The sequence below is a fragment of the Pristiophorus japonicus genome, chromosome 16 (assembly GCF_044704955.1).
Source record: "Pristiophorus japonicus isolate sPriJap1 chromosome 16, sPriJap1.hap1, whole genome shotgun sequence".
Taxonomy (NCBI): domain Eukaryota; kingdom Metazoa; phylum Chordata; class Chondrichthyes; family Pristiophoridae; genus Pristiophorus; species Pristiophorus japonicus.
Window position 1 is genome coordinate 15,795,095 of NC_091992.1, and position 144,179 is coordinate 15,939,273.

Sequence of the window (144,179 nt, forward strand, 5' to 3'; positions counted from 1 at the left end):
TAAGTGAGCCTCCCTCCAAATAAATGAGTCCTAATAACACTGCCCTAATCATATAAACCACAATAATCCATGTAATAAGAGAATGTTAACAATGAGCTTGAGTCAGCATTAGCTTGGGGTTTGAAATTCATAAAATTATAGGGGGAGAAATTCACTATCGCCCTGCTTGGGGTGCTAACTTTTCAAAGCTAACAATTTCAAACTTTAAAAAAAATTGGCGTTTGCACTCCAAGAAGGAAGTGGGGCGCTAAATCAAGCGCTAAATCAAACTCTCCACTTCCTTCTCTGAGCACAATGGTCAGCAGGCGGGGCGGTGAGTTCTGAAGTGCTGCGCACTGATTCGTGCAGCACTGCCGTGCTGAAAGACTCCTTCCCTCCCTTAAAGGGACAGGCCATCGCTGCAGGTTCTGCAAAATAAAAACAACTTACCTGGACCACCACGGAAGCCGTGATCCCACACAATCAGCAGAGTGTCGGGCTGATCGATTGCAGGCGGGAACCCGCGAAAAAAGCTGCAAGAAAAAAAGGTACATTTTTTTTTTACTGACCTCCGCCACCTCGCCTTTAATCATTGCCCCCGGTAGCGGCCAGCCGCCCGATCCGCGCCTCCTGCAGCTGTCGGTGTTTTCGCCCGACGCCGCCGCGGGGGGGGGGGGGGCGGAAGGTAATTTCGGGTCCGGGGCGCTAACGGGGCGATGCACATAGCGATGACATCACGCTTTCTGGGCGCAGGAGATCGGGACGCAACGCCGTAGCGCCGCCGCTAAACTCCCGTCCAATATGGCAGGAGTCGCTGTCATCACTGCGCCCGGTCGCAAGGCTATTTGCTCCGCATTAGCGCCCCCCCCCCGGGGGCACTAACGGGAGGTGCAAAGGCATCCAATTTCGCCCCCGTAGAATCTTACAGCATGGAAGGAAGCCATTCGGTCCATCACGCCTGTGTCGGCTCTTCGAAAGAGCTGTCCAATTTAGTCCCACACCCCAACTTTTTCCCCCTTAGCCCTGCAAATGAGTCCCCTTCAAGTACATGTCCAATTGACTTTTAAAAGTGCTGAAGGAATCTGATCCCACCACCCTTTCAGGTCGTGTGTTCCAGATCTTAACAACCCTCTGTGTGAAGAAATTTCTCCGTCATTCCCCTTCTTCTGCTTTGGCCAATTATTTTAAATCTGTGACCTCTGGTTAACTTTGTAATAAAAATAGGAAATGCTCGACGTGCACAGCAGGCCAATCATCCCCTGGAAGAGAGGTGACCCTGGAGAAGGAGCATGCGCTGTCTGCCGGTACACTTGAGGCTTTCCACATCCGGTGGGCACCGCAGGGATTGGAGGGCATGTTGGGCACGGGTGGCAGCATTATTATTTTCATTTAATAAGCTCCCTTTGCTTTTTATAATTTCAAAGAGGGGCACTTTTGTTCCATTTTTTGGTTTGATGATACTGAGGTGTCTCCGAATGGGTTTCAATGAAGACACATCTGAAAGAGAAAAAGTCAGCCTTTCATCAGAAGGGAACACTATATCTCTGCTTTAAAACCAATCAAATTCACCGGCAGGCTCCACTGTATCTCCCTGTGCAGGGGTTCCCTGCAGCTCTTGTACATTTGATGAATTATTTGGCTTTTATGGAATGTTACTTCCGGCTGCAGGAGAAACACCATTTTGAGCTTCTTCTTCAAAGTGCTTGGGGCTGTTTTCTTCAGTTACTTTTATTCTCCAATTTGTTTTCTCCTACTTTCCCAAACCCGCGACCTCTCCCACCCAGAAGGGAAAGGGCAGCAGGCGCATGGGAACACCATCACCTGCAAGTTCCCCTCCAAGTCACACACCACCCTGACTTGGAAATACATCAGCCATTCTTTCATCGTCGCTGGGTCAAAATCTTGGAGCTCCCTCCCTAACAGCACTGTGGGAGTACCTTCACCACACGGACTGCAGCGGTATAAGAAGGCAACTCACCACCACCTTCTCGAGGGTCATTAGGGATGGGCAATAAATGCCAGCCTTGCCAACGACGCCCACATCCCAGGAACGAATAAAAACAAAACGAATGGAAGCTCTTGCTCCCACCAGCTCAGATTTCATGCCTGCATCTGGAGCTGAAAATTTGATTGATGTTTGGATACTGCAAACGGTTGGTTATTGTGGTGTTCAGTTCAATACTCCTGCCGCTGCTTGTTTGACACACAAAGAACAAGAGGGGAGGGGGGGAAATGTCAAGCGTGTTGGTATGAGGATGCTTAATCGCATCAGATCCGGTCCAAAGGGGGATTTTTGATCCAAGTTTAATATCTTTCTGGCTCAACGCCACCTCAACAATCCTATGTTCAGCTTTGAGAAGTAACAGAAGTTTGACATAGAGCCAAAATAGGTTCCATGTCGCCAGTTTGTCCATCCAATTACTTGCAGTGTTAACAATATATAATAATGATGATGAAGCTGGTGAGCTATTTTTCATTTTGTCAAAATGAAGGTCGATTTAAAAAGGCAGCCTGCCTCAGTCTGTGATTGCAGCTCCAAGGCCAACAACCTGCTGTTTACAGGTATAATATGCGTCCCGATTGTGTTCTCCCTGATTAGTCAAATATTGGTTATCACTTGATAAACACACAGTAGTTACTCCATCGTGTATCAAAGCCAACATGTCAAAACTGAGATGGCACCTTTGAAATTACTCCAGCGTGTACATTCCTATGCTCCATAGTGATCGCAACACTGTAGAATCATAAACATTTACAGCACAGAAGGAGGCCATTTCAGCCCATCGCGTCTGCGCCGGCCGACAAAGAGCTATCCAGCCTAATTCCACTTTCCAGCTCTTGGTCCATAGCCCTGTAGGTTACAGCACTTTAAGTGCACATCCAGGTACTTTTTAAATGTGGTGAGGGTTTCTGCCTCTACCACCCTTTCAGGCAGTGAGTTCCAGGCCCCACCACCCTCTGGGTGTAGTACTCCTGTGAAACGCCTTGGAACGTTTCACTGTATAACCCACAGTAAGACCCATTTGGGGTTTAGTTGACGATTATAAACCCAAACAGCTTTGCTGATGAAGTTATGATGTGAACTCAAACCCTTTGAATAGTTTAGCGCCTTGTAATCGTTCTCAAATATTCATTGTTCTATTTATAATTTTAAAACATGGTGAATTAATTTCAAGTAGAGTATCACTCGTCCTACTGCAGTAAATCTTCCATTTAAAATGTGGACAGCAGCTTACAGTGGAATGATTACTTTGGCATTACCTATACTTTCAGCATATCTATCACAGACTCACTTTTTCCACAGTTAATTAATCACAGCGCTAATGTTTTACTAAACAATAGCTAAAATGCCAATGAAGCCAACTATTAAGCGGCAGACAGGACAAATATGAACCAAGCTGCAACTTTGTAGAACTTTTTTTTAATGCTCAGCCCCCTGCACTATAAAAAACATGTGAATCAGGGCTTATTGCTGCCACCACACGCAGATTCCTTTACTCACATCAATGGGCAGCTGTAGCAACATCCCGTATCAGTGGGGTATTCATTGGGAGCAGCTATAAAGGAAGGAAACGTGAAGCCTAAAGAATGAGCCATTGTCTGTGTGGATGAATCTAAGCAGCAAGGAACCAACTTTTGTGGTATTGGCAGAATAGCATTGGTAGTCTCGTATTGGTAGTATAGCATTGGTGGTATAGCATTGGTCATCATCATACCAGTCCCTCAGAATCGAGGAAGACTTGCTTCCACTCCTGGAGTTCTTTGGTGGCTGAACAGTCCAATATGAGAGCCACAGTCTCTGTCACAGGTGGGACAGATAGTCGTTGAGGGAAGGGGTGGGTGGGACTGGTTTGCCGCATGCTCTTTCTGCTGCCTGCGCTTGATTTCTGCATGCTCTCGGCGTTGAGTCTCGAGGTGCTCAGCGCCCTCCCAGATGTACTTCCTCCACTTAGGGCGGTCTTTGGCCAGGGACTCCCAGGTGTCAGTGGGGATGTCGCACTTTATCAGGGAGGCTTTGAGGGTGTCCTTGTAACGCTTCCGCTGCCCACCTTTGGCTCATTTGCCGTGAAGGAGCTTCGAGTAGAGCACTTGCATTGGGAGTCTCGTGTCTGGCATGCGAACTATGTGGCCTGCCCAGCCGAGCTGATCGAGTGTGGTCAGTGCTTCAATGCTGGGGATGTTAGCCCGGACAAGGATGCTGATGTTGATGCATCTGTCCTCCCAGGGGATTCCTGAGGAAAAGAGTGGTTGAAGACCAGGCCCTCAAAACTGCCACCAAGCTCATGGTCTACAGGGCTGTAGTAATACCCGCCCTCCTGTATGGCTCAGAGACATGGACCATGTACAGTAGACACCTCAAGTCACTGGAAAAATATCACCAACAGCATTGGTAGAATAGCATTGGTCGAATAGCATTGGTAGTATAACATCGGTAGAATAGCATTGGTAGAATAGCATTGGTAATATAACATCGGTAGAATAGCATTGGTAGAATAGCATTGGTAGAATAGCATTGGTCGAATAGCATTGGTAGTATAACATCGGTAGAATAGCATTGGTAGAATAGCATTGGTAGTATAGCATTGGTAGTATAACATCGGTAGAATAGCATTGGTAGAATAGCATTGGTAGTATAGCATTGGTAGAATAGCATTGGTAGAATAGCATTGGTAGTATAGCATTGGTAGAATAGCATTGGTAGTATAACATCGGTAGAATAGCATTAGTAGTATAGCATTGGTAGAATAGCATTGGTAGTATAGCATTGGTAGAATAGCATTGGTAGTATAACATCGGTAGAATAGCGTTGGTAGAATAGCATTGGTAGTATAGCATTGGTAGAATAGCATTGGTAGTATAACATCGGTAGAATAGCATTGGTAGAATAGCATGGGCAATCTAGCATGGGTAATATAGCATTGGTAGATTAGCATTGGTAATCTAGCATTGGTAGAATAGCATTGGTAGAATAGCATTGGTAGAATAGCATGGGTAATATAGCATTGGTAGAATAGCATGGGTAATATAGCATTGATAGAATAGCATTGGTAGAATAGCATTGGTAGTATAACATTGGTAGAATAGCATTGGTAGAATAGCATTGGTAGTATAACATTGGTAGAATAGCATTGGTAGTATAACATTGGTAGAATAGCATTGGTAGAATAGCATTGGTAGTATAACATTGGTAGAATAGCATTGGTAGAATAGCATTGGTAGAATAGCATGGTCTATGCTGCTTCTGACTCAGCAAAGGTGTGTCCACTGAAATGACCTGAGGCACCCTCTTTGATTTCCACAGTATTTCCTGTTGTTGTGATGATCATTCAACCATGAATTTCTATGCCACTCAGTCTCTTCCAAGCTCCAAGGGATAATGGAGCCGGTATCTCACAGTCAACCACCTTCAACTGCATCCCAACATATTTATGTTTTCTTTTCCTAAAAGCTAGGAGCAGCAAGTAATGACTAAGAGACGCAGCCGGTTTCAACAACAACAACAATATAGCGCCTTTAACGTAGTAAAACGTCCCGAGGTGCTTCACAGGAGTATTATAAGACAAAATATTTGACACCGAGCCACATAAGGAGAAATTAGGGAAGGTGACCAAAAGCTTGGTCAAAGAGATAGGTTTTAAGGAGCAACTTAAGGGAGGCAAGAGAGATAGAGACACTGAGCAGTTTATAGAGAAAATTCCAGAGCTTAGAGACCAGGCAACAGAAGGCACAGCCACCAGGGGTTGAGCAATTATAATCAGAGATGCTCAAGAGGCAGAATTAGAGGAGTGCAGATATCTTGGGGGGTTGTGGGGCTGAAGGAGATTACAGAGATAGTGAGGGGCGAGGCCATGGAGGGATTTGAAAACAGGACGAAAATTTTGAAATCAAGGCATTGCTTAACCGGGAGTCAATGTAGGTCAGTGAGCACAGGGTGATGGGTGAGCGGGACTTGGTGCGAGTTAGGACACGCGCAGCCGAGTTTTGGATCACCCCTAGTTTACACAGGGTGGAATGTGGGAGGCCAGCCAAAAGTGCATTGGAATAGTCAAGTCTAGAGGTAACAAAGGCATAGATGAAGGTTTCAGCAGCGGATGAACTGAGGCAAGGGCAGAGACGGGCGATGTTATGAAGGTGGAAATAGGTGGTCTTAGTTATGCTGCGGATATGTGGTCGAAAGCTAATTTCAGTGTCAAATATAATACCAAGGTTGCAAGCAATCTGGTTCAGCTTCAGACAGAAGTTGGCAAGAGGGATGGAGTCAGTGTCTAGGAAATGGAGTTTGTGGCGGGCACTGAAAACAATGGCTTCGGTCTTGAACAAGTACTTTGGTTCGGTATTCACGAAGGAGGACACGAACAACCTTCCGGTTATAAAAGGGGTCGGGGGGTCTAGTAAGGAGGAGGAACTGAGGGACATCCTTATTAGCCGGGAAATTGTGTTGGGGAAATTGATGGGATTGAAGGCCGATAAATCCCCAGGGCCTGATGGACTGCATCCCAGAGTACTTAAGGAGGTGGCCTTGGAAATAGTGGATGCGTTGACAGTCATTTTCCAACATTCCATTGACTCTGGATCAGTTCCTATGGAGTGGAGGGTAGCCAATGTAACCCCACTTTTTAAAAAAGGAGGGAGAGAGAAAACAGGGAATTATAGACCGGTCAGCCTGACATCGGTAGTGGGTAAAATGATGGAATCAATTATTAAGGATGTCATAGCAGTGCATTTGGAAAGAGGTGACATGATAGGTCCAAGTCAGCATGGATTTGTGAAAGGGAAATCATGCTTGACAAATCTTCTGGAATTTTTTGAGGATGTTTCCAGTAGAGTGGATAAGGGAGAACCAGTTGATGTGGTATATTTGGACTTTCAGAAGGCGTTCGACAAGGTCCCACACAAGAGATTAATGTGCAAAGTTAGAGCACATGGGATTGGGGGTAGTGTACTGACATGGATTGAGAACTGGTTGTCAGACAGGAAGCAAAGAGTAGGAGTAAATGGGTACTTTTCAGAATGGCAGGCAGTGACTAGTGGGGTACCGCAAGGTTCTGTGCTGGGGCCCCAGCTGTTTACACTGTACATTAATGATTTAGATGAGGGGATTAAATGTAGTATCTCCAAATTTGCGGATGACACTAAGTTGGGTGGCAGTGTGAGCTGCGAGGAGGATGCTGTGAGGCTGCAGAGCGACTTGGATAGGTTAGGTGAGTGGGCAAATGCATGGCAGATGAAGTATAATGTGGATAAATGTGAGGTTATCCACTTTGGTGGTAAAAACAGAGAGACAGACTATTATCTGAATGGTGACAGATTAGGAAAAGGGGAGGTGCAAAGAGACCTGGGTGTCATGGTACATCAGTCATTGAAGGTTGGCATGCAGGTGCAGCAGGCGGTTAAGAAAGCAAATGGCATGTTGGCCTTCATAGCAAGGGGATTTGAGTACAGGGGCAGGGAGGTGTTGCTACAGTTGTACAGGGCATTGGTGAGGCCACACCTGGAGTATTGTGTACAGTTTTGGTCTCCTAACCTGAGGAAGGACATTCTTGCTATTGAGGGAGTGCAGCGAAGGTTCACCAGACTGATTCCCGGGATGGCGGGACTGACCTATCAAGAAAGACTGGATCAACTGGGCTTGTATTCACTGGAGTTCAGAAGAATGAGAGGGGACCTCATAGAAACATATAAAATTCTGACGGGGTTAGACAGGTTAGATGCAGGAAGAATGTTCCCAATGTTGGGGAAGTCCAGAACCAGGGGTCACAGTCTAAGGATAAGGGGTAAGCCATTTAGGACCGAGATGCGGAGGAACTTCTTCACCCAGAGAGTGGTGAACCTGTGGAATTCTCTACCACAGAAAGTTGTTGAGGCCAATTCACTAAATATATTCAAAAAGGAGTTAGATGAGGTCCTTACTGCTAGGGGGATCAAGGGGTATGGCGAGAAAGCAGGAATGGGGTACTGAAGTTGAATGTTCAGCCATGAACTCATTGAATGGCGGTGCAGGCTAGAAGGGCCGAATGGCCTACTCCTGCACCTATTTTCTATGTTTCTATGTTTCTATGTTTCCCAATATTTAATTGGAGAAAATTTCTGCTCATCCAGAAGATGGGCACGGATTTGGGAGGCAACAACACGTTCCAGGACTTTGGAGAGGAAAGGAAGGTTGGAGATGGGGCGGTAGTTTTCAAGGGTGGACAAGGGTTTTTTTGAGGAGAGAGGTGATGATGGCAGATTTGAGCGAGAGGAGGACATTACCTGAGGAGAGAGAACCATCAGCTAACATGGGAGCCAGAAAAGGAAGTTGGGTGGTCAGCAGTTTGGTGGGAATAGGGTCAAGGGAGCAGGAAGTGGGTCTCATGGACAAGATGAGCGTGGAGAGATCATGATGGGAGATCGGAGAGAAACTGGAGAAAGATGTGAGGGCAGGGCTAGGGCAGGGGGGATCCTTACAGGAAGTTTGGGCCCGGTGGACATGGGGAAAGGTAGGGTTTCCCTGGTTTCTAAGGGTTCTTAGTGTTACTCATGGCACCATCACCTGCAAGTTCCCCTCCAAGTCACACACCATCCTGACTTGGAAATATATCAGCCGTTCCTTCATAGTCGCTGGGTCAAAATCCTGGAACTCCCTCCCTAACAGCACTGTGGGAGTTCCTTCACCAGACGGACTGCAGCGATTCAAGAAGGCGGCTCACCACCGCCTTCTCGAGGGCAATTAGGGATGGGTAATAAATACCGGCCTTGCCAGCGACGTCCACATCCCAGGAGAGAATAAATAAAACACATGGGGATCTTCACCTATCCCAATGCCTCCATGAGTAGGAAAGAGTTATTTTCATTGAATTTGCAGATACTTTGTAAAATGAGCGACGTCAGAACTTGATCATGTGCTCACTCTTCAGGATCCACGTATGTCTTATTCAGTCCATTTCAATCTGCTTTACACAGAATGTTTCAGGGAGATGGTAGGATACATGGATGGCCTCTGGAGATGGCACTGGGTCATGTATGATGGCTCCTTTATACAATCCGCAATCTCCAGCAGAAACAGTGAGGGTCACTAAGCCACACACTCACCGATTGAAAGAATATTTGGAATAAGAATGTTATATATGTGGACTTGTATTTACTCTATACAGCCACCAGAGGGCTCATCCCCTGGAGTCCCAAGGGATCTCATAATCCCTTGGGAGCACAAGTATTTAAGGAGGCTTCACAGGTTGGAGAGGCATTCTGGAGATCTGCAATAAAAGACTAAGGTCGCACTTTACTTTGAGCTCCCAGTGTTCAGTCGGACTCTTTCTCCATACTCAACAAAGAACATACATAAGAACATAAGAAATAGGAACAGAAACAGGCCATCTGACCCCTCGAGCCTGCTCCGCCATTCAATAAGATCATGGCTGATCTGATCTTGGCATCAACTCCACTTCCTTGCCCGCTCCCCATAACTCTTGATTCCCTTATCACTCAAAAATCTATCTATCTCCACCTTAAATATATTCAATCACCCAGCCTCCACAGCTCTTTGGTGTAGAGAATTCCAAAGATTCACGACCATCTGAGAGAAGAAATACTTCCTCATTTCCGTTTTAAATGGGCAATCCCTTATTCTGCGACTATGCCCCTGAGTTCTAGATTCCCCCACGAGAGGAATGGCCAAACTATGTGTCCATTGCTGGACCAACTGCGAGGTGCAATATGTCTCAATGATGGAGGGTTGGTTCAGTGGTGAGATTGTCTTCCTGCTTTGTAACACTTGGCTGTTGTTTAGCACAGTTCTAATGGTAGTCTTAACATGTGGAAACTTACAATGTGAAGGGCCTGGTGTCTGGCTAGTAGGCATGTTTAAAGAACTTACAGAAATTATGTTTCCATTGGGTGATTTAACTTGTGTCATCAGCAAATTAACTTGTAAAAAAAGTGGAAACTGATATTTTAATACTGTAATTGATAGTAACTACGTGTCAAAATACCTCTAACAGCAGCAGACAGCATGATTCTGCTACAGTTTACTGATTTATGTAATAATTTAAGTAACAGCCTGAAATAGAAGGTACTTCATTATAAATCAATGAATTTCAGATGAGACGTTAAACCGAGGCCCCTTCTGCTCTCTCAAGTGGTTGTAAAAGATCCCATGGCACTATTTCATAGAAGAGCAGGGGAGTTATCCCCAGTGTCCTGGCTAATATTTATCCCTCAATCAACATGACAAAAACAGATTATCTGCTCATTATCACATTGCTGTTTGTGGGAGCTTGCTTGTGTGCAAATTGGCTGCTGCGTTTCCTACATTACAACAGTGACTACACTCCAAAAGTACTTCATTGGCTCTAAAGTGTTTTGAGATGTCTGATGGTTGTGAAAGGCACGATATAAATGCAAGTTTATATGGAGATAAGAAATACACAAAAGTGATTACAGGGTAGTGATTCCAAGAACGGGTGGTACAGTTGGATAACACTATTTATTTTTTTGTCTTGGGATCTAAGTTGAATCCAATCCAAACTCATTGCATGAGAGTCTCCTGGAGTGAGAACTCCAGCACTTTGTGTGGTATCATCATCATCATCATGGGCAGTCCCTTGAATCGAGGATGACTTGCTTCCATGTCAAAAAGTTCACAGGTGTTTCAATGAAGGACCTAAAATTCCAGGTCCTGAACTAAATCTTGAAGGGTGGAAGATGCCTGTGCGTGGATGTGTGGTAGCTATTGCACACCAGCCACCACACGGGCTTGACAGAGCTAGGTCTTGGTCCAGCGGCAAGGTGTACCTGGTATATAGCAAACTGTAGAACAGAGCAATCGCCATTAGAGGGCAGCCCTGAGCAGAGCTGCAGCATCCACCAACCAGCAAGAAAATTCATATTGTTCACGGAAACCATAGATGTCTATTCTATTTTGATAAATGTTGGTGTTGTAGCTTAATAATCATTTAAGCCTCGCAAAATTGATATTTTAGGGCAATAACGCTTTCGTCAGGATTGAACTTTTATCCACAATTGTCAGTAGAAATACCTTTTTTTTTACATATTAAAGTAACCTGCACAGTTTCCTCTTGGAGGTAGTCATCTAGAAACTGTTAGTGACTTGTGGAGGGGTTGATGGTTATGACACTGTTGCTAAAGAGAGAAGAGTGGTAGAAGTGCACTTACCTGGTCAAATGTTGAAGTTGTACACTTTAAAACATTCTTATGCAAAAATGTATAAAATATGTAATTTCCACTAGTCTTTCTAAGCTTTTCTTTTTTTCTTCTAATTTAAAGTTGGGGCTAATGTAAAATCAGCACAGGAATGAGAGGAAACCGAGTTTCAGAAGATCCCTCTTACAGCATTAGTGATTCATAATTAAAAAGCATTATAAAGTAATTTTTAAAAGGTGTATATTAAACCAAAAAACAAATTTTTGTATACTTTTTCAAGATAAATATCTTTCATATGCAAAGTAGCTTTCACAATTAATAGAATGAATATATATTGGTAAATATTAAATACTTTGAAACTTTTTGGAAATAATTTAGAGTTCTTAAATATTAAGGGTATTGAAGTATAGAATTCAATAATGTGTTAAAACCCACAGCAATAGTATGAACTCAGTCCATCAACCACTAAAACTATGTTCCATGCCTTTGCCACCTTCAGAAGTGGTCATTGCAATGCTCTCCTAGCTGGCCTCCCATCTTGCACCCTCTATAAATCCCAGCTCATCCAAAATTCTGCTGCCTGTATCCTATCTCACACCAAAATCCTCTCACCCCTCACTCCTGTCCTCACCTATATTGTCTTCTGGTCCCCCAGCATTTCAAATTTAAAATCCCTTCATTCCTCACCCCTCTAGCTCGGTCAGCTCCTCCAGCCCCAGAGCCACCCCGATATTCTCTGTTCCTCTGACTGGCTCCCATCCTATCTATGCCCCACCATTGGTGCCCGTGCCTTCAGCCACCTAGGTCTCACTCTCAGCAATTCCCTCCCTAAACCACTCTGCCAAGCCACCTTCCTCTCCTCCTGTAAGACCTTTCTTAAAAGCCACCTCTCTGACCAAGCTTTTAGCCGCCCCTCTTAATCCACTTTGACCCAGCGTATGTCTCTATGAAGCACCTTGGGACATTTTCTACATTAAAAATACTACGCAAATACAAGTTGTTGTTGTTGAATGATACTGATGCTTCCTGATGATCCCAAATTAATGGATATGGAAAATCATAAGGAAGAAAATCAAGGGATTATACAGTGTAGTGGATTGGGCAGATAGCTGGCAGTTACTGTTCAATGCAGAGAAATGTAAAGTAGTACATTTTGGAAAAAATGAAACATATAAATGGTAATACTCTTTTCAGAGGAACAGAATAATGTAGGGGAGAAGATCTTTAAAGGTACAGCTGGAACCAGACATTCAAAGCATTGAATATAAAAGTGGACAACTGATGCTGGATTTATACAGCAACAACTTGTATTTATAAAGCGCTTCCAAAGCGCTTCACAGGAGTATTACGAGATAAAAATTTGACACCGAGCCGCATAAGTAGAAATTAGCGCAGGTGGTCAAAGAGGTAGCTTTTCAGGAGTGTCTTAAAGGAGGAAAGAGAGGCGGAGAGGTTTAGGCAGGGAGTTCTCGAGCTTAGGGCCGAGGCAGGTGAAGGCACGGCCACCAATGGTTGAGCGATTATAATCAGTGGTGCTCAAGAGGGCAGAATTAGAGAAGGGCAGACATCTTGGGAGATTGTGGGGCTGGAGGAGAATACAGAGATAGGGAAGGATTTGATAATAAGGATGAGAATTTTGAAATCGAGGCGTTGCTTAACCGGAAGCCAATGTAGGTTAGCGAGCACAGGGGTGATGGGTGAACGGGACTTGGTGCGAGTTAGGACACGGGCAGCTGAGTTTTGGATCACCTCTAGTCTATGGAGGCAAGAATGTGGGAGGTCAGCCAGGAGTGTGTTGGAATAGTCAAGTCTAGAAGTAACAAAGGCATGGATGAGGCCTTCTGCAGTGGATGAGCTAAGGCAAGGGTGTAGATGGACGATGTTACGGAGGTGGAAATAGGCGGTCTTAGTTATGCTGCGGATATGTGGTCGAAAGCTCACTTCAGGGTCAATTATGACACCAAGTTTGCGAACAGTCTGGTTCAGCCTCAGTCAGAAGTTGTGTGAGTGACTAGGAAACGGAGTTTGTGGCGGGGACCGAAAACAATGACTTTGGTCTTCCCAATATTCAATTGGAGAAAATTGTTGCTCATCCAGAACTGGTTGTCGGACAAGCAGTCTGACAATTTAGAGAGCATGGAGGGGTCGAGAGAACTGGTAGTGAGGTAGAGCTGGGTGTCATCAGCGTACATGTGGAAACAGACGCTATGTTTTTGGATGCTGTCGCCAAGGGGCAACATGTAGATGAGAAATAGGAGGGGGTCAAGAATAGATCCTTGGGGGACACCAGAGGTAACGATGTAGGGATGGGAAGATAATCCGATGCAGGTGATTCTCTGGCTATGATTAGATGGATAAGAATGGAACCAGGCGAGTGCAGTCCCACCCAGTGGGACGACAGTAGAGAGGCGTTGGAGAAGGATAGAGTGGTCAACGGTGCCAAAGGCAGCAGATAAGTCAAGACATTGGTTCGGCTAATGGAATATTCCTTGCGGCTCTACATACCTCATTATAGGAAGGTGATCAGAGCCATGGAAAGTGTACATTAAAGGGTTACTAGAATGATACCAGAAGCAAGAGGTTCTTGTTGTGAAGAAAGGGTCAAAAGATCAGGGCTTTTTTTTCCAGGAACGGAGAAGGTTAAGGGGGATCCAACAGAGGCTTCTCAAAATTATCAACATTTTTGAAAGGATAAAAAGTCAAAGATTGTTTCCACTGGCCACTTTGGACCGACACCGAAGCTCTTCAGTGATCTCCCCTCAGCCTCGATGACCAATGGCGAAATGCTTGGAAGAACTGCGACATGCGGAATGGATTCCTTATAGAGGACCCCACAATACAACCTGAAGGATCAAACCTTCCTCGCAAACAGTGGACAACCATCAACCACCTCAGAACCGGTCACGGTCGATGCTGCCACCTTCTCCATAGGTGGAAGATTAAAGCAGCCCCATCATGCGCCTGTGCAGCTCCTAATCAGACCCTGAAGCACATCATTGAGCCCTCAGAGGAAATTCACAGGCCTGGCGTAAGATATCCACGCTGTTACACCGGAAGCTTTGGCCTGGAAATCCAACTTAGATATTGACCTTTGATTTGCTTTGCTGCTACCATACGAAAGAAGAAGACGACTAGCTGGTGAATCACTAACAAGTGAGCACAGACTGGCTTAGCACTTGAAGAATGCATGAGGAAGTATTAAAAACATTTTTTTCACACAGAGAATAATTAGAATATGGAATGCGATATCCTAAACATCTATTGAGGCAGAGAGTACAGTATCGCTTAAAAAGGAATTGAGTAAATATTTAAAAAGACTACAAAAGGATACCAGGACTGGGATGGGAAATGGGATTGCAGTAGACAGCTTCAGTTGAAAATCTAGCAGGTAGATGGGCCAAATAGACTCCTTCTGTGCTGTAATATCTGTGATTCTATACTAGTTAACTATTTAGTAGGAAGGACAGAAAATGATTAAGAAGGCTAACAATTCTTGTACTGTAGTTTATTTGCTTAATGTTATTGTAAATATGATTCTTTGTGGTGTTTAAAAATCCTTTGAACACTCTTAAATACAATTTGACATTGCACTGGCATTGTACTCTACAGTGTGAAATTCAAGTGCCGATGTATGTATATCTGTACCTAAATACTAATTTGAATAGACAAATTTCCTTTTTCATATTTTGAATGTACAAATATATCTTGAGAGTGAATCATAGAATCTTACAGTACAGAAGGAGGCCATTCAGTCCATCATGCCTGTGCCGGCTCTTTGAAAGATCTATCCAATTAGTCCCACTCCCCTGCCCTTTCCCCAAAGTCCTGCAAATCTTTCCATTTCGAGTATTTATCCAATTTCGATTTGAAAGTTACCACCCTGTCTGCTTCCACCACCCTTTCAGGTAGTGCATTCCAGATCGTAACAACTCACTGTGCAAAATATGTTTTCCACATGTTACCTCTGGTTCTATTGCCAATTACGTTAAATCTGAAGATAGGCAACCAAAAGAAATAAAAATTCTCGAACATTCCTCCAATGCACAAATTTTAATACAGAAAAACAACACTTCTATTATCTAGAATCAAATTTTGGCTGACACTGTGTGACAAATGATGTTGGAATGTATCTATTTTCAAAGCCAATGTTGTGTAGTATTTAAAAGAAGCTTGATTTAGTAAAAGTTGTAGTATTTTTCCAATAGTACAATCAAATCCCATGTGATTCTTATAATAGAACACCTTAGAATTCATATTAGATTAGTGTATCTATTTGTTTTAAGTGATTGTTTTATCTATATAATATCATTACTACTTTGATAATTGGATATTGTGATGTGGGAAAGAGAAATTGTAGGTTTTTATATTGAGATAATAGCCTTACTTATCTGTATTTATCTTGTGATTACACCAGCATTAAACAACGTTATGTACTGGAACCCCGGACTCTGTATATCAAAGGATGCATATCACCCATAACTCTCAGCAGTTCCTCAGCTCCAACTAGCCCCAAAAAAAGAGCAGCTTGAGTTGTTATGATTACAGTATATGTTTAGCCAACTTAATGAAACTAAACAACTGCAATTCACCCACTTCAAACGATTGCACATACTTCAAAGGGCATATAGTTTGCAGTAGCTTCATTTACAATCTACTGAACACTTGTCCAATGTGAAGTACTGTTTTATTAATATAAATGTTATTAACGCTTTGCTAAACTAGCTGTGACATTCAAAATACAAGGGCCTCCATAATTTGGCTTAATCGTTTTACATTTCACCTCAGGCTGTAACTTTCTCAAATAACTGTAATGTAATCAATGGGAGGGGTCAAAACATACATTTAGGATGTGCCTTTCAAACGATGTCACTGTTTGTGGTGGGACCCCCAAACCCTGAATACTAATGTGTTAAGATTCCTCTTCAGAAAGGCGTTTCTTAATTACAATTAAAAAAAGATGGCGAAATGTGCAGTAAGCCAGTCTAACCAGTCCTGAAAGTAAATGCTGTTTACATAAATATTTTCTTTATTCAACTTAATGATTTTAGTATTTATTTGTTTTTTAAAATTCGTCACATATTTCCATTTGTGACCCTGTTTATAAAAACTAAGAGTGCAATACCATGAAACCTTATTGCATAAAATGCACAAATATTGTCAATGATGTTCTAGTTTGTGGTGGGCGCCCCGGACTATGAATAGAGTATTGATACTCCCAAATCCTTCCATCTTTAACGGTTACAGTGGCTCGACAGACAAACAATCCATGAAATCTTGGTTTAATTAAAAAAAAAGATATGTATAGCTGACTTGTGAAACGGGTTGAAAGGAAATGCGCTTGTTGCTGAGAGTGTGTGAATGCAGCTATGCTGGGTCCAGGGTCCCTTGTCCCTCTGGATCTCCCGGCCGAGCGCGGGATTCTACCCATGATGCTGCGCGGTCGGCGGTTCTCGGCTCCGTTCGGCGGCGCTCGGCTCCGTTCGGTTCCATTCGGCGGCGCTCGGGGTGGGGGGGATGGCGGCGGACAGGGGACGACGATGAGGAGGAGGAAGTGCCGGTTTGACAGCTCCCTCTTCTCTTGCACAATGAATGAAGCCAGTTCCCAGCCGCCGGCCATGCACTGAACACGAGCGGTGGCACGGTTCCCGCACTAATCCCCAACATGTCATTTTTCAGACGAAAAGGTAAGGAGGAGGAGGAAGAGGAGGGGGAGAGCGGGTTTCCATGACAGGGAGGCGGCAGGAGCAGGCCCTGGTGCTGGGGGTAGGCCTCCCACAGCCGGCTGCTGCCTTATAGGCAACACCCCTCCCACACCGCTCCTGCCTGACCCGCGTGTTTGTGTGTGCTGAACAACCTTTACCAACATGTTATTTTCCACACTGATTTCCTGTTTATTTCTTATTGATGTGCTGTGCATTTCGAGTGTTACACCCCCCTCCTGAAAATGTCCCTCCCTGCCCCAATTTTAAATGCAACGAATTGAACCGTTTATGCAGAGGAATTCAAATTTTAACCTGAGAGTTTAGAGAGGGGTACAGTTTTTAAAATAAACTTCAGGGTCTCTGCTGTCCCTGGTGTGTGCTTTGAAAAGAGGCTGTACTGTTGTGCAATTCAGGCGGCTGGCTGTATTTAGTTGGAGCCTGTAGTCACAACTACACAATGTTGTTATCGACTGTGTCACCTTGGCGTTGTGTAAAGAGGAGGGGGGAATACAGCATATGGGGAGCTGACTGATAACCATAGCCGTTTCAAACTCTGCAAGCCAACTTTAATATTGCGTTGTACAGATATTACATTTTAGCATGGGTTGCTGTTTCTGCAATTTACCCACCTCACTTGTGCAGGAAATACATGAGAAGTATAATTTGTGGCTTTTTTTGCTTTGAATTATTACAGTAAATGACCAGTTGTGATGTAGAAATGTATGTGCTGCTATTAGATCCCAGTTGGTGTATTTGTTAGCTCTTGGTCAGGCTGCTTGATGGCACATGTCAAACTAACTTGTATAACCCATGCATTACTCAACCTTAAACAAACCTTTATTATAATTATAATCCATCTGTTCCTGGAAAACCAGTAAATGCTAAAACAATATATCATGGGTAGTCACTTAGTACGACCATAGATGCCACAAGACTCCTACATTACAACAGTGACTGCACTTCAAAAATTACTTCATTGACTGTAAAGTGCTTTGGGACGTTCGGTGGTCGTGTAAGGTGCTGCATAAATGAAAGTCTTTCTTTCATGAGTACAATTCTGTCTTCTGCCAGTTCCTGCAGTTGTCTGTCAGATACCACTCTTCCATTCAGGTCAGTTTGCATACATGATTGTCTGCACTTTAGAATTAATTAATTTTATGTGAGGCACTTTGGACTATTTGTGAGATGTGATAAATGCGATGTCACATCATTATCATGTTTGTGTTCCTACCTATAGGGTCAGCCTTTGCTCAGTGGCAGCACTCTCACCTTTGTGTCAGAAGGTCATAGTTCAAGCCCACTCCAGAGACTTGAACACACAATCTAGGCTAACAATTCATTGCAATACTGAGCGAGTTCTGCACTGTCAGAGGTGCCGTCATTTGGATGAGACATTTAACCGAGGTCCTGCCTTCCCCCTCAGGCGGATGTGAAAGATCCTGTGCACTACTCGAAGAAGAGCAGAGGATTTGTTCCAGTGTTCTGGACAACATTTATTGCTCGGCCAACATTTATTGCTCAACCAACACCATTTAAAAACATATTATCTGATTTCTGTTATGGGATGTTGCTTTGCACAAGTAGGCTACCAATTTCCCTACATTACAACAGTGACTACACCAGAAGTACTTCATCCAGAGAACATGCAATTGATCTAAGTTCCTTGTTCGCAACCTTGGTGTTGTATTTAACCTTGAGATGAGTTTCCGAACACACATCCCATCACCACCAAGATTGCCTATTTCCACCTCCGTAGCATCGCCCATCTCTGCCCTGCCGCAGCTCATCTCCTGAAATGCTCTTCCACGCCTTTGTTGCCTCCAGACTTGACATTTCCAATGCTCTCCTGCCCGGCCTCCTATCTTCCACCTTCCATAAACTTGAGCTCATCCAAAACTCTACTGTCATATCCTAGTCCCGTTCACCCATCGCCCCTGTGCTCACTGACCTACGTTGGCTCCTGGTCCGGCAACGCCTTGATTTCGAAAATCTCATCTTTGTTTTCGAATCCCTCCATGGCCTCGCCCCTCCCTATCTCTGTAATCTCCTCCAGCCCCACAACCCCCCCTGAGATCCTCGGCCTCTTGCGCATCCCCGGTTTTAATTGCTCCACCGTTGGTGGCCATGTCTTCAGCTCCCTAAGCTCTGGAACTCCCTCTCTAAACTTCTCCGCCTCTCTATCTCCTCCTTTAAGACGCTCCATAAAACCTACTACTTTAGCCAAGCTGTTAGTTATCTGTTCTAATATTCCCTTATGTGGCTCGGTGTCAAATACTGTTTGGTAATGCGCCTTGAGATGTTTTATTACGTTAAAGGCTCTATATGAATGCAAGTAACTGCAGTTGTTTGCCATCTAAGCCTTCCACAAGGTCTTTTCCACACTGAGACCTATACCATCATCTTCCAAGGATACATATGTGCTGCCCATTGCAATCTTCTTGATGTAATATGCACACCTTGGATCGAAGATTTACAAAAAGAATAGGTACTGTGTTTTAATGCGCAAAATGCATTTCTTGTATTTAAATGCATGTAGAGACCCGATGACAATATTCCCTGGAAAACGTGTTGCTTTTAGCAAATCCAGTACCCCCAAAACTTTGCTCTTTAGCTGCAATATATTCAGTATATATGCAAATTTGAATAATTACGGTCTGTTTCAGCATGCAATGGTGGCAGCCTGAAGTAGTTTGGGAACCGGTTTGGTGCTTGGAGGTGACAGGGTAGCTTCACAGTAAAGTCAACATTGCCAACGCATGTAAAAATAGCAAAGTACCACCGGTGGCTCTGCAGCAATTGCACCTCCTGTCAGCTGAACACTGAGGGGTGTTGACATCTGTTGCTTACTCATCCACCCTCGCAGCTGAAAATGTATTTTCGCATTTTTCCAGAAAATTGCTGGATTATGTTAATTTCTTGTGTAGTGTTGACTGCACTATATGGTGGGTACTTTTTGAGGGGAGTGGGTGGTCGAGAGCAAACAGTAATTTAGTGAACACTTGTATAGGCTGGTCAGCAAATAGGCGTTTACCTAACCTAGAAGCACAATTTATTTTGAATTATTTTTGTGACTAAATATTATTTCTTGTGACTAAGAGTGTGGAAAATCATAAGAGTCAGTGACTGTTTTTGTTAGTTCCTGGGATGTGGCCGTCGCTGGCAAGACCAACATTTATTGCCCTTCACCAATTGCCCACGAGGAGGTGGTGGCGAGCCCCGTTCTTGAACTGTTGCAGTCCGTGTGGTGAAGGTACTCCCACAGTGCTGTCAGAGAAGGAATTTCAGGATTTTGACCCAGCGACGATGAAAGAACGGCGATATATTTCCAAGTCAGGATGGTGTGTAACTTAGAGGGGAACTTGCAGGTGATGGTGTTCCCATGCGCCGTTTACTTTTGTCCTTCTGGGCAGTAGAGGTCGTGGGTTTGGGAGGTGCTGCTGAAGAAGCCTTGGTGAATTGCTGCAGTGCATCTTGTAGATGATGCACACTGCAGCCACGATGCGCGGTGGTGGAGGGAGTAAATGTTTAAGGTGATGGATAGGGTGATAATCAAGCAGGCTGCTTTGGCCTGGATGGTATCGAGTTTCTTGAGTGTTGTTGGAGCTGTACTCTTCCAGGCAAGTAGAGAGTATTCCATCACACTCCTGACTTGTGCCTTGTAGATGGTGGAAAGGCTTTGGGGAGTCAGGAGGTGAGACACTCGCCGCAGAATACCCAGCCTCTGACCTGCTCTAGTTGCCACAGTATTTATGTGGCTGGTCCAGTTAAGTTTCTGGTCAGTGGTGACCCCCAGGATGTTGATGGTGGGGGATGCAGTGATGGTAATGCTGTTGAATATCAAGGGGAGGTGGTTAGACTCGCGCTTGTTGGAGATGGTCATTGCCTGGCACTTACGTGGCACAAATGTTACTTGCCACTTATCAGCCCAAGCCTGAATGTCATCCAGGTCTTGCTGCATGCAGACATTGCTTCATTATCTGCTATATGACTGCTTTATATTTGATCTTTTGATTTTTATATCTATCTCTTTTGCTTTGTACAGTCATACCTTTGTCATTTAATCTCACCTGCCTTCCACCTTGTCACAGGCCTTCCCTTTTGTTCTTTCCTCCTCTCCCTGCTTTCCCTGCCCCTGTAATTGCTTCAAACCTGTTATATCTCTAACTTTTTCCAGTTCTGATGAAAGGTCATCGATTTGAAACCTTAACTCTCTTTCTCTCTCTCTCCACAGATGCTGCTGAGTATTTCCAGCATTTTCTGTTTCTATTTCATATTTCCAGCATCTGCAGTATTTTGCTTTACTACATTTTTACGTATGTGTATATGTTGTATTTTTACTAGTTGCCTACTGTAATTGACATCGAAGGAAAGGCGTGTCAAATTATTTAAGGTAGATCAATGTAAACTAAATAATAGAGGTCTTAAAAATTATGAAAGGTTTTGATAGTGTATACAGAGAGAATGTGGGGAAGAGCAAAGCTAGAGGCCGTCAATATAAAAGATAGTCACCAAAAAAACCAATACGGAATTCAGAAGAAAATTCTTTAGAGAGCGGTGAGAATGTGGAACTCGCTACCACAGGGAGTGGTTGAAGCAAATACTATAGATGCATTTAAGCGGAGGCTAGACAAGCATATGAGGGAGTAGGGAATTGAGGTTGTTGCTGATAGATTTAGGTGAGGAACGTCTGGAGGAGGCTCGAACAGAGCATAAATGCCGGCATGGACTGGTTGGGCCGAATGGCCTGTTTCTGTGCCGTATATTCTATGTAATCCTCTGTAAGCAGTCTTCAATATGGACGCATAAAGCAATTAAATAGGAATAAAAGAGATAAATGGTGCAAGGATTGCAGAAAATAGAGTGGGAGAACTCTGGGAGGAACATCGGAATTACTGAAACAGGTTAAAAGAGGTGAGAACTGAAGATGTTGAGGCTAAAATGCCCTTCCAGTATCACTACAGTAAAGGAGTAATGAGCAAGTTAGAATTGTCAAGTAAAATTGGTGAGACTGCAGATATAATAGTTAAAATATTCAGTCAATACTTTCTAGAAGTACTTGACCTAGCAGGATAACATTAACATTAATATTTGTAGTACTGTATACCCAATATCCTAGAACCTTTTGAGGTCTTTGTGAAAGGAGCACTTGAGGGACTCAACTAACACCTCTCAAACCCACGACCTCCACCACCGAGAAAGACAATGGCAGCAGGCGCATGGGAACACCATCACCTGCAAGTTCCCCTCCAAGTTACACACCATCCTGACTTGGAAATATATCACTGTTCCTTCATCGTCGCTGGTCAAAAACCTGGAATTCCTTCCCGAACATCACTTTGGGAGTACCTTCACCACACGGACTGCAGCGGTTCAAGGCGGCGGCTCACCACCACCTTCTCAAGGACAATTAGGGCTGGGCAATAAATGCTGGCTTTTCCAGTGACGCCCACATCCCATGAACGAATTAAAAAAAAAAACAACAAATCCCTTGGGCCATTTGTTGAGTCTTGCTATTGGCATGAAGGAATGTTTGGGCTCATGAGGTTATGTCTCTGTTTACAAAGATGACCAATCCAACCAAGACCACTACAGGCTAAATAGCACGTAACAGTAGCTAATCTAAGAAGTAGGCTGGAGCAGTTGATGGCTTTCTGTGATTAATAACTTTCCATAGCATCGATCCCAACTCTCTGTTTGTTTTTTATTGCACTGATTCCCCATAGTTCCCCTATCCATATAAAACTCAAACAGTATTGTTACCATCATCTTTTTAAAAACCTGAGTCATATTACTTTGAACTCTGTACTTGTCCAATAATCTTCCCCTCCCCTCCCCATGGGTCCAGTTATCGCACTGCTGTTGTGGCTGGGTCATTGAATATATTTAAGTTGGAGATAGACAGATTTTTGAAGGGTTACGGGGTGCGGGCAGGCAAGTGGTGTTGAGGCCAAGATCAGATCAGCCATGATCTTATTGAATGGCGGAGCAGGCTCATGGGGCCAAGTGGCCTATTCCTGCTCCTATTTCTTATGTTCTGCTGGATCTGAATGACTATACTTGGTCTTGACTTCCTGTGTGCAGTGCCATTGGAGATTGACAAATATAAAACCTTCCAGGAACCACACTTGAAAGTGTGTTTGATTCTGTTTGGCAGTGCATAAATACACAAATTGGAAAGGAAAGTAAGATGATCAATCCCACTTGTAAAGGGGATGATCTGGAGAAGCTCAAGCTGTACAGTCGAGAGAGAATGAAATTAAGGGAGGACTTCATTCAGGTATTTAAAATATTAAATAGCACAGAAAATGTGAATCCAGAAACTTGCTTCAAACTAATCCAGCAAAGCAGAACCAAAGCATGTAAATTTAAACCAAATATTAAGAATGTTTTTGCTTAAAGTGTGATAAATGGTTACCGTAGTCTTATTGGATGCTCAAACAATGAGAGGGATGAGCTTCAGTGGCAGAATGGTCTTTTTGTGTCCTTGACTTTGCCTATGATCTTTTGAAATCGGTACATTGACGTGTCAGCAGAAAATTTAAGCTCCTGATGCATGGTGGTGAAACGCTCAAAGCTTCACAAATATGGTACACAATGACCTTGAAGCTGCGTCTGCCACCATAAGTACTGTGATTGGTGGATAACCCGAGCAGAAAAGCACAATTTTCACAAAATAGATGGGATTGTGCATATATTAAATGATGGAGGATCTTGGCGGGGTTAACGTTGTTATTTTCTCATTTGTAAATTTTCCCCTCGCGGTATATTTCAGTGGTATGTGAACTACGCGCCCTCGAGTTGCCGCCACTGTCGCTGTTGATCTTGCCAACATCCCCACCATCGAAGCACTGACCACACTCGACCAGCTCCGTTGGGCAGACCACATCGTCTGCATGCCCGACACGAGACTCCCAAAGCAAGCGCTCTATTCTGAACTCCTACACGGCAAGCGAGCCCCAGGTGGGCAGAGGAAATGTTTCAAGGACACCCTCAAAGCCGCCTTGATAAAGTGCTACATCGCCACCTGGGAATCCCTGGCCAAAGACCACCCGAAATGGATGAAGAGCATCCGGGAGGGCGCTGAGCACCTAGAGTCTCGTCGTTGAGAGCATGCAGAAACCAAGCGCAGACAGCGGAAGGAGCGTACGACAAACCAGTCCCGCCCACCCTTTCCTTCAACGACTGTCTGTCCCACCTGTGACAGACTGTAATTCCCGTATTGGACTGTACAGCCACCTAAGAACTCACTTTTAGTGGAAGCAAGTCTTCCTTGATTTTGAGGGACTGCCTATGATGATATTGGTCTTGCTGCGGAGATAAGTGCGAAAATGCCTTGTGATGGCTTGCAGTTGTTTCTATGCTCTCCCTTTCGTCTCTTTAGCTTCATGCTTTGGGGACGAAGCAGTTGGTCTCTGGTTCATACCTCTAAGCTGAGATTGCGAATTTGCTTTGTGGGCACTCGTGGGCATAAAGCTGTAGCCTAGCGTTGTGTCACAATACATTCCATTTGATGTATCATGACACTATGTGGGGATTAAGATGTTTGTATGGAAAATGTGATTGACCTGGTTAGGGTTCTGCTGCTTTGAGATAAAAGTTTTTTTTTAGGGTGATGGGTGGTGAGGAGCTGAACACATACCTGCTGAGATTGCTGTAAACTAATAGGCCAAAAAAAAACAAATCTGCCATAATAAATTTATTATTTTTTTTTAAAAAACAGCAAACTTTGTTTCTAAAGTTCCATGGCCTCATAACTTGCAGGTTCTTGAATGCCATCACACAGCTATTTCTGAATATTTTTACATCTGCCATAATTGCAAAATAATGGCAATCAGTTGGGAGGGAGTCTATTTTGTGCTACAACCTGCTGCTAATGGTTCACTTTTAAGCCCATCTTCAGTAGAAATCCAGAATTTCCCCTTCCCTCATTTTACTTCCCCTTCAGAGCATGTGACTCTCTTAAATAATTCCAGAGTTTGTCTCCACCAGCTTACCTATAAGACTATTCCAGGTATTCTCACTCTTTGGGAAGAATGTTCCCGATGTTGGGGAAGTCCAGAACCAGGAGACACAGTCTTGGGATAAGGGGTAGGCCATTTAGGACTGAGATGAGGAGAAACTTCTTCACTCAGAGTTGTTAACCTGTGGAATTCCCTACTGCAGAGAGTTGTTGATGCCAGTTCATTGGATATATTCAAGAGGGCATTAGATATGGTCTTTACAGCTAAAGGGATCAAGGGGTATGGAGAGAAAGCAGGAAAAGGGTACTGAGATGAATGATCAGCCATGATCTTATTGAATGGTGGTGCAGGCTCAAAGGGGCGAATGGCCTACTCCTGCACCTATTTTCTATGTTTATGAAGAATTGCTTCCTGACAGAATCCTGATCTCTCATAAGAACATAAGAAATAGGAACAGGAGTAGGCCATATGGCCCCTCGAGCCTGCTCCGCCATTCAATAAGATCATGGCTGACTTGATCATGGACTCAGCTCCACTTCCCCGCCCGCTCCCTATAACCCCTTATCCCCTTACCGTTTAAGAAACTGTGTATTTCTGTCTTTAAATTTATTCAATGTTCCTGCTTCCACAGCTGAGTCAGCAAATTCTACAGATTAACAACCCTCTGAGAGAAGAAATTTCTTATCTGTTTTAAATGGGCAGCCCCTTATTCTAAGATCATGCCCTCTACTTCTAGTCTCCCCCATCAGTGGAAACATCCTCTCTGCATCCACCTTGTCAAGCCTCCTCATAATCTTATACTTTTCGATAAGATTGCCTCTCATTCTTCTGAACTTCAATGAATAGAGGCCCAACCTACTCAACCTTTCCTCCATAAGTCAACCCCCTCATCCCCGGAATCAAACTAGTGAACCTTCTCTGAACTTCCTCCAAAAACAAGTATATCCTTTCGTAAATATGGAAACCAAAACTGCATGCAGTATTCCAGGTGTGGCCTCACCAAAACCTTGTATGGCTGTATCCTTGCTTTTATACTCCATTCCCTTTGCAATAAAGGCCAAGATACCATTGGCCTTCCTGATCACTTGCTGTACATGCATACTATCCTTTTGTGTTTAATGCACAAGTACCCCCAGGTCCCGCTGTACTGCGGCACTTTGCAATCTTTCTCCATTTAAATAATAACTTGCTCTTTGATTGTTTTCTGCCAAAGTGCATGACCTCACATTTTCTGACATTATACTCCATCTGCCAAATTTTTTCCCACTCACTTAGCCTGTCTATGTCCTTTTGCAGATTTTGTGTGTCCTTCTCACACATTGCTTTTCCTCCCATCTTTGTATCGTCAGCAAACTTGGCTACGTTACACTCAGTCCCTTCTTCCAAGAAGTTACTATAGATTGTAAATAATTGGGGTCCCAGCACTGATCCCTGCGGCATCCCAGTTACTGGTTGCCAACCAGAGAATTAATCATTTATCCCGACTCTCTGTTCTCTGTTCGTTAGCCAATCCTCTATCCATACTAATATATTACCCTGAACCCCATGAACTTTTATGTGGCACCTTGTCAAATGCCTTCTGGAAGTCCAAATACACCACATCCTCTTTATCCACCCTGTTCGTTACATCCTCAAAGAACTCCAGCAAATTTGTCAAACATGACTTCCCCTTCATAAATCCACGCTGACTCTGCCTAACCGAATTTTACTTTTCCAAATGTCCTACTACTGCTTCTTTAATAATGGACTCCAACATTTTCCGAACCACAGATGTTAGGCTAACTGGTCTATCGTTTCCTGCTTTTTGTCTGGCTCCTTACCAGTTTTGTTTTAACCTACGTCCCCTTGTCCTGTTGTCATTGTTTAATTATTGTAACAGTGCTCACAATTAACTTTTCTATTACAATTAGTATCTTGTACTTTAATAAGATTGCCTTTCATTTGCCCCATTTTAATGCCAAAGAGTCTGGGCCCTGGACTTATTCTTGTGCTGAACTGTTTGATAAGTCGAGGCTCATCAGTGTAGCTGATGCCATGCCTGTGAATCTCATGAAAGGAGCCATGTTGCTGTATAGAATCCTAGAAATTTACAGCACGGAAGGCGGCTATTTTTGCCATTGTGACCGAGCCGGCCAACAAAGAGCTATCCAGCCTAATCCCACTTTCCAGCTCTTTGTCTGTAGCCTTGTAGATTACGGCACTTCAAGTGCATATCCAGGTACTTTTTAAATGTGGTGAGGGTTTCTGTCTCTGTCACCCTTTCAGTCAGTGAGTTCCAGACCCCCACCACCCTCTGGGTGAAAAAATGTCCCCTCAAATCCCCTCTAAACCTCCTACCAATTACTTCAAATCTATGCCCCCTGGTTATTGACCTCTCTGCTAAGGGAAATAGGTCCTTCCTATCTACTCTATCTAGGCCCCTCATAATTTTATACACTTCAATAAGGTATAGTTCTCAGTGACCCTCTACCTTTCATGGTAAACCTAGGTTGAGTTTTGCAGCAGTTGAGATGCTTCCTTCTCACATTTGCAGCTGTATCTTCAAGTTCCAGGTTACAGTAACACTGGAATCAGGCAGACGTATATCCATAGGTTTTGCCAGTATCCCGTCAAGTCTTGCTGCTGCAGAGTATTATTCTCGTAAAGCAGTAGAACCTGATGCACCCCATTTTGTACCTTACTTGACATGCTCTCTGATGGCTAAGCAAGAAGGAATCTTAATGGCACAAATTGTTGAGTCTGTTACACAAGGATGCTTGAGGGAATGTAAACAATGTGGGTAGGGATAAAAGTAAGGAAAATGGAGAACCCGAGATGTTTAAAACTGGATAATGCTCACAGGAGCTTTTTCTGGTATTCAATCAAAACGAGCATACGAAAATGACAGATCGGGAAAGACCAGCTGGTAATCCAAGCCTGCCCCACACTCACGATGCCTGCAGCATTGTGACTAGATGTTTCCTATCTCCCGCCCCCTCTGCCAAAGCCATGTAATCTCCTGGGAGAGGCAAGAAACGAGAAAAAACTCCTCCGACCCCCTCGGGCAATCAAAGTCAGTCAAGGAAATCCAGCAATGAATAAAAGAATAAAGAAAGAAAGACTTGCATTTATATAGCGCCTTTCACGACCATCGGACGTCTCAAAGCACTTTACAGCCAATGACATACTTTTGGCGTGTAGTCACTGAATAGGTCCAAAGCACATATAAATTGAATGGTATGAAGGGAGGGGTGCATAGGATACAGCCTGCTAGGAGGCAGTTGCATTTTTGGCTTGAATTTAAACCAGAAGTAATTGTTGCCATCAAAATAGGGACAGGGACGTCAAAAACAAAGATGCATCTTGAAGCCAAGGACAATCAGAGGCTAGTTCATGCTAACATACAGACAATGACGGAAAGGTAAAAACCCTCTGGTCCATCGAGCATGTTCCTCAAACAGGCCTCTCTGGGAGGATACGACAGAGAGAGTTGCCTCTTAAAGAACTCCAGGAATACTTATGCCCAGACATTATTAGAGATTGGACTGATGGGAACTGAAACTGGGAAGTAAATGATGCTGAAGTCAATGAATCCATTTGCAAGATCTGATGGAAAAGCTACTAAGCAGACTAATTTAAATTCTCACGGAGACAACTTGGGAAAGGTAGTTCGAGGATAAAAGGGGGAAAACTGTTGTATTGAGAGGCGGATTGGTGGGTAAGAAACCAGAGACAAATAAGGTACTAGGACAAGCTCAGTAACATAAGCAATTGGAGAAGAAAGCAAAAGAGGTGATTTGAGTTGGGAAAAGAAAGGAACACATAAATAAGATAAAACTGACTTTTTATATTAAATACAAATACTTCCTTGATATATTTGCACCAGAATAATTTTTTATTTCTTGTTCATTGTCTCCATTTCCCCCCCCCCATACCATATATGGCATTATTCTTTCATATGGGGTATCGTTATGTACACCATTTAAAAAAAAATGAATGGGTGAATTTTTTGCCCTCTTCAAGATGTTCCTGTGGGAGAATGGAATGATCACTCCCAGGTGAGCTTTGGCATGGGTTAGATGCAGAATTAAGCTTCTTGTAGACCTCCTCCCCCCCCCACCACCCGCCCCCCCCCCCCAACCACAGAGCACCCCAAGCAGAATTGTGGCTGTCCAAATTTTTATGGTGCAAAATTTCCTTACAAACCAAATGCATTCAAGTTTATTATGGTGTCTTTTTTTTGATTGTATTCAGTCATGGCAGGTTTTAAAAGAAAACAATATTTGTATATAAAAGGCTGCGGCAAGCCATTGTTGAATCAACACATTGGTTTGTGCTATGGTGTTTACAAGAAAATACAAGTCCTGCTAGTGAGCATCTTGGAGTTATCCCTTCATGGCCAGTTTGGTAAAGCATGATTTTGATGTGTTTGAGTTGGTTTGTTTACAACAAAGTGTAAGTGCACGTGTCCATTTGTAAATTGCATCCAATTGTGAAAGATTGTAAGATTGACATTGATAATCTGCATAGGTTGAAAACTACTGTGTGATGTGACTGTTACAAAACAATTGTTACAGGAAATGTTGTTCAAAAGGAAGCGAGACTGATCGGAAGTCGAAAGCAAATTTGGCAGTGAAAAGTGCCATTGAGTTAGTCGTGGGTCTTGGTATATTGTACCATGGGCATTAAGGATTTGGTTTGCTTCTGATTTTCTCGCCTGGTTAGTTTGCAGTTTGAGCATGACCATCTTGGTTGAGACATCAAGGAGAGGTGAGGTAATTTCACTGAGGAGATGCAGTCTTAATATAGCACAGAGTTGAGGTTTGAGGCCACTGGATTAGTCATTGTGCAATAAACCACATTAAAAAACGGAAGCATAAAAAGGCAACAATAATGAACTTTCTTTTCAAATATATGGTTTGCGTATGTACATCTTCCGAGACTATCCTGTGGCTGTTGTAAATTGCCTGAGGATATACTGTGCTGCTGCTTAGCAGGCCTTGCAAAGTTCCTTGATAAATTCCCCAAATATATTTGGTTTTAGTCGTGGCACAGTGGGAAGCGCACTCGCCTCTGAGCACAAAAATAAATCTTGGCTGACTCTCCAGTACGATACTGAGGGAGCACTGCATGGTTGGAAGTGCTGTCTTTCTCATCAGACATTAAACCGAGGCCCCGTCTGCCCCCTCGTAAAAGATCCCATGGCACTATTTCGAAGAAGAGCAGGCGAGTTATCCCCGGGGTCCTGGCCAATATCTAGCCCTCATTCAGCATCACAAAAACCAGATTATCTCTCTGGTCATTATCACATTGCTGTTTGTGGGAGCTTGCTGTGCTCAAGTTCGCTGCCGCGTTTCCCACATTCCATAGTGACTACACTTCAAAAATACTTCATTGACTGTAAAGCGCTTTGAGACGTCCGATGGTCGTGAAAGGTGCTATATAAATGCAAGTCTTTTTTAGAGTCGTTACATTGTAGCTTGTACAGTACATTCGAAGATCTTAAGTTAAGTAAAGCCATTTAAAAGTAAAATCTGGGTACATATCAAATTGCGATGCTTGCCCTCCAGTGGGGAGCTAACATTTAACTTTGGTTTTCGTCCATCAAATGGACATAATGTGAAATGAACCCCCTCCAGATATGGACTTCCAGTTAAAAGAGCTACTGCCAGTTGCTTGATGATGTTGTCTGACTGCTATGCCTGGCACCACAATTTCACTGCCAGAAGGAAGAGAAAATAGTTGTAACCTTTGTTTTGTTCTTCCTCAAGTGAAATGCAACATCATTTAAAGGTGCTTTGATGACTGAAGTATTTTGTCTGGTTTGTAGCACGAAGAGTGACCGTAATGGCACTCGATTACTTGATACCAATGTGTTGCTAATTGTGAAACTTGGTAAAATCATTTGGGGGAAAAAAGGGGGAAAAAAAATCAAAGTTCATGTTGCAACATTTATGAGCATCTGCTGTGGAAGATTTCTTGCAGAGGCCAGCAGTTTATGGAACGCATTCTTTCTTTCTTGTTCCAGGAACACTGCTAACCAGAACCTGACCAGGTGGTGACATTGTCCCTTTTATTGAAAAATAAGTGATTTTTCTTTTAGGGGTGGATTTATCTGCCCAGTGTGATGAGGGATGTTATTGCTGTGGAATGGGCATGTTTCCTGCTGAACAAATGTCCAGGTGCTTTCAACTCTCTGGAGTGCCATTGACAGCAGATACATGGTCTCTGCCACTGACAGCACCCACTAATGATCTGACCACCACTGATCCAATGGTATCGCAACCCAAGTGTTTGTTGGTCCGGTAATCTTCCATTGGATTGATTGCGTTTAATCAGCCAGAAAAGGGAGGTCCTCAGGCGATTATGTGCATCTGCTTGATTGTGTCAGACCTTTTGGCATTCATGCCGTTGACTCGGAAGGAACCAGCGGAACCCATTTCTTTAGGTAGGTCATAGAATCATAGAATGGTTACAGCACGGAAGAAGGCTATCTGGCCCATCGAGCCCATGCCAGCTCTCTGCAAGAGCACCTCAGCGCGTCCCACTCTCTTTACCCTCTCCCCGTAGCCCCGCAAAGTTTTTTCTTTTTGGTACTTATCCAACTCTCTTTTGAAAGCAGTGATTGAGTCTGCCTCCACCACCCTTTTAGGCTGTGCATTCCAGATCCTAAACACTCGCTGTGTTTTAAAAAAAAAAGTTTTATCTTATGTCGCCTTTGGTTCTTTTGCCAATCACTTTAAATCTGTGTCCTCTGGTTCTTGACCCTTCTGCCAATGGGAACAGTTTCTCTCTATCTACACTGTCCAGACTCCTCATGATTCTGAACAATTTTATTAAATCTCCTCTCAAACCTTCTCTGCTCTTGGAGAACAACCCCAGTTTCTCCAGTTTATCCATGTAATTGAAGTCCCTCATCCCTGGAAACATTCTCGTAAATATTTTCTGCACCCTCTCCAAAGGTCTTCACATCCTTCCTAAAAGTGTGGTACCCAGAATTGGACACAGTACTCCAGTTGAAGCCGAACCAGTGTTTTATACAGGTTCATCATAATTTCCACGCTTTTGTACTCTATACCTCTATTCATGCCCAATATCCCGTAAGCTTTTTTAACTGTTTTCTCAACCTGCCCTGCCACCTTCAATGATTTGTGCACATATACCCAGTTCATGCACCTCCTTTAGGATTGTACCCTTTAGTTTATATTTCCCCCCCCTCATGCTTAATCACATTCCACCAGCCTGTCTGTGTCCTCTTTAATCACTATCCTCCTCACTGTTCACTATACTTCCAAGTTTTTTTTCATCTACAAATTTTGAAATTGTGCCCTGTACATCCACATGCAAGTCATTAATATATATCAAGCAAAGCAGTGGTCCTAGAACTGACTCCTGGGGAACATCATTGTGTACCTTCCTCCCGTCCGAAAAACAACCGTTCACCACTACTCTGTTTCCTGTCATTTAGCCAATTTCATATCCAGACTGCCACTGTCCCTTTTATTCCATGGGCTTCAACTGCAATGAATGTAATGACTCAAAAGACTTGTTACTGTAAACTGCCTCAAGTGTAAACCTCGTCCAACTTTATTCGCGTCCAAAGTAACCCGCGTGACCTGGTACCCGCACTTCTATACCAGTGACCGCGCACGCGCGCATACAGTTCGATGACCTCTGACAGTGGTGCCCCCTGGTGTCTGGTGACCCCAAGCATGAATACATAACATCAACTTTGCTGGCAAGCCTATTATGTGGCACTTTGGTGAACGGCTTTTGGAAATCCATATACACCATGTCAACCGCATTGCTCTCATCGACCCTCTCTTACCTCATCAAAAACCTCGATCAAGTTGGTTAAATATGATTTGCCTTTAACAAATCTGTACTGGCTTTCCTTAATTAATACACACATGTCCAAGTGACCTGTTATTTATCCCTCATCATCATTATAGGCGGTCCCTTGAAACGAGGATGACTTGCTTCCACACCAAAAAAAAGGATGAGTTCACAGGTGCTTTGAAAGAAGAACCCGAACTACATCCTCAAGGGTGGAAGATGCCTTTGCGTGGATTTTTTTTAATGTGTGGTGGCCGTTGCACACCAGCCACCACACGGGCTTGACAGAGCTAGGTCTTGGTCCAGTGGCAAGGCTTACCCAAGATAACTGGAGACCTGCTCTGCTGCTCGGGCCTAGTCTGCTCACATATCGCAGTGTGCTGGCCCGTGCTGCCCCTGGGCCCCTGGCCTTGAACTCACACCTCCCCTGGGCCCTGATCACATCCCTCCACAATCTCTCTCAGCTCCTTCGCCTGACCTCGCCGCTCCTGCTGTATCTGCCCACGCTCCAATCACCGACCTGGACCTTGCTGACGTCACTCTTCGCTGCTGTTGCCCTCCTGCATCAGCTCGCGCTGCTCCCTGCCTCCACATTGCTCTTGGGCCACTGCACCTCTGCTCCTTTTATGGCCCCGACCTGCTGCTGATGGTCTCTCGAAGGTTGGGGCCTCCACGCTGCCTCAATCAACATAACAAAAACAGATTATCTGGTCATTATCGCATTGCTGTTTGTGGGAGCTTTCTGTGTGCAAATTGGCTGCTGTGTTTCCCACATTACAACAGTGACTACACTCCAAAAGTACTTAATTGGCTGTAAAGCACTTTGAGACGTCCGGTGGTCGTGAAAGACGCTATATAAATGCAAGTCTTTTAATATTTCTGGCCCCTAGTTTTCAGGGAAACAAGTCGAAGCTACTTCTCTACATCTACTGTGTCAAATCTTTTCATAATCTTAAAGGCCTCTATCTTTTGAAGGTGCCTTGAGTTTCTGTGCTAGAAGTGCTGGGTCTTTTCTTAGGCAGTCTCCTGGAGCGCTGGGTAAGGGAGAGCTGTGTTTTATGCCCCGATGATTGAAAACTATCTTTTGGTTCTTTGCTTTCCATTATTCCTGTGGTAATACCGTGCTCTGACTGTGGACGATGAGTGGTGAGCAATGTTCCCGTTTAAGCTGCACGGCCCCGCAGTGCTCTGGAGGTCCCATCCAGGTCGCATACCGGCTTTTATACGAGAAAAATTGTGCATGCGGCAATATTTAAATTGGCGCGCAGCCAGTTCAAGGGAACATTAGTGGCGAGCTTAAGCAGGAGGTCCATGGGCCCTGGAGCTACAAGTTATTAGACCAGAAAATAAGTTCCCGAATGTCATTCTGGGAAGTTGTATGTTCTTTTGAAATAGTTTTTGTTTCATTGAAACAGAAGGGATGGTAAGGTATAACAAATTTTGCACCCTATCTCTAAAATTATGACCATTTTTGTGTTGGTTTGAAAGCATGGGTACAAGTTGCACTGTATTGACATTTTGTACAATCTTCTAAAAGTCTGAATCTGCCTCGTCTGAGACTGGTCTGACCACTCATGGGTTATGCTCTGAAGGATTACCTGTCAGATTGTATTTCCTGGTTTTGACATTTACCACAGGGTGTAACATATCATTACAGATATATGGTTATAAGTGTTGCAGATGTAGAGGTGTGTAATTACCTACAGTGCTAAGTAGGATAATTGTGTATGCAGAATATGACAATTATGTAAAAACAAGTGATAGATTTTTTTTACAATGCATTGGTTTCCTTCCCCTTCTCCACCTGGCAGAGCTTGAACTTGAGTATGGAACTAGGCGCAGAATCAGCAGTTTACAAAGGGTGCTGATGCTCAGTTTGAAACAAAAGTTGCATTAGTCTGGCGAAATGGAAACTAAAACTACCTTTATACATGCTTGATTTAGAAAAAAAAATTATAATTCTGCAGGGCAGTTCAGAGCACGCTATTCGCAGTTCTTTGATTGCATCCAGTAGTACTTACACTGTCACTGCTCCAACCCTCCCATTGCTGGTCCTGATCTGGGAGACCAATGTTCATGTAGAGTCATGCTGTTGACTCTTTCATTTCATCATTAAAAGTCAACCATGTGCCCCCTTGTTAAAAAGGTACAACCAATAAAACCTGTAAATTAACCAAAATTCAAATGAACCGTAACAAGTCAAACCAATATCTTGTTTCCGGGGGTGATGACGCACTCCAGTCCCTCCAATGCCCACCTCTCGTGGAAGGCTGCTAGCGTACCGGTGGGCACCGCGTGCTCCATCTCCAAGGATACCGGGCACGAACATAGCCGCGCAAGAAAGGTAGGCAGTCGGGCCGAACGACCCCCTCGACCACAGAGTCATGCTGTTGAGGCAGTTTATGAGCTTTTGTAACTGGGGTGGAAAATGGATTAGGTTATGGTCATTAAGCCAATTTACATGTGCAAAGTTTATGCATAAAATTCCTGATTTCTGCTTCCAACTGCGCATGTACAGTAGCTAGAAGCTGCTGTCCGATTTACACTTTAATAACGGTGGGCGCTGATAGCCTCACTGTTACTTTTACTGCACAAGGCCAATGAGACATTTCTACATGGCAGGCAGGAAGCGCATAAGAAGAATCACACCCAGCGATCATCTTCAACTCTTTGCCTCTGCACCATGCTATTTTCTTGTTTAAAATTTGCAAACATCTGTTGTGTAGCCTGGCTCTTTTTAAATACTATAATTTTATACTCAAATGTACATATGCTGACTGGTTTGATGAATTAAGTAAGGAGTGCAAATTTATTGTCCGTTGTATGTAGGACAAGGGATGATGAATTACAGATGTGCAAGGCAGTTCTGATAAAACGCTGACGCTTGATTTTTGGTTTTAAAGAACATTAGTAGAACTGTGATCATCCCATTATGGTAATTTGTTGTAATTTATAGTACATATTTCTTTTAACACTTGTTTTAGTGTTAGGCCCGAGCTTGGTGTGTGCTGGACTGTAAGTGAAATAATAACACACAATAAATAGGACAGATGGCATCAAGTGACCAATATTCAGAGTTTATTTATTTAACTGCCCATCAGGTAGTTTACTAGGACACAAGAGAGTGGCTGCTGCTATCATCTAAATCAGAGATTCAAATGACATCCCAAGTAGCAAAGAAAGAAAGACTTGGATTTATGTAGTGCTTTCATGACCACCGGACGTCTCGAAGTGTTTTACAGCCAATGAAGTACTTTTGGAGTGTAGTCACTTGTTGTAATGTGGGAAACACGGCACCCAATTTGCGCACAGCAAGCTCCCACATACAGCGCTGTGATGATGACCAGATAATCTGTTTTTTGTTATGTTGATTGAGGGATAAATATTGGCCAGGACACCAGGGATAACTCTCCTGCTGTTGGAAATAGTGCCATGGGATCTTTTGCGTCCACTTGTGAGAGCAGACAGGACCCCTGTTTAACGTCTCATCCAAAAGACGAGAGGTCAAATACAGCTGTCTTGCGAATATGATTTGAACCCTAGGGTTAAGATTGCAACTTTTTGTTTAAACGACAACCTGTTTCCCCTCCTGACCCCTCAATTTTCTGTCCTCTGTTTTTCCTTGCCTCCATTCTGTGCCAGGCATCTGCTGTATCTGGGAGGGCAAGGAGCTTTTTGCCAGGCCACTACCAATGCTGTTTTCTTGCTGGCTACGAGGAGGGACACTTTAAAAATATTTTTCCATCTCCTCCTCCCCACCCCTCAGTCTCCTGCAATTTCAGGATTTCATCTTCCCAAAAGCGCAAAGCAGCACGGCTGAGATCAGAAATTTGGCGCAGTGCATTCCTCCACTCTGGTGTTGCCCGATTAGATCACAATCACTCAATTCCATCTGTTAAGTGCAGTGCGCTTTCCATTATAATGTATTGAGAATGGATATCAGTACTCAGCAATGGACCACTTGGCCACTTTTCTTTCTATGTAATGCTTTAAAGCTATCAAGTTTGATCTCATTATTGTTCCTGTAACTTTATTTTTCTCCTGTATTACCTTTTCCCTTGAAATCTTGCTCTGCTGTTCACCATTCGCAGCTTGGAGGATGTAACTTTATGCTCAGCAATGACATTCTCTTAAATGCACAGACTCAAAACAAAAATGATTTGATACATATAAAGATGTCAGGAATATGCTGCGTGCAAGTCTTGTGGTGGATGTTCTTGGCCATTCTCCTTTCGTGTAGGCAACATCTATCTGCACCATTAACCAGGTTCAGTCACTTTAGCAAATTTGAGTAAACGTTCTCCATTTGTGCCTCGGAAAAATGTCAAATGTGAAAATTATTAATCTTTTTCCATACAGTGCATTAAAACAACAGTTAGCATTCTGCCCAGTGTAAATAACCCAATATTAGATTTGGGACCTCAAATTTCAGATTTATTCCCTCGCTGGGATAGTAGATTATTGTAAGATCTTTCCCTGAATCATAGAATGGTTACATCACGGAAGAAGGCCATTCAGCCCGCCGAGCTCGTGCCGGCTCTCTGCAAGAGCACCTCAGCTAGTCCCACTCCCCCGCCCTTTCCCCATAGCCCTGCAATTTTTTTCTTTCAGGTACTTATCCAACACCCTTTTGAAAGCCGTGATTGAATCCACCATCCTTTCAGGCTGTGCATTCCAGATCCTAAACACTCGCTATCTATTAAAATTAAAAAAAAAACGTTATTCTTGTGTCGCCTTTGGTTCTTTAGCCAATCACCTTAAATCTATGTCCTCTGGTTCTCGACCTTTTTGCCAATCCCTGTTCTGCTAAATATACACGTACCTGAAAATACATAGTTAAATCCCCAGATTGTTCATTGGAAGTGTATCGAGTAGTGCACACCAGCACCAAGTCGTTGAGGCCAGTTCGTTAAATATATTCAAAAGGGAGTTAGATGTGGCCCTTATTGCTAAAGGGATCAAGGGGTATGGAAAGAAAGCAGGAATGGGGTACTAAAATTGCATGATCAGCGATGATCATATTGAATGGTGGTGCAGGCTTGAAGGGCCAAATGGCCTACTCCTGCACCTATTTTCTATGTTTCTAAGGCAAACTTTATGATAACTACAGACGCACTAAACCTCCTGGCTGGGGCATTCCATTAATGAATATATTTATGTTTGCTACAGGTAAAGCCAAAGGAGAAAGAGAGAAACTCACAGAGGCACAAACCAATAAAGGTAAGTTGAAAAAGAAAAGATTAAATCCAAGGTGTGGGTGTGGGCGGGGCGGGTTGTGCATCTGTGCTCGTTAAAAGTTGCTTGTGTTTCATTGTTTGCCCATGATTATAGCATTACAACAGTGACTACACTCCAAAAGGTACTTCATTGGCTGTAAAACACTGAGACGTCCCGTGGGCGTGAAAGGTGCTATATAAATGCAAGTCTTTCTATCTTTCAGACATTTAGAATGGGGTTGCTATGTCAGGTGGTTTTAATGTTCAGTAATGCTGGGATTAGTTGTCCATTGGTTTCTTGAATCATTCTATTCCAACATGTGACTACTCGCTTTAGCAAATACCGCACGCACAGCTCGATGGTGTTGAAATAATAACTTTTCCTGTCTCATTTGGAATTTGATCAGCATTATCATGATCAAGAATAAAGAGGTGTGGTCCCCTAATTTTAAGCAAACTGTTTGAAATGTTCATTCAATGTTCATACCTCTTCTGCTACTTGTAAAAGCAAACACTGGGGACATTAGGCAAGAGTCATGTAGCTGAAATATCATGTTGTAGCGACTGATCTTGTCATTGCATTTGGGAAGTTGGAGGCTAGGCAGTGGAGTTGTTTAACTTGGCCATTACTTTTAAGACCATCACGTGTACTCCATGTGCAGGACTAATATAAATAGGCACACCCTGATGTCAGTCGGAGTCTTAATTATTGTTACTGCTGGAAGTTAAAATTCTTCAGCTGTAATTTATTTTATGAATTATTTCAGGTGCAAATGTCATGGAGTTTTTTGGGGGTCAACTGGGGAGCTAATTGCTCCCAGGGACATCCAGGGTTCAATTAGATGGCCTATTGATACAGGAGAAGCCTGTATGGAGATTAGAAATATTGACTTAAAAAAAAATCCTTTCTAAAGGGCCTAATTTCCCCCCATTATCTGTGCCATTTTTTTGGCGTGCACTGCTTTTTTTAGTGTAAATTTAAAATATTCAAGTTTCCCCAAAGTTTCTGCACCAACTTAACTCAGTTACGATTTTTTTAGGTTAGGATTTTTTTTGCGTCATAACCTGATGTCTGCGCCAGTTTTTCACATTTAAGCAAGTTCGGCCAATTTACATTTTTTCTTGCATGGCATATGTGACTGCTCCCAAAAAAAACCTTCTGGGCACTTAAGAAAAACCAGCACACAAAGTGCAACGCCACCACAGAATGTCTCCTTAGCGGGCTCGAGGGTCGGAGCGTCGGCTGGCAGAATCGCTCCCTCGCCCGGACACCGGCTCAGGGCTCAGCTTCAAAAGAAGCCCAGGGTTGGGGGGGCCGCGGTGGAAGCCGAACTGAAGGGATGAGAACCCTTACACTGTACAGCAGCTTCAAAAGAAGCCTGGGACCGGGGTGAGGGGGTGAGGGGGGGGGGGGGGGGGGAACGCCGAGCCCCTGTGTCCGGGTGAGGGAGCGATTCTGCCGGCTGACCCGAGAGCCCGGTGAGGAGACGTTTGGTTGGTGGTGGGGTGGTAGTTTGAAAAAAAATCTAAAATTAAAGAATTGCATTAGACTTCGTTGCCCCAAATGTCCTCATTGAATGCTTGGCTTCCTGTTCGAAGAAGCCTATTGCGCATGCACAGACCAGGGTGTTGTCCATACTAGGGCGTTGTCCTTTGGGAGCGACAGAGAGGGAAGGAGCTTTAACATCTTGTCCTACTGTTTTGAGCTTCTTGCAAAGCTACAATTTAATCATGGGGGCAATATTGACACTGCCATACCTTGTGCAAGCCTTCTGCATGATGGTGCTGCGGAAGAGACGATTGATTCGATGTCATCGCATAAGGAACCTCGGAGCACTTAGGATAATGGGCAGGAGGCCTTGCCCACATCGGGCATATCGAGACAGGCGTTCATACCCGCACTTGAATGATGCAGATTGTGTGAGAAGGCTGCGTTTCTGCAAATAAGTTGTAACCGAGATCTGAGAGTTAGTAAAAGCAGATCTGCAACCTAGAAGTGTCAGGAGGACTACTTTGTCAGTTGAAGTGAAGGTTATAGCTGCGCTTTCATTTTATGCATCTGGATAATTCCAGGCCACAACTGGGGATGTGCGCGCCATTTCTCAACATGCAACACATATTCGGCAGGTGATATGCTGCACTATATTCCCAGAGGAATGACTACATAGAGTTCCCCATGACTGCCCAGGCAATGCGTGACAGGGCTGTGGGTTTCTCCAGGATTGCTGGCTTCCCAAAGGTACAGGACTGCATTGATTGTACCCACATCGCTTTGTAAAGCACCTTTTTGGAGGATTCCGAGATGTATAGCAACAGAAAAGGCATCCGCTCCGTGAATGCGCAGCTCTTGTGTGACGACATGCATCGCATCATGTCAGTTGATGCAAGATACCCTAGGAGCACCTATGATGCGTTCATCCTACGTGAGAGCGCTTTATCTGCTATTTCAGCAGCAGCCAAAAGGGCAGAGCTTGCTGCTGGGAGACAAAGGGTATGGTATGGCCTCGCCACTTGGCTCATGACATCCCTACGCGTAACCCGGACGGAAGCTGACCGTGAGTACAACATGTCACACATTGCGACATGCAGCATAATAGAGAGACCCATTGGCATCTTGAAACAGTGTTTCTGATACCTGGGCCATTCCGGAGTCTACTTGCAATATTCTCCGGAGATTGTCGGTCAGTTCACTGTTGTGTGCTCCATAACTTAGCCATCATGAGGCACACCTGAGGTGAGAGTAGCTGATGAGGAGGAAGATGTAGATGAGGAGGAGGACAAGGAAGCCATGCAACTACCTGAACCCGGAGCATGACGGCTGAGCAGGGCAGGCCGTTGTGCCCCTTTAACGATTGCTCGAGCCTTGTGCCAGCAGCTCATCCGTGAACGCTTTGCTGTCTGAAGGCTCAGTGGGGTCTGGGATTGTTTCCTTCTTGCAGCAGCTAACTCTGACATACACTGTCAAGGCACATGAAGGAGGGAATCAACTACCTGCAACATTCCCTCGCTCGTGCCCAGACAGTGTTCCCATTTCTTGAGAGTGTGTTTACTTCTTCCGACAGTCCCGATACCTCATCACCCACCCCAATGATGGTGTTCAGGAGTGATCAAGTAAGGTCAATGCTCTTTGCACTCATTGCCATCATCTGAACCACATCTGTTAGATCCTGCACCTCAGCTTTCCTTCCCCTCCTCATCCTGGGTGTGGCTCGCTGCATCCCACTGGGACCCGCAGCCTCGGACGGTGGGGCCCTGGGAGTGCCTCGCTGCACTCCACTGGAATCCCCAGTCTCGGACTGTGAGAAACCATGGAATGTCCCAACATTCGTACCACTCAGGAAAGGGCCTGGCACCTCAATGGGTGGCACCTGCACCACCTCCAGAGTGAGTACAACAGTGTGGGGGGCTTCATCCATCACCTCCCTTGCCCCTCCCCCTCACCCCCATGCTCTTGGTCTGGAAGATGGGATTGGAAGATGTTCTCCTCTTCAGGCTCACCCGTGTCTGAATCATCTTCTGCATCGGCTTCAGCCTCGTCAGGGTTGGCCTTAATTTCTGCAAAATATAACAGAACAGACAAATAGTTAGCAGCAGAGGAGGGGGCAGGGTGGCTTGAGTAGGTACACACAGCGCAGGCAGCAGGCTCATTTGAAGGACCACAATGAATGATAGCACATTGCATCAACCGAAGCATAGCTGATGGCGACATCCACATTAACCCAAAGCATGGCTAGCCCGCGCAGTACTTAACATTTAGCAAAGTCAAACTCTGGAATTTGCAGGACTTACCCTCTCCCTCGAATGTGGGCCCAGCTTGTGCAGTGGCGGTTGCTTTCTCCAGGCAGGACCCATCAAAGTAGCGACCCTGTCTTCCAAATGTGTCAGTGGGTGCAGATTTGCCAGGCCTCCCCTTGTTCGAGTTCTTTCCCTTTTGTTGTGTGCCACCTTCCTCTGCAAAAATGAAAATCTAACTTTTTAGAGAGGATGGTCACATTTACAATTGCAATTCCAGTGAATAAATGAAAATATTATTTACACTAACTACTTGACCACTTCTTTTTGTACTGACCTCCAGACCTCAGGGTGGTCACCATTGCACAGTCATCTTCTGCAAGTTGGTTCCAGTGTTTCTTCTTTTCTTTTGGTGAAACTTTTATGTGACCTCTGCTGGTGTCCAGCTCGTGCCATCTGGCCTCAATTACAGTAACCAGTGCCTCCACTTCATCTTGTGGGAAATTCTTGGTCCTTGACCTGCATTGCATATTGTATTGCAGCTCCGATTTTACTGAGAATTAACGTTCTTGCACACAACTGACTCTTTAAAAATGGACGCATGCAGACCGGAAGGTGTACTGGACATGCGCGCCATAGCAGCCACGTAAAAAAAAGTTGTTTTTTTTCCCCACGCATGTGCAGAAGTGGGGGTGGGGAAGTATCGTTTTTTTCAGCGCAGGCATTAGGCTCCACCCCCCCACCCCCCCCCCCCCCCCCCCCGAAGTTAAAGGACAGACTGCTCGGCGCCAATTTCAAAAATTAGAACGGGGAAACTTGCAAGTTTTTTTTTGGAGCTGCCGGGGCCAAAAAAACAGGCATAACTCTTGCAATACGCCAAAAAACGACATTGGGGAAAATTGAGCCCAATGTGTGATATAGAATTTTTTCCCTCCTGTTTCTTGAGGTGTTTGTGCCTGTGACTTTTTCTTGTAGAGTCTTGTCGTCTTTTTTGTGCTGACTGTGCAACAGTGTTTGCATCAGTGAGCACTGTAACTTGATGGTGAGAGGGAAGTGAAAGAGAAAGAGGATCTGTAACTCAACATGGAGAATAATTTATTTAGCATTATTCAGCGGCATTGAAGAAACTATAACAGCATTTTATATTACATAATATACGAAATAAGAGCAGGAGAAGGCCATATGGCCCATCGAGCCTGCTCCGCCATTCAATAAGATCATGGCTGAACTTCTACATCGACTCCACTTTTCTGCCATATCCATGTATGCCTTGATTCCCTTCGTGCCCAAAAATCTATCGATCTTTGTCTTGAATATACTCATTGACTGAACATTCACCCCCCCTCCGGTAGAGGATTCCAAAGATTCACAACCCTTTTGAGTGAAGAAATTTCTGCTCATCTCAGTCCTAAATGGCCAACCCCTTCTCCTGAGACTATGACCTCGTGTTCTAGACATGCCAGCCATGGGGAAATAGCCTCTCAGCATCTATCCTGTCAAGCCCTGTAAGCATTGTATACATTTCAGCGAGATGGTTTCTCATTCTCCTGAACTCGAGAATACAGGCCCATACTGCGCAACTTCTCCTCCCTAGGACAGCCCTCTCGTCACAGGAATCAATCAGTGAACATTTGTTGTACCCAGTCGAAGGCAAGTATATCCTTTCTTGGGTACTCCAGGTGTGGTCTCACCAAAGCCCGAAACAATTGCAGCAAGACTTCCTTACTCTTTTTATACTCCAACCCCCTTGCAATAAAGGCTAACCTACCATATGCCTTCCTAATTGCTTGCTGTACCTGCATGTTAAATTTTTTGTGATTCGTGTACAAGGACCCCCAAATTCCTTATGTATACCAACATTTACTCGTGTCTCGCCTTTTTAAAAAATATTCTGCTTTTCCATTGTTCCTGCCAAAGTGGATAATTTCACACTTCCCCACGTATTTCAGTAGCTGTTCTAACATAGAGAGAGCGAGACATCTGAGTGCATTTTATAGGGTGGTGAATATCGAGTGGACAAGCAGGAGGCCGAAAGGGTATGGAGGGAAAAAAGCAAAAGCACTATCAAAACGGAGGATCTTTAGGAGGTTTTTGAAGGCTAGGGCAGTGTGGCTAAAGGAGCAGATGCCAATGAAGGAGGCGGGAATGGGAAGTGGGCGAGTTTTGGAGGAGTCGATAGTGCGACCAGGGATATGTAGTTGAAGGTCGCCAAGGTAAGGAGGGCAAAGCAAAAGAGGAATTTGAAGATGAGGATGAAGATCTTTGATTCTCTGAATATGATGCAGTGAAGCTCAATGTAATGTACAGATTGTGCTAGAAATATCCAGTAGAAAATGATTGTGTGTTGGAGCAGTAAGTGGCTGAAAATCTAGGCCAGTGTTACATTGTCGTTTGTATTAAATTCTTTAAAAGCAAAAAATGTTTTTATTACAAATACAAGTATTCATGATTTGAAGTACCTCAGTCTTGGGAATTCATGAATGTAAATAGTCAACAAATACTTGATTTTTATTCTACAATAATTTAGATTTCTGTTATGACACACTGTCAGCTAAGAAGCGTTTAGCTTTTTGTCAGGGAAAGCTGAGCCAGGAGCCTGGGAATAGGCCATTCAACCCCTCGAGCCTGTTCCGTTCTAATAATGATCCAGGAATTCCTGATAGCTCTCCGGATTGCCCAACCACGACCTCCCTGCAATAAAATCGAACCCTTTGGACGAAATTTCAGTCGACTCCAAAGAGAAACAGATCCTCTTCTGTCGTTGTGGAGTTGATGAGAGGGCGGGGAGGGAAGAAGAGACGAGACATTCAGCTATAACCTTGGCACCTCGAAAAAATGTTAATTGAAAATCATTTTGGGTTGTAAGGTTTTTAATTTTTACTGACTGTTTTTCTGTCTTTTTACTTATTTTCAATTGACAGCGTGTTGAAAAAGGATCAACTAATTTACTGCATGTACTTCCTGAAGGACTTTGTAAAACGTAATTGGCTTGGGTGTTTGCTCTCTGATAATATTTGAATTGTAATTTAGGATCGTTGAACTGAGACTAGCTGGAATGTTTGAGGTCAAGCCAATAACAAAACAAAAAAAGACTTGCATTTACATGACACACTAGCATGTTCCTCAAACATCTGAGCTTCACACATTCAGTATTTTCAGTGCACTGTTATTATGTTCACAAAAGTACAAGACAAGTGCATTTCCAACAACAGCATTTTTGCTAAACGGCAACTTACCAAAGGCCACATGCGATCTATAGGGTTTTAAAACTTGGTGTCACCCAGTGACTATTTCCTGATGTGCTTTGTCTTCTCCCCATTTTTCAGTTTTTCGCAAACACACACCCACCTCTCCCACCATTCTTTGAATCTGCACCTGTCAAAGTCCTGAATGTTGTCTTCTATTTGACTCTAGTTTGTTCATCCTCCTTGAGCTTACAGCTGCTTTGGATGCCATTGATCATTGTATCCTCCTCTAACATTTCTCAGTGGTTCACCTTTTTCTCCTGGTTCCGATCATACCAGTCCCAAAGACAAAACACATCCATACATCCTCAGACTGTGCAGTCACTGCTAATGTTCCTCAGGGCTTCATCCTTAGTCCTCTCCTCCCCTCCTTCACTATGTATCTCCTCATTGACATTATCTAGAATCATGGGATCAGGTTCAATATTTATGCTCGGTTTTATCTTTCCAGTTCTTTTGATTCTAAGGCAGTTGTTCACCACTCCAGCTATCCGTTCGACATTGTCGAAATTTCCTCCAGCTTAATACAAGTATTGGAAAAGCTGGAATCATTCTTTTTGGTTCCTGTAAACTTCTAAACATCTCCGTTCCTCACTGCATCAGCCTTCCCACTTGCCATCTCGGATTCCTTTCGGTGGTACAGCGCCTCTGCGTGCTATTTAATATTGGGCCGAGTTTGTTTCTCTGCATATGTTCCTGTCACCAAACTCCCGCCATTTATCTTTGTAACATTGCCTGTCTTGGTCGCTACCTCTCCTGCAGGGACTCGAATTCTGGACTTTTTTACTTCAAGGCTTTATTTTTGAAAAGCTGCCCTTGCTGGTCCCACCACATTCATCCTTCATAAGTTGCATCTCACCTGGAATGACATTGCTTACCCGCTGAGTCCCTGCACTTCCATTACACTGCTCCAGGCCAGGTTCCATCGGCTCTCTGCGGCCCTATGAATCAATTTCCACATCCTTATCCTTCAAATGCCTCCGTGGTCTTGCCTTTTTCCAATTTCAGTGACCTGCTTCAGCTTTATGTCTCTGGAAGCAAATCTGCATTTACATTCACACGTTTCAGTCATAGCATTGAGAATAATGCTTAAAAAGCTTTAATTAAATATAGCCTGTAATCCACAGCTAAAGATGTTGTGTTTGCAGTGGAATGTGCCAGTGTTTGCTTGTATTCTCATGGTGTTCGGTTGTTTACTTTTTAATGATTTCCTCAACCAACTCCTATTAACATTTTTGTAGGGAGTTTTTGTTATTTAAAGCAAGACTTGCATTTATATAGCGCCTTTCACGACCACCGGTCATCCCAAAGTGCTTTACAGTCAATGAAGTACTTTTGGAGTGTAGTCACTGTTGAAACGTGGGAAACGTGGCAGCCAATTTGTGCACGGCAAGCTCCCACAAACAGTAATGTGATAATGACCAGATAATCTGTTTTTTTTTGTTGTGTTGATTGAGGGATAAATATTGGCCAAGGCACCGGGGATAACTCCCTGCTCTTCTTTGAAACAGTGCCACGGGATCTTTTACGTCCACTTGAGAGAGCAGATGGGGCCTCGGTTTAACGTCTCATCTGAAAGATGGCAGCTCCGACCATGCAGTGCTCCCTCAATTTTATTTTTGTGTTCAAGTCCCTGGAGTGGGACTTGAACCCACAACCTTCTAACTCCGAGGCAGCTGTGCTATCCATTGAACCACAGCTGAGATTTAGTCATTTTATTTTTGATATTCAGGCATATGTTTAATATATGTAATACTTAGCGCACACATTTAAAAGTATTATCTAAAAACCTTGGCAATATTACCTGTGACTTTTCCTTGAAATGGAATAATTATATACCTTCAGCACAGTGATTCTAGTGTTTGGCAAATCATTCGGTGTTGTTAATGCCTTCAAAGCTTTCAATACAGTTTGACCAAAGTGAATGGAACGGGGATAGTGAGGCTGTTGCTGTTTGGAGCATTGTGCTCGGCTCCACATTTGATTTGACAATTTTTTTCTTTGATGGTGGTATTAATGACTCACTCCTTTGAGAGCAAAGATTATATCTTAATATCAAAATATTTTTTTACAGTGACTTGAAAATAGATTGGGAACATTTTTCTCACTTTAGGGAGCTTAAAATAGAATTCCAAACTCACAATTAGATTCTCAAGTGTTGTTAGCTTCCAGATGAGCTGCTTGATTAACTGTTCTCGCCCTACAGTTGCATAACTGCGGATCATTGAGTAGCATTATTCATGCAGTGTTGTCAACCAGATTTTCAGTTGAGCAGCGAAGAGGAGTGTCATTTTTATGCAGTTCTACTGAAGCCATTTCCTTCCATTATGATAAAGTATTGATGGACTTGTGAGACTATCAGACTTGTCTACTTGAACTGGAAACGTCACCTGACTTATACATAATAAGTAAATGTTTTGTCCGCCAGAACTTGGGTTGTGCCTGGCGAAAGTATTTACAGATGCATAGCACGAGGGTGAAGTGCTAGTGATGACTGTTCTATCACTGGTGGTGATAATGAACAATTGGAGGTGATAAACTAAGGTTGGTGAAAGTAAGATCTTGCATTTCTATAGCAACTGTCATGTTATCAGGACATCCCCAAGCACTTCACAGTTAATAAAAGGTCATCGACCTGAAACGTTAACTGTTTCTCTCTCCACAGATGCTGCCTGACCTGAGTATTTCCATCATTTTCTGTTTTTACTTCAGATTTCCAGCATCCGCAGTACTTTGATTTTGTCACAGCTAATACATTGCTTTTGAAGCGCAGTCACTGTGACTCTCCGCAGATGCTGCCTGACCTGAGTATTTCCATCATTTTCTGTTTTTAGGCAAATGTGGCAGACAATTTGCACATAGCAAAGTCCCATAAACAGCAAATGAGATAACTGACTAGTTACATTGTTCTGCTGGTATTGGTTGCCGGATAAATGTTGGCCGGAACAGTGGGGGAACTCATTTGCTCTTAAAGTAGTGCCGGGGAATGTAGTGCAAGGCTTCAATTTCACAGCTTATCTGCAATACATCACCTCTGACAATGGAGGACTCCCGCTGAAATGTCAGAACATAAGAACATGGAACAGAAGTAGGCCATCTAGCCCCTCGAGCCTGCTCCGCCATTCAACAAGATCATGGCTGATCTGGCCGTGGACTCGGCTCCACTTACCCGCCCGCTCCCCGATGTCAGCCTAGATTGTATGCTGCAGTCTTGGAGTGGGACTTTAACTCTCAACCTTCTGACCCAGGCAAAAAGCATATCTCAAATGAAAGCATATTGGCTTCAATGTGATTTCCCCTTGCTTCTACACGTCCAACAATTCTACAATAGTGTGTTGCTTGCAAATGTGATTCATTGCTGTAACATATGCAAAGGCAACAGCCAATTTGCATACAGCATGGTCCCACAAACTGCAATGAGATGAATAACTGGATCGTGTTGGTTGAGGGATAAATGGTGGCTGGACAGCAGAAGAGCTCCCTGGGATCTTGTATCTCTGCTTCAAGTGGACGTCTCATTTCAAAGACGGCACCATTGATATTGCAGCACTCCTCCAGTACTAAACTGAAGTGTCAGCCTAGATTGTGTGTGGGATTGAAACCCTCAACCCTCTGACTCTGAAGTGAAAATGCTACCACTGAGCCAAGGCTGACGCCATGAAGTAGAAATGATAGCAACTGTAAATAACTGGAAGATAAGGAATTTTAGATACGTTTATTAATTTAAATAACAAAAAAAATTACTGTAAGAAAATCCCCTATTAAAAGCATTTAAAAACAATCTGTTGAATAAATTCCAAATTCTGGTTTCTAAATAATCTGTATAGGGTGGTTTGCACAAGATGTACTGATGGGAACTTTTTAAGTGTTGCTTCACAATGACCTGAGTTGAAGTATAGCAGGTGAAGCTGAAATGGTGAGACAACCTTCTGGAATTGGCTCCAGCCTCTTGCTTTTAAGTATGCTTCAGGTGACTTAATGCCTCAGTAATATAGCACCATTTGTATTGATGTGAAAGTGAAACTGCTTCATAATATAAATTGCTTGCAAATTATGAAGAAGACGACAGGCGGGCCATTAACAAAACTATATTTAGTTAGTGAGGACTTCAACACATACTCTATGTTGCTAAAGTTTTACAATTAAACATCAAAGAAAGGAGTTCTCAATATTCCTCAAGTATTTTAAATGCTGAAAATATGTATTAATGGCTTATTTTGTCTGAAGCCAAAATTATTTCCCCAAAAATGTTGATTCCTGTTCCTTTTATGTGTCAGCCTTGGGTCAGTGATAGTACTCTTGGTCAGAAGGTCATGGGTTCAAGTCCCACTCCAGAGACTTGAGCACAGAATCTCGGCTGACACTCCACTGCAGTGCTGAGGGAGCGCCGCACTGTCAGAGGTGCTGTCCTTCGGATGAGATGTTAAACCGAGGCCCCCGTCTGTCCTCTTAGATGGACGTAAAAGATCCCACCATATAGACCAAGAGCTGGAAAGTGGGATTAAGCTGGATAGCTTTTGGTCAGCTGGCGTGGACAGGATGGGCCGAAATGGCCTCCTTCCATACTGTAAATTTCTAAGGAGAGCATGGGAGTTCTCCCTGTGTCCTGGTTAACCGTTGTCCCTCAACCAATACCTGGACCAGATTATTTGGCCATTTACTTAATGGTTGTTTGTGGGCCCTTGCTGTGTGCGAATTTACAATTGCGTTTCCCAATTTACAACCGTGACTACATTTCAAAAGTATTTCATTGGCTGTAAAGAGCTTTAGGACGTCCTAATGTCGTGAAAGGCGCTATATCGTTCTTTTTACTGATTTTAAGAGAGGATTTAGTTTGATCCATTGTTCAATGCAATGGTGATGTTTGACAATGAAATTGGAACACCATGAAAATAAATAGCTTTAGATTGAATTGTGAAAACTTTCCAAATGGATTTAAACCTCAGGTGTTGATGGAGTTAGTTATGTTGCTAAGTAATATAGTTTCAAGGCAAATAATAGTGATTCAGTGCATTTGAAAAAGCATAAATGATGTAACGCTGTCAGTTTTGAAATGCCTACCCATTTAGAATATCACATCTTGCTGTTGTGTGACCTTTAGCATATGCAAATTATGGCATTATTGCATCTTGATGCCGCATCTGTCCTGATAACTGAAGTGAATTGCACAATGAGATGTGATTATGATTATAATCTTTTTATTGAGTAGAAAATTATGTCCTTTGTCCAAGTTGGTGAAATGATGCTTCTTTTCCGAAATGCCTAATGAATCCGTGTTGGAGTGTTCCAACCTGTAAGTTTCATCAGCTCCCATTGTCTTACATGGAAAATCACAGTTGGATTTCTACATGTAGATAAAGCCATTCAGCAAGAAATGATGCTGGACCCATTCACCCCCACCACCATGACTGCTGCACGGTAGATTTATAACCCGCCAACTGCAGTTAGATGCTGTCAACATTTCCTGTTGCCAGTTGCTGGCATTAACTGTCGGTGCTGTGAACATGATGAAACATCACCTGCTCATTTTAATTAAACAATTACACTACCTGTTTAAACAGCAGGCATTTCTCAGAATCAGTACTTTTCCAAATGTTCTGAATGAGACTGGAATTAAACGTTCTACCCGGGACATTGGCTGAATCTGATGGGAGCAAAATGCTTTGATAAACTGTGTAAATTGATCCTGTTTTGTCAGTATTTGGAAAGATTGTTTCTACTTGTTGGTATGGAACATTTTTTGAATATATCACTAAGAATCAGCAGCCACGAGCTCTAAGAAACTGTTTATTCAGAGCAGAAGCAGTGTCCTTCGTATAGGCATTTACTTTCCTAGCTAAGAAATGAATCTATTTGTCTGTTTCTATTCTTTTCCTCGCACATGCTTTTTCTTTTTCTTAAGTTTGCACTGCTCCCTCTCTTGGGCAGACCCTCGGAGTCGAGGATGACTTGCTTCCACACTAAAAATTAGTTCTCAGGTGACTGAGTCCGATGCGGGACTGACAGTCTCTGTCACAGGTGGGGCAAACGGTGGTTGAAGGGATGGGTGGGTGGGCTGTCTGGATTGTCATGCGTTCCTTCTGTTTGCGCTTGGCCTCTGCTTGCTCCCAGTGAAGAGACTCGAGGTGCTCGACGCCTTCCCGGATACTTCTCCTCCACTTTGAGCGGTCTTGGACCAGGGATTCCCAGGTGTCGGTGGAGATGTTGCACTTTTTCAAGGAAGTATTGAGGATGTCCTTGAAGCATTTCCTCTGCCCACTTGAGGCTCGCTTGCAGTGTCACAGCTCCGAGTAGAGCATTTGTTTTGGGAGTTTCTTATCGGGCATGCAGATGATGTGGCCTGTCCATTGGAGCTGATCAAGCGTGGTCAATGCTTCGATATTGGCCTAAATGAGAACACTGACGTTGATGCGACTATCCTGCCAATGGATTTGCAGGATCTTGCAGAGGCAGCGTTGGTGGTACTTCTCCAGTGCTTTGAGGTGCCTGCTGTACATAGTCCATGTTTCTGAAGCATATAGGAGGGCGGGTATCACTACTGCTCTGTAGCTTGGTGCCAGGTTTGAGGTCCTGGTCTTCAAACACACTTTTCCTCAGGCGACCGAAGGCTGCACTGGCACACTGCAGGTGGTGTTGGACTTAAGTCATCGCCGTCTGCCCTTGTTGACAATAGGCTCCCGCGGTATGGAAAATGGTCTACGTTGTCCAAGGCCTCGTTGTGGATTTTGATAATCGGGGGGCAGTAGTGTGCATCGGGGGCAGGTTGGTAGAGAACATTTGTCTCATGCAAGGCCCATGCTCTCGTACGCTTCGGTGGTGTTGACAATGGTTTGGAGTTCGGCCTCAGAGTGTGCGCAGACTCGAGCATCGTCTGCGTACTGTAGCTCGATGAGAGGATGGGACGACCTTGGATCTGGACTGGAGGCGATGGAGGTTGAATAGTTTCCCGTTTGTTCTATAGATTAACTCCACTTCAGCGGGGGGCTTACTGAGGGTGAGATGGAGCATTGCAGCAAGGAAGAGCGAGAAGAGTGTTGGTGCGATGACACAACCTTGCTTGATCCCAGTTCGTACGTGAATTGGGTCTGTGGTGGATCCGTTGGTCAGGATCATGGCTTGTGGAGCAGGCAGAGGATGGTGACAAACTTTTGAGGGCAGCCGAATTTGGGGAGGATGCTCCACAATCCCTCACGGTTGACTGTGTCGAAGGCCTTTGTGAGGCCAAAGAAGGCCATGTACAGAAGTTGGTGGTGTTCCCTCCATTTCTCTTGAATTTGACGTGTGGTGGATATCATGTCCATTGCGCCCCTTAGTGGGCGGAATCCGCATTGCGACTCTGGGAGGAGCTCTTCAGCCACAGGGAGAAGGTGACTGAGGAGGATTCTTGCGATGACTTTCTCTGTGGCAGACAGCAGGTAAACTCCTCTGTAATTACCGCAATCGGACTTGGCCTCTTTATTGAAGATGGTCACGATTACGGTGTCAGTGAGATCCCCTGGCATGCTCTCCTCCTCCCAAATAAGAGAAATGAGTTCATGTATTCACGCCAATAGTGCATCTCCGCAATGTTTGTGCTTCGGCGGGGATTCCATCTGCTCCTGAGGCCTTGTTCTTCAGTTGTCGGATGGCCTTTTCAACCTCATGTCGGGCTGGGGTTATGCTGAGATGGTGGCAGATAGCATGCTGTGGGATGGAGTTGAGGACACTCGGGTCAAAGACAGAGTCTTGGTTAAGGAGATCTTCGAAGTGTTTCTTCCAGCGGGCACTGACTGCGCCTCTGTCCTTGATGAGTACCTCTCCGTTCTTGGCCCGCCGTGGGGTAGGGCCTTGGGTGCTTGGGCCGTAGGTGGTCTTGTCTGCGCTAAAGAATCCACGCAAGTCGTGGCTGTCGGCTAGTTACTGGATCCCCTGCACCCATCATCTGTTTTTTCGGTTGCGAGTTTTTTGTTGGACCTTGGCTTTCAGATGTCTGTAGAGTTGCTTTCTTGCTCTCGGGTTGTATTGCTGTTTCCAGTTCAAGAATGCCTTGCGCTTGTGGCTTATTAGCTCCTGGATCTCCTGGTCGTTCTCGTCAAGCCAGTCTTCACAGGTGCTAATTATGGAGGCCTTGAGGGCAGACCAAGCGCTGTGGGCACTCTGAGTCTCTGGATCTCTGGGAGGAGTCCGGTTGGCAGTGAGACGCTGGCTGAATAGGGCAGTTTGCAGTGCACCAGGTTCCCAACACAATTTTGCAGGTTGTCACGGAATCAGCTGAATGAAGGTGAAGTGCTTCCTTGCAGATAAGAGGAGAGAATTGAGGCGAGGGATTAAAAAAAATCTGCCTGTATCATTCAACACTTTCTAGCCCGGTTCAAGGCAGCATTGATGGTGGCCTGTGAACAAATCATTTGCTCACCCGTCCCTTCCCACCACCAAACAAAGAAAACTTGTAATGGCTTTCACAGTGTAGACTAAAATATCAGGTGTGGTTGTTTGAATTTATATGCTCAGTGATGAGAGAATGCACCCAGAGTCAGCATCAGTACAATTCCAAGTCTGGTTTGGCATGCAGAAATTTCTCAGCCCAGTTATTTGCGTGCTCGTGCATCAGTGTGGCAATTCCATTTTGAACACTAGTCTCTGATGGAGGCTCCCAATTTCGACCATGTTTTTTGTGCTGTCGCCCACAGCCACTACAGCTGCGTTAAAGCACCCAAAATTCACAGAACCCTTCTAATCAGCGGACAAAGAGTGGATTTTATCGCTTTAGTCGAGTGGTTTGGGAACAGAGGAGGCTGAGGGGAGATTTAATTGAGATGTATAAAATTATGAGGGGCCTTGATAGAGTGGAGGGAAGGAATATTTCTCTCAGCAGAGGGATCAATAATCCGAGGGCATAGATTTAAAGTAGTTGATAGAAGGATTAGAGGGGAGATGAAGAAACAGTTCTTCACCCAGAGGGTTTGTGGGGGTCTGGAACTCACTGCCTGGAAGGATGGTAGAGACAGAAACCCTCATCACATTTTAAAAAGTACTTGGATGTGCACTTAAAGAGCCATGACCCACAGGGCTACGGACCAAGTGCTGGAAGGTGGGATTAGACTGGGTAGCTCTCTTTCGACTGGCACGGACACGATGAGCCAAATGGCGGCCTCCTCTGTCGTAATTTGTCTCTTGTTCTATGTTTTCACTCTAGGTCCCACAACAACACCCTGCATTTATATAGTGCCTTTAACGTAGTAAAAGGTCCCAAGGCGCTTCACAAGAGCGATTTATCAAACAAAATTTGACGCAGCCACATAGTGATATTGGGACAGAGTTGGTCAAAGAGGTAGGTTTTAAGAAGTATCTTACAGGAGGAGAGAGGCGAAGGGGTTTAAGGAGGAAATTCCACAGTGGAATGAAGAAAATCGGGGATGTGCTAAAGACCAGAATTGGAAGAGCGCAAAGATCTCTGAGGGTTTCAGGGTTGGGGGAGCTTACAGGAATAGGGAGCGGCGAGGCCATAGAGGGGTTTGAAACACAAGCAAAAGAACCTATTGAGCTGGAAATTCCCCAACCTTGCGCCCGTTTTTTCTGCGATATTTGGAGAAAAACGGCGCACCGGGAAATTCGGTGAAGTCTTCCACCGCCGTTTAAGTACCGCTGGGGAGCGGACCACTGGCGTGCAAGATTTGAAATAACACTTTCACCAGAAATTTGTCTCACAGCACACCCCTAGATCGGATGAAAAAAACGCCCGGGAAAAATCTGCGTTGCAATCCTTGGAACAGCGGTGTAGGTATGAAGACCTGCAAAAAAGGTAAGTTAACGTTGTTAGTTTTTAATTATTTTGCAGCGATTCTATAGTTGTGTCTTATGAATATTTTGTGATTTTTAAAACATTTGTCATTTTTTGCATTTTTTTTTGTGTCCCTCCCCCCCCCCCACACACCCCCCTTTTCTGGGCCTAACTCGCAGCGGTATCGGCCTCGGAGAAAAGTTGCAGAAAATTCACGGTTTGCGCCACGAATCCTCGTGCAATGGCGATTTTTACCGCGAGGCACATTTTTCCCCGAATGTTGGGCATCGTAGTGGTAGCGGAGTCATGGCGGTATTTCTGGTGGAAAAATACCGCTGTGACCAAAACTGGAATTTCTAGTCCATTGTGTCCAAACTATAGGCTGCCACCCCCAAGTCCTGGCAACTCATATGAAGCCAGGGCATCTCTCTCTCACTGATTAATTGTATTTATTAATGATTGACTTAAGCGCCTTGGGATGTTTCACTGTTTAAGTTACTATATAAATGCACGCTGTTGTTTTTGGTTGTATTTATTACTATTGCATTTGTCCATTTTTAAATTTCGTGGGCTTGAAGGTTTTAAAAGGGCTGCTGCCTCATTGGTGGATGAATCCTAAATCAGAAGACCAAGAACTTCAGCTGTTGAGGCCCCACATTCCTTCTCTAAATCCCTTTGACTCTCCATCTCCCCCTCTCTCCTTCAAGACCCTCCTTAAAACCCATCTATTTTACCAAGATTTTGCTTCTTCTCCCTAATATCTCCTCCTTCCCTCGGCTTCAATATTTATTTTCTTATGCCTCTGAGAAGAGCGTTGAGATACTATTCTACACTAAAGAAACCATATAAATCGGACACTAATAAAAATGACAGTGCAGGGTTTAAAAAATGGAAATTGGGAAGCCGGGGCTGGAAGGGGAAAGCACCAAGGATCTCATGCAGGCTCGGTTAATGTCAGCTGTGCTGTTGAAAATGTAAAATTTTTAAATCAATAGAACTTCATTGAGAACTGCTGCCAATATTAACATTTTGATTGAATTTGGGATATAAGGAAGTTTTTGTAGATGGAGCATGTTCTGTGATTTCAATGTTCTAATCATCAAGCACACTGAAATCTTTACTTCTGTACTCTATTCCTAACGTGTCTGTGCTTTCATTTGATATAATTATGTTTTACCAAATATCGATATAACTTGGATATTTATCATTAAATTTTTATTTAACTTTGAATACACCTCGATCGATTTAAATTGTTCAAGTATCAATATCTGCTTCAGATAAGACAACCTATTTAATTATTTAATTAACATAAATTCTATTTAACAATACAAGTTGTTAAATGGTATATATTCCCTTTTTTACATTTATTTTCTGTTGCAGGAGTTATAACAGTAATTACTAACATTGCAAAAACGAAGGCATTGTTCACCGGAACACTCTGATAACATTAAAAAAAACATAAAGCACTTGTTCTACTGAATGACGCAGTTCTTGCCATTTAACAAGGCTTCACACATGCACCAGTACATTGGCAATGAGTGGCTCCTGTATACTAATGATGAAGACTGAACTGTATTGTATGACTATGAGTGCTCCCAACTTCTAGGAGCTTTTATTGGTAAAGTTATTCTCCTGTGGTCCCAAATGACGTTTAGTTCATAACAATTTGTTTTTCGCTCCCTTATAATTCCCGTGCTACTTTTAATGATGGCTAGCTCCATTTGTAGTTTAGTCGTAGGATTATTGTTGAGGCCGACACCATTGAGGATTCATTGTGCACACTGGTGTAATGTTTTCAGTGATGTAATAGTGAAAGGTAAATCGGTTATTTAAGTTTTATGATTCGGTGTTGATAAGCATAAAGTAGGTTGTAATGGAGGATAGTGGTGTTAATTGGAAGATAAGGCTGTAAGTTCATTTTTCCTTCCTTGTTGGACTAAAATGCATATGAATTAAATTATGATAGTTGGGCATCTGCAGAGCACAATGCTCCCCATAAGTTTCTACATTTTAAAATGAATAAAGCACTTTCAGGATAGCTAAGTATTAATAAACATATGCGTTCACTTTGGCTCTTTCCCCACTGAGCTGCCAATGCCATCTAATGGATAGAACACTAAGTTTAGGTGTCCCTCATATATAAAGAATATTTATGTGACTATACAATCAAATTAGAACAGATGTAATTGGGCAACAAAAAGGATTATTTAAATTAATTGATATGAAATAAACGGTCACGTAATGAGACACTAACCCTGTTGTGGGTTTTTAAGATTCTGTCAGTGTGTCCAGCCGCAGTCATCCTCTTTTGGTATTTTGCTCAGTTTTTTCCCACTGGAAATACGATGTGCATTTAATCTTTTTACATTAATTTGTGTTAGCGAAAGCCTTGTGCTGGGAGACTTGGTTCTATCAGGAACTGGGGCGAGTCTGTCCAAGTTCACTCCATTTAGTATCCTTGATAGGATCTCCGAAAAGGATCTTCATCCTCCCTCTCTGCTCAACTGTTTTCAAATGTATAAAAATTTCCAAGATCTGGAATTCAAAACCATGGAAACAAGACAAGAAGGTCCTGGTGGTAATGTTCTGTCTGCCCATCACTAGTCATCTTTGAAAAGGATCGCAAAGTACTTTTACCAATAATTAATTGCAATTATCATTCAGGTTCGGCTTTCGCACAGTAATTGACTCTCTTTTATTCTCTGAATGCTTTTTCTCTTTCTGCAGTCCCAGCCCACACTCCTGTTGTGACCCCATCACCAAGCAGGAACCATGCACTTCTGGAAGCTGCCGGACCAAGCAATGTGGCAATCAATGCCATCTCTGCCAACATGGACTCCTTTGCACGGGGCAGAACAGCAGTTCTCAAGCAACAGCCGATTCTTATGGAAGCTGCTCATTTTGGAGACTTGGGTAAAGTTATATTTGTTGATTTGAACCCATGATATGCAGTAAAATAATAATCAACCATAGACAGCCTCAGGCGAGTCTAGAGAGTCAACATGAGACTTTTTGAAGTTATGGTGCTATTCTTATACTATAGGGAGTTATAATTGTTAAAGCTGCAATAAATTATTGCCCAGCATTGTAAAAGTTTTAAAACATTCAATAAAATAATTTAGCAATTGGGCATATATAGTAGAAATGTTAGGAAGACCCTCTCCAGATGCTATGGAGTTTAATTTTAAATTGATCCAGGTTTGATTTTTATATTTGCTAAACCAAACATGCTGAGATCAGGATTAAATATTGAAGGGATTGTGTAGAACTATTGAAAGTGCCATCAGCCTTTGGAAACATTTAGAACCCTTTTTTGAAGTAGCTGTTAATGTCTTTTTTGTATTCATAGATCTGCTGCATCTGTTTTGAGTGGTTGCGCCACTAACTATTCCATTATAACTTTAGTGAGCAAGATTACAAATTGCCACCTTGACTTTATCAATGTAAAGTCACTGGTGTGCAGTCATCCTCCAGCCTTATAGAATTTCTATCAGATCAACATTGAGAAGATATCTATTGTAAGCCTTCACTCATTAATGTTCATATCCAGTTTGGTATGTTACAGCATAAATCTATACAGTTAAACCGCCCATGAAAAACTCTTATTATCACAAACCTGTTGGAACGGCTTTTTTCCCTTGTGATGGGCTTCAAAACTTGAAGTAAATCATCCTCAACACTTCTGAGTATGCAGTGAGTAATGACTGGATCAAATTTGCACTGCTGCCGTCTGTTATGTGCAATGAAATATATTTGGCGACAGTGCCTTCAGCTGCCTGGGCCTTAAGCTCTGGAATTCCCTCCCTAAACCTCTGTGCCTCTCTTGCTCTCTCTCCTCCTTTCAGGCGCTCTTTAAAAGCTACCTCTTTGACCAAGCTTTTGGTCACTTGTCCTAATATCTCTATGTGCCATGGGGTCAAATTTTGTTTGATAACGCTCCTGTGAAGCGCCTTGGGACGTTTTACTGTGTTTAAAAAGGTTACATAAATGCAAATTGTTATTGACATACATTTAAGTAACAATAATTTTTTTGGATGGGGGAGTACAAATGAATCCAAGATTAAGATGAACTACACAGAGCAGCAAGAAGATCCCTGGGGCTATAATAGCTTTCCAGTGTACACACACCAATGCCATTTTCCCTCAACATTAAAGGAGTATTCCAGGTTTAGGTTCTGTAATGGAGTTGTCCTTGTTAGCAGCAGTTTTCATGAATTGGTAACTTCCAGATCAGAGTTGTTTTGTTGCTTCAGTCTAGCTTATATAAAGACCAGTGGTCGCCATAAAGTTCTTTTTTAAGCGGACGTTGAAAGCAGCATTACATTTACATATTCGGCACCAGGTTGGAATTGGGCAGTTATTTTGGATGCTGTGTATCTTAGTGTGAAGAACTTGTCTCAACATACATAACATAAGAATTAGGAGCAGGAGTAAGCCATTCACCCCCTCGAGCCTGCTCTGCCATTCAGTAAGATCATGGCTGATCTACCTCAACTCCACTTTCCTGCACTATCCCCATATCCCTTGATTCCCTAAATATTCAAAAATCTATCGATCTCTGTCTTGAATATCCTCAACAACTGAGAATTCAAAAGATTCACCACCCTCTGAGTGAAGGAATTTCTCCTTATCTCAGTCTTAAATGGCTAACCCCTTATTCTGAGACTGTGACCCCTGGTTCTAGACTCTCCAACCAGGGGAAATACCTTCCCTGCATCTACCCTGTCAAGCCCTGTAAGAATTGTGTATGTTTCAATGAGATTCTCTCTCATTCTTCTAAACTCTAGAGAATATAGGCCAAACAAGAAGTGTGTTTTGATAGGCAACATTTGGTAGGTTGGTGTATTGGAGTCTAGGAATTCAACTTGACATTGTAAATGATGGCTGTGGCCATTTGGGGTTTGGCCACTGTGCTTCAAAGGACCAGATGACTGAGAGTTTGAGCGCTGGTTGAGTGAAGAGGTGGGGAGCAGGAACATTTTCAGATTTGTGGGTGGGTGACTGAGGGAACAATAGGAGGGTGTGAGAATTGAGGATGAGATGGGAGAACGTGGAACACAGTGATGAAGAATCTGGGGCCGTGGTCCGAATTCGTTTGGGTGGTTTGTGGTCCGTGTCCAAATTGCATAACCAATCAAAATCTTTGTTATTTTTTTAAATATAACTCTGTCTCTGCACCTGTTTCTAATTTAGTGTTGTCGGCATATTTTACAGCATTATGTTTTGGTTTCAACATCCAGGCAATTTTAATATAGACTAGAAACAACAGGGGTCCAAGGATTGTCTCCCCCCCCCCCGCCCCATAAAAGGAGAGCTACACATGGAGGTAGAGAGTATGGCTGAAGTACTAAATGAGTACTTTGCATCTGCCTTCACCAAAGAAGAAATTGCCATAGACCTAGTAAAGAAGGAGGTAAAGGAGAAAATGGATGGGATAAGAATTGATAAAGGTACTAGAAAGATTGGTTGTATTTAAAGACGACATAAGAAAAAACTTTTACACAGCGAGTGGTTAGGTTCTACAATGCACTGTCTGAAGGGGTGGTGGAGGCAGACTTGATTACTGCTTTCAAAAGAGAGTTGGATAAGTACCTGAAGGAGAGAAATTTGCAGGGCTACAGGGAAAGGGCGGGGAGTGGGACTAGCTGAAGCGCTCTTGCAGAGAGCCGGCACGGGCTCAACGGGCCGAATGGCGGCCTCCTGTGCTGTAACCATTCTATAATTCTATGATCTGTCTTAGACAACATGAGTACTTTCATTCATAGGAACAGGAGTAGGCCATTCAGGCCCCTTTTCTTTTTTTATTAAGCTTGCTTCACATCAAATACTATGCTTTACCTGGGAAAAGTAGAGTGTGAGGGTCAGAGCTAAAATAAGTTGAGCATCTCGTTGGTTTTCCTTTGCCACAGCCAAATTTATTTCATGCTGAGAAATTACTGAGTTGAGACAATTGTGGTTCCTGAAATACTTCAGCTTTCAAACATGAGAAGACACTCTCATATAACTTCTGGTAGCAGGTCATTTGAAGATCATGAAAGTTGTTAGGGCCAAAATGAGGCAAACGGGGAATTGAACTGCTTCTTAAAAAAAATTATCTGAATTTTTAATTTCATATGCAAGTCAATTCTAAAGTTATTCAACGATCTTATACTTTGCAGTTGTAATAGTTTCCAGGTACTTTGGTTTTCATGTGCGCTACTGAAAATTCAACAGTGAATGTAGTTTAAGCATCATGCAGGCAAGTGAGAAATATTAATTCTGGATGAAGTGGCGTTGAGAAATTGAGATCTATGGCTCTAAATACAGACGCATAATGTGCTGTAGCAGACTTTTTGAGGAAATCCAGGTGACAAGCAATGTATTGAATTGCAAGGCATCACTACACAACAGAACAGAAGGAGCCACAGCCAGTAGATGGTTCTTGTGTCATATCTAAGGATGGCTTATGTCTTTTTCTCTGTAGTTATGCCACAACAGCAGGGGAAGTCATGTTCAGAATCTGAACAAAATGAATACAAAGCAACAAATGATATTAAGAAGCTGGTTATAAATAGAATTCATAATGTGGATTTCTTAATGGACTAGATTGCTATTTAGAATAAGTCTCTAGGAGGCATAATATCAAATATTCTCATGGCTACCTTCTAGAAATAGTATTTAATATGTACTAGATTATACAGCATGGGAACCAAGGAACTGATTGCAGGAGGGACATGCTGAATAATGTATATTCTAATGTTAAATTGATATCCCAGAGCTTTTTGTTCTTGCTGCCCTTGAGAATTCAAGAGCAATTTTGGACTTTGTTGTATATATCTGATTTCTTCAGAAGATGAAACAGTTTGGTGAAAATTCATGGCATTTCAACTTATGCATATTTATTTGGATGGAGTTTCACGAATGGCCAAATACCTTTGTCTCATTTCATATCTTTACACATTTGTATCCCACATTATATATAATTTTCTATGCTCAAATGCCTTAGCAGTGTAACAGTACATCTAGAGTTAACTTGCAGCATTTTCCCCCCATGTGTGCTGCATTCTCTGAATTTCTAAAATACACGCTTCATACTTCATTGCAACCAGCTGTTTGTATAACTGCTGTATGTGTACCTTTTACAACAGGAGGTGCCTGTCGACAGCTGTCTGCAGTGAAGTATGCAGTGAGTTCCCGAGGAGGTCAGACATTGAAGAATTACTGATGAAAGTTGCTGTCTGGACCTACAATTTAAAAAAAATAACATCATGGGCTATAGATGAATTCACCACATTTGGTGCATTGGAAAATGTGTCTCCTCCATTTTGACAGCTCTCCCAAGGGCTTGGCTGAGTTTGGTATCCTACCATTCCATGCACGACAACTATCAGTGCATGATACAGCAGCACAAAGTGCCAACTGGCCGTCCTGCAAGTGCTGCATTTAAAAAAAAAAATAAAATAAAATAAAAGGCTTTACTTCAAAAAATATAATTGGTTTATTCCACTCTGGATGGTAGTAGCTTTTCTGTACCATATCCAACAATAATTGATTGGAACCATTTCACAGTTATGCAAGTGTTATTGTTTCAACAAATATGAAACAATCTTGACTATTAATAGAAATAGAATCCAGAATATGTGTTGCAACAGATGTTTTTTCCTTCTGCAGCGTGCTCTGGTTTGACACACAATCTTGTGGTGCAAATATACTTTTTTGCTGACTAAAAAGAGTTCATCCTATTTTTCATGTGTTTTTAAATAGGTCATTCTTGCCTGAATTACAAAGCTGAAGAGACGAACTCCAGGCTCTCAAAGACTCTCGAACAAGTCTTGCAGGACAACACTGCCCTCCCGTATATCATCCAGTTCATGGAGATGCAAGGAGTTGGACATTTAGTTAAATTCTGGTTGGAAGCAGAAAGTTTCCGCTCCACAAGCTGGTCTCGCATCAGGGCCCACAGCCTGAACACAGTCAAACATAGCTCTTTAGCAGAACCTGCCTCCCCTGCAAACAGACATTGTGATGTTGACGTGCCGCTATCGCTTGGCTCCAGTACGTCTCCTGAGCTGGAGGCAAAGGGCAGTCGGGTTTGTAGTGGTGGAAAACTTAGTGTTGCAGACCCCAAAGGCCTGGACTGTGTAGGTAGAACTAAAACTTCTCCGAACCACTCATTAAACCAGAGTGGCAGTGATCTCAATCCATTGCATGTTGGGACATCAAGAACGGTAACCATTCTGACAGAGGCTGCAAGTCAAGAATCTTTCAAACCTGCATCCAAAGGACATCCACACCCAACAAGGCTGAAAGGCCTGTCAGGCAAACTGATGAAAAGTAAGTGTGCTTCTATCATTTCCCGTCAAAGATAATTACTTGATCCCATTTTCTCTTCTGTGATATGTTCATTTGTGATGCTCAAATTCACTTTGTTGCTGGCATGGAGAGGCTCTGTAAATCATTAATACAAAAGCAAAATACTGCGGATGCTAGAATCTGAAATAAAAACAGAAAATGCTGGAAATCTCAGCGGGTCAGGCGGCATCTGTGGAGAGAGAAGGGTGGAAGGGTCATAAGAACATAACAAGAAATAGGAGCAGGAGTAGGCCATACGGCCCCTCGAACCTGCTCCGCCATTTAATAAGATCATGGACTCGGCTCCACTTCCCTGCCCGCTCCCCATAACCCTTTATTCCCTTATCACTCAAAAATCTGTCTATCTCCGCCTTAAATATATTCAATGACCCAGCCTCCACAGCTCTCTGAAGCTGAGAATTTCATAGATTTGTAACTCTGAGAAGAAATTCCTCCTCATCTCAGATTTAAATGGGCGGCCCCTTATTCTGAGAATATGCCCCCTTGTTTTAGTTTGCCCTATCAGTGGAAATATCCTCTCTGCATCCACCTTGTTGAGTCCCCTCATTATCTTATATGTTTCGATAAGATCACCTCTCATTCTTCTGAACTCCAATGAGTATAGGCTCAACCTATAAGTCGACCCCCTCATCTCTGGAACCAACCTAGTGAACCTTCTCTGAACAGCCTCCAATGCAAGTATATCATTCCTTAAATATGGAGACCAAAACTGTACGCAGTACTCCAGATGTGGCCTCACCAATTCAGGTCATTGTCCCGAAACGTTAACTCTGCTTCTCTCCTCACAGATACCGCCTGACCCGCTGAGATTTCCAGCATTTTCATTTTTATATCTGTAAATCATTGTTAGCTAGTTATAATTAACTAGGATGGACAAAGTGATTACATTTCAAAATAAAATGCACTCCCCCAATGGCTTCGTGAGTTCAATTTTAAAGTGCCATTCAGACCTCCTGATAATTTTCACTGGTATACAGTTCATCACGTTGTTTACAATTTCTTCCTTTGTAAAGTAAAATGCATATTTTGAAATTATATTTTGCAATCACTTTGTAGCAGAGTAAGCTACAATTCTATCTTAACTTTGAATGAAGGGCTCTTGAAATGAGCTCCAGTTTGAGGCTCCTAAGATTTAATCTTCTGGAGAACTCTGCTGCAAGTAGGAAATGGTGAATGTATGTTTGTAACAATCTGTATGTAATGACTTGGTTCAGTTCAAACTATCCAGATTACTTTACAAAGAAATGAAGTATTATTCTGGTATAACGCTGTATAAACATCTTGGTAACATTGACGACTGAGTCAGACTCAAAAGGTGGGCTTGCAGTCTTGACACCAGGATTTGCGCACATAATCTGATTCTGGAGTGCAGTACTGGGCGAGTGATGCACTGTCGGTGGTACAGTCCTTTGGATGAGACATTAAACCAGTACCTGTTCAAATGGATGCTAAAGATTCAATGAGACTATTTAAAGAGCAGGAAGTTCTCTTGGGTATCCTGGCCAACATTTCTCACTCAATCAAGACCATCAAAAGAGCTAGGAGATCTTGCGATGATTTATCATCGTTTCTTCCTCAACCAGCAACAAAGAAAACTGATTCACTGTTAATTTATTTTATTGCTGTTTGTAGGAAGTTGCTGGCACGAATCGCTGATACATTTGTCTTTTTTTATAAGTCCTGCAGTTTGGAAGTAATTCATTTAGTGAAGTGGTTTGAGACAATTCAGCAATATTATGTCGTAGTCATCATCATCATCGAACTACAGAACACGGACGAGGCTTGCGTCTGCGTACATACAGAAGCTGAACTCCAAGCCATCATCACCGAGGGGTACGAAAGCGTGGGCCTTACACTAAACATATGTAAGACAAAGGTCCTCCACCAACCTGACCCTGCCACACAGCACTGCCCCCCCCCCCCCCCCCCCCTCCCCCGGTCATCAAAATCCATGGTGTGGCCTTGGACAAAGTGGACCATTTTCCATACTTTGGGAGCCTATTATCACCAAGAGCAGACATCGATGACAAGGTCCAGCATAGCCTTCAGTCGCCTGAGGAAGAGAGTGTTTGAAGACCAGGACCTCAAATTTGGCACCAAGCTTATGTTCTACAGGGCAGTAGTGATACCCGCCGTCTTATATGGCTCAGAGACGTGGACCCTATACAGTAGACACCTCAAAGCGCTGGAGAAGTACCACCAGCGCTACCTCCGCAAGATCCTGCAAATCCACTGGGAGGACAGACACACAAACATCGGTTTTCTCGCTCAGGCCAATATACCCAGTGTCGAAGCACTGACCACACTGGACCAGTTCCGTTGGGCGGGTCACATCGTCCACATGCCCGACACACGACTCCCAAAGCAAGCGCTCTATTCTGAACTCCTACACGGCAAGCGAGCCCCAGGTGGGCAGAGGAAATGTTTCAAGGATACCCTCAAAGACTCCTTGATAAAGTGCAACATCCCCACCTAAGTGGAGGAAGAGCATCCGGGAGGGTGCTGAGCACCTTGAGTCTCGTTGCCGAGAGCATGCAGAAACCAAGTGCAGACAGCGGAAGGAGCTTGCGGCAAACCAGACTCCCCACCCACCCTTTCCTTCAACGACTGTCTGTCCGTCCCACCTGTGACCGAGACTGTAATTCCTGTGTTGGACTGTACAGCCACCTGAGAACTCAGAGTGGAAGCAAGTCTTCCTCGATTTTGAGAGACTTCCTATGATGATGATGATGATGATTCTGGTGCTCTTAGAAATACAAATATTTTGTCAATGTTGTGTTTTTTGTTCAGTTTACTTTATTTGCTGGTGCGCTAATTGTACAGTGCTGACCCCCCCCCCCCCCCAAAAAAAAAACACTGGCCCCCAAATCAAGAGCTTCTGTTAAAAATGACGATTAAATATCAGGTAGCAAAGTTTCAGTGAGAAACCTATGTAAATTATGTCGTCTATCTTCAATCGTGACATAACAATTGTACTCAAAATTTCAAAATATTGAATGAATACAGTACAATTTTCAGACAAAGTAAATCCCCAAATTGAGCAGGTACTTGAACTCTGACACACAGGCAAAATACTGTGGATGCTGGAAATCTGAAATAAAAACGGAAAATGCTGGAAATACGCAGCAGGTCAGGCAGCATCTGTGGAGAGCGAAACAGAGTTAAAAGTTTCAGGTCGATGACCTTTCATCAGAGCTGGAAATCTGACTGCAGACAAGTTTTGCACTTTAATTCAGTGGTTGGATTTCTGAATCTACAATGATCATAAATAGGAGCAGGAGTAGGCCATATGGCCCCTCGAGCCTGCTCTGCCATTTAATAAGATCATGGCTGATCTGATCATGGACTCAGCTCCACATCCCTGCCCCCACCCCATAACCCTTTATTCCCTTATCGCTCAAAAATCTGTGTCTCTCCGCCTTAAATATATTCAATAACCCAGCCTCCACAGTTCTGAGGCAGAGAATTCCATAGATTTACAACCCTCAGAGAAGAAATTCCTCCTCATCTCAGTTTTAAATGGGCGGCCCCTTATTCTGAGACTCTGCCCTGTTTTAGTTTCCCCTATCAGTGGAAATATCCTCTCTGCATCCATCTTGTTGAGCCCCCTCATTATCTTATGTTTTGATAAGATCACCTCTCATTCTTCTGAACTCCAATGAGTATAGGCTCAACCTATTTTCATAAGTCAACTCCCTCATCTCCGGAATCAACCTAGTGAACCTTCTCTGAACAGCCTCCAATGCAAGTATATCCTTCCTTAAATAAGGAGACTAAAACTGTATGCAGTACTCCAGGTGTGCCCTCACCAATACCCTGTACAGTTGTAGCAGGACTTCTCTGCTTTTATACTCTCTCCCTTTTGCAATAAAGGTCAACATTCCATTTGCCTTCCTGATTACTTGCTGTACCTGCATACTAACTTTTTGTGTTTCATGCACAAGGACTTACAGGTCCCTCTGTACTGTAGCACTTTGCAATTTTTCTCCATTTAAATTATAATTTGCTTTTTTATTTTTTCTGCCAAAGTGGTTAACCTCATTTTCCCATCTGCCAAATTTTTGCCCACTCACTTAGCCTGTCTGTATCGCTTTGCAGATTTTTTTGTATCCTCCTCACAATTTGCTTTCCCACCCATCTTTGTATCATCAGCAAACTTGGCTACATTACACTCTGTCCCTTCATCCAAGTCATTAATATAGATTGTAAATAGTTGAGGCCCCAGCACCGATCCTTGCGGCACCCCACTAGTTATTGTTTGCCAACCGGAAAATGACCCGTTTATCCTCTATCCATGCTAATATATGACCCTGAACCCCGTGAACTTTTATCTTGTGCAGTAACCTTTTATGTGGCACTTTATCGAATGCCTTCTGAAAATGCAAATACACCACATCCACTGGTCCTCCCTGATCCATCCTGCTCGTTACATCCTCAAAGAACTCCAGCAAATTTGTCAAACATGATTTCCCTTTCATAAAACTATGCTGACTCTGCTTGATTGAATTATGCTTTTCCAAATGTCCCGCTACTGCTGCCTTAATAATGAACACCAGCATTTTCCCAATGACAGATGTTAGGCTAACTGGTCTATAGTTGTCTGCCCCCTTTTTTAAATAGGGGTGTTACATTTGTGGTTTTCCAATCCACTGGGACCGCCCCAGAATCCAAGGAATTTTGGTAGATTATAACCAACGCATCTACTATCTCTGCAGCCACTTTTTTTTAAGACCCGAGGATGTAAGCCCTCAGGTCCACGGGACTTGTCCACCTTTAGTCCCATTATTTTACCGAGTACTACTTCATTAGTGATGGTAATTGTATTAAGTTCCTCCCTCCCTATAGCCCCTTGATTATCCACTATTGGGATGTTTTTAATGTCTTCTACCGTGAAGACCGATACAAAATATTTGTTCAACGTCTCTGCCATTTATCTTTTCTCCATTATTAATTCCCCAGTCTCATCCTCTAGGGGACCAACATTTACTTTAGCCACTCTTTTCCTTGTTATGTATCTGTAGAAACTCTTACTATCTGTTTTTATATTTCGTGCAAGTTTACTTTCATAATCTCTCTTTCCTCTCTTTTTTTTTTTGTCGTTCTTTGCTGGCTTTTAAAAGTTTCCCAGTCCTCTGGCCTCCCACTAGTCTTGGCCACATTGTATGCCTTTGTTTTCAATTTGATACCATCCCTTACTTCCTTTGTTAGCCACAGATGCTTATCTCTTTTAATCTTTCCTTCTCATTGGAATATATTTTTGTTGCGAGTTATGAAATATCTCCTTAAATGTCTGCCACTGCTCATCAACTGTTCTATACTTTAACCTATTTTCCCAGTCCACTTTAGCCAACTCTGCCCGCATACCTTTGTAGTCTCCTTTATTTACGCTTAGGACATTGGTTTGAGAACCAACTTTCTCACCTTCGAACTGAATTTGAAATTCAACCATGTTATGGTCACTCATTCCTAGAGGATCCTTTACTCGGAGATCATTTATTAATCCTGTCTCATTTCACAGTACCAGATCTAACATAGCCTGCTCCCTGGTTGGTTCCGCAATGTACTGTTCAAGGAAACTATCCTGGATACACTCTTATGAACTCTTTCTCAAGGCTACCCTGGCCAACTTGCTTTGTCCAATCAATATGAAGGTTAGAATCGCCCATGTTTATTGCCGTTCCTTTTTTACAAACCTCCATTATTTCTTCATTTATACTTCGTCCAACAGTGTAGTTAGTGTTAGGGGGCCTATAGACTATGCCCACCAGTGACTATTTCCCCTTATTATTCCTTATCTCCAAAACTGATTCAACATCTTGATCTTCTCAGCCAATATCGTTTCTCACTAATGCACTGATCCCATCCTTTATTATCAGCGCTACCCCACCTCCTTTTCCTTTCTCTCTGTCCTTCCGAATTGTCAAATACTGAATATTTAGTTTCCAATCCTGGTCACCTTGTAAGGGCTATCAAATCATACCCATTTGTATCTATTTGTGCTGTCCACTCATCTATTTTGTTACGAATACTATGTGCATTCAGATAAAGAGCTTTTAAATTTGTTTTTGTACCATTTTTTTCCTGCTTTGACCCCACTTTCTGATTCACCTTTTATGTTTATACATTCTGTCCCTTCTTGGCACGCTCTGGTTTTCATTTCCCCCAGTGCTACCCAGCTCTACTGCCTTCTCCTTAGTCTTTGACTTAAAATTTTCACTCACCTGAATCCTCCACCCCCCCCCCCCCCCCGCCACTAATTAGTTTAAAGCCCTCTCGACAGCCCTAGTTATTTGATTCGCCAGGACTCTAGTTCCATCACGGTCTAAGTGGAGCCCATCCCAACAGAACAGCTCCCTCTTTCCCCAGTACTGGTGCCAGTGTCCCACGAACCAGAACCTATTGCTCCACACCAGTCTTTGAGCCACGTGTTTAACCCTCTGATCTTATTTACCCTATGCAAATTTGCTCGTGGCTCAGGTAGTCATCGAGATTATTACCTTTGGGGTTCTGCTTTTTAATTTGGCCCCGAGCTGCTCACACTCCCTCAGCAGAACCTCTTTTTGTTTGTCCTATCAATGTCATTGGTACCCATGTGGACCACGACAACTGGATCTTCCCCCTCCCATTCCAAGTTCCTCTCCAACCCTGAGGAGATGTCCTTAACCCTGGCACCGTCAGGCAACACAGCCTTCGGGACTCACGCTCTCGGCTGCAGCCAACCTTATCTATCCCCCTAATGATACTGTCCCCTACCACTACAACCTTTCTTTTTACTCCCCCCACTTGAATGGTCCCCTGTACCACGGTTCTGTTTGCTCATCCCCTCTGCAGTCCCTGTTTTCGTCCACACAGGGAGTAAGAAGAGCCTCGAACCTGTTGGACAAGAGCAAGGGCCGAGGCTCCTCCATCACTCCATCCTGAATCCCTATACCTTCCTCACTCGTAGTCACGCCCTCCTGTCCCTGACCACGGACCAAATTTGAATGAATTAATCTAATTCGTGTGACTAGCTCCTGAATCACGGCATCCTCCTCCCTGATGTGCCGTAGTGTCTGCAGCTCGGATTCCAGCTTATCAACGCAGAGCCTAAGTTCCTCGAGCTGCAGACACTTGTACAGATGTGGCCACCGTGGACCTCAATGGCGTCCACCAGCTTCCACATGGTGCCGCAGTGACACATTGTCTGCCCTGCTATCTCTAATGTATTTAATTAATTAGATTTAGTTTTTAGTTATTAATCCCAGCCCCTAATTTAAAGCAAGAAAAGAGAGAGAAAAAGTCACCAACCAATCACTTCCCTGCCTTCCGTGACATTGAATGTCGTCTCCCTGTTCGCCTTTGTCACCCTCTCTTACCCGCTCGTGCTGCTCCCTGTGGTGGCTGACTGCTGTTCCTTTTATCTCCGCTGCTCCTCAGGTGTTCCCTCCTAGGTCGGGGGGGGGGGGGGGGGAGGGTCGGCGCTGAATGATTCCACTGTCATCACTTGAAAGATAATGCAGGAGGCTTGATAAAGGTTCAACAAAAACAGCATTAGTGATAAATCCACAGAGCAGAATTTGACAAGTTTGGAAGTATATATTCAGTATTTTAATCCTTTTCAGCATCTGTTTAATAAAAGGGCCATTATTCTTCCAAATGTTACATTTTGGGGAATTAAAAAAAAAACTTTAATCCTTTATAAATGGTGCAAGCTCCTGGTTCAGATTTGTCTAACTTGTGATCACAGTAATTTTACGTCATTTTAAATGAAGCCAAACTCATTGAGATTTATTTTTTCACCGAGAGCAATGAAAGGCTTCGATTGTTGTTGTTGTTTCAAATTTCAGGATTCTCCATCGCAGTGCTAATTCTTAAACTCATGCAAATTGTGGGATTGTTCAAACACTACACACCCTCTCCTCTTCCTCCCTTTCTATCTCTTTTCCCCTACCCCCGCCTCCCAAACAAATACCACAAATAATAAAGATACCACGTGTTTATATGCAATGTAGATTTTATTTTATCTGAGAAAGACTTGCTTGAGGAAATGTTCCAATGTTGGCTTGCATTCTCCACAGTTTATAAAGGACAGTACTTGTCAGACTTATTTTAATATTCTTCAAAAACTAAATAGGAGCAGTAAAGGATGCTTGCATTTCCTCTGCAGATTCTGATACCTATTACCCTTAACTAGTCAGAGACGGATTTGGAGGGAGGAGGAAATGCTTAATGCACTGAAATTTAAAGCATATTAAGTTATTACCTACCCCGTGGTATAAGGTATCTTGTGCGTGATCGCTTGCAAACCTCTAATCTCTCCCATAACTAAGCTCCCAATCCCCAATTCATAAAAAACCAAAGCAAAGGTCTGACGAAGGGTCATTGACCTGAAACGTTAACTCTATCTTTCTCTCCACAGATGCTGCCTGACCTGCTGAGTATTTCCAGCATTTTCTGTTTTTATCCCCAATTCATACAAATGGATAGCATTCCCTTCATCCCCATTGTAGTGGGAACTTGCGGGTTAACCGGAGGACCCAAGGAAAGATCATTTTTGTCATCCTGACTGAATCTCGGAACTTTTGTTTTAACATGCATTGTGCCATGTTTAATGTAAAGTATAATTCTTATAATTGTACAACAGATGGACAGCCAAGTCCAAATAATCTAAACACACTTTGAGAATCAAGACAAAAAATGTTTTCTTAACCAAAGAGTCCACACCCGCAGCAATAAACCTCGTCGATGGATTTTACACAAATTACTTTAAAATAATTTGGTCTGGCAGAGAGTGAGCTGGTTCATTTTGGCAGATACTGCTGAAAGTTTGGCAGTAACTCCTCTTGCGTCTGGTGTGGTAAGTTGTTTCTGCTGCGATTGCACAGTACTGCTAATGAGGCGATTTCACTTCACAAGAGACGCATAACGCATGGTGCACACATCTGACCCACCACGCAAAATTAATTTTCTGTAGTGTGGCAATTTTGAAACTTGCTGATCAATAGGTTTTCCTTTGTCCATGTTCTTCAATTTATAATAAAATTTCCATCACCATAATTAACTGGCTTGTGTAAAAGTATCTTGTAATGCATTTGTTATTGCACTCAAGGGTTTTACTTTGAACAGTTAAATTCATGATTGTTTTTCCCTCTGCAGGTATAGAACGTGATGCAGTTAATATATTTACTAAATACATTTCACCAGATGCTTCCAGACCAATTCCAATTATAGAAGCAATGAGAAATGACATAGTAGGTAAGTAACAGACTGAATTGCTCTCTAGAATGGGAGGATGGGTGGGACTCGCTGACCTTGGGCATTTGATCTATTTTTCAAGTTCAGCAAATAATGTGATGAAAACGAGATTTCTTTTTTTCTCCTTCCATTCGCTTTCCTGCTGTTGCCGTTCTTCTTCCGAACAGCACTCACGGCAGTTGCTGAGCTGTTGTTCCAGGTGCATTGATAGCCTTTCCAGTACCTTGCCATTGTGGCCATGCCTCGTATGAACATGGGGTAATGAATGTTGGGCACATCAACCCTGGAGGCCTTCACCGATAAGGTGGATCCCTATCCACATGTACTTATGGAGATATGCTAGATAGAAATAGCTCATTAGACAGGTGCGACTGAACCCTGCTGAGGTGTCGTTTGGGTGACAGTCTCTCTTTAAATGGGAAGTACGGTCTAATTGCCCTATAATCTTCAATCTAAGGAAGCAGGACTTGCATTGGAGGCAGTTCAGAGAAGGTTAACTAGATTGATTCCTGAGATGAAAGGGATGTCTTATGAGGAAAGGTTGAGCAGATTGGGCCTATACTCATTGGAGTTTAGAAGAATGAGAGGTGATCTTATTGAAACGTATAAGATTCTGAGGGGCTTGTCTGGGTAGATGCTGAGAGGATGTTTCCCCTCGTGGGGGAATCTTGAACTAGGAGGCATAGATTCAGAATAAGGGGTCGCCCATTTAAGACGGAGATGAGGAGGAGTTTCTTCTCGAAGAGTCGTGAATCGCCTTGGGTCGTTTTACTACATTAGAGGCGCTATATAAATACGTTGTTGTGAATCTTTCGAATTCTCTACCCTTCGAGAGCTGTGGAGGCTGAGCCATTGAATATATACAAGGTGGAGATAGACAGTTTTTTGAACGACAGGGGAGTCGAGGGTTACGGGGAACAGCCATGATCTTATTGAATGGCGAAGCAGGCTCGAGGAGCCAAATAGCCGACTCCTGCTCCTATTTATTATGTTCTTATATTCGTAAATCTTACAAACCTGTACAGTACCCGCATCAAAGTCCTCCCATGTTACTGTTTTATGCTTTAGAACTTAGTGGTAGTTTGGGAATAAACAGTTTGTGTCGACTCCCCCCTCGTGTGACTTCGTGAAGTTCATTGATGTCACGAATGGGGAAAGCTGCTTCAATCTATTCCAGTTCGTGATGGCACGAGAGTGGATTTTTATTCATGCTTTATCAAGGCAAATTCTGCACAAAATTCTTGTCTTCTGACTACTTCTAACAGTAGCTCTGAAGTGGAAACAGGATGACTAAAACACTTTTTTTTTTTTTTGTTGCACTTTTGTAGGCCCCCTCACAGGCATGGTTAAAGACATGTTTTTTTCGGAGACTTTTGAAAATGGCTATGGGGATGGGGCGCTGTGCGGGTGGATGGAGAAGTAACAAATGATTTCGCGAGAAATTGCAAGAGCCAGTGACTGAAAAATCAGCATCCAAAGGTGGGAGTGGGGGTAATAGGTGAGGGACATTAAGTGTCCAGGTATCTACATAGAATCATAGATAGAATGGTTACAGCATGGAAGAAGGCAATTCGGCCCGTCGAACCTGTGCCGACTTTCAGCTAGTCCCACTCCCCTGCCCTTTCCCCGTCGCCCTGCAATTTTTTTTCCTTCAGATATTTATCCCAACTCCCTTTTGAAAGATAAAATAGCCAATTTTGTATCCAGCCTGCCACTGTCCCTTTTACTCCATTGACTTCAATTTTGCTGGCAAGCCTATTATGTGGCACTTTGTCAAATCCATGTACACTATGTCAACCGCTTTACCCTCATCAACCCCCTCTCTTCCCTCATCAAAAACTCGATTAAGTTGGTGAAACACAATTAACCTTTAACAAATCCATGCTGGCTTTTCTTAATTAATCCACCCCTATCCAAGTAACTCTTCATTTTGTCCCTGATTACTGTTTCTAAAAGCTTCCCCAGGTTTAGGTTAGAGGTTAAACTGGCTGGCCTGTAGTTGCTGGGTTTATTTTTACACCCTTTTTTGAACAATGGTGTAATATTCGCAATTCTCCAGTCCTCTGGCACCATCCCCGTATCTATGGAGAATTGGATTATTATGGCCAGTACCTCTGCGATTTCCGCCCTCAATTCCCTCAGCATCCTAGGATGCATTGCATCTGCTTCTGGTGATTTATCTACTTTAAGTACAGCTAACCTTTCTTAATACCTCTATCAATTTTTATCCTATCAAGTGTCTCCACTACCTCCTCCTTCACTAAGTCTATGGCAGCTCTTCCTTGAAGACCAATGCAAAGTGCTCATTTAGTACATCATCCATACCCTCTGCCTCCATACATAGGTCTCCTTTTTGGTCCCTAATCGGTTCCACCCCTCCACTTGCGATCCTTTTACTATTTATATGCCTATAGCAGACTTTTGGATTACCTTTTATGTTGGATGCCATTCTGTTCTCATAACCTCTCTTTACCCCTCTTGTTTTCTTTCACCTCCTCTGACCTTTCTATATATATCCTGATTCTCAGATGTATTTGCAACCTGACATCTGTCATGCATGCTCTTTTTCTGCTTCATCATATTCTCTAGCTGTTTCATCATCCAGGGAGCGCTGGCTTTAGTTGCCCTACTTCTCCCCCACCGTGGGAATGTACCTCGATTGTACCCGAACTATTTCCTCTTTAAAGGTAGCCCATTGATCCACTACAGATTTGCCTGCCAATCTTTGATTCCAGTTTAACCGGGCCAGATCTGTTCTCATCCCCCTTCCTTTAGACTTTTCACTAAAGTACACTTTTTAAGTTACTGATATTTTCTTCCTGTAACAAAATCCAACCCATGCTGAGTGTAGGTTGACTCTCTGTTCTCATGGTTCTGCCAGTTCTGTTCTGTAACCAACCTCAAGGTACTTTGTGGGACTGTTCTCACGCACGCATCCTCCAGTTTTTTTCTTTTCCCCCTTCCTGTAGGAAGCATCTGGTCTTCAGTTGATTCCTCAGTGACAATGTGACAGATTGCATGCAGAGAATAGTGAGTGCAGATCTGTGTCCTGTCACTTCAAGGCACAGCACTGTGGCTGCTCAAGTACGCTCTGTCACATTGCCTTGAACTGCTGAACTTCACTGTGTAGTTGTAAATGGAAGGAAGTGTTACATCAGCTCCTTGTACACGGCCTGTTGAAATGGAAACCCCTTAAAACATTTCTATTTCTTTTTCAGGTTCTTTAACATTTGTGCTGTAGGGTTTGGAGAGGGATTTACTAGAATGCTTCCAGGGATGAGGGATTACAGTTACGTGGATAGATTGAAGAAGTTGGGGTTGCTCTCTTTGGAGCCGAAAAGGAGATTTGATAGATGTGTTTAAAATCATGAAGGGTTTAGATAGAGTAAATAACGAGAAACGGTTTCCAATGGCCGAAGGGTCGATAACCAGAGGGCGCAGATTGAAGGTGATTGGCAAAAGAACCAGAAATGACATGAGGAAAAAAATGTTTACGCACTGAGTGGTTAGGATTTGAAATGCACTGCCTGATGGAGTGGTGGAAACTGATTCAATAGCAGCCTTCAAAAGGGAATTGGATAAAAACTTGAAGGAGATAAAATTGCAGGGACATGGGGAAAGAGACGGGGGAGTGGGACTTAACTGGATTGCTCTCAAAAAAAATCCAGCGTATACTCGATGGGCCGAATGGTCTCCTTCTATGCCATACTATTCTATGATTTGTGAACTTGCCACAGCAGTAGTATTGAAGCCTCGGAGAGTGGACATTTTCTCTTTTTTGAATATAGATCTTGTAACATCTTAATCGTGCAAGTTTGTAAAAAAAAAAAGTAATCTGGTCATCTGATTGGGTGGCTTGGATATGTAAATCTGGTCATGTTGGGAGCAATCTAAAAGAGAGATTGCCTGTTGTCGGACTAAGCTGTTACATAGTTTAGACTGTGTGTTTTTATGTACAAATGCTTAGTGGCAATTCTAATTTGAGAATAATAGTCTTATTGCTGTCCTTCTGATTTCAAGATTTCATTGCACCAAAATCATTATTTGAAAAAGACTAATTTTTCTAATTTGATAGCTTTTGGTGAAAGTCTATTATTGCAATTCCTATTACCACTTTACTGAGGTACCGTAAAGAGGACCATCCTGTAAACAAATCAAAACTCAAGACAGTGCCAAGTATTTCATCAATTTTCAGCACAACAGGTTAAGTGTGTCTGAGTTAGAGTGCCATCTTTGCATTCCTGGAGCCTTCGTTTCAGGCTTTATCTACTGGACATGATGATCTGTATCAGTGAGCAGCTATAAACTATGGCCCCAGAACAGAGTTTTCCCCCAAAGTACATGGAGCTTTATTTTATCAAGCAGAGGAATAACTGAGCTTGTGTTTTAATTTTCCTAAGTGGGATGGCATCAGCAGTACAGAATAGGAGAGCTGCAATGTCGTATAACACCCTGACTATGTAGTTTCAGGCGAGCCTCTGAAGGGTACTTTTCACTGTCAGTGTGACATTTTCTTTTGCCTCCCTCTATTCTTGAATCTTCAAACATACAGAGCTGTTTGTGAAATGCCCAATCTAACTATAGTTTAGTTAGCCAATTGGACTAATTTTCTTTGTGCTCTGCATCAGTCTTCTGAGACTATATGGTTCTTAATTTCCCCCTTCTCCCCTCAGCTGTTGCTCAGTGGGTAGCACTCTCGCCTGAGAGTCAGAAGGTTGTGGGTTCAAGTCCCACTCCAGGGACTTGACACACAAAAAAATCTAGGCTGACACTCCAGTGTAGTGCTGAGGGAGTGCTGCCGTCTTTCAGATGAGATGTTAAACCGAGGCCCTGTCTGCACTCAAGTGGGCGTAAAAGTTTCCATGGCGCTATTTTGAAGAAGAACAGAGGAGTTATCCCCAGTGTCCTGGCCAATATTTATCCCTCAATCAACAACATAAAAAAAAACAAATTATCTGGTCATTATCACATTGCTGTTTGTGGGAGCTTGCTTGTGCGCAAATTGGCTGCCGCGTTTCCCAATTTACAACAGTGATTGCACTTCAAAAGTACTTCATTGGCTGTGAAGTGCTTTGAGACGTCCGGTGGTCATGAAAGACACTATATAAATCCAAGTCTTTCTTTCTTCATCCATATGTAGAACTGAAATTGTTCTGAAGGTTTTAACTTTGATCTTCCTGTTGAACAACAAAGTTTGCTGCAATGGTAAAATAGTCCATTTTTCTCACATCGGAATTTTGGACTTTCCTGCCTGTCATAAGAACATAAGAAATAGGAGCAGGTGTAGACCATCTGCTCCCTCGAGCCTGCTCTGCCATTCAGTAAGATGATTGACTGACCTGATTGGTGTATCTGAGAAAGAAGCGTTCTTAGTTTTTGAAGAATATCTATCCAGAATTTCATAGGTTGAGTTTGCAAGAGATACTGGGCAGCAGTTAGTTAAATGAGGCTTCTAAACAAAACTCCCGGAAGCTGCTAAAAGTTATTACAACCACGCATGCGTTTTACTTTCACTTTGACATACAGTTATAATGCTCCCTTGCAGTTTGTGTTTGGTCCCATGGCCCAAAAAGATCTTTTAAAAAAAAATAAAAAAAAATCTACTCTTTCGATGCTGAGTTTTGGCCATAATTAGAAATGGTCTATTTTTGAAACTATTAAATGCAATAATTCTAGTTGTAGAATTATAAAATGTATCCCTGTTGTACGTCATTGTGCACTACTGAAATCCGACCATGGATAAAATATGTGCTTCTGTTTTAACAGCTAAGATATGTGGAGAAGATGGACAAGTAGATCCCAACTGTTTTGTTTCTGCACAAGCTGTAGTGTACGTTATGATGGAGAATGAGTGAGTAAATTTGATTGAAATAATTAGTTCAGCGTATTAAGAGTTTATCCGATTTGCAGGCAGATATCAAGTATTGAAGGAGGGGCATCTTGGCATGTGTTGGGGCTATCTCAAAACCTGCATTTAATTTGATACAACAGTAAATGCTGGAAATACTCAGCGGATCAAGCAGCATCTGTGCAGAGAGAAACTCTATTTATCTCTCCACAGATGCTGTCTGATCCACTGAGTATTTCCAGCATTTACTGTTTTTATTTCAGATTTCCAGCATCTGCAGAATTTGCCTTTATATTCACTTTGAGACGTTGCAATCTATTTGCTATAGGTGAATTTTTGTCCAAACTGGATACGTGGTAAGCAGCTAATACTGTACAGTGTGGTTGCTGGAAAAAGCGCAAAAGCTTCTGTTTCCAATGGCGAAGTATGGAGGAGATGTTGTATGTTTAGCAATGGTGCGTCATGCCGTGACATATTGCAGCATCCCAGTGCACCAAAAAGCAAGCGAGAGGGAGATGCTCTGCTGGCTCAGTGGTGCCTGTCTAAGTGCACTGTCTCGTGGTACTGAGTAATACGGAACAGAAAAGTTAATCAGTCAGAGTTCCTACCCAGATCAACGTCCACTGACAACTGATGGAACACTGTGTGGTTTGTTCTTTTAATTTAAAAAAAACCTTTATTATCCTTATGCTCTAATTACTTAGCAAAAAGCACAGTAAACAAACTTGCTTGATAACGTAATTAGGTACATGAAATTTCTCAGTACTGTTTGCAAACTGTGCATTGATTAGGGCAGTTCAGATGTCTGTCACTTACCCTAAGACAGCTGACTGACATAATTGTAGCAAGCGTTGTTCAATTTTATTGAACAGAAACTCTGAAATAGAAGCCAGTACAAACCTTACATAAGCTGTCATGACCCTCTATTAAAACATGTATTGCAGTGCGTTCTCAAATCTAATATCTTCTGTTCCTTTGTTCGCACTGTACGTTGAGGTCTAGTTCATTGTTGGAAGCGATTGACAGACTGTCGCATATGACAGCGAGCCATTCTTTCTCTAAAGAGTGGCGCCAGGGGAGAGGAGGAGGAGGAGGAGGAGGAGGAGGAGGAGGAGGAGGAGGAATTCCTGCTGGTTCAGTTCACAGTGAAGCCCTTCCCCCTCTGTCAAACAACACTGGTGCTTCTTGTTCCAATAATAACTTCATTGTTGTGGCTGAGGTAACTTTAGAATTTTTTTTTTTTTAAATATACCTGACCCCGGTAGGGACAGCAATTCCCTTCTCTGAAGGACATTAGTGAACTGATTGGGACTTTATGACAATCCAGCAGCTTTCATGGTCGTTTTCTGATGCTAGCCGACCAGTTTTGTTGAATTTATTTGAACTTTAGATGACTGGATTGCTCATCCAGTATTATAGCCACCATGCTTGCCAAATGCCTTTTCCAGATTGTAATGAATGCATTTTAGAACAGCTAACTCTTTAAACAATTTAAACGCTATGGCCCCAAGTTTCCACATAATTTGTTCCTGATTTTTAGGAGCAACTGATGTAGAACGGAATATCTTAGAAATCGGAATTCTCGTCATTTAGTTTGCTCCAGTTCTAGTCAGTTAGAACAGTTTCACTTTGGAACAGAATTTTTTTTCAAAAGGGGGCGTGTCCGGCCACTTACGCCTGTTTTCAAAGTCTCGTCAGTGAAAACTTACTCCAAACTAACTTAGAATGGAGTAAGTGAAGATTTTTGTACGCTCAAAAACCTTGTCTACACTTTAGAAAATCAGGCGTAGGTTACAAATCAGGCGTAGGGAATGGGGGGGGGGGGGGTGGTTAAAGGGAAGTTTACAAACATTAAACACTTCAGTTTTACAAATAAAGAGCCATCATCAATAATAAATGATAAAACATCAATAAATAAATCAAAAAAAATGAATAAGAAAAATTTTTTTTTTAATCAATAAATTAAACATTTTCTACTTACCGACTGCAGCACCAGGAGCCCTCCAACAGCATGCTGGGATGCCCCACCCACTCCCCCAGTGTGTCTCTGTCAGTGTCTCTATCTCTCTGTCTGTCTGTGTGTGTGTCTCATTCTCTGTCTGTCAGTGTCTGTGTTTCTGACAGCGAGGGGAGGGGGAAGAAGGGAGAAAAGGGGATGGGGGAAGGGGGGAGGAGAAGGGGGAGGGAAGCTGAACGGGCCGGGCCCGAGACTTCGGGCAGGGCCCGTCCACAGCACCTGATTTACAGATAGGTGGTGTTGGGTCGGGGGGGGGTGGTGGGAGGCAGGTCGGTTCGGTTCGGGTCGCGAGGAGGGAAGGAGAGGGAGGTCAGGTCGGATCCAGTCCGGTGGGGAGGGGGGAGAAGCGGGAGTCCGGGGCGGGGGGGGGAGGGGGGTAGTCGGGTCGGGTCCGGAGGCAGGGCGGGGGGGGGGAAGCGGGAGTCGGGTCCGATCCGGGGGTGGGTGGGGCGGGGGGGAGCAGGAGTCGGGTCCGGTCTGGAGGCGGGGGGCGGGAAGCGGGAGTCGAGTTGGGTCGGGAGGAAGCAGGAGCTGGCCGTGGGAGGCAGCCTTATCCACGCAGCCCCAGTGAGGCCATTCGGCCAGGGCTAGGGGCTGCTTGTTTCGGGCCCCTCCCACACAGTTTTGGGCGCCTGGAGCTTACTGCACTTGCGCGCCCACTGTAGCGCGCATGTGCAGAGGTCCCGGCACTGTTTTCAGCGCAGGGACCTGGCTCCGCCCCCCTACAACTCCTGCTGCGCCGCGCCGAGGGCCAGAAGACCTGCAAGGAGGTGGAGAATCTGGAGGGTTTTTTTAGGCGCACTTTGTGGCGCGAAAAACGGGCGTCCAGGTCGGGACTGCGCCGTTCTAGGCGCGGCTCGAAACTTGGGCCCATTGTTTCTGGGGGAGAAACAAAGTCAAATGTGTCATCAATGTTCTATAATATCTGAATGGTAAATCTACTGATGCAATTTTCCTCTGCAAAACAAACTGTACAAAAGTTATGTTTTGGACTGGATGATAAATGCTCGTGCACTATAAAGATGCATGTTGCCATCTTAGTAACAGAGGCTTTACCACCATCGCTTAGACCTTGCAGTGCATTAGCGTCAGTAAAAAGCAGTTGTGGCTTGCATAGTGTAAATCAGGTGTTAAGGCTGCATTGACTCTAAGGTAAAGTGGGGACTCTCTTTCTCTTTAGTGAGTATAACTACTTTACTCCTGTGTTGGGGAGAGCCCTGATTCCAAATTCAGGATGCGTTAATGCATAACTCCCAAGTCAGTGTAAAGCTAAAACACTTCACATCAATGCACCCTTATTGTGCTTAGCTGCACAATACTTTGCTCTGTGTAGTATGTTTGGGATAATCTGCATGTATTTCCTGTAGTGCAAGAGAATCAGGACAAAATAATAATTTGCAAAGCTATTTCCTTTGCACTCTTGCATAAATGGGAATAGTTACTCCTTTGCAGTCTACCTTTGCCTCAGTAAACTGCACAGTGCCCCAAGCATGATGAGGTTTATGTTATGTTTTCAGAGCTGCGATGGTACCTGCAATAGAATTACTGATAAACACTGCATTATTAAGGTGGCAGTGTGATTTCAGCTGGAATGACGCTCCCTGGCTCACGCTGATAAAAAGTGAAACAAACTCTGATGAGGCTTAGGAAATTGTGGTTGATGATGTATTGCCACCTTGTGGTTGAACACTGAACTAAAATTGGGCTGTGGGTTTATTATGCATTCTGACTGCTACTGCGCCACAATTCCTTCACGAATACTTATTCAAAAAAGGCAGTGGAAAGTAACTTTGCCATCTTGGCTGCATCATGTTTGTTAATCTTAGCATAGAGCTAGACGGAAGCTTACCATCTATTGTTGCAGGATCAGAAGCAGTGAAAGCTTCTGCGTTGCTGTTTTGACAGCTCCTGAACCTTGTGTAATTTTCCATCTCCGCTCTCCTGTCCCCTCCTGCTCTAATTGGAATAGAAGCAGACTCTTGAGCACAATGGTCTTTTCTTAATATTTTATCTTCCAGAAGTGCAACAATTCCTTGTGTTGCATAAACTCGTACCGTAACTGTTAAGAAGCGGAGCGCTGAAAAATCCATCAATCTCCCCCAATCTGTTGTACTTACAAGAATTGGCAATACATACAACATTATACCTCTGTAAACCGTGTATTGTTTCTCCTCATGCCCTCCGTTCCAGTTCACTCATGGTCCAGCATCACACCATTTTTCTCCTTGCCGCCCCAAACCCTTTAATAGGGTGTGAATAAACTACACACACATACTCTGCATTCACATTGCTGGGAGCTGTAAAAAGTGATCCAAACTGTGCAAAAACTCCCCCAAAATGTTGCACTGTTTACATATGACTGCTTTACAAAATATAAGTGATTGAGTGTGTGCAAGGCTGTACTACTATTGGGGATTGTAAGCTATTTTCATGATCTAAAATATCACTTGAACTTGCAATGTTCCGAACTGTATGTTATGCAATGGGGGTGTTAATGTAGCTGCAGCTTTGCTGGTATCCATGAATTCAACAGTTTATGGAAATTATTTAGGGTTTGCAATTTGCATGTCACATTTGAAGATACAGAAAGGTACATTTAAAATTGTGGAAATACAAAGCAGATCAGTCAGTATCTGTTTATTTCATATTTCCAGCATTTTCAGTTTTTCCTTTTTATTCTAATCCAGGACTTGCTAGTGTTGGTAATGCAGGGCCCAAGTTTCGGCCTCAGTTGCTCCAGATTTTTTTGGAGCAAATGGTTTAAAACGGAGTATCTTAGAAATTCAAATTCTCGGCATTTAGTTTGCTCCAGTTCTAGTCAGTTGGAACAGTTTCACTTTGGAACAGAATTTTTTTTTTCCAAAATGAGGCGTGTCCGGCCACTTACGCCTGTTTTCAAAGTTTCGGCAGTGAAGACTTACTCCAAACTAACTTAGAATGGAGTAAATGAAAATTTTTGTACGCTCGAAAAAACCTTGTCTACACTTTAGAAAATCAGGCGTAGGGAATGGGGGGGGTTTTAAAGGGAAGTTTACAAACATTAAACACTTCAGTTTTACAAATAAAGAGCCATCATCAATAATAAATGATAAAACATCAATAAATAAATTCAATAAATAAATCAAAAAAAATTAATAAGAAATAATTTTTTTTTAAAAAATCAATAAATAAAACATTTTCTACTTACCGACTGCAGCACCGGGAGCCCTCCAACAGCGTGCTGGGATGCCCCCCCCCCCCCCCCAGTGTGTCTCTGTCACTGTCTCTATCTCTGTCTGACAGCGAGGGGGGGTCCGGGAGGCAGAGGCAGAGGGGGAGGGAGAGAGAAGGAGAGGGGGGGTGAGATGGGAAGGGGGTGGAGAGGGGGGGTGAGATGGGAAGGGGGGGGGGTGAGAGGAGAAGGGAAGGTGAGAGGAGAAGGGGAAGGGGAAGGTGAGAGGAGAAGGGGAAGGGGAAGGGGGGGGTGAGAGGAGAAGGGGAAGGGGGGGGTGAGAGGAGAAGGGGAAGGGGGGGGTGAGAGGAGAAGGGGAAGGGGGGGGTGAGAGGAGAAGGGGAAGGGGGGGGTGAGAGGAGAAGGGGAAGGGGGGGTGAGAGGAGAAGGGGAAGGGGGGGGTGAGAGGAGAAGGGGAAGGGGGGGGTGAGAGGAGAAGGGGAAGGGGGGGTGAGAGGAGAAGGGGAAGGGGGGGGTGAGAGGAGAAGGGGAAGGGGGGGGTGAGAGGAGAAGGGGAAGGGGGGGGTGAGAGGAGAAGGGGAAGGGGGGGTGAGAGGAGAAGGGGAAGGGGGGGTGAGAGGAGAAGGGGAAGGGGGGGTGAGAGGAGAAGGGGAAGGGGGGGGTGAGAGGGGAAGGGGGGGTGAGAGGGGAAGGGAGAGGGGAAGGGGGGGTGAGAGGGGAAGGGAGAGGGGAAGGGGGGGTGAGAGGGGAAGGGGGAGTGAGAGGGGAAGGGAGAGGAGATGGGAAGAAGGGGAAGGGAGAAGGGGGGGGGAAAGGAGAAGGGGGCAGGGGGAGGCTGAACAGGCTGGGCCCAAGACTTCGGGCAGGGCCTGTCCCCAGCTCCAGATTTACAGGTAGGTGGCGTCGGGTTGGGAGCGCGGGTCGGGTCCGGTCCGGGGCGGGGGGGGGGTGGCGGTCGGTCGGGAGCACGGGTCGGGTCCGGGGGGAGGATGGAGGTCGGGTTGGTTTGGGTAGGGGGAGAGAGGGAGCGCGGGTTGGTTTGTGTCGGGGGTGGGGGGAGGGAGGTCAGGTTGGGTTGGGGGTGCGGTCGGGTCGGGGGGGGGGAGGGAGGTTGGTTCGGTTCGGGTCGGGGGGGAGGGAGAGGGAGGGAGAGGGAGGTTAGGTCGGGTGGGGGGCGCGGGTCGGGTTTGGTGCGGGGGGCGGGGGAGGGAGCAGGAGCAGGAGTCGGGTCGGGAGGAAGCAGGAGCTGGGCGTGGGAGGAGCCTTATGCACGCAGCCCCAGTGAAGCCATTGGGCCAGGGCTAGGGGCTGCGTGCTTTGGGCCCCTCCCACACAGTTTTGGGCACCTGGAGCTACTGCACATGCGCGCCCACTGTAGCGCGCATGTGCAGAGGTCCCGGCACTGTTTTCAGCGCAGGGACCTAGCTCTGCCCCCTACAGCTCGTGCTGCGCCGCGCAGGGAGCCGGAGAATCTGGAAGTTTTTTTAGGCGCACTTTGTGGCGCGAAAAACGGGCGTCCAGGTCGGGGCTGCGCCGTTCTAGGCGCGGCCCGAAACTTGGGTCCGCAGTGTCAGCTTTTACATGCTCACGTTGAAGCAGAGGCCACCTAACATCCACCCAACATTAAATTATTGAAACTTGACTCTTTTTATTGGACCACCTCAGTCAATCCCAAAGATGGCCTGTACAGATACATTTCACTGTGCTCTCACTGCTCTGCCAAATCTTTTGGCTTTTTACAGCACAAGACATCAGATATTGTCCAGCACGGCAAACAGATTTATTATAAGGTCACAATGGGGATGTTGTAAACAATAATGTGACATCCATAATTGAGCCACAATAGACGAGAAGAGCAATTTATTTTTACAGCCATTTTACCTTTTAGTCTCCAAGGAAACTGGATTATTAAAAGGGATTAACTTTTTAAAAGAGACCACATTTAGCAAAATTAAGATAAACCAATTTTAAAAGATGCATATCGTGGATATTAACTTTGTTTTATTTTGTTAAGAGTATTCCATTTTTTTTGCATTGTAGCTAAATTTATATTTTTAAAACCGCATAATTTTCCATCAGTAAAGGCTGAAAGTACTAATGCAATTTCCAGAAGACTTTTATTCAGGGAAGGTTCAGCTATTCTTTGTGCACCATATAAAAAAAAACGAATGCTGACCTTTTTCATATTTCATTTTCCAACAGGCACTTTACAGAATTTTTACGGAGTCATCATTTTTGTAAATACCAAATTGAAGTGTTGACTAGTGGCACTGTTTACCTGGCTGATATTCTTTTCAATGAGTCAGCACTCTTCTATTTCTCAGAGGTAAGATGCAACATAGTGTGCAGAGTCTTTAACTCATTGGCTGGTATCTTGAGGAAATCACTGGTTGGTTGTTTCAGAGTCAGCAGACAAACCAGAACATGTTTGTGTTAAATTAAACTGTCATTCTGCAGGGATATGTGATGGGCATTCATCAAATGTTCACAATGCCGCCAAACGTTCTGTGTAGTGATTTACTGTCTCTCATCTATGAAGTTTGTGAAATATGGAATTCTAGCATGTAATGTAAGTTAAGTATTTAAGAAGTGCATAATTTAAAGCGCGCACAACCTGCATTTCTATAATTACTTTAATGCTGAAAAACACCGTGAGCCAAAGGAGGGATGACCAAAAGCTTGTTGAAAGAGAGGTGAGTTTTAAGGAGGGTTTGAGAGGAGGAGTTTAGGGAGGGAATTCTAGAACGTGGGGCCAAAGCGCCTAAAGCACGGCTGCCGGTGGTGGGACAAGGATGGGGTGAGGGGATGCTGGAGTTCAGGGTGGGGTGGTTGCTGGGCTGCCAGTGGTTAGAGATAGGAGTGGCAAGGCCATGGAGGGATTTAAACACAAGGATGAAAATTAAACATTTTTATGTTGGGGAAACCAGAAACTAAATTCGGTCAGTAAGAACGGAGCTGATGGGTGGATGGGATAGGATACGGGCAGCAGAGTTTTAGATGAACTGAAGTTTACGGAGGATGGAAGGTTGTTTAGGAGTGCATTAGAATAATTCAAAGCATGGATAAGGGTTTCAGGGGAAGATGGGAAACACAGGTGGGCAATGTTATGGAGGTGGAAGTAGGTGGAGAGGATATATTGTCGCAAGCTCAGCTTGGAGCCAAACAGGACACCAAGGTTGCGAACAGTCTGGCTCAACCTGCAACCATGGCCAGGGAGGGGGATTGAGTCAATGATGGGGATACAGTATTTGTTGCCAGGGATTAAGACAATGGCTTCAGTCCTCCAAGTGTTTAGCTGGAGGAAATTGTGCCTCATTCAAAAACATCTGATGTGGGGAAGTTACGGGAATCTGTTATTGGAGACTGAGTGACTGAGTACTTGGCCAAATATGAACTGATCAGAGAGCCAGCATTCATTTGTAAAGGGTGAGTCATGTCTCACTAACCTAGTTGAATGTTTTGAGAATGTTGCTAACGTGGTCGATAAAGGCGTGTCTATTAACGTCATTTATATGGACATCCAGAAGGCATTAGATAAGGTTCCACATAAGAGACTGTTTTTAAAAAAAAATGGAAGTCCGTGGAATTGGTGGCAACCATTTGACATGGGTAGGGAATTGGTTAAGAGGTAGAAAGTAGGGTTACTGGGTATGTACTCCAATTGGCAGGATGTGACTAGTGGGGTCTCCGCTTTTCACTATTTATAAATGGCTGAGATGAAGGAATAAAGACCTGTTTATCCAAGTTTGCTGATACTAAGTTAGGTGGCACAGTAAGTATAGATGGGAGCAGAAAGGTGTAAAGGGACAGTGACTGAGTAAGTGGGCAAAACTATGGTAGGTGGAGTTCAACGTGGCAAAGTGCGCGGTCAACCAAGAAAGATAGATCAGAATGTTTAAGTAAAAACTAGTGCATCCTCGCCAGCATCGAGCAGATTGACGAGGGCTACATGGTGGACGGCAGTTTCGGATGTTTCCGGCCAATTACGTGGAGCTCCCGGGCAGTTCGTGGGCGCGAGACGGAGTGGGGCGGTGACACCCGGCCTGCCCGGCGGGGAACGCACAGACATCCGATCGCCGCCAACAGGACACTCCCCTCAATCTCCAACTGCAAGCCACACCTACACTGTGCCTCAAGCTTATCTTGTGTCATTCTATGTCTGGGTCGGACGGACCAACGGTGGGGGGGGGGGGGGCGGGGCGGGTCAGACCAACGGGAGAAATACAATTTCTTAAACGATAAGGGAATAAGGGGCTATGGGGACCGGGCAGGGAAGTGGACCCGAGTCCATGATCGGATCAGCCATGATCGTATTAAATGGCAGAGCAGGCTGGAGTGGCTTTCTCCTGCTCCTATTTCTTATGTTCTTATGTAAAAAAAATAGTTAGGACGACTAATGGAATGTAAGCCTTCATCTCGAGGAGGCTGGGATACAAAGGGGTGGAAGTTATGCTGTAGCTATATAGAGTTCTGGTTAGACCGCGTCTGGAGTATTGCATTCAGTTCTGGACACCACACCTCGGAGGGTATATCAGCCGTGGAGGGGGTGCCGCGCAGATTCACCAGAATGGGGCTAACAGTGTTAAATTATGAGGACAGGCTGCATGGATTGGCCTTATATTCCCTTGAGTATAAAAGATTAAGGGGTGATGTAATTGAGGTGTTTAAGGTGATTAAAGGATTTGATAGAGAAACTGTTTCCTCTGGCGGGGAGAGTCCAGAACAAGAGGGCATAATCTTAAAATTAGAGCTAGGCCTTTCAAGGGTGATGTTCGGAAACACTTCTTGTAAAGGGTAGTGGAAATGTGGAAAAACTCTCCCTCAAATAGCTGTGGAGGCTAACTCATTTGAAAATGTCAAAACTGAGTTTGCCAGATCTTTGTTAGGCGAGGGTATTAAAGGATATGGAGTCAAGGCGGGTAAATGGAGTTAAGATACACAATCATGGATATGATCTAATTGAATGGTGCAACAGGGTTTAGGGGCCGAATGGCCTCCTCCTTTTCTTATGGCTGTCAGGCAAGAAGACTGACAGCATAGAGGTAGAGCTGGTGTCATCACCATACTTGTGAAAGCTGATCACACATCTGCAGATGATGTTGCCAAAGGGCACCATGTAGATGAGGAAGTCTCATTAAAGGGATTTAAATAGGGAATCAACGTTGCTGCATTGTTCAGGGGGCATCGTTTATATCTTTAGATGTCCTAAGGCACTTCACAGCCAAGTAGGTATTTTTGAAGTGTAGTCACTGTTGGTGGGCAAATGTGGCAGCCAATTTGTGCACAGCAAGATCCCACAAACAGCGCCAGAGTAACCGACCAGTTAATTAGTTTGGGGTATTTGGTTGAGGGATGAATGCTGGCCAGGACACTGGAAGAGCTCCCACGCTCCTCTCCTTTAAATAGTACCATTTAGGCTTTTACATCCACCTGAACAGTTTAATGTCTCATCCAAAAGGCAGCACTTATGGCAATGCAGCACTTTTAGTGCTACGTTGAAATGTTGGCCTAGACTTTGTGCCCAAGTACCTGGAATATGGCTTGAACCCACAGCTTTCTGACTCGGACAAGAGCACCACCACTGTGCCAAGTATGGATTGCCTGATGTATTGGCAACTCCCTAAAAGAAATTGCCTCTGGCTTGTTTATTCTAGCATTGATTGGATGAAACCTATCAACAGAGAGGGAAGAAAGGTTTGTTGGGGTAACTGCATTGACAGGAAGGTCTTTGGGCAGTGAATGCAAAAGGAGATGTTGATGCCATGAGTTGGAATCCTTTGATGCATCCTGGGTGGCAGAGATGAGTCTTGAAGATCTAGTGGCAGAAATTACTGCTTAACTTGTCTAAAGTTAGTGAGTAAGAGACCAAATTTAGTAAGTGCGGTGAGAGAATGAATGGACAGATAAAAAGAAAAACACTTGCATTTATATAGCACCTTTCGCGACCTCAGGATGTCTCAAAGAGCTTTACAGCCAATTATGTACATTTTTGGAGTGCAGTCACTGTTGTAATGTAGGAAATGTGGCAGCCAATTTGCGCACAGGAAGCTCCTACAAACAGCAATGTGATAACCAGATATCTGTTTTAGTGATGTTGATTGAGGGATAAATATTGGCCCAGGACACCAGGGATAATTCCCCTGCTGTTTGAAATAGTGCCATGGGATCTTTTACGTCCACCAAGAGCAGATGGGGCCTCGGTTAAACGTTTCATCTGAAAGATGGCACCTCCAACAGTGCAGCATTCCCTCGGTACTGCCCTGGAATGTCAGCCTGGCTATTGGTGTTCAAGTCTCTAGGGTGGGACTGAACTTGCAACCTTCTGAATACTAAGATGGAACTAAACCCATTCCGAGACATTTGGAGTTCCAATGTACAGCTTCAGCTGTCACTCTGCCGCTTGGATGTTTTATCACTGATGAAATGTTCAACCCAGGTCTTGTCTGCCTGTTGCAGTGGTTCAGATCTTGGTGTTGAAAACTCCACAGTACTATTCAAAGCAACGGGGATTTCTTCCAGTTGCTGGCCAATCTTCCTCTCGGCTGATAACACCAAAAGCTACAGATTAACCGGGCATTCCTCTCATTGATGTCTGTGGGATGTTGCTTGCCACATTTAGTTACTGCAATTACTTCAAAAATAATCCATTGTGTGAAGCACTTTGAAATGTTTTGGCATGGAATAAATGCACGTGTATTATTCCGAGAAGAAGTTGAGAATATGGGCAGTAGATCTATTTCATTTCATGACGTGGACAATTTTGTAATTTCAAGAATAACTTTTGCGTCGGTCATGCAGTGCACTGCAGTTCCCGTTTGTAGTTTTGGTAACTCAGCTGCAGGTACAAGGTGAGAGTTGCTATAGTTGTATCTAGTGTCCGCCAGTGCACAGCTGAAGTTTAGTTTGCAGCTGCAACTGGACTTGAGAAACTCTGGGGGTTAAAATTGCCCCTCTCAGAAAGGCCCTTTAGCGCCTCTAGGGTTTTTGTCCTCTGATGTCAGAAGGTTGTGGGTTCAAGTCCCACTCCAGAGACTTGAGCACAAAATCTAGGCTGACACTCCAGTGCAGTGCTGAGGGAGCGCCACACTATCGGAGGTGCTGTCTTTTGGCTGAGATGTTAAACCGAGACCTGCTCTCTCAGGTGGACGTAAAAGATCCCACGGCATTATTTCGAAGAAGAGCAGGGAAGTTATCCCCAGTGTCCTGGCCATAGAGCTGCCCTCCCCCCAGGAATTGTGCCCGGGGCTCAATCCCTTAATGCCCCGCACCAACCCCTTTATGCCCCTCGGAGAAATTGCCCCACAAAACCCGAGGTCGGCGTGGGGCGATTCCACCGACAGCTTCTCTGGGCGAGAAGCTGTGGTGGTCGGGACGCCCTGTAAACCCTTAAAGGGGAAGTGGTAGCCCCTCAGCTGCCACCTTTTTATCTGTCTGCCGACTTTTCAGTCGGCCCGACAATGGCGGCGGCTTGTGCGACCGAGCCGCCAGCATGCAGACCGGCATTCCCTCTTGCACCCTCGGTGGTGGCCCAGTGGGCACCACTAAAGCGGCTGCAGAGTTCGCAGCAGCCCTCCCCTTTAAAGGATGGGGAGGAACGTTGTGACTCGTCAGCGTAACGCTGAGTCTCGGGCCCCACGAACGTGCCATGAACGACGGGTTACTGCCCCACACATTTTTTTGCCTCTTCGAGGCCAATTGCACCCCAGCACTAAACTTTCATTTAAATGGATGTGAGCGCCCCAACCCAGTGCGGGGCACTTTTGACCCTTGGGACTGTTGAGGTGGTCATTTCATAGCATGGAATAAATTCTGTAATTATAAGACTGAGTTCTGTTATCGGGCACATACAGCACAGTTTTTTCTTGTATCACGAATACATTGTGCTGGTTTCTGCCCACACCTTCTGATTTTGGAGATTTATTTTTATTCTGGAACTCGAGTCAAATTATCGAGTGAGATCATCTGGAAGTCTGCGTTTTTGCATTAAAAATAAAACACATTGTTCGTAATCGGGGTTTAATGAGCTAAATGTCTTTATAAGGAACAAATGTAATACTTCAAATAATAAAAGCTTACAACTGTCAGCATAAAATGTAAAAAGCTGAAAGATGATGACATGCACATCACAGTAATGGTAACCATGCAACTACCAGATTGTCGTAAAACCCCATCTGGTTCAGTAATGTCCCTTCGGGGAAGGAAACCTGCCGTCCTTACCCGGTCTGGCCTACATGTGACTCCAGACCCACAGCAATGTGGTTGTCTCTTAACTGCCCCTCTGAAATGGCCCAGCGAGCCACTCCGTTCTATTCAAGAAGGCGGCTCACCGCTACCTCCTCTCGGGCAATTAGGGATCGGCAACAAATGCTGGCGACACCCGCATCCCATGAACAAATATTTTTTGAAAACTGTATCCTCAGTGCCTCCTCCCCAGTGGAACTTTGTCCAGTCATTTGTATGTGACAGACAAATGAAGGGGTGCATTGGGGAAAGATACTGCAGCGCTCCCTGTAGCACAAGGAGAGTGAGGCTGTGGGTACCCCCCAGCACCTACCGGTATCCCAGAATTTCTGGGTTTTGTCGAGTTTAACCCAAAATTTGAAATTCATTTTTATGGGGTAATTATAACATTTAATAATAAAAATCAAAGTTTATGAATGACTGCTGGTTTAGAAATGTCAGGTAGCACTGCAGGAACTATTTTAGTGTTCTGTGCAAACCTCTTTCTCCCTCCTGTGTACAGCAGTTCGTATTCCAGTGCCTTTTAGCAGTTCACGCTCTTGATTTTCTTTTAATTTACCTCTCATCAGTTTTCATGTGAGTCATTTAATCTTATAAATGTTGTTGCCTCGCCCCACGTCACTCTTTGTCTCTTTTTCTGGTGGACGTTCATTGCTTTAATTTTTCTCTCATTTACACTCTCTCGTTCTTGCCTTTTTTTGTTCTGTTATGGAAATTCTTGCCCAAATGCTCGAGCTCTTTTCCTGATGGCGTCATCATGTGAGCAGTGCTTTAGCAATAATGCAAGAGTTGTGTCTGTGAGCACATGCTGAAACCTAGCTTCAGTTTAATGTAAATGTATCCACCACCACAAATATATATATCATTTTTTTTTAAATGGAGATACCTCGGTCAAGGATACAATCAAGTTAAATTTTAAGTCAGGAAACTTAGATTTTAAACCACTTAAAGTAGTTGATGTCCTGGATCAGTCAGCCTGTGGGGTTTTCTTTATCAATGTTGCATGTCTGGTACTACAGAGTAGTAAAAGGTTACATGGCAGCCACTAAGTAATACATTTCTGAGGCCTTGTTGTAATTATTTCGGCACAGACAAGGACACTGGGAATATCGCCCTCCCAATTCAGTTGTTTGCTGCTAAACAAGTAACGATATTGCCGCCGAATGTTGTTTCCTTAAAAGGAAAGCTTTTTAGCCCAATCATTGACACTTAACATTTTATCAGGAGTAGGGTACCGCTGGAGTTGGCTTTCCCTACCCCCTCTCTGCCAATCACGCCGCCCCAGAGGACAGTGTCTTTGCCGACCCTGGCATTAAAATCACCCAGGAGGATCAATTTGTCGCCCGTGGGGATGCGGGACAAGGATGTCTCGAGGTTGGAATAAAAACCCTCTTTTTTTTTTTCCTCATCCGTTGCATCGAGTGTAGGGGCCTACGCACAGATGACTGTGGCGGATTAGTTCCGGGATAGGGTAATATGAAGAGTCATGAGGCGCTCTTTAGCCCCACAGGGGGAGTCTTTGGGGCGGTTGACCAGCTCATTCTTGACGGCAAAGCCGACTCCATGAAGGCGGCGTTCTGCCTCTGGTTTCCCTTTCCAGAAGAAGGTGTAACCTCCACCATGTTCCTTCAACTGGCCTTCCCCTGCCCGCCGAGTCTCGCTTAGGGTGGCGATGTCAATGTCAAAGCGTCTGAGTTCCCGGGCAACTATGGCGGTGTGGCGTTCCGGCCTGTTGCTGTTGGGATTGTCCATGAGAGTCCTGACGTTCCAGGTCCCGAACCCCATACTGACGAAGCGGAAGATGCCGGTGCGTGAGTTCTTTTAACGTGGGGCGGCCGCTGCACACCGGCAACCACACGGGCTTAGCTGAACAAGGTCTTGGTGCAGTGGCAAGGGGGTCCAAGACAACTGGAGACCAGGCACAGCTCGATAAGCCTAAGTGCCTACGGCAAAGTGTTGGCCACAAGCTCGGCGCCGGGTAGCGCCATTGATGGAAGATGGCCCGAGGCTAGGTTGGGGGGGGCAGGCATTAGGAAGGTGACTTCCAAAGTTATTTTAAAAGTTAAAAGTTGATAAAGATTCCCAATTTATTTAAAAAGTTTCTAAGAGTTGTTAAAGTCTAAGATGTAAATTAATAATAGGTGTATAAAAGTTTCTCCAGTTTAAAAAGCTTCTAACGGTTGTTAAAAGGGCAAAGATGTAGGTCAACAATAGACGTTTAAAAGTATTTTGATTGAAAGTCTAAAATGTAAGTTTTAAAAGTTCTCCCAAATTGTTTAAAAAGTTTAGAAGTTGATTAAAAGTTTAAAAATTTATTAAAAGTTGGTTAGGAGTTTAAGACGTTGGGTTGATGCCGCCGTCGCGGTCCCTTCGGCCGGTTGAACGCCGGCCCCGAAGTCCCTTCGGCCAGTTCCACGTCCCCCGAATCTGTCAGCACAATGAACACCTGGTGTGCAACCACAGGGACAGGCGCGGGCAAGTGTGGACTCCTTTCGGCCTGGGATGGCCCAGGACCAGTGTGGAGTCCTTTCGGCCACCACGGGGTCCCTTCAGCCCGGGACAGAAGCGGCTGGCGCGGGGTCCCTTCGACAACTGCAAGGAAACGTTTATTTGTTCTCCCGCTGGGGCTGCTCAGGGCCCGTTGTGTGTTGTCCCGCTGGTGCTACTCTGGGCCCGCTGTGTGTTGTCCCGCTGGGGCTACTCGGGGCCCGCTGTGTGTTGTCCCGCTGGGGCTACTCGGGGCCCGCTGTGTGTTGTCCCGCTGGGGCTACTCTGGGCCTGCTGTGTGTTGTCCCGCTGGGGCTACTCTGGGCCCGCTGTGTGTTGTCCCGCTGGGGCTACTCGGGGCCTGCTGTGTGTTGTCTCGCTGGGGCTACTCTGGGCCCGCTGTGTGTTGTCCCGCTGGGGCTACTCTGGGCCCGCTGTGTGTTGTCCCGCTGGGGCTGCTCGGGGCCCGCTGTGTGTTGTCCCGCTGGGGCTGCTCGGGGCCCGCTGTGTGTTGTCCCGCTGGGGCTACTCGGGGCCCGCTGTGTGTTGTCCCGCTGGGGCTACTCGGGGCCCGCTGTGTGTTGTCCCGCTGGGGCTGCTCGGGGCCCGCTGTGTGTTGTCCCGCTGGGGCTGCTCGGGGCCCGCTGTGTGTTGTCCCGCTGGTGCTACTCGGGGCCCGCTGTGTGTTGTCCCGCTGGGGCTGCTCGGGGCCCGCTGTGTGTTGTCCCGCTGGGGCTGCTCGGGGCCCGCTGTGTGTTGTCCCGCTGGGGCTGCTCAGGACCTGTTGTGTGTTCTCCCCCTCGGGCTGCTCAGGGCCCGCTGTGTGTTGTCCTGCTGGGGCTGCTCAGGGCCCGCTGTGTGTTGTCCCGCTGGGGCTACTCGGGGCCCGCTATGTGTTGTCCCGCTGGGGCTACTCTGAGCCCGCTGTGTGTTGTCTCGCTGGGGCTACTCGGGGCCCGCTATGTGTTGTCCCGCTGGGGCTACTCTGAGCCCGCTGTGTGTTGTCTCGCTGGGGCTACTCCGGGCCCGCTGTGTGTTGTCCCGCTGGGGCTACTCAGGGCCCGCTGTGTGTTGTCCTGCTGGGGCTGCTCAGGGCCCGCTGTGTGTTGTCCCGCTGGGGCTACTCGGGGCCTGCTGTGTGTTGTCCCGCTGGGGCTACTCAGGGCCCGCTGTGTGTTGTCCTGCTGGGGCTACTCGGGGCCCGCTGTGTGTTGTCCCGCTGGGGCTGCTCAGGGCCCGTTGTGTGTTGTCCCACTGGGCTGCTCGGGTCCCGCTGTGTGTTGTTGTCAAGATCCACGGCACAGCCCTGGACAACGTGGACCATTTCCCATATCTCGGGATCCTCTTATCAACAAAGGCAGACATTGATGTGGAGATTCAACATCGCTGTCAGTGCAGCCTTCAGCCGTCTGAGGAAAAGAATGTTTGAAGACCAGGCCCTCAAATCTACCACCAAGCACATGGTCTACAGGGCTGTAGTAATACCCGCCCTCCTGTATGGATCTGAGGCATGAACGATGTATAGAAGGCACCTCAAGGCGCTGGAGATATATCACCAACGACGTCTCCGCAAGATCCTGCAAATCCCTTGGGAGGACAGGCACACCAACATCAGTGTCCTCGACCAGGCTAACATCCCCAGTATTGAAGCACTGACCACACTCTGATCAGCTTCGCTGGGCAGGCCACATAGTTCGTATGCCAGATACGAGACTCCCGAAGAAAATGTTTTATGCGGAGCTCCTTCATGGTAAACGAGCCAAAGGAGGACAGCGGAAACGTTATAAGGACACCCTCAAAGCCTCCCTGGTAAAGTGCAACATCACCACTGACACCTGGGAGACCCTGGCCGAAGACCGCCCTCGGTGGAGAAAGTACATCCGGGAGGGAATTGAGTTCTTCGAGTCCCAACGCAAAGAGCATGAAGAGGCCAAGCGCAGGCAGCGGAAGGAGCGCGCGGCAAACAAAGAACTCACTTTGGGAGTGGAAGCAAGTCTGCCTGGATTCCGAGGGACTGACTATGATGATGATGATGATGACACTTAAATATTGTAATCTACATAAAGTGTTTCCTGGTCTACAATTAACAGTTAGCCGTAGTTAAGGAGCAAACTCTTAACACAAATGCCAACTGGGGAAAACACTGAATCAATGAGGTCGCAAGAAAGAATGCGAAATGTTTTTCAACCATGATCGGAAATGTTTCCGAAGGCTTATTTTCGAAACTTCTCGCTTATTTGTAATATATTACAAACAATGACTGGTCTCAGAATTGCAAAGGTATGACCTTTGTCGACATAACATTGAGACAAATTGGAAACAATGAGGCACCATCTACCTATTGCATTACATGACGTCTCAAACAGTACCTTGCGTGAATCCTCATACTAAGGAGAGAAAGTGACATAAAATGACAGCAGAAGAACATTTTTATAGGAAAAGACAGTAAAATAATGTGGACTACCACAGGAAAAGGATAATTCTGCCCCCACTGACCTTGACCCCTCCCACAGCTGAGCAGGAATGGTGACCACTTCGTCTTTCCCCACCCCGCTCCCCTTCCGGCTGAGAAGGACCTGTAGGCAACCCCCCCCCCCCCATATCCCGCCACGAGCAGCAAGTCATGGGTTATATTCAATCCTCCCCCTCCTGTTTGATCAAGTTCCCATTCACTCACTGCTTCCTGGTCTTCCTTACCAACCCTCCCGTCCTCCTCGCTAACTGCATTTCCTGTTCAAACCCGTCTGCTGGCTGCCAATCCCTAACCCATCCACCCCCTCAACACTTCATTGGCTGCATTTCCCCCTACCTAGTTTCATTTCCCCATTTACAGTAACTATCTTCCCCCTCCCCCCTCCAACAACATTTCTCATTCACAGCATCCTCCCCACTGGCTGGCATTTTCCTTCCCTGATGGCTGATGCCACAATCTCCTCACTCCCACTGACTAATTCCTTCCTCAGCACTCTCCCAACCACACCCCCCACCTTTCCGGCTGGCTATGGTTTTCCATCCATTGGCACCTCCTAGCCCTCCCAGTCTACTGAACAGCACTCTTTCCTCCCTTCCCTCCTCTCTTCCCCCTTCCAAATGTAAAATTTTCAGGGCTTGCCAAGATGGGTTTGCCTGTCTTGGTGCGTCTCAGCAACTTTGCATTCGGCTGGTAGTCGGCTGTGCAAGGTCCATGCTTCGGGAACTGGTTGTAATACCATAGGTTTCGTGCAATGTAAAAGCAGCTTTTGCCGTGCGCCTGGGAGCCCCTTTGGATATTGACAAGACTCCTGGGGACTGTTGTCCTAACTTGTGAGAGACATTGTCAGCTACTTAAAAGGAAAATGGTGCTATCAGCATAGAAAACATTTTCCCTCGGTGTAAAAGCATCATGATAGGTGCAAGTCATCAAAAATAGAGATCGGATGATATGGACAGAAATTGGATGATATAGTGGAGGTCCCGGGATCTCCTTGTGACCCACTAGGGTTCAGGGACCCCAGTTTGAACATTTTTATAGGAAAAGACAGTAAAATAATATGGACTACCACAATGTATTAGTCTATGCAAATACATTGCTATCTCTCGATGAGTTTTCAGGGATTCTAATTTCAAAATAAAATTGTGTATCTTGTCACGTGTCCAACAAGTTTACTGAATGATTTCAGAATATGACAATTAATAAATTAGTGGCAAAGTTGGCTTGTTGCACTAAACAACAAGCATTTATAATCGCGCCTTGAGTGTAATAAAACGTCCCAAGGTGTTTGCACAGTAGCGTAATCAGACAAAATTTGACGCCGAGCCCCACAAATAGATATTAAAACAGGTGATCAAAAACTTGTTCAAAAAGGGAGGTTTTAATGAGTGACTTGAAGGAGGACAGAGGTAGAGAGTTTGAGAGTTTTGGGAGGGAATTCCAGAACTCGGGGCTGAGGCAGCTGCAGCTACGGCTGGCAGCAGTGGAGAGAAGAAAATCGGGGATATGCAAGAGTCCGGATATGGAGGAATGCAGAGATTTCGGAGGGTTGTAAGGCTGGAGCAGGTTGCAGAGATACCAAGTATCTTAATTGTCAAAAAGCTTTTGATGAAACGTTTCATCAGAGTTGGGGTTAATTTGAAAGATCTTGGGATAGGAAAGCTGCAAATTAGAGAACAAATCGTCTCAATGATAAGAAACAGAAGGTAATGATTGAGGATGGCACTAGATTTGATAAGTTATGTAAAACAGGGAAGAATATTACTGGGGGTGGGAAGTGAGGTGAAGCATGAGCACTTTTTAAAATGAGGGAAGAAATTTAACAAAGATACAAAGAGATATTTATGCAAAACCAGGGCAGAAAAAGAGTCTGTAATTTAAGAGATATCTTTGGCTGTGGTTATAAGAACATAAGAAATAGGAGCAGGAGTAGGCCATACGGCCTCTCGAGCCTGCTCCGCCATTTAATATTGAAGCTACTAGTGTCAAACAGGTATCTGTAAATTTGAATGTGTATTCAGCACACTACAGTTACACAACTAACTGCACATCCCACCAGGTCACAGAGGTCTGCTACAAAGGAGCTTTGTGTCTACTCGCTTGAACACACTGACTGAGCTCCATTCTGCAGGCAAACTGAGGGCTTTCTTGTAACCTTAAAACGCTTCAAGTGGACATGCGGCCATTTTTAAAATGTGGCTTTGGATCAACCTGTTTTATTGTGTGTGGGGCAAATTCAGTAACGCGAGCTGTTCTCCGAGTGGGGAACTCTCTCTTTATTTTGCTTTAGTCAGATTGCAGCCTGACCTCAGAGTTATATTACCACTTTCATGTCAAAGCCTGAAATTGCTTTGGATTGACACAAGAGCAGCAGTACAAATAACCTGTCATCCATTCAATAAAGCAGTGATTCTATAATCTAATGTAGCAAATAACGACTCATCAGGAGTTGAATCAGTTTTTGATTTAGTGAACAGTAAGATTGGTTAGGGGAAGAAAAGTGAAAATTGGTTGAGAATCTGAACAATGAACTGATCTGAGTGACTTTTTATCATTCCGACTGCTTGATGCTGCTGCATAATTTGAGAATCATTTTAAAATAAAAATGAGCAGATTTACTTTAAAACCTGTGACAATCCATGTGCAACCTTCCCTTCTCATTTCTTTTTAGTTCCCACGAGGACCTGCAGAGCATTTATGTGAAGTCCTGTTTTCATAGTTCTATCTTATTTAGAGAAAATGTTGTATGTTTCTTTCTGCCTCTCTTAGGAGTTACATAGAAACATAGGCCCTTCGTGCCTGCACCGCCATTTAATAAGATCATGGCTGATCATTCACCTCAGTACCCCTTTCCTGCTTTCTCTCCATACCCCTTGATCCCTTTAGCCGTAAGGGCTAAAGTTCTCGTGTTACTTTGGGAACGGTGACCAATAGTGAGTGGGTTTGTGTTTTCTCTGGTATAGTGTTGCGAACGCCGGTTGCGTGTATACCTGGGGGTTTCATCACGTGACCTCCTGCCTCAAACCATCCCTCCCAGTCAAAAAGACTCTTGCGCCCCCCCTCCCCCAAATCTCCAATAACTTTTACACCAAATCAAAAAAGTGTTCAAAGAAAATGGAAAAAATAATGCCCTTATGATTTTTCTCCATGGTTGATTGCAGCAGTGTCCAGGATAAGAAAGAAAGACTTGGATTTATTTGGCGTCTTACGCAACCACCGGACGTCTCAAAGTGCTTTACAGCCAGTGAAGTACTTTTGGAGTGTAGTCACTGTTGTAATGTGGGAAACGCGGCAGCCAATTTGCGCACAGCAAGCTCCCACAAACAGCAATGTGATAATGAACAGATAATCTGTTTTTGTGATCTTGATTGAGGGATAAACATTGGCCAGGACACTAGGGATAACTCTCCTGCTCTTCAAAATAGTGACATGGGATCTTTTACGTCCACCGACGGCACCTCCAGCAATGCAGCCCTCCCTCAGCGCTGCACTGGAGTGTCAGCCTCGATTTTTGTGCTCCAGTCACTGAAGTGGGTCTTGAACCCACAACCTTCTGATTCAGAGGCGAGAGTGCTACCCACTGAGATTAATCTCTGATTCTTGCAGATTCCAGGACAATCCTGGCGGGTTGGCAACCTCTTGGTATCATCTTGGTATGATACAGGTCACAACTTGGCAATTGAGGTGATTTCAATTATTTGCACAATGAATAATACTGAAGTGAAATTGATTTTTTAAAAATCAATAATTCATGAAACTATTACAGCAGTTCTTGGTGATTTAAAAACATGAGCTTCAAGTTTCTATTAAGGTTAATGGATGTTTATTGATCGCCGAGGGTCATGCATAAAGTGGCTTTGGTGTTTCATAACTAGATTAATTGTGGGCAATAAGAAATCACTAAAAGCTCTTGATTAGTCCCAAATTTCCAGACTGAAAATGCAAATGCAACTGTGAAACTCTTTAAATAACAGCTTAAAGAAGACGAGCAAGTAATCTTTCCAGGGACTCTAGCTGTCTGTAGCAGTTTCAAATGGTGTTCTCAGAGGAGATTGTCTGCCTTCCCCAAACAAATTGAAACTTTTGACTATATTATGAGGGGACATTTTGCATAAACGCATAGGAAAAGTCATGTGTTTTGGGAGCAGGCTTGAGGGGTTAAATGGCCTACTCCTGCTGTTTATGTCCTTAATGTAAAGTAATCCATTTGGTTATGACATGCTATCTATACTGTAGGGTTTGGTTTGGGGTTGCATTTAATTCTTCGTCATTTTTTTTCCAGTATATGGAGAAAGAAGAAGCTGTAAATATCCTGCAGTTTTGGTTGGTAGCAGACAACTTCCAAGCTCAACTCGCTGCTAAAAACGGGCAGTACGATGGTCAAGAAGCACAGAATGATGCCATGATCTTGTATGACAAGTAAGTCTGAAAGTCAAATTTGGTGTGTAGGCCCCGACAGATTGAGCATTGTATTTCACAGTGCAGCTTTGTAGAAATGAATGCCAGCGGCACTTTATATCTCAAGGTCCCTAGGCTAAAGCAATAACATCAAAGATAATGTTAAGAGACTACGGGGTATGCATGAAACATGTGGCTTCTAATTTAGTAAGAAGAAATGTTGTGCTAATGCCATGCTGTTGGCAGAAAAACAACATTTTAATCAGATTGAGTTTTTTTTATTCAAGTTTTTATTGTCCATTTTTGCCTTCACATCTCCATGAGAAGTCATGATGAGCATGTTGAAAGCCAGGTTTTTGAGCTGCTCCTAGTATTTGTAGCTAAGCTTTCTGTTGCCATTTTGGCAGCAATGCGACTCCACATGAGCAAATGCTCCTCAGCACCTCGTATGATTAAATGTTGTACTGGGTGATTTTACCAAGCTATATTATTGTGGAAGTGCAAGACAGATCTGTAGTACCACGTGTTTAATTGCTGTGCTTTTTTGTTTATCGAAGTGACTATTTGTACTGTGCTTTTTCTGTCGAGTCCCCGCCCCCGATCCTCCCACCTGGTTGAGTCCCTGCCCCCGATCCTCCCGCCTGGTTGAGTCCCCGCCCCCGATGCCTCCTGCCAGAACCGGAAGTGCGGCTCTGAACTCGAATCAGTCCGACCACGTGTGTTGTTGCTCCTCCGAGAGCCTGTCGACGGACCGAGCCTGCTGATCCTCCAGTGGCCGAGCTCCCTCCCACCCCCGCAATAGACCCGAGAGAGAGAGTCTGGTTGGGGGTGGGAGAGAAAGAGCCTGGTTTTGGGTGGGGGGGGATTGAGAGAGAGTCTGGGTGGGGGTGGGGGGGCAGTAAGGAGAAGAGAGAGCGTTTGCAGGGGGAGGGGGAGAGAGGGAACTCGTGGAAGACAAACCACGCTCTTCCAACCCCCTTTACACCCACCCCCTACATCGTTGGAGTGGATGAAATTAAGATGTCACGACAGTGATACTTCATACTCAATAAACCTGTTACCAATCAGCACAAAATGTGGGGGGGGGGGCCGTGCGGGGTGTGTAAGGTTATGCATGCACTTGGGTAAGGGACTTAGGCTGGGGGAGGGATGCACTTGCACTGGGGTAAGGGACCAGCTGGCTCTTGGTGATTTCTGGGGAGAGCTATTCTCTGTGGCTTCTGGAAGTCAAAGTGGATCGAGTTACAATTTACGATGTCACTGAGAACTTGGACTGGGCAGTTCCAGTTACACATTCCAGAGAAGCTTCAGGGTGTGGCTTATCCTCCAAGGGGACCAATCAGAGACCGGGGTGGCCATTTTTACAGTACAAATAAATGCTCCTTTGTTTATAGGTATTTTTCTTTGCAAGCTACACGCCCTTTAGGATTTGATGATTCTGTCCGATTAGAAATAGAGTCAAATATCTGCAGAGAAGGAGGACCACTCCCTGACTGTTTCACAACTCCATTAAGGCAAGCCTGGACAACAATGGAAAAAGTGAGTTAGCTTTGTTTAACACTCTTCGAACATTTACTGATTCAAATCCACATTTCAAATTGAATGAACGACTTTATTCCTATGTTATTTAAAGTGAATGTTAGACCCACTTTGGAGTTTTTGGCACCTATTTTGAAAATATTTTCTGGGGGATACAGTGGCCATAAACATGTGTATTGTTTGTACTGTGTGCATGCTTCTAACTTTTATTCTGTTTTCTTTGTTAAGTATATAACTTGTGTTTATATGATGAATGAAGTTTCACAACTTTGTGGTATTGTATACAAGATCCATCTCCGTTAGCAACAGGTCCTTGCACTTTAATCTACTTGTGCAGGTACCATTGGTGTTAGTTGTTCAGCACCCCAGAGTTTGTCTGCATTTGAGCACCTAACGAGCTAGAAGCACCTAATAAGTTATTTAGGTTGTTATAATAGTTTTACCAATGATGGGATAGATTGGTAAATGTGATTTGCCAATTGGCTGACTTGTAGAACAGAGGAAATCTGTAAATCATCTCGTGCTTGAATATCCTAAATGTTGATCACTGTCAAGATTATTTTCTTCATCCTAGTTATAAATAGCCTGTCTTTTTATACTTTTCAGGTTTACTTACCTGGTTTCTTGTCTAGTAATTTGTACTACAAATACTTGAATGATCTCATCCATTCAGTGCGAAATGATGAATTTACAGGAGCCTATACTCCCTTTCCTGGCCAAGGACCAAATTGCCCTCATGAACATGAACCCAGCACAGGCAGCTCTGATGGTAGTGTGGCACAGGTATGTAAAATCTTTGTCTTAAGAACACTTTATTGAATATCTGAATTTGTAGTTCAATTGGTGAAACACAGCATAGTCCATACTTTAGAAGGACAAGGGCAGCAGGTGCTTGGGAACACCACCTCCTCCACGTTCCCCTCCAGATCACACACCATCCTGACTTGGAAATATATCGCCGTTCCTTCATCGTCGCTGGGTCAAAATCCTGGAACTCCCTCCCTAACAGCACTGTGGGAGCACCTTCACACGGACTGCAGCGGTTCAAGAAGGTGGCTCACCACCACCTGCTCGCGGGCAATTAGGGATGGCCAATAAATGCTGGCCTTGCCAGCGACGCTCACTTCCCACGAATGAACCAAAAAAAGTATACTAGAGTGAAGGACCCACCATTTTGGGTTACTTACACCATATTGGTTTACTTGCTGCGTATTAAAAATGACCAACTTGATATTTTAAAATAAAAAAATCTTTCATTTACATAGCTTTTTATCATGCCTTTAGAATATCCCAATGTGCTTCACATCTAATAAATTACACTTGAAATGTACTGACTGTTATGTAGCCATTTGCAGCAGCCAATTTGTGTACACGATCCCATGAATAGCACATGAGATGAATGACCGATTAATCTATATTGGTGGTGGTGGTTGAAGGAGGAATCAGTGGGTGTGTCATCAACAGTGCAAAGCTGCTCTAGAATTCAGCAAAATGAGGACGAATAAGCAATACCCACCGGAAGAGGCAATAGGATAGATCCAAGAGCTGAACTGCTGTTGTGAGGAAATCGCTTGAGTTTGAGGCTTTGGCTTTCTGCCTTGATAATCTGGTGGAATTCTGCACTGAGCCTTCCTACGGTTACTGGATGGGTTACATAGTATTTACAGCACAGAAACAGGCCATTCGTCCCACAATGTCCATGCTGGTGTTTATGCTCCACACGAGCAGAGGCTGGATGGGTGCAAAACAGAAACCATTTACCATTCTTTGTGATTTAACTGGCTTATTGGTCAAATAGCATTTACAACCTTACAAGCTGTTTTACGTTCCTTGTACAATTTTAGACATCTATTGTCTTGCCAAATATTTAATTTCCCCTTGAGCCACCTTGACCAGGGCAAATGTCAAGCAGTACAGTTTTGTTTTCGTGTCAGCGTTGATGATCTGTTTTTTTTTTAAATAGCATGGCATCCGAAATCCTGTAAAAATCCTGAAAAACTTTGATGAAGCAATAGTAGTTGACGCAGCGAGCCTAGAACCGGAATCTTTATATCACAGGACCTTTGCGGGGTGAGTCATGGCAACTGCTGGAAATAATTGAGGCTGAGCAGCCAATGTTCTGCTGTCTTGTCACTGAATACGTCCTACAGTCAAAATGGGACATGACAGAAAAAACTGTTGGGTACTGTATAACATTAATTGGGGCCAGACTGGTCTCCCGAACTAGTTTCGATCACTTGAGGGGTCGGAGAGGAATTTTTCTATTTCTCTAATTGACCTGTTTTTTTTCTGCTCCTGTCACATGGTCCCGGGTGGGTGGGGGAAGTGGATGTATTGTGATGCATAGGTCATTTGTGTGGGACAGGCTGGATGGACCAATAGGTCTTTCCCTGTCTGTCATTTTTCATATCTGCGTACGACCAAAGAAGATACAGGAGAAATAAACACTTCCAAAACCTAAAGACCATTTTTTAAATCGCTTAAACTTTAAACTATGTTGACTGAACAGTCTTTGTGGGTTTTTTAAGTTTTTAATTTGAAAAAATAATTTTGAACTCATTAGTCCTCCAATTACTCAGACTATTTCAGACCCGGCACTGTAAGCTGTAAGGTTATTCCACTCAAGTTTCTATTGGACTACAGTAACTTGTGCCTTAACTTGAAACCACAATTTATAAAGCTCTTGAAAAAGTGGATCTTATTGCTGGAAACTGCGAAAAGTAAGGTTCCTGGGATTCATTCCGACGCACCTTAGTTTTGTTGCATTAATGGGAGATAGCTTTAAATATAAACAAATGCTTGGATCTGGTTGTAATTAGATAGCATTCATACCTACACAACCATCAGTAGTTTCATCAACTTTATCCATCCTTTATATCGTTCTGAACATTTAGTAACTTGGGTCACATTTAATGTTCCCATCAGCCATACCAAAGACCATGTGTTTCTCTTGTTTTCAGTCCTTCAGTTGGCATTTAGACTGACTGACTTATCTTGCAGGGACTCCCACTTCCAGTAGAGAGCTGTGTGTCATCCAGACTACTGTACCATTAGTCCCTAACCAACAAGAACATTAAGTGCGAGCACTAAATTGTAACGAGTTCATGTCAATTGTGTCAGAATTCTTCTTGATTTATTTTGCAGGAGAATGACATTTGGGAAGATAAATGAACTTGGCCAGTTTATAAGAGAGTCTGAACCGGAGCCAGATGTGAAAAAATCAAAAGGTAAGTGTTCACCCAAGTTATTTTTACTTGAAAAATGTCCTGGCTGATTTATCTTTCGGTCATTGACTCGGTGTCCATTTTGTCTGATTACACTCCAGTGAAGCGCCTTGGGACATTTGACTGCATGAAATGCACTATATAAATGCATCTTGCTATTGGTATTCCTTGGCTCTGCACTGAGGAAACCTTGTTCATTATTTGCAGTCTAGTGCAGCATGCTATCCACGGGAACTGTAGAAATTCTCTTAAGCCCTGAAGCCAACCAAAATTGCCTTTTATTTATTCCTCCTCTTCCCCCAGTGCTATCCTTTGAATTGATGCTTTCCCTTGACCGAGCTGGTGGAGCTTAAGGGCTCAGCCAGTGGATTATTGCAATTAGCAATCTGTTTAATAGTTTTTGAAATCGGCAACTGAGCTAAATGGGGCACAGAAACCACATTGATACGGGTTTAAAATGCCAACCGCAAACTTACCAGATAGTAAACTGAGGGTTGTGTTGTTCTTCTGGAAAAACTCTATCATTCTACTCATGTACTCAAAAAGTACATTTGTAAACCTAATTTTATATTATTTCAAACAGGTTCCATGTTTTCACAGGCCATGAAGAAATGGGTACAGGGGAGCACAGATGAGGTAACGTTTGAGACCAATTTTCTTTTTAAATCAGTTTTTATATTGGCCCATTCTCCACTCTGAAATTCTCAGCTCTGTTGAGCTGCTTAAGGTGATGGTTGTAATGTATTTGCTTTATGGGTTCTTTGCTTAAGAATTCATAGCAACACTTTGCCATTAAGAACTAGTTGGTTTATTAACAAAGGTTTAACAATCACACATTACCAGTTCATCCGCTAGGCTCACAACTGCATGCCTCATCGTGGATGACCTGACCCAACCGACTGGGGTTTTATTGAGTCTTGTGAACATCACGTGACTGGCTAAGCCACTCACAATGCAACAGCTCTACAAACCTGTGAGCATATTCTCAGGTGCATACATTACAATGGTAAAGTGTCGTAATATTATTACTTTCTGCGGATTCAGTGACTGATTTGAATCCGCAGTCTCTTCCTTATCCTTCGCACAGTGTACATAGCCGCGTTCCAGCAGCAGTCAACAGTTCAATCCTCACACAAGAGCATGTGATGAACATCAAATGATTTTTGTTGACCGTGATATAATCGTACTAATACGTTGACATAAATGTGATATTCGTGCTTTTATGATTTTCTCTCCTTTATAAATCGGAAAAATCTCCAACTCTGATTTAGGAATCGAAAATAATTAACAGCCCATGAGCATTGATTTCGGTCGACAGTTCCTATTTAATATCAGGGCTATGTGCTTGCCACATTTTCATAAAACCCTCATTTTATTCTGTGTTTTGCACCCCTTTCCTCCCCCCCCGCCCCCCCCCACTCCAATTTTTCCATCTCCTGCTTGGCATTGCCCTAACCTCCCCTTCCATCCCTGAAGTGAGTTGAACCATTCTTTCCAAAATATATCCGATAAATTCAGTTATTTTTGTATTGCATTCTGATTTTTTTTTTTCACAAATAATGCCCCAGTCATTTCTTTAAATCTGATTTAACGATTTTCTTCTTCCCAACTGTGAACTAATAGCTGAAAAAAATCTTTTCTGTAAATGACCAATGCCAATTATTACAAAAATAAAATTTGGATCATATAGCGAACAGTTGAACACTTTTATCATTTAGTAAAAAAATGAATTAGGGATTTAATTCCACCTCTGTATTCCACATCCGCCTAATGATTTGACATCCTGTACACTTGTACTTGGAGAGGCAACTCTACCCTGCACAACCTGTGCCCGTGCAGAGGACAGCCATCTCGGTGGATGCTTTAATAGGAATCATGGTGGGTAACTTTCTCTAGATACAATACATAGTCTTTTACATGTGAAGGAAAGAAAGAATTTGCATTTGCAGTATCTTAATCACGTTTCCCAAAGCACTTCACCTCCAATGAATTACTTTGTGCAGTTTCTGTTGCTAGATGGATAAACACAGTGGCTATTATGTGCACAGCAACATCCCACAAACAGCAATTAGATGAACAATCATGAAACCTGTTTTGGTGGTGTGATTGAGGGAAGCATGAATGTTGGCTAGGATGCTGGGAGCACCCTCTGCTCTTCTTCAAATAGTGCTGTGGGATCTTTTACCAGCAACCTGAATCTCCCTCTTGAACCAGTTGAACTGACAAGGCAGTTTAATGTCTCATTCAAAGGATGGCACTTCTGATGATGCAAAATTCCCCCAGTACTGCAGTGTAGTGTTACTCTAGATTATGTGTTGAAGTGGGGCTAAATTTCTGACTGAGGTGAGAGTGCTACCAACTAAGCCAAGAAGAACACTTTAAAGGAACAGATGCCTTTGTGAACAAACTGATGTAGCAGGTGCGAGGTGAGATCCCATTGTGGGAGCAAAAGAAAAGAAGGGAGAGAGCTTTTGTTGCGAATCTCTCATTTGTTGTACATGTCCATACATGCACTCAATCGCTGCTTTTCCACTCCTGGACAAGTAGGGTTTTAGAAAATGGAGAAGTACAGGACCAGGAAAGTCTATGCAGTCCATATGGCCATTCCCAGAATCTAACAGCTTTTAATCACCCATTCCCTCTAATAGTGATTTAGTTTCTTTTCACACTATCTGCTTCCCTGGACAGTCCATACATTTGCCACCCTCTTTGTAAAGTAGTTAAATGTGAACTGTCTCTGCACTTTCCACTCGTCTGAGCTTTTTCAATGTCTCCTGATTTTAGAGTGTGTCAATCCTGAATGTATTATCAGAGTTCAATGTATCTGTCCCTTCAGAATCATACTATCTTCTCTCAACCTTCTGATCTCCAAAGTAAACAATTCCAGACTTTTGAAACTCTTCCCATTGCTCAGATACCTTGATGTAGTATGATCAGAATTGTACACTGTACTCGAGGCGTAGCTCTGACAGTAACTTTCAGACTCAGTCACACCTCCTTGGGATATATGCTCTGTCACTTCGGTTATACATCCCACGATCCAGGTAGATTTCTTTACTGATGTTGCACACCATGCAGATGGCTATCTCCAATCCCCCCAGGTTCCCATCTTGTCTTATCATGTAGTTGGGAGTGAGTTAGGTTATATTTGGTTTGCCTGTTTCTTACTGTTTGTTTGTTTCCCCCCCTCCCCCACATTTAGTATCATTTGCAATCCTAGTTTTATTTCTGACCCCAGCTCCAAATCATTTATTATCACGGTGAACATCAATAGCCCCAGTACCGATCCCTGTGACTTGTTGCGAGTGGACCTTTGTCATGTTGGCACAGTTCCATTGCTTTCTCTGGTTTTAATCCAAATATTCCCTCTTGTTCCATGTCTGCCTTCCTTCCTTTGTGCATTAATTGCTCATGATAACTTCCTCATGCGGTACACCATGTGTTCAAAGCAGCGTAAAGCTCCCCCACCAAGCATCCCCAGGTCGGGGAGAATATGTGTTGGATATGGAATACACCCTCTACTCTGACCCATTTTAAAGTTGCAATACAACATCATCTAATTCCCCTCATTGTGCAATGTTTCAGATCCAAATGCCATGAGGAGTATGTCACAGAGGGATGTTGGCAAGAAAGGGAGGAAACTAGAGAAGTAATTGGGTTATTCTGTACAATAGAATTTCTCTACTCATCTAGTCATATAACAATGCAGGACTGTGAAGTTGTTTCTGTTTTAGGCCCAGGAAGAGATGGCATGGAAGATCGCCAAGATGATTGTCAATGACGTCATACAACAAGCACAAAGTGAGCCGCTCGTTGCAAAGTCCACAAAGGTAATGAATTGCTCCTGCTGTAATACTGCATCTTTAACAATATTACCATTAAGAACTCCAGAAATAACATGTGTTCACAGTGGACCAGAATGTAAAGGAAACATTTTTGTGTCTCAGTAAGTGGTTATTTTTCACCTGTCAAGAGTATAAGATAATTGAAAATGATAATAAAAAGCAAACATTAAACGGTTTGTGAATTTTGGGCAGTTAGTGTAAAGAATGCTACCTGGCAGTGGTGGACTGATCCTTTAACAAAGCACTGGCACCATGCCTTATCGGTAGATCACCTTTCGCGCTCTCTCGCGCTCTCCTCTCGCTCGCTCTCTCTCTCCGTCTCGCGCTCGCTCGCTCTCCCTCCGTCTCGCGCTCGCTCGCTCTCCCTCCGTCTCGCGCTCGCTCGCTCTCTCTCCGTCTCGCGCTCGCTCGCTCTCTCTCCGCCTCGCGCTCGCTCGCTCTCTCTCCGCCTCGCGCTCGCTCGCTCTCTCGCTGTCGCTCGCTCGCCGTCTCGCGCTCGCTCTCTCGCCGTCTCGCGCTCGCTCGCCGTCTCGCGCTCGCTCGCTCTCTCGCCGTCTCGCGCTCTCTCGCCGTCTCGCGCTCGCTCGCTCTCTCGCCGTCTCGCGCTCGCTCGCTCTCTCGCCGTCTCGCGCTCGCTCGCTCGCTCTCGCGCTCGCTCGCTCTCTCGCCGTCTCGCGCTCTCTCGCCGTCTCGCGCTCTCTCGCCGTCTCGCGCTCTCTCGCCGTCTCGCGCTCGCTCGCTCTCGCCGCCTCGCGCTCGCTCGCTCTCGCCGCCTCGCGCTCGCTCTCTCTCTCTCCGGAGCGCGCTCGCTCGCTCTCTCTCTCTCCGGAGCGCGCTCGCTCGCTCTCTCTCTCTCTCCGGAGCGCGCTCGCTCGCTCTCTCTCTCTCTCCGGAGCGCGCTCGCTCGCTCTCTCTCTCTCCGGAGCGCGCTCGCTCGCTCGCTCTCTCTCCGGAGCGCGCTCGCTCGCTCGCTCTCTCTCCGGAGCGCGCTCGCTCGCTCGCTCTCTCTCCGGAGCTCGCTCGCTCGCTCTCTCTCCGGAGCTCGCTCGCTCTCCGTCGCTCTCTCGCCGTCTCTCGCCGTCTCTCGCCGTCTCTCGCCGTCTCTCGCCGCCTCGCGCCCTATCGCCGCCTCGCGCCCTATCGCCGCCTCGCGCCCTCTCGCCGTCTCGCGCCCTATCGCCGCCTCGCGCCCTCTCGTCGTCTCGCGCCCGCTCGCCCTCTCGCCGTCTCGCGCTCGCTCTCTCTCTCTCCGCCTCGCGCTCGCTCGCTCTCTCCGCCTCGCTCGCTCGCTCGCTCGCTCGCTCTCTCTCTCTCTCTCTCTCTCCGGCTCGCGCTCGCTCGCTCTCTCTCCGGCTCGCGCTCGCTCGCTCGCTCTCTCTCCGGCTCGCGCTCGCTCGCTCTCTCTCCGGCTCGCGCTCGCTCGCCCTCTCTCCGGCTCGCGCTCGCTCGCCCTCTCTCCGGCTCGCGCTCGCTCGCCCTCTCTCCGGCTCGCGCTCGCTCGCTCGCTCTCTCTCCGGCTCGCGCTCGCTCGCCCTCTCTCCGGCTCGCGCTCGCTCGCCCTCTCTCCGGCTCGCCCTCTCGCCGTCTCGCGCTCGCTCGCGCTCTCTCGCCGTCTCGCGCTCTCTCGCCGTCTCGCGCTCTCTCGCCGTCTCGCGCTCTCTCGCCGTCTCGCGCTCTCTCGCCCTCTCGCGCTCGCTCGCCCTCTCGCCGTCTCGCGCTCGCTCGCCCTCTCGCCGTCTCGCGCTCGCTCGCCCTCTCGCCGTCTCGCGCTCGCTCGCCCTCTCGCCGTCTCGCGCTCGCTCGCCCTCTCGCCGTCTCGCGCTCGCTCGCCCCCTCGCCGTCTCGCGCTCGCTCGCCCTCTCGCCCTCTCGCCGTCTCGCGCTCGCTCGCCCTCTCGCCCTCTCGCGCTCGCTCGCTCTCTCGCCCTCTCGCGCTCGCTCGCTCTCTCGCCGTCTCGCGCTCTCTCGCCGTCTCGCGCTCTCTCGCCGTCTCGCGCTCTCTCGCCGTCTCGCGCTCTCTCGCCGTCTCGCGCTCTCTCGCCGTCTCGCGCTCTCTCGCCGTCTCGCGCTCGCTCTCGCCGCCTCGCGCTCGCTCTCGCCGTCTCGCGCTCCCTCTCGCCGCCTCGCGCTCGCTCGCCCTCTCGCCGTCTCGCGCTCGCTCGCCCTCTCGCCGTCTCGCGCTCGCTCGCCCTCTCGCCGTCTCGCGCTCGCTCGCCCTCTCGCCGTCTCGCGCTCGCTCGCCCTCTCGCCGTCTCGCGCTCGCTCGCCCTCTCGCCGTCTCGCGCTCGCTCGCCCTCTCGCCGTCTCGCGCTCGCTCGCCGTCTCGCGCTCGCTCGCCGTCTCGCGCTCGCTCGCCGTCTCGCGCTCGCTCGCCCTCTCGCCGTCTCGCGCTCGCTCGCCCTCTCGCCGTCTCGCGCTCGCTCGCCCTCTCGCCGTCTCGCGCTCGCTCGCCCTCTCGCCGTCTCGCGCTCGCTCGCCCTCTCGCCCTCTCGCGCTCGCTCGCCCTCTCGCCCTCTCGCGCTCGCTCGCCCTCTCGCGCTCTCTCTCCGCCTCGCGCTCGCTCGCTCTCTCTCCGCCTCGCGCTCGCTCGCTCTCTCTCTCTCTCCGCCTCGCGCTCGCTCGCTCGCTCTCTCTCTCTCTCTCTCTCTCTCTCGCTCTCTCGCTCTCTCGCTCTCTCGCTCTCTCGCTCTCTCTCTCTCTCTCTCGCTCTCTCGCTCTCTCGCTCTCTCTCCGCCTCGCGCTCGCTCGCTCTCTCGCTCTCTCTCCGCCTCGCGCTCGCTCGCTCTCTCGCTCTCTCTCCGCCTCGCGCTCGCTCGCTCTCTCTCCGCCTCGCGCTCGCTCGCTCTCTCTCCGCCTCGCGCTCGCTCGCTCTCTCTCCGCCTCGCGCTCGCTCGCTCGCTCTCCCTCGCTCGCGTTCCCTCGCGCTCTCGCTATCTCTCGCGCTCTCTATCGCGCTCATTTCCTCCCCCCCCCCCCCCCCAATACACTCCCGCTCTGTGACTTTAACGCTCTCGCTCTCTTTCTCGCACACTGTCCAACCCTCTCTCTTTCTCTCTTCCCCCCCCCCCCCCCCCCCACCCCTTCTCTCTTTCCCCCCCCACTCCCCTCCACCCTGAGTTCTCTCTTGAGACTCCTTGCCACAGTAGAGTTCCATGGGCACTGGTTAACGATGTGTGGCCTTGACGGTGACTTGGTGGCATGCTATTCAACCACAGGGGCTATCGCAGTCAAACCTGGTCCTGTGCACATGGGCGAATCAGACTCATTTCCCCGATCCTGACTGAGGCCTGCTCGCTCAGCACACCCTGGTTGAGTATGGTTTAGTTGTCCACTGCATAAACTCACCAAGCCAGAGTTTGAGGTTTCCATAAGATAAATGGTGGTTCTTATTGGAATGAAAAAGTTGGAACAGATTTCGCTCAATATTTTCAAAATGTCATCCTTTTGATGCATATTTGGAAAACATCCTTCAGCTTCACACGACATCTGACAGCGGGTCCAGGTGGAAATGAAAGCCAGCTAACTGAACGCTTGTTTCATGGAATAAAATAAATGTCTCCAAATGTTCTTCACGTGCCATCATACCTACTCCCCTTGTTAATATTAACAATGGTCTGTTGTAATCAGGCAATTCCAATCATTTTTGAAATAAGGTATTTTAATTACATAACATAGCTAAAGTTGATGCAACAACTTTAAGTTGGTGTATTCTACATAACTTGGTGTTGATATCAGAGCACCCCCAGCACATATTTTGTTATAAATTTCTTGAGTGCCAAATAGCTTTTATTTTTCTCCCACCTACTTGACCAACATGTTGAAGTTTCCATAACCCGTCTTCCTTTCTTTGGGTTCCTTCTCATCTACCTCCCCTGCTCCCACCCACCCCTGGACCATTCCCAGTCTACCGATCTTTTCTTTGTTTATCTGTTGTCACCTTGCATTACCCTTTGCTCATCGTCTGCAATTTGGCTCCATTCTGTACAGCACTTTGAGACAAATTGAAGGCTGCAGCACATGTACAGGCCAAGAGAAAAGCATTTGCACAGCGGCTAACTTCAGTTAATGACTCCATCATCCAAATCCTCTCTCCTGTTACTGAGATATATCTTAATGTATTTTATTGCGAGGGAGTTTTGTTCTTTATATGAACTACTTACAGAATGATTGGCTAGCGTTCCATAGTAGAGAAGTAAATTATTAATGTGAAATATCAGTGTCTCGAGCAGTTTATGAATAGTTGAATATGTATCAAATATCTCAATGGAACAATTTTTCCCACTCGTATATAATTTTTGAGATGATTTAGTGGATTCATCAGTTTGTTCCATTTGTCAAACTGAACTAAGCTATTGATGCAGTGCAGTGTGTCATAAGAATTAAGAACAGGAGTAGGCCATTCGGCCCCTTGAGCCTGCTCCTCCAATCAATAAGATCACGGCTGATCTTCTACCTCAACTCCACTTTCCTGCACTATCCCCATATCCCTTGATTCCCTTAATATCCAAAAATCTATCGATCTCTGTCTTGAATGTACTCAACGACTGAGCATCCACAGCCCTCTGGGTTAGAGAATTCCAAAGATTTACCAACCTCTGAATGAAGAACTTTCTTCTCATCTCAATCCTAAATGGCTGACCCCTTATTCTAAGATTCTGACCCCTGGTTCTAGACTCCCCAGCCAGAGGAAACATCCTTCCTGCATCCACCCTGTCAAGCCCTGTAAGAATTTTGTATGTTTCAATGAGATCACCGCTCACTCTTTTAAACTTGAGAGAATATAGGCCTAGTCTACTCAATCTCTCCTCATAGGACAATTCCCCCATTTCAGGAATCAGTCTGGTGAACCTTCGTTGCACTTCCTCAATGGCAAGTATATCCTTCCTTGGGTAAGGAGACCAAAACTGTATACAATACTCCAGGTGTGGTCTCACCAGGGCCCTATATAATTGCAGTAAGACATCTTTACTCTTATACTCAAATCCTCTTGTAATAAAGGGCAGCATTCCATTTGCTTTCTTAATTGCTTGCTGTACCTGCATGTTAACTTTCAGTGATTCGTGTACGAGGACATCTAGGTCCCTCTGAACACCAACATTTCCCAATCTCTCTGTTTAAAAAAACTACGCGTTTTTTTCCTACCAAAGTGGATAACTTCAGATTTCTCCACATTATATTCAATTTGCTATGATCTTGCCCACTCGTGTAGCTTATCTATATCTCCTTGAAGTCTCTCTGCATCCTCCTCACAATTTACATTCCCACCTAGCTTTGTAACATCTAGCTTTGTGTCTATATTGATGAGAACCTGTGCTATATTAATGAAGTTTCTTTAGTTCTTGCAAACTAACTGAAAACCAGACCCTCATTGCTGTTTTAAAGGGTTTCTGATTTATTTTCACTCTGTTTTAAACTTCTCTGCTTACTCAGTGTCCATAAATTCCACATTGGATAGACGTGCAACATAACATTTTGCACTTGTTAAACTTGCATTTATTTTGCCAAATACGTATGAACACTAAGGTGATCCTGGCCACTTTTGTAAATGCACTTAGAATGTGTGATGTTATGATGACGCTGGGTTGTGTTGGACAGCTTGTGATTTTGTTTTAAATGTAGTGTATGTGAATGAATAAGGGATGTATTGTCTGTTTACAGCTTCATCTCACAAGTTGTGTGAAATAATAGAAGCATGAAACAGGCAGAAAAAGTCCTGCTCGACAAATCTTGAGCTCTCTCTCAATGGCTGCTGATCATCGCGAGTTAAGATTCCTGATGCAGCTGCTGTTTTAATACCGCACTTCAGCTATTTAATGCGACACCTGCTTTTCAGAACAGCTATGCAAACAAGAACAGCATGAGGCCGATGGTTGCAGTACACGTTGAAGGTTTCACGTGACTTCTTAAACCGCAAGAGTGAAGCTAGAGCTGTCACGGGAGTTCCCCCGAGGTGCAGGGATCATGTTGCAGCCCAAAAATCTGGAGCAAATGTTTATTTTGATGCAGCACTGTGGCGTTATCTACCATAACTATCTCCGAAGACTGGCGGGATTGTATGTTGCATGATGTGGCTGAATCAGTGGGTGGCAACCACAGTTCTGCTGAAAGGCCTGGAGTACATTATATCAACCTGTTGGAAAGGGCTTAGAGGTACAGGGAGAGCTCTAAATACAGGAATGCTGTTAATTAATGGTAAATAATATTGACACTATATATTGTATATAGAATTGCAGCACTTTACAGGGTGATGGACAACTAGTGGACAAAGAACAGAAGGAAGAGAGAGAAGAGGGTTTAAGAAAGTGTCAGCTGTGGCTCAGTGGGTAGCATTCTCGCCTCTGAGTCAGAAGGTTGCTGGTTCAGGTCCCACTCCAGGGACTTGAGCACACAAATCTAGGCTGGTACTCCAGTGCAGTGCTGCACTGTCGGAGCTGCTGTCTTTCAGATGAGATGTTAAACCGAGTCTGCACGCTCAGGTGGACGTAAAAGATCCCATGGCACTATTCTGAAGAAGAGCAGGGGAATTATCCCCGGTGTCCTGACCAATATTTATCCCTCAATCAACATAACCAGATAATCTGTTTTTTTTTAGTTATGATCACATTGCTGTTTGTGGGAGCTTGCTTGTGTGCAAATTGACTGCTGCGTTTCCTACATTACAACAGTGACTACAATTCAAAAGTACTTCAATGGCTGTAAAGCGCTTTGAGACATCTGGTGGTCGTGAACGGTGCTATCTAAATCCAAGTCTTTTATTGTTTGACTGACCTGCAGTGACTGTTTGAGGGATAAGACTTGGATGGACAGCTGTTATGAAAGCATGTGTAGCATGAAATAGCTGAAGTGCTGTATCTGTTCCTATGTATCCTGTATATGCCAGATCACCGTTACAATAAAAGTTATCAAACGTTTTCCCTTTGTTCCCTGAAAGCAACCTAGCTTTTTGCGAGCTTCGAAATTGACTTGTGTGTGTTCTTTGTTCTAATTCTAGCTATGACTAATAGGAAGAAGAATGGGTTCCTGTGCCCTCCCATTCAAGCAGCTTCACTCCACGTCAAGTAAAGGACTCTTCCTTTCTGTTAACACAGCCATGAAACAACACTGTACTTTACACAGTCCGATATTACTCCGTCGTTTGTATGAAGATAACTATGCATTCCAGGATCTCCAGACTCGAGTTGCGCACTCGTTTCAGCGACTTTATTACCAGTCAGGGCACTAATGAAGGGTTTTCTCATGAAGTTGCTGCATCGAGGTGCAAATCAAAGGGTTACAAAGCGCTCTTTAAATCTGGGTTCTGGGTGTATGGTTCGAGAACATTTGAAGTGACTATTACAATAGAGCTTTGCTGTGTTCTAAATGCCACTCCATTGGTTTGTTGCAGTCTGTTTTATTGTCAGCCCTTAGATAATACCTTCAGGATTTTTGTTCAAAAAATCGGCACAGAGGGAAAAAAAAATTTATATATACATAATATATGATTTTTTTTTTGAAAAAGGTTTGGAAAATCTCGTGTTTCTAGATGATAAATGGGGGTATTTACTCAGATGCTACCTAATTGTATTGAGATTGAGTATTATCACAGAAACAAGCAAATAAAGGCTGTGTCTAGGTTTTTGGTACTATGTACCATTTCTATGTTTTCGGATGCATAAGTATTCATGTACTTAATCTAAAATCATACCTATTTAATTGTGTTTGATTTAAAATACATATATTATTGAGAATGGTGTGATTTGTGTTTGTTTTTCTTCCATTTGAGTGTGCGCAGGGGAGGGGAGAAATTCCAATCGGTGGGGTCACTACGATTTCAGTTTTTGTATTATTGACTAATGTCTGAAAGCTCCTCGAATTATAGTGAGATTTCAGACTTTCTTCCTGTTGGTACCAATAATTATAAACCCAGTGGCCACACTGCTAATGCTCTCCATGTCTTTGATACCTGAAAGGCTTTTCTTTCAATTGTGCTTAATTATTTTAAACAAACCAGCATCTCTCGCTCTCGCCCCCGCCCCCCTCGCACCCCACCCTCGCCCCCTTCGCACCCCACCCCCCTCGCACCCCACCCTCGCCACCGCAGCCCTCATCCTCTCTTCCCCCTCTCATCCTCTCTTCCCCCTCTCATCCTCTCTTCCCCCTCTCATCCTCTCTTCCCCCTCTCATCCTCTCTTCCCCCTCTCATCCTCTCTTCCCCCTCTCATCCTCTCTTCCCCCTCTCATCCTCTCTTCCCCCTCTCATCCTCTCTTCCCCCTCTCATCCTCTCTTCCCCCTCTCATCCTCTCTTCCCCCTCTCATCCTCTCTTCCCCCTCTCATCCTCTCTTCCCCCTCTCATCCTCTCTTCCCCCTCTCATCCTCTCTTCCCCCTCTCATCCTCTCTTCCCCCTCTCATCCTCTCTTCCCCCTCTCATCCTCTCTTCCCCCTCTCATCCTCTCTTCCCCCTCTCATCCTCTCTTCCCCCTCTCATCCTCTCTTCCCCCTCTCATCCTCTCTTCCCCCTCTCATCCTCTCTTCCCCCTCTCATCCTCTCTTCCCCCTCTCATCCTCTCTTCCCCCTCTCATCCTCTCTTCCCCCTCTCATCCTCTCTTCCCCCTCTCATCCTCTCTTCCCCCTCTCATCCTCTCTTCCCCCTCTCATCCTCTCTTCCCCCTCTCATCCTCTCTTCCCCCTCTCATCCTCTCTTCCCCCTCTCATCCTCTCTTCCCCCTCTCATCCTCTCTTCCCCCTCTCATCCTCTCTTCCCCCTCTCATCCTCTCTTCCCCCTCTCATCCTCTCTTCCCCCTCTCATCCTCTCTTCCCCCTCTCATCCTCTCTTCCCCCTCTCATCCTCTCTTCCCCCTCTCATCCTCTCTTCCCCCTCTCATCCTCTCTTCCCCCTCTCATCCTCTCTTCCCCCTCTCCCACCCCCACTAACCCCTCTCTCCCTTCCTGCTTCCCCTCTTCCTGTTGGAGTTGCACTCCATATTTCTGCTTTATGCACAGATGGATTCTCTTAATTTCTAATGTTGCAGCTGCCCATCCCATCATCCAGTCATATTCTCTTTTACTTGCCTCTTGATCTATTATCATCAACTGCCCTTGTGGTTGTCAAATAATATAGCCACAAAATATAATTTTTCTCCTCCGTAATCAGCCTTCTTGCCTCTTTTTCGTTGCTAGTTGAAGGATCTTTTTCATTGGTCATTTCTCTTTTCCCGACTAATTTTCAGTGTACATCAGTGGCAGTCAAACTCACATGCTGCTTTCCGTCTTCCTACTTCAGCGTTCAAGGCCCAGTTTTACACATCCATTAAATCTTGTTGAGCACTTGAGAGACAAGAGTGCTTAGTACCAATTCTGATATAATTTTTGCACAGAAACCTCTTCATATTGTTAACACACCATTGCAGTTACTCCTCTCTATCTTCCTTCATCTGTCTGATGTGGACTATCTAAGTAAACTATATTTTATCGACTTACTTGGTCTGTTTCCTTGTTCATTTTCCGGTCAGTTTTTAGGCAGCCCTGTTGATTACCAGGGAGAAGGACATCTACCCTCCAGTGTGTGGACTGGGTGTGATGGAGCAGGTCAAGGAACCATCCCTGGTTGCGGTTGTGATTTTTTTTGCCACTGACCAAAGTGTGCGACACAGAAGAGCCGCAACAAGTCTGGTGCAAATCAGATTGTGATGGATGAGGCAGAGCTTTTATCCAATTGAACATGGAGGGACAGAAGCTGCTTATTCAGTTCCAGGGAAAATCGTAGTCCTCATCGCAGCCCTAACTCCCAGCTGTTCAGAGGCTGATCCACATCGTTCACAAGCTCCAAGACTTGTTTGGGCTCTGAGCTGAGTTTCAAACCCCATATCCATATCCATACATCTCCTACTTACTTTTGACAACCACAACATCATCCACATTTGCCTCACCCCTGCCACTGTTGAAACTATTAATCGTTCTTTCATTACCTCCAGACTTGACATATGTCCTTACTATACAGTATAAATGCACACGAGGCCCATACTTGAGAAAAGATCACTCTGTGACCTGTTACCTTTATTACCAAGACCTCAAGAGACAGACGGTGGGTGGAGCTTCCCCTTTTACACTGGAAAGTCCAGGTTAGGAGTGTCTCTCACAAAGTACAACTTAGGTCAGCTTATACATGGGATATAATGATAGTTGAATACATGACATCACCCCCCCCCCCCCCCCCCCCAAAAAGTCTTATTGGGATCACAGGTTGAGTCTCTCTGGTGGTTTACACTCCCTTGCAGAGCGCCTGAGTTGGGGCTCCGGTTGTTGGGCGCTGGCCTGAGTGTCTGCTGTTTGCGGTGCCTCAGGCCTGTCCGGACTGCCCACAGTGACTGGGCTCTCCTCCACTTGGTTCCGGTGTTCGGTCACCTGTGGTGGAGTAAACTCTACATCGTGTTCTTCCTCTGCTTTTATGGGGTTGCTGAACCTCCTTTTTGTTTGACCCGTGCTTCACAAGCACTGAATTCCAGGACTTCATGGCAGGCAATGGAATCAACCATGTCAGAACGGCACCGTTCAAGCCGGCCTCAAACGGCCAAGCGGAACGAGCAGTGCAGATAATCAAACAGTGGATGCTCAGAATCCACGTGTTTGCGGCAGATTTGTCCATTGGTAAGTTTAACTACCAAAACCCTATTCCCATCTTTGGCAATCACAGTGCCTGCAAGCCATTTGGGCCCTGCAGCGTAATTAAGGACAAAAACAGGGTCATTGACATCAATACATCGCGCCCTCGCATTCCTGTCATGGTAGTCACATTGTGACTGACGCCTGCTCTCAACAATTTCTTTCATAGTAGGGTGTATAAGGGATAACCTGGTTTTGAGCGTCCTTTTCATTAGCAGCTCTGTGGGTGGAACCCCTGTGAGCGAGTGTGGTCGGGATCTATTGGCCAACAGGAGGCGTGATAAGCGGCTTTGTAGGGAACCCCCTTGGAGTCTGAGCATCTCCTGTTTGATTATCTGCACTGTCCGTTCCGCTTGGCCGTTTGAGGCCGGCTTGAACGGTGCCGTTCTGACATGGTTGATTCCATTGCCTGCCATGAAGTCCTGGAATTCAGTGCTTGTGAAGCATGGGTCATTGTTGCTGACCAAGACGTCCGGTAGACCATGGGCGGCGAACATTGCCCATAGACTTTCTACCGTGGCAGAGGATGTGTTTGAATTTAAAATGGCACACTCAATCCATTTGGAGTAGGCATCTCCGACAACCAAAAACATTTTTCCCATGAAAGGACCTGCGTAGTCCACATGGATGCGTGACCATGGCTTGGCGGGTCAGGACCAGGGGCTAAGGGGGGCTTCCCTGGGTGCATTGCCCAGCAGAGCACATGTGTTGCACCTGCGAACACAAAGTTCCAGGTCTGCATCTATCCCTGGCCACCAAACGTTTGACTTGGCAATTGCCTTCATCATGACAATGCCCAGGTGCTCATTGTGAAGTTCTCTGATAAACACCCCTCTGCCCCTCTGGGGTATGACTACTCGGTTTTTCCACAGTAGGCAATCGGCCTGAATCGAGAGTTCATTCTTGCGCCTATGAAATGGTTTAAATTCCTCAGGGCATGCCCTGTACGTGGCTGCCCAGTCCCCATTCAGGACACATTTCTTAACTAAAGACAGTAGCGGGTCTTTATTTGTCCAGACTTTAATCTGACGGGTTGTCACAGGTGAGCCTTCGCTTTCGAAAGCTTCAACAGCCATGACCATCTCAGCATGCTCAGCTGCCCCCTCAGTGGTGGCTAGTGGTAGCCAGCTGCGTGCATCAGCACAGTTTTCAGTGCCCGGTCTGTGCCGAATTGTGTAGTCATAGGCAGCTAACATAAGTGCCCACCTCTGTATGCGGACCAATGCATTCGCATTTATGGCCGCCTTGTCGGCCAAAAGGGACGTTCGGGGTTTGTGATCTGACTCCAGCTCAACTTTCCTGCCAAACAGGTAGCGGCTCTAACAGCGTGCTCAATTTGGGAAGAAAGTTGCCAAAATAGTTCAGGAGCTCCAGGAACGAACGCTCCATCGTGTTACGGGGTCTGGGTGCTCTCTGGATCGCTTCTGTTTTGGACCCAGTAGGTCTGATCCCGTCTGCTGCTACCCTCCTCCCCAGGAATTCTACCTCTGGAGCTAAGAAGATGCACTTCGCCTTTTTCAGTCGCAGCCCTACCTGGTCTAGTCTGTGTAGCATCTCCAGGTTGTTCTTCAGTATCGCGACCCGTGATTAGGATGTCGTCTTAAAAAACCACCGTCCTTGGAATCGACTTGAGGAGGCTTTCCATATTTCGCTGAAAGATCGTGACGGCCGAACAAATCCCGAACGGACATCTGTTATACTCAAACAACCCCTTGTGTGTCGTGATGGTGGTCAGCTTCTTCGACTCACTCGCCAGTTCCTGGGTCATGTAAGCTGAGGTCAGGTCCAATTTTGAAAAAAGTTTGCCACTGGATAGCGTCGCAAAGAGGTCCTCCGCTCTCGGTAGCGGGTACTGGTCTTGGAGTGACACCTGATTGATGGTGGCCTTGTAATCGCCACATATCCTGACCGGCCCATCCGCCTTGAGCACCGGCACGATCGAGCTTGCCCAGTCACTGAATTTGACTGGCGAGATGATGCCTTCCCTCAGCAGGCGGTCCAATTTGCATTCTATCTTTTCCCACATCACGTATGGCACCGTTCTGGCCTTGTGGTGTACTGGCCTGGCTTATGTGAATCACTACCTTAGTCCCCATGAAAGTACCGATGCCGGGTTGAAATAATGAGTCAAATTTGTCTAGGACCTGTGAGCATGATACTCGCTCTACAGAAGAAATTGCATTGACATCGTCCCATTTCCAGTTCATGATAGCAAGCCAACTCCTCTCCAGTAGTGCGGGACTGTCACCTGGGACAATTCAGAGTGGCAACCTGTTCTCCGAATCGTTGTGGGTCACGACTACCGTGGCGCTGCCTAGTACCGGCATGATCTCCTTTGTATATGTCCGTAGCAGTGCGTCAATCGGCAATAATTTTGGCTTCCTGGCCTTGGACACCCACAACCTTTCGAACTGTTTGATACTCATCAGGGACTGGCTGGCCCCCATGTCTAGCTCCATTAATACTGGGATGCCATTGAGAAGCACGTTCATCATTAGCGGTGGCGTCCTGGTATATGAACTGTATATGTGCTCCATATGAACTCGCTGAACTTCAGCTTCCAGCGATTTCCCCCCAGTATTCATTTGGCCCCGTAGGGCTTACATCGGGCCCCTCCTCCTCCTACATCAACCTGGTTGCAGGCTTCTCGCACATACGTGCCACATGACCGCTGACGTTGCAGTTTCTGCAGGTATATTGCTGATACCTGCAAGCTCTGGTTGGGTGTTTGCCTCCACACCTCCAGCATAAGCTAGAGGCCCCATTGTCGGAAACAAAAGGTCCATTATCAGTCAATCGTCTCTGACTTTCTCTGTAACTGTCCTTAAGCGCACCATTAACAAATGTTGATGGCTCCATTACTGGCCGCATTGTCCATTGCGATGGCATGAATCACCGTTCAGCTAGCCATTGTCTCTGTTGAATTCCCCCTTTGGGTTCGACTGCACGCTGGGGCATGTCCCATTGCCTTTGTCTGCCTAGAGAACTGGGTGCCATGTTAACAATGTTGATTCCCTGGTCGTTTGCTGCATTTGAGCCAAGATTGTTGCTATAAATCATTCTGGTCTCTTCCTCCCCTGAGATAATTGTCTGGGCTATCATAGCCGCCGCTTCCAAGGTCAAGTCTTTGGTTTCAATCAGTTTCCTGAAAACCCCAGCATGCCCGATGCCCTTAATAAAAAAAAGTCTCGCAGCGTCTCCGTTCTTCATGCATCTGGGAACTTACATAGGCTCACCAGTCGCCGGAGATCTGCCACGAAGTCTGGAATGCTTTGCCCTTCTCACCGCCGGTATGTGTAAAACAGGTATCTTGCCATGTGCATGCTGCTCGCTGGTTTAAGGTGTTCCCCGATCAACTTACTGAGCTCTTTGAACGTCTTGTCCGCCGGCTTCTCTGGCACTAGAAGGTCCTTCATCAGGGAGTATGTTCTGGATCCACAAACCGTCAGATGAGCCCTGCGTTTGTCGGCCGAATCCTGTCCTAACCATTCCATAGTGACAAAACTTTGCTGTAGTCTCTCAATAAAGTCATCCCAATTATAACCAACACAGTACCTATCTTCTGTGCTGCTAGTGGCCATGCTCGCGTGGTTTAAATCCCAGTTTCTCGTCGCCAATAATATGTCCTTACGATACAGTATAAATGCACACAAGGCCCATACTTGAGAGAAGATCACTCTGTGACCTGTTACCTTTATTACCAAGACCTCCAGAGACAGATGGTGGGTGGAGCTTCCCCTTTTTATACCGGAAAGTCCAGGTTAGGAGTGGTTCCCACAAGTTCGCCCCCTGTGGTCACTATTCTCAAGGTGTACAACTTAGGTCAGCTTATACATGGTTGAATACATGATAGTTGATAGTTGAATACATGACATTGACCTCTCCCATATCTTCCCTTGTCCAGCTTCTAAGCTCTGCTCTACACAAACTCCCACATGGAGACGATCACAGATGTAGAGTGTGGGAGGTTCAGCCAAAGGAGACAAACAATGTTTTTGCTCTGTGAGCATCGTGGGGGCTCACTTGCTGCTGTCTCTGCACAAACGCTACTTAGTAAGTGACCTATATTTAAGCCCACATGATGGGCAGAGTTTTCAGTTGCTGCCAAAGTTTCATTTTCAAACACATTCTCAATGATTCTACCCCAGCTTCACAATTACATGAGACGATTAGAGTTTACCTCGTGCGGAATGGTACAATTCCGTTTTGAGAGAATGTCATGCCACCAGTGATGCTGGGCTGTACTGGCTTGCGTGCATTGTTTTCTGCATCCTGGAAGCCAGAGAAACAGTCCCAACAACTCTTGAGCCGGTTTCCTGAGAGTGTCTGTGCCGTTGCAGGAACGGGATTGGCTACAGCCCCCTTTTCATTTTGGGAGGTGAAGACTTTCTATTTTGGAGAGTCATATCACACTGGGAAACCCACTGGCGGAGCAGCCGTACTGCAGATGAATAATGGATCAGAAAGCACAATATCGCAGATGAAGTATGCTTCAGAAAGCATAATGCAGATTTAGTCCACTTACTAAAGCATAATATTGCAGATTCAGTATGTAGCAGGAAGTATAATGAACTAGAAGGACCTCGGCTGTCTGCATTATTTGTGCTAACGATGTTTTAATTTTTTTTAACTCGGACAAGTTAATTGTCTGTGATGGAGGTGCTCACTGCAATGCGTCAATTTGTTTTTGTCACACGAAGGGATGAAGAAGGCCACGTTTTTAATTGAATGTAGGAGTCTGCACGGATTTTGTGTCATTGTAACGCAAGAACATTAAGGAAACCTTGACGTCAACTCGGATCCCTGCACAGCACGAGAGTAGTGACAGCTGCAGTAGTCAGAATATGAAGTTCTAGAAACATAGAAACATAGAAAATAGGTGCAGGAGCAGGCCATTCAGCCCTTCTAGCCTGCACCGCCATTCAATGAGTTCATGGCTGAACATGAAACTTCAGTACCCCCTTCCTGCTTTCTCGCCATAACCCTTGATCCCCCGAGTAGTAAGGACTTCATCTAACTCCCTTTTGAATATATTTAGTGAATTGGCCTCAACTACTTTCTGTGGTAGAGAATTCCACAGGTTCACCATTCTCTGGGTGAAGAAGTTTCTCCTCATCTCGGTCCTAAATGGCTTACCCCTTATCCTCAGACTGTGACCCCTGGTTCTGGACCTCCCCAACATTGGGAACATTCTTTCTGCATCTAACCTGTCTAAACCCGTCAGAATTTTAAACGTTTCTATGAGGTCCCCTCTCATTCTTCTGAACTCCAGTGAATACAAGCCCAATTGATCCAATCTTTCTTGATAGGTCAGTCCCGCCATCCCGGGAATCAGTCTGGTGAACCTTCGCTGCACTCCCTCAATAGCAAGAATGTCCTTCCTCAAGTTAGGAGACCAAAACTGTACACAATACTCCAGGTGTGGCCTCACCAAGGCCCTGTACAACTGTAGCAACACCTCCCTGCCCCTGTATTCAAATCCCCTCGCTATGAAGGCCAACATGCCATTTGCTTTCTTAACCGCCTGCTGTACCTGCATGCCAACCTTCAATGACTGATGTACCATGACACCCAGGTCTCGTTGCACCTTCCCTTTTCCTAATCTGTCAGGCAGGTTTACAGACAAAAGGCCAGCACAGTGTGCAGCTTCATTCATAAATCGTATGATGGATGATACTTGACAATAAAAAGCCACGTAGCAATGTGACAGCAACAGTGGGTGCTGTTAGTCCTAAATGGTTCGAAACAACAACTTGCATTTATCTGGTGCCTTTAATATAGGAACAAACATCCCATGGGGCTTCACAAGGGCATAATCAGGCACAAATGGACACTGAGCCAAAAAAGGATATATTGGGAGGAAGGTGGGTTGCATAAGCTGCACAACTACTGATTGTAACTTTGGACCTTTACTTTTTTAATCAGTTTATTTTCTTGCCTTTTTCCTCTCTCCCTGTGTCTCCCCATGCCATGCCGATCATCCTTAGCTGGGAGATTGTGTCCATGTGCTCCCTAGCCCCAATCAATGCTAATCTGAAATTCACCACTGAAATCCACAAGTGCAGCCTAAGGACGCTGACTGCCTGATATTCCCCCTCTTCCGGCGGAGAAGCTCCTGGCTTCTGCTCGACCCTCTTGAGCACATCTCTCCTCTCTCTTGGGCAGTCCCTCGGAGTCGAGGATGACTTACTTCCACACTAATACACGTTCTCAGGTGACTGATGAGTCCAATGCGGGACCGACAGTCTCATAGAAACATAGAAAATAGGTGCAGAAAATCTCTGTCACGAGGTGGGGCAGATGGTGGTTGAAGGGTCGGGTGAGTGGGGGGCTTGGGTTGTCGTGCGCTCCTTCCGCTGTTTGCGGTTGGCTTCCGCGTGCTCCCAGCGAAGAGACTCGAGGTGTTCGGCGCCTTCTCGAATGCTTCTCCTCCACTTTGAGCGGTCTTGGGCCAGGGATGCCCAGGTGTCGGTGGGGATGTTGCACTTTTTCAAGGAGGCTTTGAGGGAGTCCATGAAGCGTTTCCTCTGCCCACCTGGGGCTCGCTTGCCACGTTGAGCACATCAACTAAGTCCTATGGCCAAAATTCTTGCCTTAAAAATGAACAGATTGACCATCCCTTTATATCATTGCCTTTTATGAGTGGTTTCACAAACGGATACACATTTTCTAAATAATAATTGCTGCACTCCAAAAGTAATTTACTGCGTACAACACTTTGAGTCATTTCAATGAGTTATAAGATGCTTATATAAACACGGGTATTCATTTTATGATTGAAAAGAAAATGACCTCAAATGCTGGAGACACACAGCAGAGCAATGGACATCTGTGGTTAGAACAAACGCTCAATGTTCTGGGTTTGTATCCTTTCTCAGAACTGAAAATAGGTGAGCAAGCAGATTAATTTATTTTAAAAACACAAGAGAAGCACCAATAGAATGATTGCTGGATGATAAACAGATCATTTCAGTCAAGGAATAGAAGTCATTAACTAATGCGGTGGGAGGCCTAAAGAAAATGGGAGAGTTGGAAAACATAGAGATCAGGTTTAACATTTAAACAGAAGATAATGGCAAAGTACAGCGGGCGCACCAGCAAAGAAAGGAGAATGATGATGGCTAAAATTCGATCAGAAATTTACCATATGGGAATTGTTAGTGCAAACCTACATGGTCGTTGGACCTGTTGCTATCCCATTTTGCAACTCTAGCTTGTATTTCCGTTCTCTTTGTTTAATGTCACGTACTTTACTGTCCTTGCATAGTACCTCCAGCAGTTTCTCGGGAGGGTTCTACACAATTGCCTGTGAAACGCAGTTCAGAAAATTACAGACTGCTCATTTCAAACCGACAACAGTGACAACTTGCTCACTGTGCCTTTAACAGAGAAATAACACCGCAAAGCGCTTCACGGAGGCGTAAATCAAAATAAATGGATGTCACACCAAGGAAAGAGATATTGGGAGGGCTTCAAATTGGTGAGTTTTAAGGAGGTCTCCAACAGCAGCAACTTGCATTTATATAGTGCCTTTAATGTAGTGAAACGTCCCAAGGTGCTTCACAGGAGTAAGGAGAGGGAGGTGGAGAGGCGGGAGAGGAATTCCAGATCGTGAGGACTAGGCGCCCAAAGGCACAGCCGCCAATGGCACTGGGGATCAGAACTCCATTGTTATGTATGTAATAACTCAATAGACTGAATACTGTAAACTCACCTGGCTCAACTTTATTCCGGCCCCAAGTGCCCGTATTACATGGTGGCTTGCTTTATGTACCTGGTCTCCACACACATGCGTACAGCCCAATGACTTCCGACAGTGGCGCCCCCTGGTGGCTAGTAACTCCAAGCATACATACATGACACCCATGTAGGTCAGAGAGGACAGAGCTGATAGGCGAGTGGGATGTGATGCACGATAGGACGCAGGGGCAGCAGAGTTTTGGATGAGCTGATGTTTATGGATGATAGAAGGCCGGCCCGGAGAGTATTGGAATAAAAAAAGCCGTTACCAGTAAAAGTGACCATAAAGCTGTCGGATTGTTGTCTAAACCCAACTGGTTCACTAATGTCCTTTAGAGAAGAAAATCTGTTGTCCTGAACCGGTCTGACCTATATGTGACTCTTGTCCCACACCAACGCGATTGACTCCGACTGCCCTGTGAACTGGCCAAGCAAGTCACTGAAAATGCTACACAGTGATTCAAGAGGAGAATGAGCAGCAGCAGATCAGCCACACGTTTTACCCCCCCCACACCCGACTTTAATTTCCAATGAGGGAATGGAGCAATCCGCAAATGCCTGCGTCACACATTAAAAATGAGCTCTTGGGCAGGGCTGAGAGAGGAGTTGTTGTTCATGGAACTGTACCCCAGTGTGCACCAGCGATAGCAGAGAACATTGGAGGGGAAAAAGAACAGTAAAAAAGTCAAGACACTGATCATTATCAGTACAATCCCGGTCGGCATATTATAAAAAGGATACAGAGGCACTGGAGAGGGTGCAGAGAAGATTTACAAGGATGATACCAGAAATGCGAGGGTATACCTATCAGGAAAGGATGAACAGGCTGGGTCTCTTTTCTCTTGAAAAAAGAAGGCTGAGGGGTGACCTAACAGAGGTCTTAAAAATTATGAAAGGTTTTGATAGAGTGGATACAGAGAGTGTTTCCACTTGTGGGGAAGAGCATAACTAGAGGCCATCAATATAAGATAGTCACCAAGAAATCCAATGGGGAATTCAGAAGAAACTTCTTTACCCAAAGAGTGGTGAGAATGTGGAACTCTCTACCACAGGGAGCAGTTGAAGTGAACAGTATCGATGCATTTAAGGGGATGCTCGACAAGCATATGAGGGAGAAGGGAATAGAGGGTTATGCTGATAGATTTAGATGAGGAAAGACAGGAGGAGGCTCGAGTGGAGCATAAACGCCGGCATGGCCTGGTTGGGCTGAATGGCCTGTTTCTGTGCCGTATATCCGATGTAATCCTATGTAATTACCTCCAGGTACAAAACTTAAATAAAACACTTGGTCAGGTTTCCAAATGGGAGTTCATTGAAATAGTTTGAGATACTGTGCTGTGAGTGCCCTCTTGTGGTCGGGTTCTGTTAATTCACAGAGACTTCAGTCAAAGTCCCAAATTGTATCATAGCACAATAGAATTTTTAATGATACAAAGAGTTGGATAGCACATTCTTCTTCATTATTAATACGTACTAACTGCTGCTTTACAAATACCACAGCATTTGGGAAGTATAATTATATTTGAGAATGAGGTATAGAATGACAAGAACGATATTATTAAGAGTGAATCAAAAGAAGTTTCTGCTCGTTATCTGAACGGTAACTCTTTGATTGAATTACTGTTTCCAATTCACTGGTTACAGTTTACAATGGAGAACAAATGATTCTGTCACTCACAATCTACACGAACCTGGTAATGTATAAGAATTAAACTCCTTGAGCCTTATACCGCAAACAGAAATGGAAAATATGGCATCACATCAAATTAGTCACTAGCAATCAGCAGTGATTTCTCTCGAAAGTAAAATATATTTATATTTAACATTATAAAATGACTAATAGACAAATGGAATAAGTTCTCAGAAAAGCCCATTGAATGCAGAGCTATTGGATGAGAGCATAGTTTAAATGGGTTTGAGAGAGCCAGGCGTGTTTCTAAACAAAGAAGGGATAGGTGGATATGGCAATAAGGGGATATTAAGATCAATTTTTTAACAAAGTGCAGAGCGTTTTAGGGCAAATTGTGTTTTCCTGATCCTACGATCTCCCATGTCCCTATTTAATTATCTGAGGGAGAACACTGATTACAATAAGTGCATAGGGTCATTTGAATCAGCCCCTTCCTTTGAAAGGATAGATTTAAACTGACTAATGAACTAATTATGTTGTTTTCACGGTAATCAATTGGTTGTAAAGTGCTTTGGGACGTCTTGAGGATATGAAAGAGGCCAAATAAAAAAAACAAAGACTGGTTTACTTCATTCAGTGCTACCATAGTTATTGACATCTTCGGCAATTTCTCTGTCACTGGGCCATTTGATTTTTTAAAGAAAGACTTGCATTTATGTAGCGCCTTTCACAACCACTGGATGTCCCAAAGTTCTTTACAGCCAATGAAGTACTTTTTGGAGTGTAGTCACTGTTGTAATGTGGGAAACGTGACAGCCAATTTGCGCACAGCAAGTTCCCACAAACAGCAATGTGATCATGACCAGATAACCTGTTTTTGTTATGTTGATTGAGGGATAAATATTGGCCAGGACACCGGGGATAACTCCCCTGCTCTTCTTTGAAATAGCGCCATGGGATCTTTTACGTCCACCTGAGAGAGCAGACGGTGCCTCGGTTTAACGTCTCATCCAAAAGACGGCACCTCTGACAGCACAGCACTCCCTCAGCACTGCACTGGATGGAGTGTCAGCCAAGGATTTTGTGCTCAAGTCCCTGGATAAGCAATAAGGTTTATTGATGGAAAGGATTTTCAATATTGTATACAGATGTTCACCAGAGAGCTGTCGGAAGAGTACTTTCCCCATAATTAGTTTAGGCAACTGGAGACAATGGGAATGTACCTTTCATGTTACAAGTTAGAGGAGAGCTGCACAACATCATGAGATATTGAGGAACCACCACATTAGAAAGGAACACTTGCATTTATATCATGCTTAATCTATATAGCACTTATATAAAATGCTTTATAGAGAATCATAGAATGATACAGCACAGAAGGAGGCCATTCGGCCCATCAGTTCTGTGCCGGCTCTTTGGTAGAGCTATTCAATTAGTCCCACACCCCTGCTCTTTCCCCATAGCCCTGAAAAGGTCCCCACTTCAATTATTTATCTAATTCCATTTTGAAGGTTACTATTGAATCTGCTTCCTCCACCTTTTCAGGCCGTGCATTCCAGATCACAACAACACACTGCTCAAAACAGATTCTCCTCATGCCCCCTCTGGTTCTTTTGTCAATTACCTTAAATCTGTGTCCTTTGCTTACCAACCCTTCCGCCACTGGAAACAATTTCTCCTCATTCACTCCATCAAAATCGTTCATGATTATGAGCACCTCCATCATCATCATCATTGTCATCATAGGCAGTCCCTCGAAATCGAGGAAGACTTGCTTCCACTCTAAAAGTGAGTTCTCAGGTGACTGTACAATCCAATACGTGAATTACAGTCTCTGTCACAAGTGGGACAGACAGTGGTTGAAGGAAAGGGTGGGTGGGACTGGTTTGCCGCACGCTCCTTCCGCTGCCTCCGCTTGTTTTCTGCATGCTCTCGGCGACGAGACTCGAGGTGCTCAGCGCCCTCCCGGGTGCTCTTCCTCCACAACAACCCCAGTTACCCCCAATCTCTCTCCACCTAACTGAAGTCTTTCATCCCTGATACCATTCTAGTAAATCTCCTCTGAACTCTCTCTCATCTGTCTTGACATCCTTCCTAAAGTGTGGTGCCCATAATTAGCCATACTATTCCAGCAGGGGCCTAACCAGTGTTTTATAAAGGTTCAGCACAGTTTCCTTGTTTTTGGACTCAACACCTCTATTTATAAAGCCAAAGTTCCTGTCTGCCTTTTTAAAAGCCTTCTTAACTTGCCTTGACACTTTCAAAGACTTGTGTACATGCACCTCCAGGTCTCTCTGTTCCTGCACCCCTTTGAAATTGTACCATTTACGTGATGGATTTTCACTGAAGTTCATTGACTTGTGAATGCAGGCAAGCGGTTTCCACTCTGTGCCAGCAATGACCCACAAACAACAAATAAAATGAATAATGATTTAGACAGGATAATAATAATTGATCTCTTCTGAGCTACATTTCCAGCTAATGTTTACTATAATACAGTTATGAGTCTCATAAATGGAATAAAGAAAGAAAGACTAGCATTTATATAGTGCCTTTCACAACCACAGGCCATCCCAAAGAACTTTACAGCCAATGAAATACAGACATGTCGTGATGTAGGAAAGGCAGAAGCCAATGTGAACACAGTATGGTCTCACAAACAGCAATGTGATATTGACCAGTTAATCTGTTTTTCTTAAGACACCAGGGATAGCTCCCCTGCTCTTCTTTGAAATAGCGCCATGGGATCTTTTATGACCAGCTCAGAGAGAGCAGACGGGGCCTCGGTTTGACATCTCAAGTCCCTGGAGTGGGACTTGAACCCACAACCTTCTGCCTCAAGGGCGAGAGTGCTACCCACTGAGCCACAGCTGGCACAACAAATAGATTTTATCCAGTATCTAGTGATAAGGACCACCCCAGGGAGCAGCAACCCCCTCAAACACCGCAGAACAGTACCTACTTTTTAAAATACACATAGTTCTGGCAGTTGTGAATCTCGAAATGCTGTCTGATTTATGGAGGTGCACCTTAATTATTGTCATGAATTAATGGTTGCACATTTAGAACTGCTATTATAATGCTCCTTAAAGGAGGGTTAGAAATAAATATCATAATTCAGGTAATAGAATACGATCAAGCGAAAATGACATTTTTAAAAGCTGATTTTTCTTGTGCCTAAACAAAAATGATAAAATTACTAAAATTAATTTTCTGCAGTTAAAAACATATTTCATGTTATAAATAGAGCAGGCCGTGGGCAATAGTGAGGCATGATAAATATTTCCACTTATTAGCCTGACTGCAATTCATCCTCAATCTCTTCACCCATGAGTTACCTAGTCACCCTCACTGGTAAATTTATTGCCTCTTACTGTCGCCTGTTACACAGTCTCGATGTATCTTGTCCCTATGTCCCATTGCCAGCCGAGCATTCATCAGCTGAATGCATTGCCCGTATATAATACATATAAAAATAAACACATTAATATTGTTTCAATTACAGCAGGAATGCTAAGGAATTCAAAGGCTATCTATGAGACCACTACGTAGAGTAGTGGAATCATTACCCCGATTTTAACTCCAGATGGATTTCCCTGAGTTAAAATTACAGGGTCAATTATGTCATCAGGCCGCAACCTGCAGAAGTAAAGAAGGACCCTGTTGGCTCTGTGCATGTGTCCTTGCTGCCTGCTCAGGAGAGCAGGTTAAAATTTCAGATGTTGCGATCATGGTAGTAGGAGCCAGTCAGGGGACCTCCCTGTGGGCCTGCTCCTGGGCCTGGCTATGGCGGCCATCCACAGATCCGGGTTGGATACGGCCCGTGGTGGTGGTCGCTCTGGTTGCCTGCCTCTTCTCCGCGGTCTTGTCCGTGCCTGGGTGGCCTTGATGAAGGAGTGCCTGGAGTCCACAGGTACACTTAAGGCCATTGGGCTGATAAGTGGCAAGTAACATTCGCGCCACACAAGTGCCAGGCAATGACTATCTCCAACAAGTGAGAGTCTAATCACTGCCCCTTGACGTTGAATTGCATTACCATCACCGAATCCCCCACCATCAGCATCCTGCAGGTTCACCATTGACCAGAAACTTAATTGGACCAGCCATATAAATACTGTGGCAAGAAGACCAGGTCAGAGGTTGGGTATTCTGTGTCTGTCGTTTTGAAGTACTTTTGAAGTATATTCACTGTTGTAATGTAGGAATGTAGAATCAGGTCAAATTTAGTTTTGGGGGTAAAAATGGATTTTTATTGAATTAGTTAGTTCCAATTTGGTTTTATTTAAACGAGTGTCTCCTCTCTACTTGCCTGGATGGGTACAGCTCCAACAACACTCAAGAAGCTCGACAACATCCAGGACAAAGCAGCTCACTTGATTGGCACCCCATCCACCCCCTTCACCGTTCACTCACTCCACCACCAGTGCACTGTGGCTGCAGTGTGTACCATCTATAAGATGCACTGCAGCAACTCGCCAAGGCTTCTTCAACAGCACCTTCCAAACCCACGACATCTCATCATCATCATAGGCAGTCCCTCGGAGTCGAGGATGACTTGCTTCCATTCTAAAAGTGAGTTCTCAGGTGATGGAGGAGTCCAATGCAGGACCTACAGTCTCTGTCACAGGTGGGGCAGACAGTGGTTGAAGGAAAGGGTGGTCAGAGAGCCTGGGTTGATGCACGCTCCTTCCGCTGTCAACATTTGGTTTCTGCTTGTTTTCGGCGATGGCTCAAACCCGCGACCTCAACTGCCTAGAAGGACAAGGGAAGCAGGTGCATGGGAACACCATCACCTGCAAGTACCCCTCCAAGTCACACACCATCCTGACTTGGAAATATATTGCCGTTCCTTCATCATCGCTGGGTCAAAATCCTGGAACTCCCTCCCTTAACAGCACCGTGGGAGCACCTTCACCACATGGACTGCAGCAGTTCAAGGTGTCTCACCACCACCGTCTCAAGGGCAATTAGCGATGGGCAATAAATGCCAGCCTTGCCAGCGACGCCCACATCACATGAACGAATAAAATAATCCACAACAGGTGGGCAGAAATGTATGGTGGACATGACGTATAATGTTATTTTTTAGTTTTCCTTTTAAGTTGTGTTATTAGTTGTGCGCCTTTAAAAAGGAGTTACATTTATTATTTGTTTTTTTGTTCATGTCACTGGGACAATTGGATATTAAGGGAATCAAGGGATATGGGGACAGGGCAGGAAAGTGGAGTTGAGGTAGAAGATCAGCCATGATCTCACTGAATGGCGGAGCAGGCTCGAGGGGCCGAATGGCTGACCCCTGCTCCTAGTTCTTATGTTCTTATGTAACCCAGTGAATCCTTATTGGTTAAATTATAAAAGGCACACACAATATTATCACCTCCTCTTGCCATCCTACCAACGGCAGGGTATAATGTTCACATCATCAACCTGCCATTTGGCCCCTTGAGGAAACGTACTGAAACATCCACACCATCAGTTTTACTATTTAATAAAATACTTGTTTTCCACTTCAGGACTGTTGTGCTTTATATCTACCTTGGCCCGAATTTCACGGTCAGCGGCGAAGTGACGGTGCTCGTCGCTGACCTCGAAGAAAGCTGCCCACAAACTTTTAGTGTCGCCGTTGTTACAGCTGCAAATTCTGGGCCAATAGTACTGGTGCATGATCAGCAATCGATCAGAGAAGACCAATATCACTGGAGTTGCTTCCTCACAATCAACATTCTGCAGATAAATACTAGCACACAGGTCATATTTCCTCACTTGACTTCCTGCTCTCAAGATTTTAAATATTTTCAGATGAAACATTAAACCGAGGCCCCGTCTGCTCTCTCGGGTGGCCGTAATAGATCCCATGGCACTATTTCGAAGAGGGGCAGGGGAGTTAGCCCCGGTGTCCTGGCCAATATTTGTCCCTCGATCAACATCACTAAAACAGATTATCTGGTCACTATCACATTGCTGTTTGTGGGAGCTTGCTGTGCGCAAATTGGCCGCCACATTTCCCACATTACAACAGTGACTACACTTAAAAAGTACTTCATTGGCTGTAAAGTGCTTTGGGATGTCTGGTGGTCGTGAAAGGTGCTATATAAATGCAAGTCTTTCTTTTATACTTTCTTTCCTATTTATGTTTTTATCTCCCAGAAAGGACACAAATGGCAATTTGCAGAGCTAGAGTGTGGCAGTGCTACAAATGGCACTTGTAGACCTTGTGTTGATAAATGAGGGTGCGTCCCAGTCCCTTAGCAATGAAGGCTTCAATATGAAGCCAACGTGTGCAGAGAGCCACACTTGTATAAGAAAGAAAGACATTTTATTATATTTATACAGTGTTTTTCATATCTTCAGGACATCCCAAGATGCCTCTCAGCCAATGAATTACTCTTTTGACGTGCAGCCACAGTTGTGTTGTAGCGAAACGCGGCAGCCAGTTTGCGCACAGCAAGGTCCCACAAACAGCAATGAGATGATTGGCCAGTTCATTGGCTCTGGTGGTGTTGATTGAAGGAACAGAGCACAGAAGTCAGCTGGAGACGGAAAGGGTGCTCAGGCAACACAGAGGAGAGTTGCAATCATAAAGCACAGAAAAAAAACAGGCCGCTGTTTATGGACATCTCTGGTTCTCTGTCCAAACTTTCATTCTTCACCTTCATCAAGGGGGAGTGATGAGATCAGCTACCTATCTCCAATGGTCTTCATTTTCACATCTGCCAAAAATAGTCATAAAATAGCAATGCTGGGGATCGAATATTGAGCTAATTAAAGTGGGAGGCTGGAGGCCTCTATTTTCATCACCGAATCTACAGGATCATTCAGTGCTGTTTTATTGGAAGCTGGATATTGAATTTTGTTCCGGGTCAATAACTTCTGGATATTAATATATGATTCAGTGAAAACCTTCTGAATGCCTACTACCCAAATGTATTTGTGATACATTTGAGGAACAGATCGATGAGAGGATTATGACACAGGATATATGGCACAGAAACATTCGGCCCAACCAGTCTATGCCGGCGTTTATGCTCCACTCAAGCCTCCTCCTGTCTTTCCTCATCTAACTCTATCTGCATAACCCTCTGTTCCCTTCTCCCTCATATGCTTGTCCAGCCTCCCCTTAAATGCATTGATACTATTCGCTTCAACCGCTCCCTGTGGTAGCGAGTTCCACATTCTCAGCACTCTCTGGGTAAAGAGGTTTCTTCTGAATTTCCTATTGGTGACTATCTTATATTGATGGCCTCTAGTTATGCTCTTCCCCACAGTGTGTCTACTCTATCAAAACATTTCATAATTGTAAAGACCTCTAATAGGTCACCCCTCAGCTTTCTCTTTGCAAGAGAAAAGAGACCCAGCCTGTTCATCCTTTCCTGATAGGTATACCATTGCATTTCATAGAATCATAGAAATTTACAGCACGGAAGGCCATTTGGCCCATCATGTCCGTGCCGACCGACAAAGAGCTCTCCAGCCTAATTGCACTTTTCAGCTCTTGGTCCGTGGCCCTGTAGGTTACGACACTTCAAGTGCACATTCAAGTACTTTTTAAAAGTGGTGAGGGATTTCTGCCTCTACCACCCTTTCAGGCAGTGAGTTCCAGACCCTCACCACCCTCTGGGTGAAAAAAAATCCCCTCAAATCCCCTCCAAACCTACCAATTACTTTAAATCTATGCCCCCTGGTTGTTGACCCCTCTGCTAAGGGAAATAGGTCCATCCGATCCATTTTATCTAAGCCCCTCATAATTTTATACACCTCAATAAGGTCAATTTCTGGCATCATCCTTGTAAAAAAATGTTTACGCCCTCTGCAAAGCCTCTATGATTATGATTTAGATAATTTGACAATAGATGTCAAAGTGAAAATCAACTTGCATTGGCTGTCTGAAAGAAGAGGCCCTGGTCCTATCAGCGAGCGTGAGATTAAATCCAGATTCCAAAGCAAAAAGCGGACTCCGAACGTGCAAAGGTCTACTTGTTAATCATCGTTATAACGACCTGTCCATCAACAATTCACTCCTTGACTGCGGGCTGCCTATAGAAACTGTTGCAATGTATTGATAACCAGCTTATTAGGAAAACTGGGTAGTATGAATTAAGCATAGCACTCACATTACCACGAAGTGTGGTTTTATTTGGCTGGCTAGTTAAGCGCGCCCAATCGAATGCAGGGAGGCTTAATTTGCAGTGGAAAGATGGTTAATAGGGCAATGAAAGTTGGCTTGAAAAGCACTCTGGCGCTGGCTAAGGGCATGTCAGTACTTCGAGATGGGGCTTTTGGTGATATTTCTGTTTCTCTGGGGGAGTTGCTTTAGGGTGAGGGCGCTGGGCTCAGCCCTCGGATTTCGAAGCAATATATTGGTGCAATACTTTGACTATCCCGAGGAGATTTCTTGCGGGCCAACGGGAGTCGTGGTGCGAATTCGTAATGACTCGTTTCAGGGGATGTCCATTCGGCTTTCCATCGTGGGTGAGTTAGGAAATAATGGAGCAGTCTCTAATTTGACTGGATATCTGAAACTATGTCGTATTTTCTCTCTCGCCATGTCCGCTTTTATCCCTCTTAAACCAGGATGTTCCATCTGCAGGGAGCTTTTATCTCTGAGCAAGAAGTCCTTTCCAGGAAGGTAACAAACTGGAAGCTCTCATAAATCCTCGTCCCAGATGGTCCAATGCTATTCCTGTGGTCCCTACTCTAGAATATCTTTCCAATGCTGCTTGCTGTAGCCATGGTATCAGCCAGTGATCTATCTCGTTGGAGCGAAGCTTTCCATCTCTCCAGGTCCTTCCTCTGCTGGCTCGGCCTTCAATGTTTTGGCCTCCCGTTCTTGCCATAAATTTCTGCTTGCCCAATGGTCAAAAATCTCGACCTACTGTGTCCATTATACTTTGGTTTTTTTTTGCCTTTATTAAGTCACTTCAAATGTTAGGCTGTAGAAAGTAAAATAACTAGCATTAATGTAGTGATGCTCACAAACATTTTTGTGTAGTCACTTGTAAAGTAGGTTAATATGGCAGCCAATTTGAGCACCGCAAAGTTTGCCCAAACCATGGGATAAAAGACCAGTTTTTTTTTGTTGTGAAAGTTGAGGTGTATATTGGCTTCTGGTTAAGCAATGCCTCACTTTTTCAAAATTCTCATCCTTGTATTTGCATCTCTCCATGGCCTCATCTCCTCCAGCCCCACAATGCACCCCCCCCCCCCCCCCTGTTGCCTAGGCCCTATGCTCTGGAACTCCCTGCCTAAACCCCTCTGCCTCTCTATCCCTCCAAGATGCTCCTTTTTTTAAAAATATACATCTTTGACCAAGCTTTTGGTCACCTGTGCTAATTGCTAACTTGTGGCTTTTTTTTTGTAAATCTCTCAACTTTGTATATATTGGCCAGGGCACTAGGAAAACTATACCACAGGAGCTATATAAAATGGAACACACTTGCTCTAAGTAAGCTAACCTAAAGAATGTGTCCTGTTGTGATTTCTAGTCACTATTATATCTTGTGAATTCTTAGCTAGGTGCGTATGGATTTCTGTTGTCTTATGGAAAAATACTTTTTTTTTCTGTAAATATAGAATTCTGTCCTGAAGTAGTAAAATTGCAGGCTTGTATAATAGCCTTCTGTCTAGGAGATTCAATCTCTCTGCAGGTTTTTCAAGAACCAAACTGGATCTGAAGGGCACATCACGGTGCCTGTCTGATGGGTGTCTCCAAATGTAAGCCATTGGAAACAGTCATTAGCTCTACTACTGAAACCAGTTGCACATTGGTGATTTCCTGAGTAATGCAGATGCTGGGTTTATGTATGCATTTCTTGTCTTTTTTTTTTTAAGAACACACACTTAACATTCTGTACCAAGAGCTTCTGTAAAGGACAAACTTTTTTAATATAATGCCTTGTGTTGTCTGGATGTGCTGAGGCACTTGTGAATAGATTGGTTTTTAAGTATATTGTTGCAGCTAACTTCTGCAAGGTTGGAATAGGCCACGTGTGACCTTTGCCCATGTCTCATTCCCTTGGTTGAACTGGTATTGTAGGTCAGACTAACACTACATGGAGTCAAGATGTCCATCTATCCAAGACTCACTGGGGTGGGTCCTGGTGTCCAAATTAAGAACTACAGGAATTCACCAAGTACATGGAGTGTGGCAACTGGGAGGGTTGCTCTGGCTGCCTGCCTCTCCCACGGTCTTGTCCTTCTTTTGGGTGCCCCTAAAGAGGGAGCATGTGGTGTCTACCAGTATGCTTGAGGTCTTCCCTGACCAGTGGTTACCACAGGGGATAAGTTGTAGATGTGCACAATTTTTTTTTACAAGTTTTTTGTCAAAATTGGACTTTGTTTCAATTCTTTTATTGGTTGCCTTCCCTTATTAAAAGGCCAGTGCAAATTTGTTTGGCACTAGATCAACTCTGCCATCTCTTAGTCAATTACTAATAAGGAATAGGCCATTTGGCCCCTCAAGCCTGCTCCACCATTCAATAAGATCATGGCTGATCTGATCATGGACTCAACTCTACTTCCTGCCTGCTCTCCATAACTCTTGACTCCCAAAGGCATACACTATTGTTTTTTGAGAATTGTTGTTTTGTTTATCTTAAAGGTGATACTGCTTTTGTTACTTGAGCTTCTGTATAAACATATTCTGCAATGGCAACTTTTTTAAGCTTTAGCATAAAATAGTCACTATTTAGAATGTCAGTGGGCAGCCTACATTATTTACAAAGTATAAATCAATGACACAAGGCTGGCTGGATAATGGTGAGTTACACTATCCCAAGCACTTGTGTCTAATTGGTAAATGGGTGATGTGTAGAAACTACTCTCTGAGCCAAGTTAGGCAATGGGCTGACTTATTTTTTTTCTTGTAGCACATTTGTATTCGGTGGTTAATTCTGTGCTGATATATCTAAATTGAGATGGAGTGTATTTCAACTCTTGCACTTGGTTTTTCACCCTACTGTTGCAGTGGCTGTAAGTGACCATACAATAAACTACTGCTTCTTGTTAAACAGACAACTATGGTATACCAAGGGACTTGCAGTCATTGCCCAGCAGTTGTAAATATACAACAATTCCACAAGTAGATGGATCACTGCTTTTCAGTACTCCCTACGATGGATGCTACGTTCATTTAGTGGTGAGTATAGACTTTTCTGTCAATGCTAATTGTTGCTTAACTGTCTGAAGACCTTGCATGAATTGATGGGTAGAAATATTCCTCTGCTGGATCAGCTTGGTATAGTTGCTGTATATTAGTGGCTTTCTTTCAATTGATTGGATACTATTGCTGTTCCTCCCCTCTAGAATACCACAGTAAGCCTGGAGTTGAGGATTGATGGAATCGATGAATCTAAAAGAATCATTGTTATAGAGCGCATTCCTGTAAACTGCACCCTGCCATCATTGGCTCAAGTGACTGGTATGTCTTTCTTAAATTTTGCAATGCTGATTTCCCTCCAGTACAGAAGTTGACCTGTCTGCTGCCCTGCAATGGGCAAATCCTATTGCTCTGAAATTTCAAGTCTGTTGTGGATCAGCTAGATATTGGCACTTTTTTAATGGATCTGATTCACTTCCCCAGTATGCAATCTGCACTGAATGCAGCACTCCTTCAGTACTGCACTGATTGGCTACCGGCATCACATTGTACTATTGGCACCATCAGTTCTCCTGTCTTCTGGCTGGCATTCTGCAATCAACCAAGACTAAATGCAACTGATTTGGTCACTCTGTTTGACCTTGCCCTGTGCAGCTTAACTGTAAAGATGCACAAGTGACTATAAAATTAACCCACTAACTAGTGTGTGTTGGAAAGTCCCCTTTTATGTAATGCTGCTACTCCTTTCCTTGGCCAATAAATCTCCTAGTATAGTGTCCCCAGCAATGGAAAATGCCTTCCTCTGGTGGAACATCTAAGCTGCACTTGTACATTTGAAAGCCTTGCAACCCTCATGTATCCCCCCCCCCACTCTGCGCCAATGTTTCTGCTTAGTGCTGTTTTCTAAATCTGCTCCTTTTGTAACCAAATCAACAGTTGCATCTTGGACGATGGCAGGCCCCACAGTAGGATACCTTCCTTTGGATCAGAAGCCAGTTAATGCAACTCCAGCAACCATCCCTGCAGATCGGAAGCCAGTTAATGCAACTCCAGCAACCATCCCTGCAGATCGGAAGCCAGTTAATGCAACTCCAGCAACCATCCCTGCAGATCGGAAGCCAGTTAATGCAACTCCAGCAACCATCCCTGCAGATCGGAAGCCAGTTAATGCAACTCCAGCAACCATCCCTGCAGATCGGAAGCCAGTTAATGCAACTCCAGCAACCATCCCTGCAGATCGGAAGCCAGTTAATGCAACTCCAGCAACCATCCCTGCAGATCGGAAGCCAGTTAATGCAACTCCAGCAACCATCCCTGCAGATCGGAAGCCAGTTAATGCAACTCCAGCAACCATCCCTGCAGATCGGAAGCCAGTTAATGCAACTCCAGCAACCATCCCTGCAGATCGGAAGCCAGTTAATGCAACTCCAGCAACCATCCCTGCAGATCGGAAGCCAGTTAATGCAACTCCAGCAACCATCCCTGCAGATCGGAAGCCAGTTAATGCAACTCCAGCAACCATCCCTGCAGATCGGAAGCCAGTTAATGCAACTCCAGCAACCATCCCTGCAGATCGGAAGCCAGTTAATGCAACTCCAGCAACCATCCCTGCAGATCGGAAGCCAGTTAATGCAACTCCAGCAACCATCCCTGCAGATCGGAAGCCAGTTAATGCAACTCCAGCAACCATCCCTGCAGATCGGAAGCCAGTTAATGCAACTCCAGCAACCATCCCTGCAGATCGGAAGCCAGTTAATGCAACTCCAGCAACCATCCCTGCAGATCGGAAGCCAGTTAATGCAACTCCAGCAACCATCCCTGCAGATCGGAAGCCAGTTAATGCAACTCCAGCAACCATCCCTGCAGATCGGAAGCCAGTTAATGCAACTCCAGCAACCATCCCTGCAGATCGGAAGCCAGTTAATGCAACTCCAGCAACCATCCCAGCAGATCGGAAGCCAGTTAATGCAACACCAGCAACCATCCCTGCAGATCGGAAGCCAGTTAATGCAACTCCAGCAACCATCCCAGTAGGACCAACTCTAGCAACCATCCCAGCAGATCGGAAGCCAGTTAATGCAACTCCAGCAACCATCCCTGCAGATTGGAAGCCAGTTAATGCAACTCCAGCAACCATCCCAGCAGATCGGAAGCCAGTTAATGCAACTCCAGCAACCATCCCAGCAGATCGGAAGCCAGTTAATGCAACTCTAGCAACCATCCCAGCAGATCGGAAGCCAGTTAATGCAACACCAGCAACCATCCCTGCAGATCGGAAGCCAGTTAATGCAACTCCAGAAATCATCCCAGTCGGACCAACTCCAGCAACCATCCCTGCAGATCGGAAGCCAGTTAATGCAACTCCAGCAACCATCCCTGCAGATCGGAAGCCAGTTAATGCAACTCCAGCAACCATCCCTGCAGATCGGAAGCCAGTTAATGCAACTCCAGCAACCATCCCTGCAGATCGGAAGCCAGTTAATGCAACTCCAGCAACCATCCCTGCAGATCGGAAGCCAGTTAATGCAACTCGTGGAACCACCCCAGTAGGTCAGAAGCTTAATGGAGGTATGATCTGCATGGCAACAAACTAAGCTGGTGCCTGTTTGCTAGTAGGGCTGAACCAGAAGGCTTGAAGTGTAAAAGTTACTTGATTTCCCTTGCACCACTAATAGTGGTGGCCATTGGGATAGGTGAAGGTTAGCTTTGAAATACAGTTTAGTGTTGCAGGTAGTGTAATTCTTTAAATCTCTTTCCCTGGGGAGAAATATTTGCCACCATCTAATTCTTGCCTGTTTATTCACAAAGTGCTTTTAAAAGTAAGGCCAGAAAGTGCCCTGGAATTTCCTGGTGCAGTAAAAGTACTACTTTTCCCATGCCAGCCCCAGTCTAAGACACCTCATAGAAATTCAGGTGAGACTCATTCTCCAGGAAGACCAACTAGTTCTAAAGATGTTGGTTTGTCCTTTGTATCATAAAATCATACTTCAGTACAGAAGGAGGCCATTCACCCCCTTGAGTTTGTTTGCTCTTTCAAAGAGCAATCCAGTTAGTCTCACTGCCCTACTCTTTCCCCATATCCCTGCTTCAAGTGTTTATCCAATTTCCTTTTGAAAGCTATTATTGAACCTGCATCCACCACCTCTCCTTTCAGGCAGTGCATGCCAAATCCTAACCACTGGTTGCATTTTAAAGTGTTCCCTTGTGTCTCTTCTGGCTCATTTGCTATCGCCTTCAATCTGAGTGGTCTGGTTATCAACCCTTCAGCCATTGGAAACTATTAAGCCCTTGATTTTTAAACACTATCAAATCTCCTTGGAAGGCCAAGGAGAGCAACTGCAGTGTTTACAGTCTAACCACTTAACTAATCCCTGGAACCATTCTAGTAAATCTCCAAGAACACTAGATCATACATAGAATTGTCTATTTGGCCCCTCCAGCATGCTCTGCCATTCAGTAAGATCATGGCTGATCTACCTCAACTATTCCCATATCCCTTGATATCCAAAAATCTCTCTGGCTTGAATATACTCAGCAGTCTCCTCAGCCATCTGGGGTAGAGAATTCCAAAGATTCACCGAGTGAAGAAAGTTCTCCTCAGTCCTAAATGGCCAAACCCTTCTGTACCCTCAAGTTTTCTTCATGTCTTTCCTACAGTGTGGTGCTGAGAATTGGACACCATATTCTAGCTGG

At 44.8% G+C, this 144,179-nt stretch overlaps 1 protein-coding gene across 6 annotated transcripts; it reads left to right on the forward strand.

The window, feature by feature from the left end:
* The first annotated feature begins 16,636 nt into the window (after positions 1–16,636).
* On the forward strand, positions 16,637–117,070 carry akap10 (A kinase (PRKA) anchor protein 10). Of its 6 annotated transcripts, XR_011587241.1 has the most exons (16): positions 16,637–16,805; positions 37,769–37,819; positions 57,280–57,465; positions 62,296–62,865; positions 72,040–72,138; positions 77,905–77,989; positions 85,378–85,501; positions 100,656–100,792; positions 102,166–102,310; positions 102,917–103,093; positions 104,274–104,380; positions 105,455–105,537; positions 106,118–106,170; positions 109,269–109,364; positions 115,212–115,570; positions 116,370–117,070. XR_011587241.1 is itself a non-coding variant. In XM_070857042.1 (15 exons), exons 1-15 carry the CDS (start codon positions 16,784–16,786, stop codon positions 116,373–116,375), a joined length of 1,941 nt encoding a protein of 646 aa, XP_070713143.1. In that variant the 5' UTR covers positions 16,637–16,783; the 3' UTR covers positions 116,376–117,070. The 6 variants fall into 6 exon arrangements, 5 of the variants coding, with proteins under 5 accessions (XP_070713143.1, XP_070713139.1, XP_070713140.1 ...); XM_070857042.1 differs by lacking the exon at positions 115,212–115,570; XM_070857038.1 differs by lacking the exon at positions 116,370–117,070 and having other exon boundaries at positions 115,212–116,336.
* The last annotated feature ends 27,109 nt before the right edge of the window (positions 117,071–144,179 follow it).

Excerpts from the sequence above, each read along its gene's own strand:
- akap10 (XM_070857038.1), top strand. The coding sequence starts at position 16,784 with ATGTCATTTTTCAGACGAAAAG. Across the intron at positions 62,866-72,039 it reads GTCAGGCAAACTGATGAAAA|GTATAGAACGTGATGCAGTT; the intron begins GTAAGTGTGCTT and ends TTCCCTCTGCAG. Across the intron at positions 106,171-109,268 it reads TACAGGGGAGCACAGATGAG|GCCCAGGAAGAGATGGCATG; the intron begins GTAACGTTTGAG and ends TTTCTGTTTTAG.